This window comes from Medicago sativa, chromosome 4 (genome assembly GCF_051527215.1).
Source record: "Medicago sativa cultivar Bolivia chromosome 4, Bolivia_mono, whole genome shotgun sequence".
Lineage (NCBI taxonomy): Eukaryota > Viridiplantae > Streptophyta > Magnoliopsida > Fabales > Fabaceae > Medicago > Medicago sativa.
The window spans coordinates 5,062,196-5,206,374 of NC_140752.1; the positions used below are offsets into that span (position 1 = coordinate 5,062,196).

A 144,179-nucleotide genomic window follows, 5' to 3' on the forward strand; every position below is an offset into this window, starting at 1 on the left:
AAATCTTAACGTCAATGGTGGTGATGGTTTGTAAACAGCGTTAACGGTGGGAGAAGCTTGGTAATTAGTGGAATACTGATAGGTTACAGCAAGACATAATTATTAATTAATTGGAGCTTTTAATCTCTGCCATTAAATCTTAATCTAAAGGCTGAAAATTCATTCTCACATTCTCACATAAAAATATCATTCTCATATGATATGTCCTCTCTCTCTCTCTCTCTCTCTCTATATATATATATATATATATATATATATATATATATATATATATATATATATATATATATATATATATAGGGTTATGATAGAAGACACCTTTTATGAAGGTGTCTTTTATCAAGTTACTCTATGAGTATTTGCGAAAAGACACCAACTTACTTTTATGAAGGTGTCTTTTAGCAAAGTTATAACTAAAAAGTGAAAATCACACCTTAAGGTGTGACTTGATAAAAGACACCACCAAAGGGTGGCTTGTAACAAAACCCATATATATATATTTTGATGAACATGGAAGAGATGCAAGGAGCATTTGGGCACTAGGGTTCACCGAGGTTAGGATGGACCTAAAAACTCAAAGAACACTTATATATGTATTTACAAACCACCCACCAAATAGGTCCTCAGACCGATAGTGGAAATTGAATTGATGATCTTAAAGATAAGTAAACTTCATACCAATTAAGTCAAACTTCGTTTGCAACTATCATAGTTACTTATGGATCACTTGTCACGTTCAAGTCAACTTGAGTGTACTTAAATTCTAAGAGGATCTCACGTGTACTCATAATTCATTTATGATTTTTAATAATAATACTTAATAAATATTACTCAATCCCTCCAACCTAGTTGATCAATTTTTTTTACTAAATGGTAACACTAATAACTTTATATCATCTATCAATAATTATATATCATTACATTTTAAATAAAGAATGTACGTTCCATCGAGAAAGAAACATCGTATCATAGCATCTCATTTGAATAAGTATTCTTTTTTTCTCTCCCCAATAGAATACCTATTAAATACTACGTGTTTTGTGAAGTGAAAACTCCTCCATAACGGATGGTCTAATTATATTATTATCTAATCACTCATACACCCCTTTCTTAGTTTTTAATACAAATAATGTTAACTAAAAAGAGGTGTGTTATTTGAACAACTATTTGGTTGACAACTTATTGTACAACCATAAATTTACAAAGAAAAAGTAGATTTTGACACAGAAATCAAAGCAATAGAGAGATAAAGTAAAAATATATGTGAGTATGAGAGAGAAAGTTGTCACAAAAGTTGTTAGAAAATGGTTGTACAAATATCATTTCTCAACTAGAAAATGACACATATGTTAAAGGGAGGAAAATTTCTGATGTTACAAATTGACCGATTGTGATGACAAAAATTTGCTTACGCCTTTCAGGCTTTGGTAAAGTTTTGGTATTTATCATTAGAGCATTGCTACTCTGTTATGATATGTTTTTTTTTTTTTTTTTTTTTGAAGATTATGACATGTTTGTTTATTTACAATTATGTTTACTTGTTTTATTTTTTGATTTGTCACAAAGTGGCAGCACCATGAGAAACTAACATGCTATTGTCCGTTTGATTTTGATTAAAAATGTGTTGAATGAAAAATGATTTGTTTCATACATTCATATATAAAAATGAATTGAACAATAAATTTATGAGTAAAAATCAACGAGACATTCTTACATGGACACAAACATAAATGTATAGTGTTTAGTCACACACACATCACAACTCTTTTCCTCAAACTACTAAATCACTTTATTATCAATTTGTTTTTTGTTATTAAAAAAAATATTTTAATGTATGTGTGTCTAAACACTATTTATTTATATTTGTGTCCATAGTAGAATTTTCCAAAATCAACTTTACAATTAAAAGTTACAAGCTCTAAATTCAAATTGAATCAATTCTAAAGGTAAAATCAATTCTATTGAGAGAAATGATATGAACATTATCTTTCTAGCACTATCTAACATTTACTCTCATATTAGGTGAAACACATGTAAGTTTTACTATTTTATCTTAGACCCATTTTCAGTATGTTATACACAAATAAAAAGAGAGTGTCCACGTCACTTCTCCGGTAGATAAACTAATCTATGTCTGAATCAATTCTGGATTTTTAGAATTAATTTTGACCCTCTAAGAATGGTAGTAGTTGATTTAAAAAAAGAAAAGCTTGTTGAGTAATCATGGGCACATGGATTACGTCTTGTAAACATATGGAAAGTAGACTAGACTAAACCCATGTTGGTAATCTCAATAATATTTGCTTCTCTCTCTCTACTCAAAGCTATGTGCAAAGAAACCAATAAAAGAACCTCACACACACTCTCACACTCACACACATACATGAGTGCTTCTCTCTATAGTATTCCCTACCTTGCTACATTCTAGGGAGAGAGAAAAAAAAATGGCTTTTACTTCTTCACTCAAAACAACCCTATGGATCTGACACAACACCAACTCTTCAATGTTCATCAATTCTTCCACCCCTTTTCAGTATTAATCTTTTTCAACTCTTTTCTTTCACAAAATGTCTCCAAGTTTTGATTTTGCCAACTGGGGTTGGGTTAAAAATTCTTCAAATTCAACTGCAACTTCAAAGAAAGGTGGTAACCCTGTTGTTGTTACTATGGAAAATCCAAATTACTCAGTGCTTCAAATAAATGGTCCTGATTCAGCATTTCAACCAGTTGAGAAAGATAGAACCAGAAATGCTAAACAATTCACATGGGTTTTGCTTCTCAAAGCTCATAAAGCTATTGGTTTCATTGCTTGGTTTGGAAATTGTGTTTGTTCATTGTTAAGTTCTGTTAAAAAAAGAGTATTTTTTGATGCTGTGGAAAGTGAAAATGAGAGTGATAAATCTATGAAAGCAAAAGTGCTTTTTAGAGTGATTGTTACATTTTTGGTTATGGCTTTAGCATTTCTTTTGTTTGAACTTGTTGCTCATTTCAAAGGGTTGTACTATTTTCATAATCATAATTTGCATATTCCACAAAGTTGGGAGATTAAAGGGTTGTTTCATGAGGTTTATGTTAGTTGGTTGAGGTTTAGAGTTGATTATATTGCATCAACAATTCAATATCTTTCAAATTTCTGCATAGTTTTGTTCTTGATTCAGTCCGTGGATAGAATGGTTTTGTGTCTTGGTTGCTTTTGGATCAAGTACAAAAAGATTAAACCTTTGATTGTTGATGGAAATGTTGAAGATGATTTGGAAGGTTCCAACCATGGTTATCCTTTGGTACTTGTTCAGATTCCTATGTGCAATGAGAAAGAGGTGACACTTTTCTCTTATTCATGGTTTTTGTGTACTTGGTTAGTACTTACCTTCTGAATTTTATTTTTATTTTTATTTTTATTTTAAAAAGAAAAAGGGAAAACAAAATTGTCGGTGGCGACCTTATTTCAAAACTAGTCAATCATCAAGTTAGGCCACTTAGTGTTTGTTTTGTTGTGCTGCTTCAAAAGTTGATTTTGAATGAATTGATTCAGGGTAAACACAAGTTTAATGTAAAATGATTTATGTTTCGTAAAAGTTGATTGAATAGTAAATTTGAGGGTAAAAATCAATTGTCAGGTAAAAAGCTTCAATTTTTGGCGTAAAGTTAGAATCAGTTGTAGAGGTAAAATCAATTCTACCCGACAACATTCAAACTTGTCAAAAATCAATTCTACACTTCTAGAATCAAATTTACCTACTCCAGAAGTGGAACCAAACAGTTCTTTTCCCTTTGGATATGCTATCCGTTAGTGATTTGAAAGGAAGTAACTAGTGGAGTATAGTTGACTACATGATGCTACTGTTTTGAATTTATTGATTAGTACTTTTTGCTACTTAACATTTGATTTTGTGGATAAGTACTCTTTTGTATTCAATGTAGGTATATGAACAATCTATATCTGCAGTCTGTCAACTTGATTGGCCAAAAGATCGGTTATTAGTTCAAGTTCTCGACGACTCTGATGATGAGAGCATACAGTGGTTGATCAAGGGAGAAGTCATGAAGTGGAGTCAAAAAGGCGTCAATATCGTCTACCGTCATAGGAAGTATAGAACTGGTTATAAAGCAGGAAACCTCAAGTCTGCGATGAACTGTGATTATGTGAAGGATTACGAGTTTGTTGCAATATTCGATGCTGATTTCCAACCGTGTCCTGATTTCCTCAAGCAAACTGTTCCTCATTTTAAGGTAACTAAATTTGCCTTTGTTTCTTGGTATTTCATCATAATCTATCTTCCATCAGTTGTAGATTTTCATTTTCAAGTTTTGGTTTGCAGGGAAATCCTGAGTTGGCATTGGTTCAAGCTAGGTGGACTTTTGTGAACAAGGAAGAGAACTTACTCACAAGACTTCAAAATATTAATTTGTGCTTCCACTTTGAAGTTGAACAACAAGTTAATGGAATCTTCCTAAACTTTTTTGGTTTTAATGGAACTGCTGGTGTTTGGAGAATAAAAGCACTTGAAGAATCTGGTGGCTGGCTCGAGCGAACAACTGTCGAAGACATGGATATAGCCGTCCGAGCCCATCTCAACGGTTGGAAATTTATCTATCTCAATGATGTAAAGGTAACCTTTTCTGGTCTCAATATATTGATTTTCAATTTACCTTCAGAAAACAATGGCAGTTTTACTATATATTGATTTGTGTGTGTTTGGTTCTACAGTGACGAAAATTGATTTTGTAAAAATTTATTTTGGTTAAAGCGAGTTTCAAGTGAAACAATTCATATTTTGTTACATTCACCTGAAGTGAGTTGAGCAATAAATTTGATTACCGGCTGTAAAAATCATGTTTGTAGGCAAAAACTACAAATCATAGCTTCTAGTAAGAATAACTTCTAGAGACAAAATCAATTCTAATTGAGAATCACTTTAGAATGAACTTGATCTGGGTGAAGTAATTATCTGCAGTGATTAAAAGATATGTTTCACTAATTTTTGGAATGAAATACCAATGAAAAACTGTGAAAATATTAAATTTGAGTTGCAGTTTTGGTCTAAACATTAAGAACAACACTTTTTAGGTGCTTTGTGAGCTTCCTGAATCATATGAAGCTTATAAGAAACAACAACATCGATGGCATTCTGGTCCGATGCAACTCTTTCGTTTGTGCCTTCCAGCGATCATAACCTCTAAGGTAAAGTATTTTTCTTTCATTGTTTCGTCTTGCACAATTGTCAAGGGAAAAAAGAACACAATCTAAGCACGTTGTTGTTTTCAATATTGTCGCAGATTGCCTTCTGGAAGAAAACAAACCTTATATTTCTATTCTTTCTTCTCAGAAAGCTAATCCTCCCATTCTATTCTTTCACATTATTCTGCATCATTCTTCCATTAACAATGTTTGTACCCGAAGCCGAGCTTCCTATTTGGGTTATTTGTTATATTCCTGTATTCATGTCATTCTTGAACATTCTTCCTGCCCCAAAATCCTTTCCCTTCCTCGTACCTTACCTATTGTTTGAGAACACAATGTCCGTAACCAAATTCAACGCCATGGTATCCGGTTTGTTCCAGTTAGGAAGTTCATACGAATGGATCGTTACCAAAAAATCAGGCCGCGCATCAGAGCCTGACCTACTAGCTGCTGAAGAACGTGATTCAAAGGCAATGAGTCTCCAACTTCATAGAGGGACTTCTGATAGCGGTCTTTCTGAGCTTAACAAGATAAAAGAATTTCAAGAAATTGTTCCACCGAAGAAAATGAACAAGATATATAAGAAAGAGCTTGCACTTGCATTCTTACTGCTAACAGCTGCAATTAGGAGCCTGTTATCCGCACAAGGGATGCACTTCTACTACTTATTATTTCAAGGTGTGTCGTTCCTGCTTGTAGGTTTGGATTTAATTGGAGAACAAATGAGCTAGCAGATCGGAATGAAAAGGACGTGTAAATTAGAAAATTGATGGTTATACAGTTAAATAATTGAAGAGGACGACCAATATAGATTGCTGCTAGACAGTCTGTTTTGGCAGTTATATTCAATGTTCCTGAAAATGGCTCGGGTAAAATGCTAAAAGCCGCCGCGTGTCAAATCATAGATAAGTTTTATATTTGTGAAGTGTCTTTATAGAAACTTTTCTGTTTTCTTGTCCTTTGATTGTTGTCCACAGTACAATAATTTTTTTTCCCTTGTAAGATAAACTGATTCATTTTATCATTTATCTATGCCACACTACTGTATCACATTTGGTTCATTTGTATCTTTTGAATGACATGTAAAGATTCATTGGAACTTAGATTCTCTGCAGTTAACATATCAATGCATTTATATAGTCATGCGATCTCAGCCGTCCGTATATAAAATCAGATAATATACAGGGAAACCATTCAGTCATGTCTATTATTGTGAACCTGTCATAAATTTTCTTACAAGTCCAAATCACATGGTACAAACTCTCTAAAAGCTATCACCAAGCAACTTGTGACTCACTTTTGAAATACTTTATCTACAACATAACATGATATTGATATGCTACAGCTCCCAACAACCAAATCTGTTCACTTAATTGAAGGTTTATGTGTATGGACCCAAATTTCATTTACTTGCCACTATGCACAAAGCAAAAACTTTATTTGAAATCCTTGTTATAATAGTAAAGTTAAATGTGCTCTTGGTCTCTGGAAAATGACATGCCCTTCATTGAAGTTGGAATCCCCGCTCATTCCCATAATTGGTCTTGCTACAAAAATTCATGTTAGTACTTGACACACAGACTAACAAGTTGCAGGGTCCATTTCTAGAAACGTAAAGTAAATGAAGGACCATAGTATCGATTTGGATTCCCTGTAACTGCGTGACAAAGTTACAGCTTCCAGCCGTCTGATCGGAATGAACAGTCGAGATTGTTTTACTATGTGAACTCAGTTTGAAATCTGAACCCTCCAATCTCAAATCAATGGACATTATCTGTTAGAGTGTGAAACAACACCAAAACCTTTCAGCAGGAAAACCTGGTCCACCATAGTATGTAAAGCTTAGCTCAACTAAGTATCGACAATGCCGACGTTGTTAGGTTTGACACTTTCATTCAGATTTAAAATCCAAGACCATGAAGTTGTATGTGTGAATTTCAGTGGTGTTTATCACTTATTCTGCATACCAAATAAAATACAAGTTGATTTAACTTAAATGACATATTTTGTAGGAACTATATACATGTTTAACATTAAAACTATTTAGAATGGTAAATGAAAATGTCGGCAGGCAGTAGAGTTTTTTAGGGAAAAAAGAAAGTACTGAATGAGAATTGGTTCACTAATATGGAGTTTTGGCCTTAGATCTATTTAGCAAGGGATGAAAGTTGTACTAATGTCCCACATTGGACCCAATTTGTTTTAATTCAAATTTAGGCATAGCCAAATATATTTGTTATTGTATGCCTTAGGGTATATGCTGCCCCTATAGCAATCGTTGTTCCAATAATGGTAGGACACATAAACAGATACCCCTCAAGTTTGTGGACCCAACTGCCTCCACAAAGCATTTTCTTTTCTGCTTTTCAAATACTTGAGTCCTAAATCCATCATGGCAAATAAATATACTAATTCTTAGTACTTTACTAAGAGATTATTGTCTAAAATTTACACGTTTAGTCTCAATAAAATGTTACTTTATGTTTTCTTATGCGTTTACATGACCTGTCCACTTTACCAACTAACATTTAGTATAGTGTATTCTTTTACTTTTAAAGATTTAATTTATATAAAAAGTTTTAATTTTTTTACTTTCAGTTATGATACGAAGTTTCCACCGTTAGTTAACGGTGACTAATTCTATAGAAGAATTTGTGGGACACAAGGTGGTTTCTCCTATTTCAACTGAATTTTTCATACGCATAAGCCTAAAATCGAACTCATGACTACATACTTAAGAGGCTCATGTTCCTTATCATTTAGACCAATTTATTATTCGTTAAAAAGTTTTAATTTATATAAACTTTCAATGCAAATAATTTTTAAACCATCAATCAACCATCATCTTCAAGTTATTAGTGTTAGATAATAAAGTATTAAGTTTAAGTTATTGGGCATTTACAGTAGTAAGTTAGAGTCCATCATGTTTTATTATATATTCTCTTATAACCTTTTGTAATGTTAAGCAATTGATATTATAATGAAACCTTAGTCGTCGTTCTTGTTATCTCTCTTTATTTTGTATCTGTATTGTTAACAATTAGAAATATATGACATTTATCTTAATCACTTTTAAAATTACACACATAATTGATCGTAAAGTGTTGATAGTGTAAAACATTTTATATTGTATATCAAAATTACTCTTACTTTTGCACAGGGACATAAAAGGTACATTTCTATAATTTGTTTAATGTCATTTTGTCTTAACCTTACTTTGGATGTCAAAAATATGTAAGCAAGTGGAGCATGGCTTTATTTTGGTGTCCTCTCCCTTTCCTCGTTTAAAATTTACAATAAAAACATAAAAGGTTTAACCACACCAACTTTTATTTCAAACTATCATTAAAAAATGACATTTCAAACGGACAATCTTTGACAAAATCAACTGCGTTTAAGATTTGCAAATTTTTTTAGTTTGTCTCTATCGAGTTCATGTTTAGATTAGACAAAATTTAATGTAGATTATCTTTTTTTTTTTGAGGGAATGTAGATTATCTGCATAAGTGGTCTACTATAGATCAATATTTAAAAAATGTTTAAAATTTCAATGGCGGCAAACATCGTCGTTTTTTTTTGTAGGACAATTATCGTCTCTTAGTAGTGGAGGTTAATGATCCTCACCATTTTCACAATTGAGACAATGACTCAATTGATATCAATTCGATCTAAACAACATAAAATAAATATATAACTTGTATTGGGTCGACTTCATCCAGATCATTGTCTTAGTGGTAAAGATGGAAAGGGGACCGTGACTTTTCACCTTTTAAGATTACCACCAACTGTCTTAGAATTTCTTATAATTTTAAATATTTGTCAACGGTAGACTAGTGAACCTCTTATGAACGTAGTCCACCTTAAAACTCAGCGTTTAAATTATTCTTGTGAGAAGTAAAAGTGATTTCAGATTTTTTTTTTTAATAATTTTGACAGATTTAGGTGCTCGTAGTTTATTTGTCTCTAGTATAAAATTTGTAGTTTAAAGCTTTAAGTGTTTAGCTTAAATTTTATATTGGGTCTAGTGATCAAATTTGCCTAAAATACTAGGGTGAGCTACATGTAGTAGAATATTACAATCGAAATTTGTAAATGTTGTAAATAATATTATCAAAAATTCAAAATAACATATCTATTTTAAGATTTCATTATAAAGTGAGGAATTAGAACATTCGTTAACATAAAGGTGCATTAATGCTTTTGCATTAAGTTGCATCAATAATTTTAGTGACCCTAAACTCTAAATTCTGAACAAGCCTTCTATAGTCGGCCACAAGTTTAGGCACACTCACATAAAAGAAAAATATAAAATTAACTTTTTTATTATTTTTTGAAATAATTAAAAAATAAGATGTGAAGTTTAATTTTGTGAGTATGCTTAAGAAATTTGTATTTTGTCTTGTGCCCATATAAGAATGATCTCTATATTCTTAATTCTATTGCAACAACCGAGTATCTATGGCAGAGATACGAGAATAAACAACACAACAAAAACAATGCAAACTCAGAAAAGAGAAATAAAGCGATTCAACACATTTTTGTTGTTATATTAATATAGGGGAATTAGTCACTTTAGTCCCTTAATGGGAAAAAAGTAGTCAGTTTAGTCCCTGAATGCAGAGAAATTGCAAAACAGTCCCTGAATGTAGACTTTGTTGGTCAACTTCAGGGACTAAAGTGACTAACGGAGTCTACATTCACGGACTAAATTGACTAACGGAGTCTGCATTCAGGGACTAAATTGACTAATAAAGTCTATAATCAGGGACTATTTTCCAATTTATCTGTATTCAGAGACTAAAGTGACGACTTCTTTCCTATTCAGGGATTAAAGTGACTAATCTCCCTATTAATATACAGTTAAAACTCTATAAATTAATAATGTCAGGATCGGAGAAATTTATTAATTTTGAGAGTTATTAATTTATCGATAAATTAATAATTATTAATTTAAAGAGTTTTTAAGTAATTATACTGTACATACCAAACAAAAAGACAAATTAGTCTATGCCTCTTAGAATTACGTTGCAGCGAACCTTGGGACTCAACGTAAATTAGTAACTACTGTGTTCATATGCATTGGAAATCAATAATGACTTTTAAAGTGCAGTAAATGTAAACAAGAGGAACAAATGTGTTCAATGTATTCTTAATATTTTTTTTTTCAGTTTCTATGAATTATTAATTTATGATTTTCTTGGGACCGAAAATTATAAAGGGATCTCCCGAAAAATTATTACCTTATTATTTTATCGAGTTTTTCAATTTTTTACATTGGCCCAAGTCGGGACCGGACAAATTTATTATTGTAGAGAGTTTATTAATTTACCGAATATTAAATTAAAGAGTTTCTACTGTATTTGAGATCAAACATGTAAAAAAAAAACTCAACATCAAAGTAGAAGATTCGAAAGAGAGAAAAAAATGGAATAGAAAACGAAACTAACCATCCAATGTGATTTTCATTCCTTATTTCCTTTTCATTTTATTACATTTTTTTTTAGAGATTTTCATTTTATTACATGTTTGCCTTAAATATATTTTGAGTGAAGTATAAGAAAAAAAATTTAAATTTTCAAGTTTGGTGGAAATTTTGCACAAAATTTCAGGGGGTATTTGCAAAACGTGATGTTGACTAACATAAGAATTTAACGGAGGGGGTAAATTGATTAACATTGTCGGAGAGTAATTGAAGTTTTGTTAACGTCAAGGGTAATTGACGAAACTTACAATTTGAGCGGGTAATTGCCTATTTACCCAAATATCATGTGTTGGCTCTCTAACCACCCAAGTATTTATCGGTTTGTATATAAAAAGAAAGAAATAATCTTTTAGTAAAATTTAGAAATACTTGGGTGGTCATATAACTTCAAATAAAAATTATTTGGACGCAAAAAAAAAACATGCAATTTAATTATATGTTTTTTAAAATCATTTTATTATTTCTTTTTCTACATTTTTTTTGTCTGGGCGCTTTAACGATGTGCCTAGATATCATGATCACGTGTGTTTAGGTTATACCTACTCTAATATATGAATCTTAACACACCTCTCACATTTATGACTGAACATCTGAAGCGTGACCCGAGTGATCTGATGGTGACTTGGTAGTAGATTGTTCAAAAAATCATAAATAAACTTTAATATCATCTTAAAATTTATGATAGTTTTAGCTCATTCATACAAGATCGACTTATGATATGATAATTGTCTCCAATTATACACACATGTTCAAACTTCACCATTTTCTATCCAATACATGAGACTCACAACATAAATTTGAGGCTTTTTTCTCAACCCATAAACTCTTAGACTCAACGCTATTTTTCAACACCGTTTTACATAAACATATTATGTATCCAAATATAAGAGATATTCTTTTTCAACCTCTTACATTTCTAAGAAAATCACACATATATTCAGAAGTATACTCTCAAACCAAAAAAATGAGTTTTTGTTGGAAGTATACTTTGAGAAATATTATTATATGCATACTTTCAAAATGACTTTGAGAATGAGATAGATAACAACCTCCCAAATATATAAAATTCAATTTACATTTATCCTAAGAAAGACACTAAGTGGTGCTTGTACATCATTACATTTTCTTAGTGGAATGTAATAAGTATTTGACAATTACAAGCTGTAAGAGGTGAATGTGATGGCTGAAATGTTAGTCCCCAGCTGTCAGATAAAATTCTTATTCTTTTGAAAAAGATAAAATTCTTTTTTATCCCTCTGTGAAGGTGAATATGAGGTGAGACAGTGAATGTTCTTTACCTTGGGCCTTCTTGAGCATTCCTTTTATGTCATACATGTCACATGAAATGAAACTATAGTGTAAAATGAATTAAATATTGACAAGAAACTCAACTGCATGTTAATTACTCATTGAATTGTTGTGTCTTCTTATTTGTGGTGTTGAATGCATCCACCTTTTTCACGTGAAGCACAATCTTATGTCAAACAGCTGTGTCATTTTGAAACACAATTTGTTATTTGTTAACACTCTACATATACATATTTGTTCGGTTCAATGCTGACTCGTCGTTAGTCTTCTATTGATTATAAATAAGTTAAAAGTTAGATGTATAAAAGAGGTAAATTATATAGTTAATATCTTAAATTTTGGATAGAGATTTGATGTTCGATATCTTAATGGTTTTGAAGCATCGACTCGTTGAGGGTTACAACGTTGCACCGAATTTCCTAGTGGTGTCATAGCTTGGATTCAACCTGTGGGAGTGTGAGAGTGGATATGATGTATGTATTATTAGATCATTGTATGAAATCTCCCAGCAATATAAATAAACTAAATTTTTGATATATAAGAGAGATGGTAGATATTATTTAATAACGTTTCATGTAAACTTTTTTTTGTTTGATTGTTAACGTTGCACGTAAACAAATGAAAGTACATACGATTTATGTGTCGCATTTTTTTTATGTCAAAATATTCCGTATTATGCATGCATAGAGAAGATGGATCAATGCTTAAGTGATTTCTTCAACCTAATTGGTATGTGTATACAAGATGAACAATGTTGTTTGGTATTGGCTCGAACAATTTAGTTTTCTCCTATTCATTTTATGAATGAGAGGGAAGTGTATGATTTGTTGGTTGCTTTAAATTTAATTTATTGTCTTCAACTGAAAAATGTTGATTTTGAGCTTGATTCTAAGTGGATTCTTGATAGTTTTCATCGCTAACATTCCTACACGTATTGCTCCTATAGTCCTATTATATCTAATGAAACAACTTAATGCTGCTCCTTTCAAACAAAATTTGTTTATTCAAACATGCTCTACATTTTAAAGACTTTTCACAAACAAACTTTCATAAAGAAAAAAGCATAAACTTATTCCAAGCTGAGTAAAAGTATTGTATAGTTTCAACTTTCAACAACCTTAAATATTATTTTTTGTTTACAATATTGACCCAACATACTTTATTGATTTTTTTTTGACAAATCAAAATACTTTATTCATATTATATATAGGTAAATGTTAATATGACGCAGATACATGTTAGTATACCAAAAATAAAAATTATTATTAAAAATCGTGCCAATTTATTTTTTAAAAAGTTAGAAATTATTTTCTCAATAAATACTTGATATTAGTGGAATCATTATCATGTACCTTAGCATCACTCTTATATATAATATACCAAAAGTAGGATGAAGAAGGCTTAAACCTACCAAGAACGTGTCATGAAGAAAATTGTCTATTTGTGAAACAGTAAACCATACCAAACGATATTTGGACATAACTGGCCAAAGCTACCATGACCATGCAATCATTTGGACCCTTCTTTAAAGGTTGTCATCAAACTTGACCCTTATTGCCAAATGCTTTGTCCCTCTGCTTCCAGATATACAGTTATTCCTGAAATACAATGACCTCCCACCGACAAATCTCAACCAAAAAAACCATCTCAACAAAAATGACAACTTGGAAAGTGGACATCTCACCTTATACACTGTATGTCTATTTTGAAGACTACAAACTCATGTGGATCACATTTGTCTTTATGAGTTTTTTTGTATACAATTTGTAGAAGAGGAATGCTAGCAACACTCATTTTTGAACACTCTCAGATTATTATCATATATGACTTAAACCAATAAGAGAGTGTTCAAAAGAGAGTGTTGCTAGCATTCCTCTTTGTAGAACAGTCACATATGTGACTTATCAACTCAGATTATTATCATATACTACCAGTTAATTTTAACTAAAGATTTTTATGAATTGTGGGGCATATTGGATAAATAATAGTTTTCCACAACCTTTTATAAATAACTTCAATTATATACTTTTATGTGTTATTGTCAAGGAAAAAGGAAATGCAAATCACATGGAAAGTTGTAGGTCCCCAATGCACATGGAAAGTTGAGATAAGATACAGGAAGGAGTTTAACGAGTCAAAGTTCGAACCCTAACTAACTACTACATAGCATACTAACATTTGCCTATGAAAAAATCATGGAAAGTTTGTAGCGTGTATTTGGAAACCAATGGTTTCAAGATGCCACTGCGTGGGTGGAGCAAAGCTAGATCTTGAAGCTTCAACCGGATGAGCGGTTGAAGCCACAACCTGCCACAGTTTTAAACACACTATCTATTCTAGGATTTTAATAATTAAAATGTACTCTGCAGTGTACTCTGCTGTGTTTCAATAATTAAAGAATTCAATCAAAATGATTGGAGCCTATAAGGTACAAATTAGGATTCGAAGGCTATAATTAAACATTGCTATGTTTCATAATGTAGCTCTAGCATTCTCTCAACTAGCTCTATACCTAGTTGGCCTGTACAAAACAGAAAACATTTGAGACGAAGTCATAATTCCGTAACATATGCCATAGAAACAGAGACTTAGCCATCTGCACATCATCACTTAACAGATGCATTGGTTGGTCTGCACAAATCTTTTAAACGAAAAAGTTTCTTCACTGCCGTTCTTGTAATGATGTGTAATCTTTCACCATTAAAATCTCACCACATAATTTTTGTGGTATTTGCTCTAACTTATTTCCCTCTTGCCATGCTTGCCCTACTGAAACACCGGGTCCTAGATAGCGAACATATATAACAATTTGATCGTTGAAAGGATAAGGATGTTTAACTGCAAAATAAAATAAAATATTATAATTGGGATATGTGATACAAATCACAACCAACACCACAAAAATTAAACACCAGACAAGAAAGCAATAATCAATGGAATAATGTATGTGTATCACAGGAATCAGGATAAACATATGAACACGAAGAGAAACAGTATAACTAAAAACAGTGGCGGAGATTGAATGGTTTTTGTGAGGGGGCCAATTTGTTTAATGTGTTTAGGTGCTTGTGGTTAGGTGGTTTAATTCTAGAGACTTTTGCTTGCTAAATAGAGTCGAACCCAGAACATTGCATAATAGCATTTTTTTTTTGTTAAAAAATAAACAAATGCCAAAAAGATCCTTAAAGGAATCGAACCCAGCATGCACAAAGCAGGCTTTGCCGCTGGACCAAGTGATATATTGGTTATATACGCACACAACATGATATATTTAATATATAAAATGTCATAAGATGTGTATATACCTATTAAGAGTGAACCTTTTTGGGAGGCCATGACCTCCCTATGTCCCTATAAAGATCCACCACTGACCAGAAAAAGCCAACATGAGAACAATGTCACAAGAATACACTGTACAGATATTTCTCACAGAGAACTGGATTGTTTAAGGGTTGAATATTAACATATACAGATCAATATAAATTTAAAAAAATTTACACACCACTGGCTCCCAAAACCACGATGAAGACTTCAGAACCAAGGTGATTACACTATATAATAAGAAGATGCCATAGCAATAAGCCTGCCCAGATATTCAATGAAGATCAGTGTAATTACCCCAGTGTCTTTAAAACCGGCTGGTTTAATTGGTGCAACCAGGAATCGGCGAGTTCCTTGGTTGGTTTGATGTCAGTTACATTACAGTCTGATTGAAACGGACTTAGCTGGTTTTTATTTTTTACATTTTTTTATCTTTACTCTTTAATACTTTTTTCTTTTTCATGTATTTGTCATCTGGTTGAACTGATTGAACCAATTAAATCATGACCCGGAGGTCTAACCAATTCCATCTTCGGTCCAGTTTTTAAAACAATGAATTACCCCTAATACATATAAATACATGAAACATCATTGAATATAAACTTAAAGAAGTAAATAATAAGATTATTCCTAAATGAAAAAAATAAAATAGCCCCTACCTGGTCTAGGAAATCCTAGTGGAAGTTCTTTGATATCATACAGTCCATCCCCAAATTCATATGCTAAATCACAAGGCTGCTCAGTTGACAGCACTTCCTTAACTTGTGTCATCGTAAAATACAGAGGAGCGAAAGAATTAGCAAATGAAGCCAAAGCTGATCCGCCTGTGTGGTAGTAAAATTTATAAAATACGTTCATAGTAAGAACAATTAAATTAAGCTTGAAAAATAAAGAATTGCGTTGCAGTAATAGAAGAACAAAAAAAACACAAGTAGGAAAAATGAAATTCTTCAAAGAACATTAATTAATGCACGATCACATCGATGTATAGAGGAAAACCAGCATGCTTTTACAACCTCATCAATAAACTTCTACAGTGCTAATATTGAAGCATTAAGACTGAGAAAAACCATGATTTAAAGAATTTGACAGATCAATAAACAGGTAAAGCTAAAATAAACTAACTTGCATTATACTATTTTCACTTTTGGACAATCAAAATATACATAGATATAGATGGATAAAACTTATTAACAAAGAAAAGGGATCACAATTTAAATATCATAGAACAATTTCAAGACGAGTACATGAGAAAGTAAAAAGCCTCTATGTGTGCATGCATGTGTGCATGTGTTGCTTTTTGACTAATAACTATTTTCCAAAACTTTGAATAAATATGTGCAATTAAGTGCCATATAAATATGTGGTATTATTCAAGTCAATAAACTACACATCTTTTGTGATTTTATTTTTTGGCTTACACGTTGCATGTAACTAGACATCAAAGTGACATTCATGATCAGACAAATAGTGCAATGTGGAGATATAATGATCAGTGGTGTTTACGATTGATGGGGCATACTTCACTCAACGAGTAATTTTGTTAGGGAATCTATGCATTTCTCCACCAAAAATTAAGAACCTTACCAATAAGTCGTCCATAGGTCTTCCCATCCTTGCCAGAAAATATAGCCTTAAAAAGTAGCAAAACAGTCGACCTAAGTTTTCAAATATACTGTACAAGAAGGAAAAAGCAAATAGGAAATTGAAAGTTTACCTTTCTGAATGAATTAATCCAGGAAATTGGCATTGGACCTATTTCAAAAAGTTTAATATTAAAAATCAGGTTTTTAAAGATTGAGACGTGCAAGGTAAATACACACAGAATCACAAAATGAATATTATGACAAAATATACATTGAGGTATAACAGCAACACAATGTTGAAAGAGAAAACTATCAAAGAAGGTAGGTTGAAGTTGCCCAGAAAGAAACATCTACTAATTCAATTTAAAAGATTTTATTTCATTAAACTCGAATTGGAAGAATCTTAGGTATAGTGGCTAGTGAGCAATACGAGAAGGCATGTTATATTCATACTCCATCCATTACACGACCTCTGACATTAGAACACAATGGAGTATGATGAAGGAATGCATTTAGGCCCTGTTTGGATGAACCACTTAATTAAGCGCTTATAGCATAAGCGCTTATCATACAAGTGCTTGTATATGCTATTTCGAAAACAAAAGACAAAATAAAAGTCAAATTGTTTTTGCTTAAGCTATATGAGTTGTTTACTTAAGCTATCTTGAAGACTTGTGAAAATAAGCTGAAAACAACTTATGTTTCCATAAGTTCTTCCAAGCAGTCTCATAGGGAGTTAAGACAGTTGATAAGTTCGAATAAGTCAATCCAAACAGGTCTTAATTCATTGTAACAAACACTAACAGAAGTAATTAATCTCGATTCACTTCACTTACCTCCACTTGTTCGGCAGTTGTAATATTCAAGCATCACATCATCTTTGTTGGAGCTGATCAACAATGTAGATTCACTTTTCTTTAGTAACTTGGGATCCTCATATCTTGTACCAGCTATCTGCCAAGCCATTGATATAAGTCTGCAAAAATTCCTCAAAGATGTTCATATTCCCACATTTAAATAAGATATCATGACAGAATATCAATTACAGTTTAGCATATTATGAGCATATAAATAAAGGAGAGAAGAAAAGACCTAGGATTTATCAATAGCAGTAGTCGATGACGCCGTTCCTCCGGAATATCTTCAATTTTTTTCCTGAACATACAGATTAAAAGTGAGTGAGAGAACGATTGGTTTTTTTAGGTTTAAGAATTTTCATTGACACAATTGCAACATGACTAAACCTTCAAAGAACCTAGTTACAATGAACTCCCTTATGGTATGTAGAGTAGACAAGTAGATATACAACTAAATGCCTTTTTTTACATCAGACGACTAGCATTACATAATCACTATTGAAGATCATATCCAAATCCACCGTATAAAGTGGTTGGTATAACTGAACATAAAGTGGTGGTGCTTTGATATCCATAACAGGTACATCCCCCATTCTCAAACCACCAAACAAAGAGCTTTCAACACCATCATCAATAAAAACAATCATAGCTCTCACGGTTACACATGGTGATCAACTTTAGATGCGAACACATATAAATTACGTTTTTACATTAGCAGACATCGCATAATGATAATGACAATTGAAAGTCCCATCCAAATCCACTCTATAAAGTCGTTGGAATGGCAAGTAAACCATCAATTTAGTTTTATAAGTAGTACTAGGGCAGCCCGGTGCACTAAAGCTCCTGCAAACGCAGGATCCGGGAAAGGGTCCCACAATTTTGGTGTATTGTATGCAGCTTTACCTTGTTTTTTACACAAGAGGTTGTTTCCAGGAGTTGAACCAGTGACCTTTTCAGTCACATGACAACAATTTTACTGTTGCGCCAAGGCTCCCCCTAGCACTAGAGTCACTAAAAAATAATTAGTCTTTGGTGATCACCTATATAGTTTGTATAACAAGAACTTGGTAGGAGACTTGAGTGGACTAAATTGATAGTTTACTCTTGGTATAGTTGACTGAACAAAAATTAGTGTCTATTGGTGTACTGTTATGCCTTATGCAGCACTAACACCTCAACTTGAAGGTGTTCCGGCGTGGAACTTTAGTGACCTCCAATGTAGCCAGAATAGAGTGCTGGCACGTAGGATCGTACGATTCTACGTCCCACGGCACCTCAACCGTGTTTCGACTTTACTCCTGTTCGATTTTGCTCTGTTTTCCTCTGTTTCCTCTATTTTTCATTGTTTTTCCTGTGTCCTCTGTTTTCTCTATTTTTTTGCTTGTTTCCTCTGTTTTTCCTCTATTTTCTCTTTTTTTGCTAGGTTCCACTGTTTTTCGTCTATTATCTCTGTTTATTTCTCTCAACTCTATCAACAACCTAGTGATCCTACTTACGAACCGTGTTACGTTCCTCGTGTTTACGTTCCTCCACCGGTCGACCAATCCTATGTAGGATCTCGATCATGACTACATTGGTGATCTCTGCTGGCAGTATACCATATGCTCAAGGTCGGGTATTTAATGTTTAGGTCGAATGAATGAATGTCTACGTCCCAAGTATATAGATCATGGGCTGAGTATATTTGAGATGTTACAAGTCTGCCAATGCTAGACTTAAGTTCTTTAGGACTAATCCGATGTACAACGAATATTTTATAACAGTCCACAGCCCCCCAAACGTAATGCCTGTAAAGGCGAAATGCTTAACATAATGAGCCCAGACACTTAAAACTTTATAAAAAGGTCTAGAATGTGTGTTTGTCCAACACTGTCACGGTACCGACAAATGCAGCCTATTCAAATCTATAAAATTATCATAGATTATTATCATATCTACGTGTCAATGCGTGTCTAGTGCATGTTCTTCATAGGTTATAGCTAAAACAGGGTGATGTCCCCCACCCAACCCACTCCACCAAAATCTATAAAATTGCTAACCTATCTTCCTAGTTTTGTTTTTGACTCTTTTCTGCCTCTTGTACTATAAAAAAGAATATGACAAACAAATAAAAATTCCAATACTATATAGGGCCTGTTTGAGGTTACCTACTGATATGATATAAGCACTTGCGAGGTTGTTTCCGTGAACTTACGACAACAACTTACGACGTGTTCATAAACTGTTTTCAGCTTATTTCTATAAATTCTCCAAGATAGCTTATGAAAACAGCTTATAGCTTATATAAAAAAAAAATTGACTTTATTTGATATTGTATAATAGCATAGCAGTAGCTTATTCTTAAGCGCTTATATGCTATAAGCTGCAAATTAGGTCCGTTTGGATTGACTTACTTTGAAGCTTATAAAAAATAGCTTACGCAAATAAATAAGCTTTTATGTTAATTCACAAGTTCTCACTAATAAAAATTGTATCTTTATAAGCTGTTTTTTTTTTTCATAAACTACCTTGACAACCTTATTAATAATACATAAAAGCTTATTTATTTGCATAAGCTAAAAAATAAGTCAATCCAAATGAGCCTTAAGTTGTTTATCCAAACATGTACATAATATTAGTGTCACAAAAAAAGCTCAAATACAAGAAGGTGATACAATGAAATGAAAATAAAGGCATGGAAGAACGAAATGAGTGAGCATTACCAGAGATAAGCAGCAGGATTATAAGAAGTTGGGTCCAAAGGAATCAAAGTATTAGGAGGATCAAGAAACGCAACAACATCTTGTTCATCCAAATAAGACCTTTTACCATTTGGAAGAATTTCATATGGTTTATCATCCCACGGAGACACATTAAATTCATTGCTTCCAGACACAGCACTGTTTTCCCATCTAGATTCAACAACTCTCTTTCTATATAACAACCTCAAACCTGCATAAACAAAAACAACAAAAATAAAAACTAAGTGTAATTGATAATAATTGATGTAACATTTTATTTTGGGATGGTTTTTAAGACATTTACTTACTTTTGAACTGTGGGTGTATTGGGCGGGGAAAGAAATGATGTTGATGATGGTGGGTCTGAATGCAACACCACCAACTTGGTGTTGATACTGTCGCTGTATTCATGTGAAGTGAAGCTGTCTTCAAACCTTTGACATGTGTTGGGACTCGAGAGTTTAGTGTTTTCAAAGTGTTTACAAGATTTACGAAGGTATTGCATTTATCCTTGTACGACTAATTTTTTTTATTTTTATTTATTGAACCGTTTTTTGCCCATTTTAGTTACATTACTATCAAACTTCAATATTATCAAACTCTTTTTTCATGAGAATCGAACACTTTTAAGACCTATGAAGCCGGATACTCCAAAACGGAGACGTACCCGTATCGCATATCGATACTCCACGGATACTTTTTTCAAGTATTTTACAAACATATAAGTTTTAGGATAAATTTCGAACACTTAAAACCTATGAAGCCGGATACTCCAAAACGGAGACGTACCCGTATCGCATATCGATACTCCACGGATACTTTCTTCAAGTATTTTACATACATATAAGTTTTAGGATAAATTTTTTGTTAACATATTTTAGCTGTATCGTATCCTAAATTGTGAAAAATTCGCGTATCCGTATCGTACCCGCACCCGTATCCGTATTCAGGCTTCATAGCTTAAGACAAAAAGAAAAGGTAAGGATGATACAAGCATTAAGGGGTGATAGTAGACGAGGTCGGACTCATCTTTGTTTAAAGAATTGTGTTATTTAAAAAAAGAAAATGAGGTATTGATACAAAAACTAAAGAAATATATAACGAAAATAAAAATATAATGTGAGTATGATAGAAAAAGTTGTTGCAAAAGTTGTCAAAAAGTAGTTATACAAATATCATATCTCTTGTTTAAATATGCTAGGCCTTGTTTAAAACACTAAATTCTAAGTTTAATCTATTAACATGTCAAAAACTTTATTTTTAGTATGTCTTAGACTTTTTAAAAATCCGACATGATTTATTAGTCTCCTAAAAACCTAGTTTATGTTAAAGATTCTAAATATTACATTTAGCTTATTTATAAAAAAAAAAAACTAATAAACATATATTTATTTACTCTGTAATTTGAAATGAGATGAGAATGATAATATTAAAAGATTACGGTTTTGTTTGTGGGTTTGGAGGGGTAGAGTGGGTAATTTTAACTTGGACCGGTGAAAGTTTGGGTCCAACTTAGACCAATTTTTTCCAAGCATTGATCAAATAAGACACACAGATTTTATAATAGTCCAACCACACGGAATTACTCTCTCACTCTTCCATTGGCATGCACATGCTCTCTATCTTTCTCTCTCTCTCCCTCGGTTCCTTCTTTTCTATCTCTTTCACCAACTCATCTCAAACCCAATCTCCTCTTTCCTTCATTCTTTTATGTTTTTTTTTTACAACAACCACTCCACTCATTTAGTTCCCTTTCCTTTTAATCTCTTTATTATTGGATTAAATATCAAAACTTTCAACATTGTTGGATTGCATAGATCCTTCCTTCACGGGTTGAGGGAAACATCAAACAATGGCAGCTATGTCTCAAATGAATATTCATGCTTCAATATTTTCTTCTTGTTTAATGAATGACCAAGAGATGAATTTTAAAAATTCACTTGTTTTCAAGTTTAACATAAAATAAATGATGAATGAAAAAAAAATAAGTGAAAAAGTTTAACGTAAGATAAATCTGAAACCATTTCGTACCAAAAAAATAATAATCTAAAAGCATTGCTAAAAAAAATGGTGAATGAAAAAAGTACAGTGGATATAGAAGAATAAAAAAAATCACTTGTTTTATTCATAATTCTTTATTTATATTTTTATTAATTTAAATTAAGTGAAATGAGTATATAATTAATGGACAATGAAAACAACACCATTTTGAAGATTAATCTGCAACTTTATCATGAATGAATAAAGCCACAATTTAATGAAAAATAAAAGCTATCATTTGTATCTAGTTTAATATTTTGAGATGAAAGAATAATGAAGAAGAAGACAAGATGCAAATATAGGGATCAAAGAGGGAGTCAATGCAATGAGAGAGAAATAATTGATGAGATTTATTTTGTGTGAATGAACCATAATATGATATGATGGGAGTTACAATCTAATGGTAAAAAATATTGGTCCAAGTTGGACCCAAACATGCACCGGTCCAAACTAAAGGGACCCCGATTGTAATACTCAATTTTGTTCACACGAATAAAAGAAATTCCAAAGATAAGTGATAATGATTTAATTTAATATTGGTTACATTTACCATTATTTTAATTTCCTGCTAAAATCTAATCCAAACTATATCTATCCAAAATATATGATGAAAAATGGAGAAGCCAACACATGCGCCATTTCATTGCCTTTTTCAGCTTGTTCCTCTCTTTCTTTTCTCCAATGCTACTACATGTTTCACCAACTGTGGAAACAAAATAAACAATAAAGTTCAATGATGGGTACGTACAACCCAAGTAGGACTCCACTTTGGTGCCATAGCTTGTGTGCCATTGGTGTCATAGCTTGCATCTCCACCACACACACACACATCACACACACATCCCCACACACATCCACACACATCAATGGTCAGGATTTCTCCAATGGCACCAATGACACACAAGCTATGTCATGGAAGTATTTTTCACCCAAGTACTAGTAATATTTACCACAAATAGAAGTCAAGAAACAATATTTTTTTTTTTTAGTTTGACACCTACTCTTTTCAGCTTCTATTCTTTCACCAAATTTGCAAGCTATTAAAAATCAAATATTCTTCTTTCCGTTTCCATACATGCTCTCCAAAATTTCTTTAGAAAACAAGCATAAAACCAGAACAATCTCATGGTCAAAGTGAATCATGGAGGCTATAAATTGAGAGAAAATACCTCACTATTTCACAACATGAAACATAAATACCCGTTGTTCAATCCATAACCATAGTCCTCCTACTCCCTTGTTACAATACTAAAATACATACACACATAATTGTTTAAGGGAGAGGAACATACACGATATGTTATCAACATTATAAGACTAATCAGGAGCTCGTTGCCAATAGAGATGAAGAAATGTTGCATGTTGCCGTATAATCATCTCTCTAATCTTTTTTTTTTGACAAAATAAAATATATTCATTCATTCAAATTGAAAAAGTACATCGATATAATGCAAATTCGCTAAAAACAAAAAGGATGAATCTGTGGACAGGCTCACATCATCCATGTTAATAGCATAAAACGGCAAAGTACAAATGCCTACACATATGACTATATTTAAATCTCCAGAATAACCATGTTTCCAGATCTGCAACGTGGATGACGCCAAAGTCATTGATTGGATCTGCACTGGATCGAAGCTGATCTGACAATCTGAAGCGATCAAATACCTGAGAGAAACAAGAAAAACAAACAACGTCGCACAAAGACGACGAACAACCAACGTCGCACGAAGAGTCATCTCTCTAATCTATTCGCTTTAATTATAGTTTATATCCCTTTTGATTTTGGCCTTTTTAACTTTATTTTTATATTTCAATTAATTACTAATGTCATATCTTTTTTTAATTAGTTTTTTTTGATTTCCAATTTTTTTTATTAGTTTTGAAAATAGGTTTTTGAGTATATATTGTGGTTAACTTTAACATGCATATCTGGAAGAAAAAAAAAAAAAACTTTGACGTGCATATATTGTGGTGGACTGGTCGGTCCAATTAATTTTGTGGTTTTTTTTTTTTTTGAAAGAAATTTTGTGGTTAAATATATCTATTAATCGTTGCGTAATAGATATATCATGAAATTCATTTGGTCCCTATCAGAAATCCCCTCCTCTTGCGTAGCCAAAATCATATGGATCTTGTGCTGGACCAGAATAAGATTCAACAAAATGGTGTTGTTTGAGATTTTAGGGTTTCTAAATATAGTGTATTTGTTGTTGGCTTTGGGTTTTGTGGTGTACACGTTTGGAGAAATATGGATGTCAAAGAACATATTACTAGGTCGATAGAATATATTGACATGGTTCAAATGGGAGCTGCTCGCTTCAACTTCAATCATAGTTTTGTATGCTACAAATTCAATTCCGTTTTCCAAATGGTATTAATGTGCAGTTTGTCTTTCTCTTAACACCATACGAGGTTCATGATGTATAGTTGTTATATATTGGTGTGTTTGTTTCATTTTCTTTCTCAAAGTTTGTTGAATTGAAATATAGTCTACTTCTTCTAATGCACGTGTTTCTCAAAAGAGGAATAAATGGGCGTGGTGCCATTAACTCATGAATGCAGAAACTTTTTAAATATAAGATATTTTTAGGATATGTTAAATCTATATTTTAGTGTATACTTGAGATTTTAAATTTTTTGAAAGAATAACATGATTTATGATCATATAACATTTTAACAAAATGATCCTATAAAATTTTAATCACAGTCTATTTTTAGAAAGAGTCTTGTTAACGAGTGCCCCCGGGACACTCTTTAAGCATGCTAAGTAAAGTAATTATTCTTTCAAAATTTAAAAGTTTTCAATTTTCAATGCATTGATTATACAAACTTTTATAAAAAGTTACTATTTTAAGTCCTTAACCAGTGCCATGGGGCACTAGTTAACATTTCCCTTTTAGAAATAGTATATGATCATATATAATATTATTCTTTCAATTTTGAAGATCTCGTAATATTATTCTTTCAATTTTGAAGATATACATTAAAATAAAGACTTAACCCAAGTCTTGACAAAAAAAGAAAAAAGAAAAAGACTTAACCCAAGTTAATGAAGCCACACTCATTTATCCTCATTTTGCAACATCATACATGCTCATTAAAAGAAGAATAATTTTCAATTCAAAGAAATTTTGAATTGGAAAATGAAAAGCGTATCAATATTAAATGACTTCGTAACAAGATCATCACATTGTGCTAAAAGAATAAAACACATTAACATCATTGGGAAACTGAAACCGAGATAGATTTTGACGCAAAGGAAGGTTAAACTGAGATTGAAGTAAAAGCATCAACTAACGTTTCAGCCATGGAAATGTATTGTTCCAACTTAGTAACATGTTCTTTTTCGGTTTCTGCTTTTCTCCAAACCCGAACACCACAAAACGGTGAGATCAAGTGATTACCACTTTTTTATTGCGGGAAAAACAGAAATGTCGTTAAGGGTCCGTTTGGTTCGAGAGTTTTGGAGCGGAGGGGAGGGGAGGGGAGGGAAGATTTTTAATTTGAAGTGTTTGGTTCAATTTTTAGAAGGGAAGGGGAGGGGAGCAAATTTTATTGCACTGCTAAAATTATCCTTTTATTAATTTAAAATCTCAATATTATCCTTGTAACAACATTTATTATTATTATTAGGTTATATTATTTTGAAACAACTTTTACTATTATTAGGTTATAGATTATATTATTGGCTAAACTGCAACTTTGGCCCCTTATCTTTCAAAAAGTTGCGATTTTGGCCCCCTAACTATGAAAACTACAATTTTGGTCCCCTATCTTTTAGCCCCTTTGCAATTTTCGTCCTTTTGCTCAATTTTGACTTTGTCAACGCTGATGTGTCACTTCATTAAACGCGCTGGCATGCCACATGTGTATATATTGATTTTTTTATTTATTTTAAAAGCCAGGCAGGAATTTGGTTGAATTAAAAAAAAAGAAAAATGAAAATATAAATGGCTTGGCACGTGAGAGCTTTCTCATTTCTTCAACTTCTAGGGTTAACTTTGGGTGTGCAATTTTGGCCCTCTACTTTCAATCGATCTTTGTAAATCAAAATTTCTGCCAAATCCAACTCTTAATCACAACTAAATCGTTACCAAAGTTGATTGTTCTTACCAAAAACAACATACAAACGAAATCCAAACGAAATGAAGTGGTTCGAAAATGGACAGTCGAAGGTGACGAGTTCGGAGAAGACGAGTTCGGAGAAGACGAGTTCAGCGAAGAAAGTAGCAGGGACGACGAAGAAGGTTACAGAGGTCACACTAGCAGCAACAACAGATGAAGGAAACATGCTTAATGTAGGTGACATCGATATATCAAAGTAAGTGACCTTTTGTCTTTTTTCTTTTGTTTTATACCTGGAAAGCACATTTATGTTGTTTATTACTGAATAAAATAGGGTGGGTGGATGTATTGAACAATGTGTTAAATATGAAACCTAACCCTAAAATGGAAAATGCCAACTGTAGATTCCTTTGTATGTGTAAAATCGTATCAGAAATGTATGTATGTGTAAGCTTTATAAAAAAGTCAGTATGTATAGAGTATAAATATACTATATGTATATTGTATAATTATACTTAATGTATACAGCTGAATACTGTATAATGCAATAGCTGTACTTAATTTATTCTTTCCTTTTAGGGTTGTTGAGGACCACAGTTTAAAGATAAGGTTTCACTACAAGGGTTACTTCATTTGTGACCCTGTTGTCGCTTACAATAAGGGTGAAATACATGAATATGGGGGTGAGTGGGACATTGATAAGGTCAAATTAATAGATCTGGACAAAGTGATCAGAGAGATTGGGGTGGTAGGAGACTACAAGTTGTGGTATATCTGTCCAGGTTTTGACATAGTTGATGGTCTAAGGTTGTTGAAAACTGATAGGGATGTTGTTAGGTTCATTAATGAGCATAAGAATTCAGTAGGTGTTGAGTTTTATGTTGAAGCCAAAGATGTTGAAATTGAAGATAGCAGGTATGAAAGTGAGGTTGAAGAGGTTCTTGTAGTTGACAAAGGGAAGCAACCAGCTGATGAGTGTGATGATAGTGAGGAGACAGATCCTGATTACATTGGTGATGAGGGAGATGTTCCTGAATGTGAATTAGAAGATGAGGATGGAAGTGTTGATGGTGTATCTGTTGATGATAGTGATTATGATGAAGGGTGGGATTGGACTAATGTTTCGCCTAGCCAAACTTTGAACCCAACCGCTGTTAGTCAGTCAGTTAACCCTAATCAATCTATAGTTGGTGTTGAAGTATCTAGGAACCCTGAAGTGACTGGTGTGGAAGACTTTGAAGATGAGAATGAAGACTCTGATGTGTTAGAAAATCATGATTCATCTGAAGAGAATGACATATCTAGAAAGAGGAAAAGGAATAGGTTTAAGTTAGGAAGTAACAATGAACCTGTTGTATTTGAGGTTGGTCAAATATTTGCAAATGGTTTGTTAGTTAAAGATGCTGTGAAGGAGTATGGTCTGCAGAACAAGAAGAATGACTACCTAGAGAAGAATGAGACAAAAAGAATTGTGGTGAAGTGCTCAAAAGGTTGCCCATATTATATTAGATTTAGTAGGGTTCCTCCTCAAACTCATTATGTTATTTCTACTTTGAAGCCTGATCATAGTTGCCATCCAACTGGTAAGATTAGAGTGTTAACCACAAAATTGTTGGCAAAAAAATTAGTTCCTATACTCAAGCATACACCTTCTATGACCCTTAAGGCTCTGAAAGAAGAGTGCAAGAGTAGGTGGAATGTGGTGATGAGTTCTTATCAGGTATACAAAGCAAAAATCAGTGCTTTGGAAACCATTCATGGTGCTAGTGATGAACAATATGGTCATCTAAGAAACTATGCTGAGGAGTTGCTCAGAAGTAATCCTGGAAGCAGTGTTAAGATTCAATGTAAGCCTGGTCTAGGGGGAATGTTTTTTCAGAGAATGTATGTTTGTTTCAATGCTTGTAAGATGGCTTTTGTGAGTAGTTGTAGGCCGTTGATAGGACTTGATGGTTGTTTTCTGAAAGGGAGGTATGGTGGACATTTGTTATTAGCTATTGGTAAAGATGCTAACAATCAAATGATCCCCATAGCTTTTGCTGTTGTGGAAGCTGAAACAAAAGACTCATGGGATTGGTTTATGGATCTGCTGCTATCAGATTTGAATGGAATAGAATTTAAGAGATGGTCTTTCATATCAGACCAACAAAAGGTAATATTTAATTCAATAAATTTTATTTTTCATATTTAATTCATTTAATTTGAATTTTACAATAGTTTTCTGTTGAAGTTTTATTTACATTGCTTAATTGTATATTGTAATTGATTTTTTTTAAGGGATTGGTGAATACCATAGCTGCTATTGGTGAACATGTTGAGCACAGATTATGTGTCAGACATTTGTATGGAAACTGGAGGAAAAGGCATGCTGGGGAGCAGTTGAAAGAAGCTTTATGGAGAGCATCCAGGGCCAATACAATGACTGAGTTCAAGGGAGCCATGGATCATCTGAAAATGTTAAGTGTACCAGCTTGGGAGAAAATGATGCAGTATGCACCAGGTATGTGGTCTAGGGCAGGATATAGTACTCACACAAATTGTGATTTGCAAGTCAATAATATGTGCGAGGCATTTAACTCTGCAATAATTGATCTAAGGGATTTACCAATTATTTCACTTGTTGAGGGGTTGAAGTTTTATATAACAAATAGGATAGTTAAGTTAAGGGACTACATGTTAAGGTTTCAAGGGGACATTTGTCCAATGATAAGGAAGATTGTGGAAAAATCTAAAAAGGATGCTAATGGTTGGACCCCAATTTGGTGTGGTGATAGAGACTCCTCTAGGTTTTCAGTTACTGATGGAACTGACACGTATGTTGTCAATCTCCAAGACAGAACATGTGCATGCAGAAAATGGGATTTAAGTGGTATCCCATGTGCTCATGCAGTTGCTTGTATCTATTACAATGAAGCTAATCCTGATGATTATGTGGCACACTGGTATAGGTGAGTGAATATTAACTTGTTATTTATTTTGTAGTGTTAAAATTAGTTTATATGATAGCTGATTGCTCTGTTTGTATAAAAATCTGTTTGTATAAATATGATAGGAAACAAACATTTTTGGAGACCTATGACCATTTGATCCTTCCTTCAAATGGCCCAAGACTATGGCCAGAAGTTGCTACAGAACCAATACTCCCACCTCCTGCCAGAAGGGCGCCTGGGATGCCTAAAAAGGTTAGAAGGAAAGAGAATGATGAGCCCAAATCAGGAAGCAAGAAAGGCAAGAGAAACCAGGAAACTGTTAGATGCAGAAGGTGTAAAGAGCTTGGACATAATGCCAGGACATGTGATGGAAAGACAGGTGCTGACAGAAGTATTGCACCTGGAGGGAACAAGGTAATGTTTTAAATATCTTCCTTATATCAATTGTAATTTCCTTCATAAAATATTAATAATTACGTATTTAACATTTGTAGGATAACATTGCTGCACAATCTTCACAACATAATACTTCTGCACAAGCTGGTGCTGCAGCTTCTGGTGCACCTGCACAAGCTGCTGCTGCAGCTTCTGGTGCTGCAAGAGGAAAAAAACCAATGAAGAAAAAGTCTAAGACTGATGCTGGTACAACTGCTGCTGCATTTGGCACAACTTCTTTGCCAACTAAAACACCTGCTGCCAACATTTCTGTGCCTGCTAAAACTACATCTACCAACACTTCTGGACTTGCTAAAGGTCCTGTCAACAACAATTCTGCCCCTGCTGTATCAAATGCTACAACAAACACTTCTGGAACAATGAGAGGTGGCAACCATGTTGTTGGTGAGGTAGCTTTGTTTGTGCCAAGAAAAAGTAGAACCACAGGGGTGAATAGGTCACTTGAAGAGGTTGGAAATGTTGGGACTCAACAGTCAGTGAATAAGAGTTAGGCTATGATAGGAGAATGATTAGTCTATTGTTTTGGTGATGAAACTTATTGATATTTTGGTTATGTAATGTAATGTCAAGTACTCTTTAGCCTTGATTATTTTTTGCTTAAGTTGTGTTTAAGAAGTTGTGTTTAAGTACTCTAAAGTACACATAATTAGCTTTTGGAAATGTACTCTGAATTTAAGTACTCTAAAGAGTATCTTTTGTGTTTAAGTACTGATAATGTTAAGTACTGTAATGATACAAGTACTTTGCTATCTAAATGTCAAGTACTCTTCTTAAGCCTTGGTTATATCCTTTCTTAATGCATAAGTTTACATCATAGCAAATTTATATTACATTAACATTAACCATTACAAGTTGGTGTTCAATAAACATCAGTTTTCATTGAAAACATCAAACTCAATTCATTTCATTTCTTCCATCATAAGAACATTTCATCAGTTTACATTACATAAAAGAAATCATTTCATAGGTTTACATTACATACAAGCAATCCTACATAACTTATCCAGACTTAATGAAAATCACCAACAAACTTGCAAACAACAGTATTCCTAAAGTTACAATGATCAACATAAGCTTTCTCTCTTTATTCTTCAATGCATCATTCTTCTTTAACAGGCCTCTAATTACTTTCTTCTGCCTTTCAGGAACTTCTGGATCGAACCATCGGAAAAAACTACATTTTCTTCTCTGCCAGTACCTTCCACATCCATGAAACATCCTACCTGGATTTTCATCTGTCCAGGATGTTACTAGAGGGGAGTCGACGCCACAGTAACATGCCAACTTTGTTTTCCCCATCCATGATGAACCACTCACGGTTGAAGATGAAGATTGCCCAGCCATTTTCTGTGTCTGCAAATCGAACAGGATGATGACACAACAGTATGAAGAACGAAAAATGGAAGGATGAAAGGAAGAAGACAAAACTCTCACAATAGAAGCAAGAACGATGGAGTAGGATGGAATAAGAAGAAGAACAATTCTGTGATAATGGATGAATGAAGGGAAGAATAAGAAGAACAATGGAGATTGGGGTCAGATTTGGGGCTTTTTAAACCCTAAATCATGACCGTTATACCTCTCTCACGTGCCAACCTTTGTATTTTCATTTTTTTTAATTCAACCAAATTCCTGCATGGCTTTTAAAATAAATAAAAAATTAATATATACACATGTGGCATGCCAGCGCGTTTAATGTGGTGACACATCAGCGTTGACAAAGTCAAAATTGAGCAAAAGGACGAAAATTGCAAAGGGGCTAAAAGATAGGGGACCAAAATTGTAGTTTTCATAGTTAGGGGACCAAAATCGCAACTTTTTGAAAGATAAGGGGCCAAAGTTGCAGTTTAGCCTATATTATTTTGTAACAACTTTTATTCCATCCTAGACTTTTGACCCGTGCGTCGCACGAGTTTTTTCGACTATAATAGAGACCAATAAGTAATCTTTAACCCGTAAGATCATTAATATGGTAGAAAATATTTTCTTCAAAAAAAAGGCAAGCGGATAGGAATGAAATTGGTGTGCAATGCATTTTTTTAGATGGAATTTGTTAGGTTAAATAATTGCAAACCTAATTAAGCAAATGAGCGGGAAAAAATTAGGTTAAGTTGCTGCAGACGTAACAAAATTAATAAATAAGGATTATTAACAATTTTTTCTTGTAACAACTTTTATTACTACTTGTAATTGTAACAACCCTATTACTAATTCATTATTCCATCGTCTACATTGTGCATTGTGTTGTTATCGATTACATCGTTATTGTTTCGTTATTTTATTATCCTTATTTATTTAAGTTTAAGGGTAAAATAGTAAACTAATTTTAAAATCCCTCCCCTCCTCTTGTGAATCAAACACATTTTTAATTAAAATATTTCCCCTCCCCTCCCCTCCGTTAAAATTCCTCCCCTCCCATCCCCTCCTAATTCTCGAATCAAACGGACCCTAACTCACGTAGAAAAAACGAGTCTAGATTTGCTCTATTTAATTATAACCTAATTACTGTATATTTATGAGATAGATATCCATAAGGGGAAGATTAGTGTGACCCTATTATTGTGACCACTTATTAAATTGGTCCCACTAACTCGCGTAGAAAAGACGAAAGTGTCATTAACTCACATATAAAAGATGAGTCTTGATTTGCTCCATTTATTTATACTGTATTTATTGTATTATTTATGAGAGAGATATACACAAGTGGAAGGTTAGCGTGACCCCATTATTGTGACCATTTATTAAAATCGGTCCCACTAATCTTCCATTTGTGTATATCAAGTTGTGATCATCTTCATTTAATAAAGCAGTTGACCTCAAGTGGTTAGCAAACTTATAAAATAACGAGTTGTTCAGGAGAACCTGAGTTTATATTCCTAGATGAAACAATTCTTGCTCAAACTTTACTTACCTCTCGGCGAAACTCGGAATTATTATGCCCTTTTTCATGGGAACTAGAGGGTTAGAAAGAAAAAAAAAATCTCTATTTCTTCTATTTGGAAAGAGAAAGATGAAAGAAGTTTGAAAAATATTATAAAATAATTAATGGTGGTGAGACTCGCTATCTATTGTTGTGTCTATTTGTTTTTAAATGAAAATTTTCATTTATTTTTAGAAATGGATAGATAAATTGCATTTAGGATCCTCTCCATTTAAAATCATCTCAATTTGGAGAGATAAAAATACAAATGAGTTTAAAATATATATATAAAATAGTTTAATGGTGGCGGGACCGAGTTCAAATCAGTGAGATACATTAATGAGATCCACTTATTAAAATGGATCAAGGTAATATCCACTTGTGTTACATCTCTTATAAATGAACAATCAATGAATATTAAATAAAGAATAAAAATAAACCAACACGTGTGTCAAATTCACGGGTTCACGGATAAAAACTTAAACCCAATACCCAAACCAAGCTTTTGCTGTCCAAAGCTAGTTGGATCGAGTTAACCCTATCAATAGATGGGTTCAGGTAATTAACGAATTGAGTCAGATTAAGTGACTTGATTGAATTTGAATTTAACACAGTTTACTGTGTGGATGCAGTAACCGTTGTTGACCGTCAAATCAAAAATGAAATGTCACAATTAGATCACAAATCTACAGTTGAGATTAACTACTGCATGGAACTGCGTAAAGTCAATACAAGTCTAGAACAGCCAAACCTGATCCGGATTGGATTCATGGATCGACCCACACCCATAAGCAGCACCCCTAAAATTGACCAAAGTCACAAGTAGTAACTGGCCTATTCACTCCTCCGTAAATGGGCAAATCCAAAATCGGAAAAGACACATTGTTGTCGTGTGTCTTAAATTCTTATCCATTTTCCCTTTCATTTCAACACTGAACAACTTCTTTAACAAAACCAACAAGAACAAAAAACACAACCACCTTCAATTTCAATTCAATCTTCATTCAAAAAAATGCTTCTTCAAACAAGAAACTTCACTGCACCATCATGTTTTACACCAACAACAAAACCAAACACCAAAATCTCAACACACCCTTCAAATTCAATCTCATTTCGTAACACTAAATGTTCTGTCACTGTTTCAACCCAATTAGAACAATCAACAATCGATAACAAAATCAAGAAACCGTTTCCATCTGAAGTTTCAAGAACAATTATGGATTTAGCTAGGGTTGGAACACTTTCAACGTTAACCCAACAGGGTTATCCTCTTGGTGTTGGTGTTCGATTCGTTGTTGATTCTGAAGATGGAAACCCTTTTTTCTATTTCAATCATAATGCTATTCCCACCACTGATAATAACATTCACACCCCCTCTTCACTTCATGTCAAGGTATTCAAATTTTGAGTTTTTTGAATGAATTAATGGGATAATTGGAATTGGAATTGGGTTTTTGATTTTGTTTTTGATGCATTGTATGTGTTTGTGTTTTTGTGTCAATCAGTTTTTGCAGTCTGGATTGAGGACTCCTCAGTGTACACTTCAAGGAACGCTCACGAAACCTCAGGATCCGGCTTTGATCAAGGTGAGTGAGTGGATTAATGTCAATTATTTTCAAATTAAGTTCAATTATTTGTAATCAATTAGTATTAGTATAGATACATATGCATGGTCATTTCAAATTGTGATCGTAATGAATCATCAATTTAGTCCCTTAAATTGTAGGCGTCCAACAATAGATCACATTAGTTTGAATCAAGTAAGTGGTTTGGCTTAAGTGGTTAACGAGCTTCTAGTTAAGTTGAATTGATCAGAGTACCTGAATTTGATTCTTGGGTAGAACAATTTGTGGCCAATTTTTACTTGCCTCTCGACTCAACTCTGGATTTTCAGAACCCATTTTCTTGGACAATGCAGAGACTAATTTGACTAACTCAAAAGGACTAATGTGATTGAGGATTTTCAATGTTGGTAACATTTTAGAATTTCGGTCTAAAATTAAGTTCAATTGGACAATGTTGGACTAATGTGAATTATTTTAAAATTAAGTTCAATGATCTGTAAACCGTTAGTATTAGTGAAGGTACATACCTAAGGTTTTTTCAAACTGTGATTGTAATGAATCGTCAGTTTAGTTGCTGAAATCGTAGGCGTCGAACAATTTGATCTCTTAAATGAACAAAAGGACATGATCCATATAATATATCACATTAGTTTGAAACAAGAAGCTCAACTCAAGTGGTTAATGAGTTTCAGTTAAGGCTGAATCAATCAGAGTACCCGAGTTCGAGCCCTAGCTAGAACAATCTTTGGCCAAACTTTGGACTACCAGAGCCCTTTTTCCTCTGGAAACCGGATGGTTGATACAAAAATAACATTGCATTAGTTCGTCCTGGGCAATTGTAGAGACTAAATTAACTAATTCAAAAGGGCTAATGTGATTGATGATTTTTAATTTTGGAGTCATTGTAGAATTTTGTTAATTACCGAGAATTTCTAGGGATAAGTTGGTCATTTATAATTGCGACTGTGAGTACATTATTATGAAAATTTATTGACAAAAGTGATTGATGTTGACAAAGGTGGTTATGAAGAACTGAAAAACCCTTACCTTGTGACCTTGATTGTAGTTTCATATAGCAATTTATAACCATCTACGCTTGTGTGTTCTGTTTATGTCTAAATTTCTATTGCCACTCCACAGCGGCTTGTTTCTTTGTGGACGAAGAGGTTTGGAGAAGAAGTTAATCAAGATTTTATGTATATTATTGCTGTAGATAGGGTGCTGCACTTGGATGACTTCCAGGAGGTAGGGACTTGACCCTTCATTTTTATTAAATTATATTCTAGCTTATACTACTAGTTTGCTGATACTAATTGTAATAGGCTGTTTTGCTTGTTAACCTTGCAAGTCGTTTTGTTGTATAAGTTGGCTATGTCCTTGTTTTTCAGGACGGTGTGTGGTTCACCTCTTTAGACTACAAAAATGCTCAACCTGACCCCCTTCGAGAGTTTGCTGAGAATTTAGTTGCTGAAATTAACACCAATAATATGGAAGACATTACTCGCTTTTGTAATGTCTATGTTGATTTGGATTTCCAGGTACTTTTCCTGCATGTATCTACATAGCATGTCATAAACAACAACACTTTGTCCATTTTTATTTATTTGTTATCCTTTGATTTAACTGGTGCACCTGATTTATCTACATAAAATTTAACTGGTGCACCTGATTTATCTACACAGCATTTGATTTATCATTCATGTCCTGCTGTGACTGTATTTATGCAGCATTCTTATAAAAATCATTTGCTGTATGTGACAGCTAAATAGAAATCTAACTTCAAAACAATATTGAGGACCGATAAGTTAGTTTTGCTGTGTTAACTTCTAATGTATTTGATTTCCCATTGTAGGTCACAGAAGCAAAGATGATATGGGTAGACCGTTTGGGCTTGGATATGCGTTTGTTTTCTCCTAACAACGGTTTATTTGAGGTCCGCATTCCTTTCCCTAGAGAAGTCACAGATGAAAAAGGTGCCAAGTCAACATTTAACTGTATGTCACAATTGGCTTGGGAGGTAGAAAGAAACTTCCATCCTCTGGATTTTGAGAAGGTTACAGAATTGAAACACATAAAGTCATGATACTCTTGAGTTATAATTTTTTTGCACAACCACTACCAATTTCATCAAATATGCAAGGTGAAAGTTTGTAATTTTTCAAGAATATGACCATTTTTATGGTGTTTGTATTCTGTGATGATTCATTTGAGGCTTGTTGTAGAGATCGCTTTAAAGACTGATCTTGTTTTGCAAGGCAATTTTTGGTTTTTGTCTAGTCTGTTGCAGGCCTCCTGACTTTATTTGAAAGAAGTGAGTTGATGACAAGATATTGAACTTGTTGGCCCTTGTGCCTGAAATACTATATGAACCCTAGAGTTCTTTAGAAATTTTTGCAAATCGTTTCTTTTTAAAAAATAATTTCTATATTGGATTGAAAAATGAATTTTTTTGTCTGTAATTGGGTTAAGACGACCAACAATGAAACTCTATTGAGTAGTAGTATCTAGTTTTACAACATGCACATAAACCCTGAAGTAAAATTGCCTGTTCAATTAATTCAAAACTGATAACTAAATGTGCAAACTAAGATGAATGCCACAGTATTCGGTTTCTTTGGAGTGTTACCAAATAACTCCATATCATGTGTTTGGCAACGGTGTGTAGTGTTCGCTATACTATGTGGGCTCAAATAGGGGGGAGAATAAGTCAGGCCAACCAATAGGGGTCTACGGCAATTCCAGACAGCAGAGTCTGGTGGCAATTACTGCTATTCTGAACTTGCCAACAGACGCATACTTGCCAATTCGGCAATTATTCTGAACTTGCAAACAAACGCATACTTGCCATTTCGGCAATTCCATATATTAGAGCATAGTGGCAACTCTAAGAATATTATAGGGAGATACTAATACACAGTGGAATTACTGCTATTCCGAACTTTCTCAAACATAGTAAAACAATCAGTACCCAGAATTCATCAATAAACGTTAAAAGTCAACATTTACTTATTCACATATCCCCCATATCAAAAGGAATCAAGTACATTATCTTCCTTTGCATACTTCTAAATTCATTTCATGCAGAATTGTCCAATGTGTCCAACCATTGACAAGCAGCACGCATCCCCTTGATCATCCTAGCAGTCTTACCCTTAAATGTCTTCAACCAACCTACAAATCTCACTAACTGAGCAAGTTCACACGTCTCTGGGGATATCCAAAACTTGCCATCATCAGAACCTAGCTCCAACACTTGAACCAACTCGTCAACCTCTTTGATACAAGTTAGAACCTGCATGTTTCATAAACTGGTTTATTGTAAAACCAGCTCTGTTGATGTTGTCGGCGGTGAAAATCTCAGCACGAAATTGTCTACGAGACAAAAAGGCCATAGCCTTGTCAATCTTCCTCTGTTGCTCTTCAAAATCAGCCATAACGAGCAGCGAGGCACATTTCTCTTCAAAATGGGAAGAAAGGAAGAGGGGTTGTGACAATGTGATGGTAAAAAACAGCAAAGGCTCAAAGCAATTTAAATAATGTACTACTATTAGTGTGTGAGGTTCATACGAGTAATGCTCGCATATTGTTACATGAGTAAATTAAATGACACCAATTTTTTTTTTAAATGTTCAACTCATTATTTATCCTTGAAAGGAAGAATGGACGACAATTTTCATGACATTTGTTGTTCTAAATTAGAAAAATCTTAGGATTATAGTCCTATTATGATCTTATTTTGTCAATCAACAAATGATGCTAGTTGTGATCATTGTTGCTGAGGATTAATTGTTGTTTTGAACCATGTACCTGCATCTTGAATGCTATTATGTAACATTTTGCTTATGAATGAAAATGTACAATTATGGTTCAATTAATCATTGCATATTTTTAAAATCTTAATATTAGTATTTCATACATGCCTAAATTGAGGAGGAGTTTTTGTTTATAAAAATTATCAAATTTGATTAAGATCATAATCTAAAACACGACTCTTAAATCAGTAAGTTTGTGTCATAAAAAATGAAGAGATTGTTGAGAAAAATCACAAAATTCCTTTTTAGAAGATGTTTTAATGATAACAAACTTATTAGAACAAAGATCAATAATGATTCTCAAGTATTTTGTTTTCTAACGAGTTTCTTTGAGTGTTTTGTAGAGCATGATATTACAGATGCACAAATAATTGTTTATGAAAGAAACAAACATGAATCTAAACTTCAAAATGTGTTAAAAATGACTTTAGGTTGAGGTCAGAAGCATCTCAAAAATACTTCAGATTCAAGATTATATTGACTTCAAAATCAAGAGTTTAGAAGCACATAAAGGAATGATTAAAATTATTCAAAGTTAGGAATCAAAATTATATTCGAATGAAGAGCAATACATACTTCAGATTGTACATTAGCTAGATCAGAATTGGAGTTCATAATCACATCATATTGAAGTTCAAAAGATCAATCTGGAGATTAAATTATACTTCAAATTGAGAAATTTGAAAAACACCAAAGTCAAGATCAATGTAACCCACTTCATTTCAGTTGTGAGTTAGAATATTGGATTGAGCATAAAATGATGAAGCTAAAACTATCACTATAGAAAGTAGCTTGGTCATCAAGGAAAAGTCCATATCACACAATTGACAAATGAAACAACTGGACATCATTCAATATAAAGGACATCATTCAAAGTGAAAAAGCTCACTGCACTAAATCAAATCATAACAGATCACAACATAGTTTTGAGATCATATTGAATATCAAGTTCAGGATCATCTTCAACAGAAGCAATATCAAAAACACTAAAGCATAAATTATTTCTTTGTAAAAAAAATTAAGTGTATTTTTAGATCAGATTCACTTTCTAAGAGAGATCAGATTGATCATTGCAAGATCAAAATCATAAACAACTTTCTATCTTAGTTGTACGAACATCACTAATCTAACTTAAGGTTGTAAATAATGATTGTGTGAGTGTAGTATGAAGAAAAAGGTTAATAAACTAGAAGATTAAAAAGGTGTAGAAAAAAGGTGTAGAAGTTAATAGGGTATCTCAAACACTATATTGATAATCTAACATATTGTGGGGACTAAACTAGCCATTACCAGGTAAACCAAGACTGGACTATCCTTTATTGATCTCTTTATTTTGATAGTTTAGAAGCATACCACATACTTACATACTTTACTTTTTCTGTTCATTTTGATACATACTTCATATTCATCAATCTCATGCACTTCTCAATTTGAAAACAAATCAAAAGTTTTAAAAAGTCACTATTCAAGCCACCTTTTTATTTGACTGATATTTTTTACTTCATCACTTGCCAAGGTCTTTTTCGCATGTATCACAAATATTTTTGCCTATATGATTGAATTTATTTGGTATACATTATCAATTTAAAAAAGATTAACAACAATTGTTAAATTTGTATATGAGACGTGATTAAATGTCATGTATAAATTGTTTTTGACTAAATTATATATCAATATTAAGTTCTTTTTGATTAAATTTGTTAATGTGTCTCACATATTTTATATAAATTATTGTTTTTAATCTAATGTTCATAAATTTCATACAATAAAAATCATTTTTATATTTAATTTAATTCATTTAGCTCATACATTATTTATGATTATGCAATTCATACAATTGTTTCACAAAAATCAATAACATTTTTTATATTAAAAAACAATTACATTATTATGATCATACAATAGTTCAATTGTTGTGGTCATGGTCATACAAGGGTTATGAATTGTATATATGATCATTCAATTTCAATACAAATTAATTCATACAATATTAATGAACTTAACAATTGCATGTCCATACATTTCATTCTAATTGATCATACAATTTATTAAGACACAACGAGAATTGTTATAAATAGTTATCATTGTGCATCATGAAGAAGAAATATTTTTCTTCTTACTTGCCACTCCTTTATCATTAATTTTTTTTCCGTCTTTTCACACAAGCTTTTTTTTATAATTTAATTATTTTTATTTAATATTTCTTTACAATTTCCTATTTTTTCTTCTCACAAGTTGTAGTGCATTTATTTATTAGTTCAAAAATTAATTCCATTTTATAAATTCTATGCTATTGTTTCTAATATTATTTATCAGTTATCTTTACATTCCAACTTCGAGGTGAAGTTTGTTAGGAGACAAGCGAACATGGTTGCTCATACTTTAGCTAAGGCGGCATGTTCTTGGGCTAGTCACCGTATTTTTGATTTTTATCCTTCTTGTATTGAACATTGGTTGATTAATGATAATACTTAACTTTACATTCCAACTTCCATTTTATTTTTTTTTTGAGAGAGAAAAAAAAATATAGTGGTATATTTGATAGAAATGTAGTTTTATAAATAGAACATAATATATAGTTGGAATAAGTAGTTCAAGTTTGAAGACAAAATTCAAACGGAGCCGAACATTGTTTTGAACAAAAATGTAATTTTATAGTGGAAAAATATTGTTTTGGACGTAATACATTTATTAGTTTAAAAATTAATTCAATTTTATAAGTAGTGATATATTTTTCATGAAAAAAATAGTGATGTATTTGATAGGAATGTAGAATTATAAATAAGACATAATATATAGTAGGAATAAGTTCCCTAAAAAAAAATGTTCCCTAAAAAAAATATAGTAGGAATAAGTAATTCAAATTTGAAGTCAGAATTCAAACAGAGCCCGAACATTGTTTTGTACCAACAATGTTACATTTTTTGAGGGAATACCAACAATGTTACTTAATAGTGGAAAAAATATTGTTTTGATCCATTAAGGATAAATATGAGGAATAAATAGTGGATCAAAACAATATTTTTTAGAACCAACAATGTTACAATTTTTGAACAAGTGAAAAGCGAGTGATCGTTGATGTATTCATGACAAGAGAGATTAACCTTGCGGAGTTTGAAAAGTGATAATGAAAGAGTCTCCACACCATGGAGAAAGCTATTGTAACAGCCGTCGCAAGATAAGGGGTTACTTAGGTCGAGTTCTTGGAGTAAAGGGAAACATTCAACGATGAGGAACAAGTCATTGCAATTGATAAAATTCATGATGGAACAAGTGAGAGAAGTCAAAGTAGTAGTCTTTTTGGAGAACGCTAGTAACCCATTTGCGGGAATGGTATGTTGGTCAGAGAGATTGAGTGATGTGAGTTTCAAGGGAAAATATATTTGGCATAGAAGCCTAAGGTTGGTGAATCTACAAAAGAGTCGAGGGAGGAGAAAGCATGTTGGGTCACAAACAACGAAAGATAAGACGATTGGTGATGGAAAGAAACTGTTTGAGACCATGGAGAGACATTTGAAGTAGCGACGGTTGGACTTCTTGTTGTCCTTGTTGACGAATTTGAAGACAGATTCCCAACACTCGTCCGGTAAATAAAAGTTTGGTGTTGCAGCCGTTGTTTATTTAGTGGAAGAAAGGAATTCTTGTTCTGAAAATTTGAGAGAGTTCCTTTTCAGTCTTTTCATATTTGGATTGTTGGTGTCGCTAGTGATTGTCTCTGCTAGGTTAAAGATACGAACGAATGATATTATTTTTTAAGGAAAGAGAATAGGAACGAATGATATCAGTTTAGAAATCATGGAAATAGCATAGATATAACCGTAACAATTTTTTCTAGTGTCATTTTAAAACACACGTCACAAACAAATCAAGTAAATTTTTGTAGTTTTTTTTCTTTCAATCATATTCTCTCATGAATTTTACCAGTAATTTCCTTTTTATTTTTTACACACACTCGCATAACAAACAACCTAATAAGTAGTAACCTATATACACTCTTGCTCTCCAATAAATTTCTAATTCTGTTTTGCATACGCTCTATTTCTGCTCTATTTCTCCCATAATAACAATTGTCAAAAGTCTAAATATTACAAAATTTTCTTTTTTAATATTTGTAACACTAAATAAAGTTTATTTCAACTTCACCTTAATCTAAAGTTAATTTATCCATTACGAATGTCACTCACCAGTCACTCCACGAATAATAGATAAGTATTTATCCACAAATGTCACTCACCAGTCACTCCACCAATGCAAAAACAAGTTATTATGATCAAGCTCAAGACTTGTTCAATTATTAGTAACAAGCAAACAACATAGAATTCATGAAGTTGCATTTAAAATCATAATTTTACCCTAAAATTTTATTAGGAAAATGCAAAACTCCACAAAACCAACACAGAAATATACTAATTTGTTAACTATATTGATACACATAATCACTCAAAATTTATCAAAATAACGACAACATATGGGAATCGGATTATTTACCAACTCATTAAAAAGAGGGTTTTGTTCTTCATAGGTAAGAGAGTCTAGAAGAGATACCGGAAGAAGATGGAAAAACCAAGTTTTTAATTTGAATTGTTGTCTTCTCGTTTTCTGGATCTGGTCCCTTTGATTATTTTGGTTTTTTGGTTATAGTCCCTTTACAAATTTTGTTTTTTTGGTTTTCATTTCACTTACTGCGTGACTCATCATTCACTTTGCCAAATCATTCACTATCACGTCATCCGCCGTTTGCCACATAGACGTTTTGTAACAGAACATGACAGTGAGGACTGAAACCAACAAGTTTACAACTTACAGGGTTTGTTTTAGAACAAACATATAAGGAAGAAAACCAAAAACACGCGAACTTACGTGACTGACTACATATTTAAGCCTATTTCAAACTATCTGAATTGTTGAATATTTTTGTTAAGAGATGTGAGCTCCTTAGGAAATGGTTCTTACATATAGATAAAATTCAATTGGAGTGGAGGAACTCATATTGTATGCCTAACCAATTTTCGATAAAGATTAGTCATCGTTAAATAGTGGTAGAAACTTCATAACTATTATTGTTGAGAACTCGATCTCAAATCACACCAAAAATTTAGATGCATGGAGCAAATAACAATATTAACTTACAACCAAACAATCTCAAAACAAATCCACGAAAGAAGATAAGAGAATATAAGAACAACACTCCAATATTTGTTTACCCAGTTCGATCTAAAATGACATGTCTGACAAAAATGTCTCGTGTTCATGAAAAACGTCTCACATTTTCCATAGCAAAATAATTTGAAACTGCTTCTTTGAAAACGCCTCGTGTTTTCCACAACTTGTACGAGATTTCAAGACTTCAAAACTTGAATTGATGAGATTTTAAGGCCTACACAGCAATAAGATTACATTATATATTAAAAGGCTAAATTAGTCCCTTAATTAATTTTCTAGTTTCATTTTGGGCCCTTGATTCCTAATCATTACATTTTTGGCCCGTTAACTCCACCAACTTGGTCCCTTAATTATTTTTTATTATTTTTTATCTACATCATTTATTTCCTACTTTAAATCTTTGGGACAAGAATAGTAATTAAAGAGGCTCGTATTTTTCCATCTCATCTATTATCACTTTTCTTCATTTCTATCAGATACATTTTGTACTAATATTTTGGCATAATACATACCTATCAAACGTAATTCTCTTTTATTTAAGGTAATGTAAAGATGCAGGTAGCTTATAAGCCTATCCTTGCAATATCTTCAAAAAATACAGTTCAATATTTCCTTACTCAGTATTATGCAATGTAATTTTAATGATAATTTCATGTAACTCATTTTGTTTTGTATAGCTAGGGGTAAAGATATGTCTTAATGTGGCATTTTGCTGTAAATGTCTTATTTTTTTAAGGGTAAACAGTGCTTTTAGCCCCTGTAATATAGACCAATTTTGGGTTTAGCCCCTGTAAATTTTTTTTTTTAGATTCCACCCTCATAAATTTTTTTTGTTTTGGTTTTGGACCCTGACCCCCTTGAGTCAGCAGAATCTTTGACGTGGCGCTGAGGTGGCATGCTGCGTCAACTTTTTTGATGACGTGTCACGCTGACTGTATAATTAATTTTTTTTAGGGGTACACGTGGCATTAAAAAAATAAAAAATTCTGGAAAAATTAAAAATAATTAAAAAATTGAAAAAATTCTGGAAAATTGAAAAATTAATAAAAATGATTTTTTTTTTTAAAAATACGGAAAAAAGTTTAAAATTTCTGGAAAAATTAATAAAAATAAAATAATCTAATAAAATGAAAAATAATGAAAAAATAAAATTTCGAAATTTTCTGAAAAAAATTAAAATTCTGGAAAAATGAAATTTTTGAAATTTTAATGAAAAATCTTAATTAAAATTTTCGAAATTTTAATTAAAATTCTGGAAAAATTCTAATTAAAATTTTAATGAAAAATAAAAATTGTGAAAAAATTCTGGAAAATATTTAAAAAAATTTCGAAATTTTCTTGAAGATTAATCATTTTTAAAAAAATGAAATTTTTGAAATCTTCATTAGTATTTCTTGAAATTTCAAAATTTTCATTAGTATATATGTCGAGCTTAGGTTTTTTCAGTGTATTTATTTCCAAATTTTTTTTTGGGAATTTTTGTGTATTTATAAACCGAGAATAAGGGAAAAAATATGTGTATTTATAAACCGAGCTTAGGTTTTTTGTGTATTTTTCGAAATTTTGAAATTTTCATTAGTATTTTTTCCGAGAATTTTTGTGTATTCCGAGCTTAGGTTGAATGACAAGTACTTTCCGAAAAAAAAATATGAATTTTTTTCCGTTATACGGTTGAATGACAAATACTTTCCGAAAAAAAATATGAATTTCTTTCATTTTTCCGGTATTGAAAAAAATTTGGAAATATGAATTTTTCGAAATTTATTAATTTTTTCCAGAATTTTTTCATTTTTTTAATTTTACCATATTTTATTTTTTATTTTTAAAATTTTCCAGATTTCTGTTTTCATTTTTATTAGATTTTCCAATTTTTTAAAAAAATTTCAGAATTTTTGTTCATTTTTTATTTTTTTAAATAAAATTTTAAAAAAAAATATTTTTTAAATTTTTTTAATTAAAAAAATATTTTTTTAATAAAAAAAATCAGAAATGCCACGTGGACATTTATTTACACACGTGGCATTCAAAAAAAATTGAAAAATAAAAATAATGCCACGTCAGTGCCACTTCATAGATTCTGCTGAGTCACAGGGGTCAGGGGCCAAAACCAAAACAAAAAAAATTTATGAGGGTGGAATCTAAATTTTTTTTTTACAGGGGTTAAACCCAAAAGTGCCATATATTACAGGGGATAAAAACACTGTTTACCCTTATTTTAAATACGGGTGGCATTTAGGGTGGGTGAGGAAATGAATTTCCCATCACGGGAAAGTAGTTTTTTACCATTAGATCAAATAGAAACACTGATCTTATTATAGTCTCTCCATACTAGATTTTTTCCAACTTTATCTTCAACCTCTCAAACCATGAAACAACCCAGAATTTTTTTGCTTTTTTAAGTAAAAATCTCAAGGAGAAATAGCTCAACAACGACAATCATCCAATATGACATTTTATGTCCATTAATGGGTTAATTCCCTTCACCTTCTCCATCTAAACCCTTTTTCTTCTTCTTTCTTTTACTGAGATCTCAATCCTTTTCTTCTCCACCATAAATCCATTTCCTCATCTTCTCTTTACAACTAACACTACCCCTAAACTGGACATTCAAATTGAGAATGGCTTTATAGCTCATCTCTAAATTATACAACGACCCACTTATATCCTTCCACACCCCACCATTCAACATGACAATCTTTAATTCTTTATTTCTCCATTAGATTGAACTAACACTATTGGTATTTTGATTCTTAGGTCTTCGTTTTGGGATATGGGTTTTTTTAACATCTTTAATTTTAGGAAATTGGTGTTAAAATCAGGATGGTGATGAAGATTTTTTTTAGGATTTGAAGTTCTGCATGTTCAGCGGTTGAAAAGATTTTGTGGTGACGAGAAGAGTTGACACACCTTAAAGTTCAGAAGTTTGTTTCACAATTATTAATAATAAGAGGACTAGTTAAACATAACTGATGCCAATGAATAGAGGAGAGTTGGGACGGTGAGTTTGTTGCTGATGGAGCGATCGTGGTGGTGGGTGAGTCAGTGAGTTTGGGATGGAGGAGAGAAGGGGGTTGGAGATAATGTGAAGAAAAAAAATCTAATGGTGAGAGTCTATAATAAAACTATGCTCTTCATTTGATCTAAGGGTTATAAATCAACTTTCCCATGATGGGGAATTCTTTCCCTCACCCACCCTAAATGCCACCTTAAATACGAGGTTCTTTATTTCAAAATAGTACACATACAGAAAATACTAATTTGGCTGCCTTCCAAATTCACTACAACTTTTGAAGTTTTTTTTCTTCTGTTTTTGACTGTCCCAAGACTCGGAATTCAGGTCTATAAGACCCAACAAAACATTCTTAGAGTACCAACCTGCAATAGCAGGTTTAGTGCTAAGTCTATAAATAGACAATTATGGATTGTAATCATTTGATCAATCATCAATATAAATTCAGTTTAAGATTCCTAACAAGATATCAAGAGAATCAATGAGTAGTTTATACAATCTTAATAGATAGTTTCCCACAGAGAAGATGAATAAGTTTAATATTTTTTATGAACAGACACACATGTCTTCTAAGTAATAAGACAACTGAGTTCTAATTTCCACATTACCCCTAATATTTTGTAATGGTTCATAAAATTGATAATGGAATAAAATGAAATTGATTGTGAAATAAAAGGTAAAATTGATAGATTAGAACTCAATTAAAATTGATGTTCTTGGTACATAGAAACATTAAAGAAAAGATAGAAGAAGATTAAGTCTAAGACTTAACCATTACTCTACTAGAGAGTACCAACGGGAGAGAGGAGAGACTTTCATCAATATTCTTCATAACCTTTAGTGATTATCCTTTCCCTATTTATGCACAATCACTAGCCACATGTCCATTTACCTCAACCAATTACATTTTGCCAAGTGTATTTTCTCATGTGCTATTTGAATCATAACATTACTTCCCCCATTAAAATCAACCTTGTCCTCAAGGTTGAAATCAAGGTAATAGTGTAAACTGATAGCAGCAACTTTCCCATAATTCTCATAGTCAAGTAGGCATTCCACATAAACAAGAGAACATTCACCACCTGGATCCCATGCTTTGAACTGTAAGGATCCCTTGTTATGGAAAAGTTTGCCAATGCCATAGATGTCAATAACTTCTTGCCTAATTTCCATACTATTAAGACCAATTTGAGGTACACCAAACCATCTTCCATTCAAGTTATAATCACAAGGACCAAAGATTGGCTCACTGTAAGGAACTTTAGAAATTGGTATTGAATGTAAAATCCCAAGAAGCACCACATGCATGTTACATATACTAGTTTTGCAAACGTGCAAGCATTGACAGTTCAAGTGCCATAGCAATTTAGAAGTAGGACCACCATATAATAAGCCCAGTCTTGCAATAATGGCAGAAAAATCACCCTTGTCTAACATGGAACTAGACTTAATGTCATGACACAATATAGGAAAAGAATGCACATAATGGAGAAATGCAACACTAGTTGTTTCTGCAGAAAAAATCAAGTTGCTATACCAATCCACATCTAGACGGTTCTTGTTGCATAGAGGTAAATGTATCTTCAAGACACTATCTACAGGATACTCAAATGACACTTTTTCACTCACACATTTCAACATTAGAGCACCCACAAGAGATGTATCTCCCAAAAATATATCAAATAGTAAGTCGCTGCTGACACTGTGAAGTTTACGGTGCTCTAGGAAACAATTAGCAGCTGCCTCTAACACAAGGTGGTTGAATAGGTGAGAGCTACACACAAGTAGTATAGTAGCCAACAACATTGGGGAACATAAGTTGTAACCATGAGATTGGTCTGATCCAGGAACTGTGAAGCAACCAAGAAAATTCTGCACAAGCCTTTCAACATCAACAAAATGTAAATATGCAGCCAACATTGATCTACTTCCCAACAACCAAGTACACTCATCAACAAGCTGTCTAAGCACAAGGTCATAGTATGTTGAGCCAACATCAGTGATTATAAGCCATGCCATTCTTAATTCCATAAACTTACAGTCAAAGGCACCCATACCCAATTTTTCATTGAAGAGAAACTTGACACGTTCCAATGTACCAGAGGTGTCAAAATCAGCATGTATAAAAGATACATGACATTGCATCACTATTAGAGAATGATTAAGAGTGTGACAAGTGAAACTGATTGTGAGGGGCATTTTAACAAAGACATAGTTTTCCACATCCATGTGCTCATATGTTGAATATGCATTGTGATTACCCAATTGAACCATCTCCTCAAAGAGGCCTGAAGCTAACTTATGCATACAGATTCTAGCAGAACCATCCATTAAACCAGCCAAGGTCACAATAGTTTGTGTTGGCAATATGTCAAATATGAAGGTGAGAAAAAACACAAGAAGGGGGGGTTGAATTGTGTTTTGAAAAATTCTTCGTTTCTCCTAAAAACTGAACACACTGATCAGAAGCTAAGTGAGACAGCTTCTGAAGTGATAATCAGAATCTAAATGCAGCGGAATAAAACAGAGAGAGAGAAGAAGAACGACACAAAGCAATTATACTGGTTCCTTCCACAAACCGGAAGTAGTCCAGTCCCCCTTGCACTTCCAAGGAGATTTCACTAAGAGTAATATCTGATTACAATTGCTCAAGCACACAAGCAAGAGACTTCCTTTGCTCAAGCACACAAGCTAGAGACTTCCTGCTCAAGCACAACTGCAAGAGACTTCCTAACTAAACAAAATTACACAGAAAATTGTTTAAGGTTGAACACTTGATATACAATCAGAGGTGCTCACAATACAAATCAGATACAGACTCAATGGACTTAAGAATTTCTAAGATATGACTTTGAGACACAAAAATTCTAAGTGAATGCAGAACAATTTCAGCAGAGATTTGGCACTTGTAAAAGTATTGAGAGTCTGTTGTTCAGCATTGCCAAAATCTCTAGATCTTCACTCCTTTATATAGAGGTGTGAAAGAGACGTTGTGAAATTGCCAGCACCTAAAGAGTCGTTGTTGAAGCTTGATCTTTCACCTTTGATCTTTTGCCTGATTTGGTTGTTGTCCTATGAAGAACTAATTTGAAATCCATTCCTTATCCAAAGGAACATCTATGCAGGCGAAGCCGTATTCTGGAGCTGTTTTCTTGTCTTGTAGCGTGGACACAAAACAGAGTAGTGGAGAACGTGGTTGTACAATTCGTACAAATGTCAACGCTTTCGTCCAAATTGCAAGCACATGCCTTCAAACACCTTTGAAATGACCGTTGCAAAATTCCACTAATCCTTTGTAGCATTTTCGAATCCAATAGACAGCTTTTGCAGTGATAATTCTTCAATTCTTGAATCTTTGCAAATCCAGTTGATATTCAGCTTCTGGTGAAATAGCTTCTGATGAGGCAGCTTCTGATGATGCAGCTTCTGATGATATGACTTCTGCAGCTTCTGATGATGCAGCTTCTGATGATATGACTTCTGGACCTCTTGTCTTCAGGAGCACTATTCTTACTTCAGAAGCGACTTAACTTCAGGAGCACGTTGCCTTCAGGAGCGTCCAAGCTTCAATTATGTTGTTTCCTTTGCTCTATATTTGCTCATTCAGAACCAATGATGATGTACCTTTTTAATTATGGTCCTGTACACTTGAACAAATATTAGCTAGTCCAATTTACAATTTTTAATACCTTGTTATCATCAAAACTCTTTAAGGTTCATTGTTAAACACATTTTGTTCCAACAAAATATGTCAATTACCACTATAGGAAGCACAACCTGAATTATCTCATGATTTTCCATTAGTGAATTAAAACACTCAATAAAAAGTACTTCCATGACATTTGAATTGTTGTAAAGCTGCTTATCCTTCACAATGACATTTAATATAGCAAACACAGTAGCAGGACAAATTCCATTTGCACTAAAGCCATACCTGTTTTCTACTAGAGATTCGAGATCAGGTGGTTTTGCAGGAGGTCGCAGTGTAAGCTCTGGAACAAGCCAAATCCCAAGACCATTAGCATAAGAATTCGAGTTTCGCACCATCGGAATTTCAACTCGGTCTGGTGGCTTTGGCGGTGGTAAGAGCATGGTGAGCAATTTCACAAAATGAGGGATCCATGTAGCTCTAATTGAAAGAGAAATTATATCTCTATACCTTTGAGTCAAACCAGGATCCATCGTCGGAGTTCCTAATCTATTTGACAAAGCATCATAGGATAGAAATTCTTTCTCATTCAGCCTACCAGCTGTTATACAAATACAGAACAAGGAATTTAAACACCCCACAAGCATATTTGACATTTCAGCAAATACCTGGCATGCAGTCCCAATCTTTCAAAAGTTGGAATTCAATTCAAGAACAAAGGCACTATTTCTCAAAATGCAGGTGGGTTTAAGAGGATAACATGCTGCAATAAACAGATCCATTGCTCCGTACTTGCAATCTGGCGGCTCCGGAGGTGGTGGAGAGCTTCCCACGGCGTCATGGGTCCAATCTAGTGGTTCCGGTAGCAGCGACGATGTCACAAGATGATTTCCCCCTGGGTCGAAAAGAGAAATGAAGTGGAGTGGTAGCATTGCAGAGATGGGTGTCGTATTTATCTTCACTAATGATGACAGAGTAATCGAAGCAACAAACAGTTCATCCTCCAAATAATCAGTGCCATCGAAGGGAGTAAGATGGCGTGGAAGTAGGCAATCTTTAATCAGAAGGGAATCAGAAGAAGGAAAACGAAAATTCTCTTGGAGAGGAATTATCGTCGCTAACTCTTGCGGTTTGCTATCACCCAACGATTTCGGATTCTCAATAAGCTCATCTGATGATGTTGTTGTTACGTCTGGTAGATAAACATTTCCGCCATTGACGGCCTTCGTCAGAGGCACTTCCATCTTGTCCGTGGATAAAAGGAACGCGTCCCAAGCTTCGAGAACATTGTTCAACTCAGAACTGTTATCAAGCTTTGTCCATGGTGAAGATTCTTGATCCGGTTCCTCTTCGTCGTCGACTATCGGCAAGATGCAGCGATCTTCAGGCTTAAAACGCCATAGAAGTGAAATAGTGAACATGTTCCAATTTACCCCAGGATGACGAGGAGACCACCAATTCAACCATTTAAGAGCAGAACCACTCATTGCTGTTGCAGCAAGCGCCATCTTCTCCTTCTCGGATATGGCCCGTACCTTGCAGAATTTGTCAACACAAAGCACCCAAAAGTAAGCATCATAACTTCCATCAAATACTAACAACTCCATTGTTGTTTAAGAGGTTATGAGATCGACAATGAAAGCACCAATGTAATGGTTCTTAAAATTGATAATGGAATAAAATGAAATTAATTGTGAAATAAAAGGTAAAATTGATAGATTAGAACTCAATTAAAATTGATGTTCTTGGTACATAGAAACATTAAAGAAAAGATAGAAGAAGATTAAGTCTAAGACTTAACCATTACTCTACTAGAGAGTACCAAAGGGAGAGAGGAGAGACTTTCATCAATATTCTTCATAACCTTTAGTGATTATCCTTTCCCTATTTATGCACAATCACTAGCCACATGTCCATTTACCTCAACCAATTACATTTTGCCAAGTGTATTTTCTCATGTGCTATTTGAATCATAACATATTTGTGTTTTGAAATAGCGAACAGCTGTTTGTAAGAAATTTGTGAACTTAGCAGTGTGCAACACTTGCATAAAATGAACAAGAAATTCACCTACTTTTGTTTGTTTTAGCTTCTTGTAGCTTAATACTAAAAATTGGTTGCATAGTGATGATGAAAAGAATGATATATCAAGCTATCACATGTCAATAATGACCATAAATAATTAACTTTCTCTCCTTGGGTCAAGATATTTAATCATCTTCCCCCGATACAATTTATCACCCACTTTAGTCACAATAACCTATCATGAACCCCATTTGAAACATTATATTTATTATTGATACATGATGCAGGAAGGTTTTATTAGTAATTTAGTAGTATTTATTATTTCAGCCTAATCTTCTAGAACTTTCTATTTTGTTTTCAGTTTGTTATTTTAGGCCCATTATGGTTTGTTAGTTCCTATTTAAGCTTAACAGTTGTAGCCTAAGAGAGGATAACTTTTATTCATTTAAAAATATCATTTTAGAGAGTTTTATCAATTTCTGGTAGATTCCGGAACCCTATTTTCACAAGTTTGTCGCTTGCAAACTTGTTTCTTTCAATCTAGGTTCAGCGCTTGCTAACCTACGCTTCCGTACTGCGTCAGTTGGTATCAGAGCCGGTTTCTCCTATTATTTTCCTAACATGACCAGCCATGGGAGATCAACTTATGACGAGGGCAGAGTTCGCCGGCATAACCGTGACTCTTACCACGACATCAAAACTCTTTCAGATCAGATGGTGGCGTTGACAGCTATAGTTGACGACAACAACAACAACAAAAATGCCAAGAACAGCAACAACAACAGAAAAAATCCAAACAGGAGAGGAGAACCAATTCCGGTTATTAGGGTTCGTAATAACAACCCTACTATTGTTATGCATCGAAAATCAGAACATACCTATGAATCTAATTTGGAATACATGAACGTAGATATTACAACAAGTTGAAGGATGATTACTACAAGTTTAAAATCTCTGACTCAATATATCATTGTTCGTTTTGTTACAACAAAGATTACTCCCTTTTGAGTCATGCTATCTCTCATAAGACGATTAATGATATTGCTAAACACTCTATTTTGATAACGTATATTCTAGAGTATTTTATTGTTAAATTCGATGAAACATTTAGCATCATCAATAATGACACAACTGAAATAAATGATGCATCTGTTGTTGAAAATAATCGAATTATGGAGGTTTCAAATTTTTCAAAGATGGAAGAAATTATTGTTGTAGCTAGTAGCAACGAGAATAATAGAAATTCAGATGATTCAAATTTAAATGATGCAAAAGAAGGCACTCTTCATGTTCATAGCGTATGTGCAAGTCCTGCTTTGAGACTTTCAGAACAGGAACACGATGTTCATGTACAAAAGACTAACTGTGAATTATACAAGAAACAAAAAGAGGTCGAAGCAATTCTGTATGAGAAGAAGGCAGAGGCAGAAGTGCAAAAGGGTGTTTCTGAAGCTCTTCGCCTAGCCTCTGAAGCATTATTACATGACATTCCATTTGAGTTGTAGTCCAAGAAATTTCTTACAATGAGATCATTGCAAAGGGAAATTCAGTGGTAAATGATATCCAGTCAAAGCAGGAATAAGTAGAAAATCGACTTTATAATCAGGGTGCTAGGGATATTCCAAAATATGTGAATCTTGAACCATCACTAGCAATGGACTGGCTTGAGAAATCATGGGATGAGCTGCGGTTCAAAGAACGCATTGGTGCTGGATCATTTGGGACAATGGACCGTGCTGAATGGCATGGATTAGATGTTGCTGTCAAAGTTTTATCAGTTCAGAATTTCCATGACGATTAGTTGAAAGAGTTTTTACGAGAGGTTGCAATAATGAAACGTGTCCGCCATCCAAATGTGGTGCTCTTCATGGGTGCAGATACAGCAATTGTTCAATGGGTAGACACTGCCACAACACCTGGTCCAAGAGGGAATCCAATGGGAACATATGGTTCAGCAACTTTTGCAGTTAGCTCACCTTATTTCATTACTACGAACATCACATTCAAAAACACTTTTCCTCTTTCTGCACCTGGAGCAAAATTGGAATGCCTAAAGAAGTGGGTGCCTCGGGAAGCTAGTGGTTCAACCACACATGTTACATATTCATGTGATAGTCAATCAATATATGTAAGCTTTGAAGATGTTAGTTTGAAGAAAGAAAGTCGTGATGATAGAGTGTATCATGAAAATTACTTCAAACATGTGATTATGTCTGAATGTCAAAAACATTATGCTGTGGCTGTTCTTCACCAAAAAATGATTGATAAGGGAAGTATTTGTGTTCCAAAAATTCTACTCAAATGGAAGACTTTACCTCCTAAGTACGGCACTTGGAATTTTGCTGCTAATGCTAATGTGTTTATGGTCATGAGTGATCAACAGGACAAGATAAAAGAATATGAAGCTCAAGCCATAAAATGCAAGGAATTGACATACACTATACTAGAAAAGTCTCTAGCAGATGAAGGCATGGCGTTTCAAGTTGATTCATGGTGTTTGGATAATGCTAGTTGGAACCAATCCGGGGAGCTTCCGTCGTGTCACTCTTATTATTTACCCGAGATTTGTAAAATGGAGGATCTAGAAATTATTCGGCATGCTACTACATTTTTTCAATGGGATCCAGGAGTGTGGAAGCTCTTTATCAGAACGAGAACTTCGGGGTCGAGTTCTTCAGAAATGGAGGAGACTGATGCAGGAGAGTTTTATTAGTAATTTAGTAGTATTTATTGTTTCAGCCTAATCTTCTAGAACTTTCTATTTTGTTTTCAGTTTGTTATTTAGGCCCATTAGGGTTTGTTATTTTCATATTTAAGCTTAACAGTTGTAGTCTAAGAGGATAACTTTTATTCATTCAATATTATTTGAGAGAGTTTTCTCAATTTATGGTGGATTCCGGAACCCTATTTTCACAAGTTTGTCGCTTGCAAACTTGTTTCTTTCAATCTAGGTTTAGCGCTTGCTAGCCTACGCTTCCGTACTGCGTCAATACCATACAAAGATCGGATGCTCCAAGACAAGATAAGTGTCTGTGTCGTATACGTATCAGACACTAATAATCCTATGATTCACTATGATAGCTAGATGACAGCTAGATGTTTGTAACTCTAACTTGTTGCGGACTCAGCACAATTGTTTTTTTTTTTTTTTTTATTTTAGGTTGAACTCAGCACAATTGTTATTGGTATATAAATCAGTCCCTACTCTCCTTGTAATGATCTTTTCTCATAATATCAAAATTACATTACCGATTTAACAAGTTTCTCTCATTTTCTTTCTATTCTCTTTCATCATATCACGAGTTTCTCAAACTCCATTACGGTTGTTTCTTGCAAGTTGCCAGCAACATTTTCATCTTTATTATCTCCTCCAGCCATTTCACTTGAATCTTTCACGCTTTTAAATGATGCTTCCAGCGCTCTTTGAACTTCCTCATCCCCCTCTTCACCCGCATCTGAATCTACAAAGATTACAACGTTGACAAAAACATGTCAAAGACAATTTTACCATCAGTAATAGGCATAAGATTCTGGTAGAAAATATTTTCAGTACAAAACCAAATGAAGGATTAAGGTAGGTGGGCAAGATCCATCAATTAACAAGACAGTAAAGAAACCTTCAACACAAGCTGACCTGTTACTGAACAAGCCAGCAGAAAATAGAGAAAAGCAACAAACCTGTTGATTTTGATGGACTAGAATTTCTTCTAGGAAACTTGTGAGACAAGGTATTGTGGTGATCCTTAGGACCAGCATCAAGGAATGGTAGCAGACCCTAAACAAAGCACAAGGCTCGTCGAATCAGTAAAAAATGTTAAAAACAACAGAAACCCAAGATTTAAGTGTGAATTTTCAGTTTTCCTAGAAAATGTTTCCAGCATAGTAGCTATAAAGTTGTATCACATATCACATACTTCTAATAAACTTTCAGGTTCAACCATTCCGCCCCAGGAGCGCATCTTTTTGCCAGTGATGGGATCAATAATAAGCACAACAGGAACTGAATCCAGTCTGTAATCAGTGCAGACATTGTGGCCTTCAGTTGTATCATCATATACCTGTATACAAACAACAAACAAATATAAAACAAAATTGACAAAAGCAAATTGCATACAAGAGAATAGTATACAATAAATGATATGTTAAATATTAGAAACAAAAATTGGGTCAAATGTCACAATATAGCGCAAATGAATGTCACAGCTACTCTCACTTTAAGCATTTGAAATACCAACGAATTAGAGTGATTGTACAAACTATAGCAGAACCAGAGCAATGTTTATGCAAGTCCAAATCATCAAGACCCGACCTTCCCTTCGTAAACCTAAAAACACACAATACCGACCAAACAACCCCTATTTTCTCTCCTGATCCTATCACACAAAATCATACATAACTACCTCAATCCTTTGACTATGCACAACAGAACTTAGAAAAAGTTTATGAAACAAACCATTTTTTATTATATATAAATAATAATAGTACTAAGTTTTTGTAAAATAAAATAAAAAATAAACTGAAAATATAAACTAAAACCACCGAACCCCACCCCACCCATATTCTTCTCTCTCGAATTTTCCTTCCTTTTCTTCCAGCTTCTATTCCATTGTCATCATAAACCCATATAACCCATTCTTCTTCTCTCTTTCGATCCCCAAATTTCTTCAACATGCCAAGCACTCTTGAATTCAATTACACATTTAATAAAGGCTATCACAAGTACAAGGGCTATTAAGTAGGATTTTGATTGAGGGTCTGTGCTTTAAGGAAGGAGAAGAATACCCATCTCATAAAACTTGTCTATTAAGACTCTTTGAGGTATATTTATCAAATTACAATTCAATTAGTGCTAATTTAGACATGATTAGTTTGTTTAGAAATTATTTAGAGGTTAGAATATATACTATGAAGATTTTATGGTTAACTATAATTAATGAAGTAGTAGAATGAGTTTCTAATTCATAAGAAAATGTTATTAATGCTCAGATTTGACGCCGGATGCTTCAGATGCTTCCTCAGGAGTGGTTAGAGAGCAAACTTAGTTGATTCGTCATAACTGTGAGTTGATAACGATCATTATCACTTATTTTAATTATCGTTATTATCGATATTTTGTTGATTTTATATGTTAAAGTATTTATCAATTGGGGAACACACCCTTTGAACATTTTTCTCGTCATTGTTATATAATTTCAAAGTCATCAAATTAAACTATACTCTATTTGGATTTATCTATGATTTATTGAGCAAAAGATTTGAAATTTGAGGTTTGGTTGCATATATTATGACATGAGTTTTAAGATATGAAGAAATATGGTTTTGAGATATATGTTCTTGAGAATTTTCGATATTAATATGCGCTCCATTTGGATTTGGATTTTACTTGTGATTTATAAAGTAAAGAAATTGAAACGGAGGATTTGATTGTATGTAATTTCGTAGTTGTTTTGACATGTTGTGAAACGTGGTTTTTAAATATGCGTTTTTCAAAGGTTGATGTTAATTTGTACGCGATTTGGATTTTGATTTGGATTTGAATTTGGATTTACTTATAATTATAAGTAGTAGATTTTCAATTGAGTTTTGACGGTAAATATTTTGGTGTAAGTTTCGATTTGTTGTGAAAGATGGTTTTCGATGTATGTTTTTGAAAATTGCGGTTATAATGACGATCTAGGTGCACCTAGTATGTGATTTCAATTAGGTAGGGTTACTCCGTTAGATGGAGCCGCCCCTATGGATAGGCCACCATTAGGAGGAGAGAGCTATCAACGAGAGGTAAACTACCTAATTGAAAATGTTTTACATTTTTGTTTTGAGTCGAGAGAAAAGAGCTATCCGTTAGATGGAGCCGCCCCAATGGAAAGGCCACCATTAGGAGGAGAGGGCTATCAACGAGATGGAGCTAGTTCTCGATTCACCCATTTTGATTATTTTCACTAAATTGAGTTTACTATACTTTAAAAACATTTTTGTTTTGAGTCGAGAGAAAAGAGCTATCCGTTAGATGGAGCCGCCCCTATGGAAAGGCCGCCATTAGGAGGAGAGGGCTATCAACGAGATGGAGCTAGTTCTCGATTCACCCATTTGCTTATTTTCACGAAAGTTGGATTTTTATACTTTCTTTAAGGTTTATTATTTTGGTACTATTAAATGGAATTTGATTTTATATTCTATTTGGATTTGATTATTTCGATTCCTTTTTCATTATACGCGATTTATATATTTTCTTTAAAGTTGTGGATTTGAGTTCACTTCTCTACGACATTGGAATTTTGATATAGTCTTAATTGGTTTGATAAACTCACAAATATTTTCAAATTTTCATGGTACACTTGACTGAAAGTTTATTACATTTTTATACGGTTAGTAACTTTGTAAATTACAATTTGATATGTGAAAAGTAAATAATCGTGCCCTTGTGTGTTTCCCTTCTAGTTGGTGGTTGTTGTTGTCTCTCACTAAGTCCTTGTGACTTACCCCTTTTTCTTATATTTTTACAGATTCAAAGTCAATTGCGTAGAAAGCTTCTAGCAGGGTTAAAGATCTATCAGTGTCAATCTTTTGGTAGGTTTCCTATGTGTATAAATTGAATGATCAATGTATCTGCAGCTATTGGTTGTTTACAAATGTTTTGTTTTGAGTTGTACGAACATTTAGTTATGTCGCTTTGAGATTCTAATGGTAACACAAGTATGAGAAAAATGTTATTTGAGATACTGGATAATGAAACAGGTTTTTAAAACAGGATTCATATCTTGGAAATGTTGAATTTACAAAGGAAACTCTGTCAAAATTTCAGTAAATATATTTTTTTTTTTGAAGTGAAACCGAATTGGAATTGTTTTTATTTTATAGTTTGTCAAGATGAATTAATAGGCTTGCCGGGCTAGAATGTTCTAGTTCATGCGCCGGTCACGATTAGTGTTTTTGGGTCGTGACAAAGTTGGTATCAGAGCTCCGGTTGTTGGTCCTAATAGCTGCAGACATAGAATGAAAATGGATTCTTGCTAGTAAATTGTGAACCGCGGCACCATTTACTTGCAAAAATCTATTTGCATTCTATGGTAGTGTCATTTGTTGTCTAATCTTTTTATTTCTTTTGGTCTTTGAATTGTCTCACTTTGTTTGTCGTCTCGTACTATTTGTGGTCAATTTTTCTTTTTTCATTTAGTGATGATGTCCTCCAATTCTATGATCACCACTAGAAGGGAAATTAATTCCTTATGGGTTTACTGCCCAACCTTAAGATCCTAGTCAAAGAGGTCGTGGTTTGGTCCGTATTGATGGCGTTCACGTTGACCAACATAGTTTTGTTGTAAGAGTAGTTAGTGTGGAGGTTCCTAGAGGAAGGCAAATTTTGCTATTGGTTTTCCAACAATTTTTTTTTTTTTGGGTTGTTGTTGGGAAGCAACACGATAATCTAAGACAAACAAATTTTGGCGGTCAACAAGGAGTTAGTTAAGGTGAGCAGTAGACGACAAATTTATGAAGTGATTATGAATCCTCGACATATTCCAAGCAATACCATAGGACAGACCTTTCTAGGAGTGTCAAATCTCTTTCAAAGTCTTAGTTACTTCCCTGTCTCAGTGAGTGACAAGTAATTATCTTTTCTTGTGTCAATTGACTATTGAAGGTACAAGGAATATGTTGAAAAATCCTTTTTAGTTTGTTCTGAATAGTCCTTAATCAATAGAACTTCGATCTTGAGAAAACCATTAATGTCATAAGTTTGACTGTTCAAGGACTTGTAACTTTGAAATTATCGATGCATAAGCAATGAGAATGCTTTTGTATTAGAGAACGCAATAACCAATGGGATAGTAGATGTGTTGTTTGACAATGTTGGGTTTCTGAGGTAATTTTAATTGAAAGTGTTTTTTTGTTGTTTAAGTTATGATTTGAGAGTTTTGGAATTTGTTAAAATTGTTAAGTAAATAGAGAGAGCCTATATGAAGCAGATCTTGATTCAGTTAAGTTGTGCGGAGGTTCAGAGATTAAAGAAAAAGAGTTAGTTTATATTTGGTATTTTCATATGGCATTTTTCAATGAATTAACTCACGAGTACAGAGTGTTGGAACAAATGGAGGATATGTCACTTTCAGAGTACAAAATATGTTTGACAGAGCTTTAAGGAACGATCATCACCCTATCATGGTGTGTATATGTTTGAAGTGGTTCACAGAAAGATTAAGGGAATACTTAATTAGATTTGTGGTTGGATCTAATTGTGCTACTTTGCGGAGATTTCGAGCGTGACACTTTAGATTAGGCAACAAAAGTTTAAGGGAGGTAGTAAACAGGACTCTTACAAGAAACAAGTTGAATGATAATACAGTTTCTATACTAATCGTGGTGGTGAAGTTATATTTTGTCATTAAAGACAACAAATAGTAATATCACAAAAGGATGGATCCAATAGATAAATTATTGGGCATTATGTAGAGTCGTAGATTAGATCATGGATCACATATATAATTAACTTTCCGTTAAGAGTATTTTTGGTTCTGCAATAGTTGGTTCCGCTTTGGAAATTATTTCAAAGATAGAAAATTGTGCTTTTAATATGGTTAAGTAGGTCAAAAAAAAAAAAAAGAGAAAAGAAGGGGGAATCGTTCTTGGCAGCTACGACACATCCACTAGCTAGTCTTGTATGAACACCAATAGCTTTAGCATAGATTTTTTTTGATTGGATTTGAGTGTGAATCCACCTTAGCCTATTATAACTAGGTAGTGAAAGTTGAGATATGGTAATCGCTTTTATCCTTTTGAGGAAAACTTGGTTAGGTACCATATTATTTAACCTCGGATTTAGGAGCTAACAAGTTAATGAAGAGAGGTTGTCCAGGATAATTGATCTAGATTACGGATATAGAAGTGGATAAGGAAGAATTAAAGAGTTACCAAAGCGTATGAGTTTCCAAATGTTTTTCCTTAAGAATTTCCTGGATTTCCACTTGGTAGTGAGATTGAATTCTTTATAGACTTTTCATAAAACTGAGTCCCTGTTTAGACCTCTTTAGCGTTTGGCATAACAAAACTCTAGGTGTTAATGGAGTAACTACAAGATTTTTCAATAAGAGTTTTATTCGCCTAAATTTTTTTCCTTGGGAGGAGCTGTTATTGTTTGTAAAAAGAAGGATGGATTCACGTGACTGTGTAGTGTATAGGTTATTGAACAAGGTAGTAGTAAAGAATAAATATCATTTACAACATTGCTGACTTGTTGACCAACTTCAAGAAGCTTAGTGTTTTCCAAGATTTATCGAAGTAGGGTGTCACTAGTTGGATATTAAGAGTGGACGTATATCAAAGATTTTGATTGCAAAGATTTGTATCACCTTGGAAAGTCAAATGTTGTTGTAAATGTTTTGAGTAGGAAGTACATGGGTAGACTTACTCATTTAGACAAAAAGAATGAACCTATAATTAAAGGGTTACAAAAACTTGTTGGAAGTGGGATTCAATTTTAGCTTGATCATTCAATGACATTATTGATCATGTGTAAATTTGTTCCACCATAGTTTACAATATCAGGGAGACTTGGTTAAGATTTAGACTAGGTAAAGTTGATAGATAATGGGAGGAATAGTAAAATTACAAACTTCTTATTTGATTTAGACTTGGGATAGGTGGTATATAATGTGTGGAACGATAAAGTTATAAGCTTCTTAGTTAATTTCAAGGGTGTTTTGTGGTTATAGCCTTGATTGCGTGTTCGCTAATTAAGGAGAAAAATATTATCTGAGGGTCATTATTCTTGTTATATTTTAGGTTCTAGTTAGATATATAAAGGCTTACGAGTTTTTATTGATGGGAAAGTATGAATGAGGATGTAAAATAAAATAGAATAATTATCTCTAAGTATTTGGTATGCCGATCTTTACATGTGATTATATGGCTCAATTCATTGAACCTCACTACAACTTTCATCCTAAGACAAATGGTCAATCTAGAAAAGTTATACAAATCGTAGAGAATATGTTATGTGTTTGTGGTTTTGTTATTGGTGAGAGTGGGGCCTATGTTTGTCTAGGATGGAATTTGCATAGAAATAGCTACCAATTTAGTAGCCAGGTGACACCTTTTGAGGCATTGTACGATAGGTGATATATGTCGTCAATAGGATGGGTTGAAATTGGAGAGTTTGAACCAGTGAGTCTAGAGTTGTTTAAAAGTTCCATTGAAAAGGTCAAATTAATCTATTTTGTTTAGTAACAACTTAAAGTAGGAAAGATCTTATTCTAACTAAAGGCGCCATCCACTAGAGTTGACGGTGGGAGAGCAGGTATTCTTAAGTGTTTAAGTAATGTGGAGTGTTTTATGGTTTGGCAACAAGGGACTAGCTAGTTAGACATTCATTGGAGAGTTTGAAATTTTGGAAAGTCAGACTTGTAGTTTATCATTTGGTACTTCCATCGGAGAGTTCGTCATGTTTTTCATAATTTTAAGCTTCAGAAGTACCTTTATACCTTTTCTCATGTGACTAGTCATGAATATGTGCAATTAGACGAGAATTGGACAACTATAATAGATAAGAAAGTGAAGTGTTTATGCTCAAAGGATATCGTTTTGGTAAAGATTTTGTGGCAAAGGCCGATCGATGAAGAAACAAATTGGTAATCCGAAGAAGTGATGTTTGAAAAGTACCCACACTTATTCGAAACCGAAGCAAGTGGTGGTTAAAAATTCGAGGACGAATTTTTTTTAAGGGGGGAAGAATGAAACACACCATTTTTTATTATATATAAATAATAATAGTACTAAGTTTTTGTAAAATAAAATAAAAAATAAACTGAAAATATAAACTAAAACCACCGAACCCCACCCCACCCATATTCTTCTCTCTCGAATTTTCCTTCCTTTTCTTCCAGCTTCTATTCCATTGTCATCATAAACCCATATAACCCATTCTTCTTCTCTCTTTCGATCCCCAAATTTCTTCAACATGCCAAGCACTCTTGAATTCAATTACACATTTAATAAAGGCTATCACAAGTACAAGGGCTATTAAGTAGGATTTTGATTGAGGGTTTGTGCTTTAAGGAAGGAGAAGAATACCCATCTCATAAAACTTGTCTATTAAGACTCTTTGAGGTATATTTATCAAATTACAATTCAATTAGTGCTAATTTAGACATGATTAGTTTGTTTAGAAATTATTTAGAGGTTAGAATATATACTATGAAGATTTTATGGTTAACTATAATTAATGAAGTAGTAGAATGAGTTTCTAATTCATAAGAAAATGTTATTAATGCTCAGATTTGACGCCGGATGCTTCAGATGCTTCCTCAGGAGTGGTTAGAGAGCAAACTTAGTTGATTCGTCATAACTGTGAGTTGATAACGATCATTATCACTTATTTTAATTATCGTTATTATCGATATTTTGTTGATTTTATATGTTAAAGTATTTATCAATTGGGGAACACACCCTTTGAACATTTTTCTCGTCATTGTTATATAATTTCAAAGTCATCAAATTAAACTATACTCTATTTGGATTTATCTATGATTTATTGAGCAAAAGATTTGAAATTTGAGGTTTGGTTGCATATATTATGACATGAGTTTTAAGATATGAAGAAATATGGTTTTGAGATATATGTTCTTGAGAATTTTCGATATTAATATGCGCTCCATTTGGATTTGGATTTTACTTGTGATTTATAAAGTAAAGAAATTGAAACGGAGGATTTGATTGTATGTAATTTCGTAGTTGTTTTGACATGTTGTGAAACGTGGTTTTTAAATATGCGTTTTTCAAAGGTTGATGTTAATTTGTACGCGATTTGGATTTTGATTTGGATTTGAATTTGGATTTACTTATAATTATAAGTAGTAGATTTTCAATTGAGTTTTGACGGTAAATATTTTGGTGTAAGTTTCGATTTGTTGTGAAAGATGGTTTTCGATGTATGTTTTTGAAAATTGCGGTTATAATGACGATCTAGGTGCACCTAGTATGTGATTTCAATTAGGTAGGGTTACTCCGTTAGATGGAGCCGCCCCTATGGATAGGCCACCATTAGGAGGAGAGAGCTATCAACGAGAGGTAAACTACCTAATTGAAAATGTTTTACATTTTTGTTTTGAGTCGAGAGAAAAGAGCTATCCGTTAGATGGAGCCGCCCCAATGGAAAGGCCACCATTAGGAGGAGAGGGCTATCAACGAGATGGAGCTAGTTCTCGATTCACCCATTTTGATTATTTTCACTAAATTGAGTTTACTATACTTTAAAAACATTTTTGTTTTGAGTCGAGAGAAAAGAGCTATCCGTTAGATGGAGCCGCCCCTATGGAAAGGCCACCATTAGGAGGAGAGGGCTATCAACGAGATGGAGCTAGTTCTCGATTCACCCATTTGCTTATTTTCACGAAAGTTGGATTTTTATACTTTCTTTAAGGTTTATTATTTTGGTACTATTAAATGGAATTTGATTTTATATTCTATTTGGATTTGATTATTTCGATTCCTTTTTCATTATACGCGATTTATATATTTTCTTTAAAGTTGTGGATTTGAGTTCACTTCTCTACGACATTGGAATTTTGATATAGTCTTAATTGGTTTGATAAACTCACAAATATTTTCAAATTTTCATGGTACACTTGACTGAAAGTTTATTACATTTTTATACGGTTAGTAACTTTGTAAATTACAATTTGATATGTGAAAAGTAAATAATCGTGCCCTTGTGTGTTTCCCTTCTAGTTGGTGGTTGTTGTTGTCTCTCACTAAGTCCTTGTGACTTACCCCTTTTTCTTATATTTTTACAGATTCAAAGTCAATTGCGTAGAAAGCTTCTAGCAGGGTTAAAGATCTATCAGTGTCAATCTTTTGGTAGGTTTCCTATGTGTATAAATTGAATGATCAATGTATCTGCAGCTATTGGTTGTTTACAAATGTTTTGTTTTGAGTTGTACGAACATTTAGTTATGTCGCTTTGAGATTCTAATGGTAACACAAGTATGAGAAAAATGTTATTTGAGATACTGGATAATGAAACAGGTTTTTAAAACAGGATTCATATCTTGGAAATGTTGAATTTACAAAGGAAACTCTGTCAAAATTTCAGTAAATATATTTTTTTTTTTTGAAGTGAAACCGAATTGGAATTGTTTTTATTTTATAGTTTGTCAAGATGAATTAATAGGCTTGCCGGGCTAGAATGTTCTAGTTCATGCGCCGGTCACGATTAGTGTTTTTGGGTCGTGACAGTTTACCTATGGGTGAATAAAATAACTTAGAAAAAAATGGTCCCAATTATCGTGGTTCTTAGATTGGAGAGCTTATAAACCATTGGATTCAATATACTAACAATCTATGGATTACTCCCAAGATCAAGTCCCAACTACATAATACCATAGCATGATTCCATAACCAGTGAAGTACGCTAACACTATGACTCCAACATTTATATCTGCAAAACAACTATTCCCAAATTAACCATCCGACTGAATTTGCGGTTTAGTATCTAAGAGTGTAGGATTGCAATCTGCAAACTCTACACAGAATTTTAACAAGTCCTCCAGAATTGAACATCTAGGGCATTGGCAGTTCAAGTATGTTTAGGGATTGGGCGCCTGCGCTGCCTTGATATTTTGATTTTCCTCTGTTGTTCATTTTGAGCTTTTTATTTTAAGGAGTATCCATATTAGATGCTTAGTTAGTCTCAACTCTCAAGTGGTTAGGATATGACATAAGATACCTACGATTCAAAAGAACACTACAAAAATAAAAATAAAAATAAATTGACGACCAATATTCAGGTGAGCAGATTAATAAACTGACCTGCCAGAATATGAAGTTTGTACTAATGATCTGAGAAACAGCATCATTTGCCCATGTATCCCGATTAAGCTTTCAAAGAAAAAAAATTGTCAGCACTAGTGATAATGCTGAAACAAATAATCAAGAAAATTGAAAAATGGAGCAACAAGAATAAAATACCATGTGTGAGCTGAATTCCTTGGTAGATTGTATGTTCACCAATAACCACTTGTCCTGCATAGAAGCAGCACTTTTCGCCTGCACTCAAAGATGAAACCTTGGTCACAATAGCATATCAGTTACATGTTTCACCATTTCACAATATATGTACTATAACCCATCTAGAGTGAACCCTACCACATAGTATATGCAAGAAAACTTTATAAGTCTGTTATTAGATTATGAGTTTCTGTGCTAGTGTTTTTTAAATGCACGTATAACTGTTAGTAATGCTGCATTTGCGGAGCTAATTAGCTTGTTCATGCAGACGCTTCTAGGAGCTTCTATATTCTATTAGTGGTTACTTCAAGTTGTTGGTCTATGTCTCGTACATTCAATCCAATCACTTCACAATTTTTTCACAACACATTTCATATACTCACATATCTGATTAAATTCTCCAACTACTAGATAAGGCTTCTTATAATTTTGTGCAGCTACTTTTGTTCAATGGCAAAGTTACCGCTCCTGGATGGCAGCACAAAACAACCAAATCCAAATCCAAATAGCAGTAGGTGAAGTTTCGGAGGAAACGATGATAAGATTGACAAGAGGAGTGGAGAGGCAATCAAAAACAGTAAAATGTAAAACAGTAGCACAATAACAGTAGTAACTAAAGAGCCATAGTGCATGCGTTTGGGAGGGTTGTGCGACCGACCCATGTTTCCTTTCTTTTTTGGTGTACTCTGCTATGGTTGCCACCTTCATTGCGGCCATAAAGAGAAAACCGATACACCACTGCCATTGAATGGAAGTTTGTCTAATTTCCACTACTGACATCTGTCATTGCTGATTTTCGACATTATACGTAAAAGAGAGGGGGGAAATGGTGTCTTTTCCCCAGAACAAAATAAAATCCACTGCCATATATTGATACAGTCAGAATGTAATGGCTTCATTAAAATGTGACACAATAATCTGCACATCACAGGAAGGACATGCGACATAAGCAAACATTGAGATTGATAACCATTAATCAAGATTCAAGAGTGCTATGGTATGTTTGGAAATTTGGGCTTATAGGTAGTTTTGTTGAGTGAGAAGAAAACTAATGGAGGCTTTGAGAAGAAAAGCAATAAATTAAAGATAGTTAAATTCAAAGTCATATAGCAACAACAGATATATTTTTTTACTGAATATTCTTTAAAAAACTCATCATGAAAGTTGTAATACAGTTTTACACATGGAAGACAGAGTTTGAGTTTGAGCTGGGTTTTACAGGCCCAAGCTTGAAGTCAAATCAAATAAAAAAAATGTAAATTGAGCTTGTCTTGGCTAAATCCCAAACTAAGAAGTATATATACCTCATAGAAAGAGCCATCGAACAATAGATGCAAAGGAAGGCGATAGAGAGAAGCAAGATTGTCCTGCTGAGAACTCTCTGCTGTAGAAGTGGCGGCACCTAGCTCTGTTTTCCAAACCCTCGTTGTTTCCTGTTCACAGTAAAGTAAGGAGTTTGGTTTTTCTGGTGAGATATGTCCACTCCTTGATCCTCTGCACAAAGATGAAAAACACAATTTCAATAACTAATTTGTCTGTTGATGTAATGTAATAAAAGACAAGGTGTATTGACTTAAAATGTGCGTGCGGGGAAGAATAATTACTTATTCTACTGGAGTTAAACTCAAGTGATACATAATTAAAACCTAATGATTTGCATTTGCATCAAGAAGTCGATGTGCCAGTGTTTGTGTCGGAGTCCAGGCTTCATAGAGTTTTGAAGGTAATTAAGAAAGAAATAGGATTGCATAATTAAGGAAAATATACCGTCGTCGACGAAGACGCAGGATTGCTTGATCATCATAATCTCCAGTGAGGTAGCAGTCAAGAGCTTCCTCAAGATTCCAATTGGAAGCCTGAAAATGAATGAATGAAGAATAAAAATGCAAGAATAATAACTGAAAAGCAAAAATGAAGAAGATTACCTGAAGGAAGTTTCTAGCGATGGTGGCATCAGTTTGGTCTGTAGTGATTTCAAGGAAGATTGATACCAAGCTTTCTTCTTCATCAGTGACATTGAGAGAAGAAGAAGATAACTCCATTTTCAATTCAATTCTATTGATTTCGGAATATTTGAAGAGACACAGCTAGCTCAGAACCTCGTTAATTAGTGGCACTAATTAATAAATTAATGGTTGGTAACTGTTAAGTAAGCTTTACCATAACACTTCACCACTAGAGCTTCTTAATTTAAGTTAATAACGTTCTTTTTACGCTTCAACTACTTTTCTTTTGCCACTTCAACTACAAGTATGAAAAAGGAAAGAAAAATAGTATATTTGATTTTTGATAACTTGCAAACTTGGTCAAAGTATAAAAGCTCAAAAGAGTACATGTCAGAAAAGTTGTTTGAAATAATATTCTAACAATATTTATATATATAAAAATATCAAATTTTACAAAAATATATAAATGAATAAAGAATATGATTTTTTACAATTGACCAATAAAAGCTCATCAACAATTATATTAAAGAAATTAAATATATGTTACAAGAGTAACTATTTAATGATAATTAGATGATATATTTAACTATAATTATAATACTTTTCTTTGAAAGATATAATTATGAGTATAATATTATAAAGTATATTTTTACTGATTTGTTACTCGAGCATGTTATTTTATGACTTTCTCGAATAAAATTAAAATACTCTGTTATTAATGTATATTAATTTTTGTAACTAAGAAAATAAATATATTTCAATTTTGGATAATATGTTATAAGTATGATATTTTGTTATAGACACTTGAAACAATTTTTTTTTTCTGATATAAACTCTATCTGTGATATTATTAATATTTTGGTTTTCTTTAGTACTTGTTTCGTAGTTGGTTGAGGTTCTCTTTGGTATATCTTCGTTCTATTTAGGACAATTTCGATCATTATGGTATCTTGACAGGTGGTTTGAAAGCGAGACGATCTTTTTTGCACTTAATTTGGCCTACCGGTGTGTGGGTTATCTAGCTAGAGCGAAATGACAAGGTGTTTAATCATAAGGAGCATTCGATGCATCAAATGCTTGATAAGGTTATATATTTGTCTTTGTGGTGACTGAAGTATAAGATGGTAAATATTTCTCTTGAGTTTTTGGTTTGGTTCACATAACTCTTAATGAGCTTAGTCTTTATTCTTCTTCATAAAGAAAACACTACACAATTATTTCACTTAAACCTCCTTTTTACTTATACACCTCTATTCTCTTAATTCCTCAAAGTTTGTACTAACTCACAAAAATACCCTCCACTCCTAAATTACCAAAATACCATTCATTCTTAAATTACCAAAATACTCTTTACTCCTCAATCTCTAATAAAAATCAACTAATCCATCAATTCAAACACATCAAATAAACAATTAAATTCTAAATAATTAAAATACTAACAAACTAAAAATCGGGATGTTACACATATGGGACACCGTTACATGCTTTCTCATGCGCCCATGCACACCATTCCATGCGCTCCGCACATGGCTGTGGTCAATAATTATTGTTTGCTTGTTTTCCAAACCGTTTTTCGTGGAAAAACCCTATTTTTACTCTCTTAACCCTCCAAGTAATGATGCATTATAAATAGAGACCCTTGCACACTCTTTTATTGATTTAGAAAGCTAGTGGTACAAGACAAGAGTCAAGCATCAGGAGCTTTAAAGAGAGGATCTCCATGCAACTAAACCTTTTGGCTAGGGTTCCACGATTAATTAACCCTGTTTTATTTGTTGGATTCTATTAACTAGTCCTTGCACCCGTGCTGCCGCACGGGTCATACAAATTGCATATGTGTAAATCCTAAAAGCAAATTTTAATAGTAAGTATCAAACCTTAAAAGTACATCTTAGTGATCACACCTCTCTCTATTGTTATGGATAAAATATGAAAATAAAACTGTATTAGTCTAAGAAAATAATGTGTTCTCTATGTATAATCTTATATGCTATATGTGTGGGATATATGAACTTCTTTTTGAGAAAACATATCAACCAATTTACGGACCTTCCTTAAAAAAAAATCAATTTATGGACCGAAAATGTATACCCAAACACAAAAAATAAGGAAAGGAAAGTAAAAGGAGAACCACATCACCTTAACAAAGCATAAAAGCATAAATGATCATGGTAGTAGAGTTGGGCAATCATGCATATATAAGATAAGTTGGGGCAAGATTTTATTGAAAAAATTAAAACGTTCATTTTTAGAGTTTCCAATCTAATGAATGGAACTTTTTTTGGATATCATAATCATTTTAATCTTCTTATCATGTTAGGACTAACTTTTCCTAAATTTTCTGACAATTTGATTAGTGTATACGTTTTTTTTATTTATTTTATGTGGACATATGGATTTAATTATTTAATAATTGTAGCATACATATTTTTCTTTGAGGTATATAGTACTAACTGTCAAGTAAGTCTTTGTTTTCTCCTTTCATTTTGTGTGACATGCAGAATGGGAAGTTCCTTTTTTTTTTTTCAATAGTGGAGGAAACTATTCAATTTGATAATTAATTAATTCTTTAATTCTTCAAAGATAATTGGAAAGTCAAGTTGTTAATTAATAGTGTAAATTTTTTTTAGATGTACAAATTCAAAGATATATAAATATATAGAAGATAGAGAGATAGATGTGTAACTTGGATCATATCCTTTAACCTTCTCTATATATTGTTTTTAGAGGCACTATTCTTTATTCATCTCAATTTTATCTATCTTTATCTTAATTACACATACACAATGTTTATCTCTATCATTATACTTGGAGTAATATGTTTATTATTATTTTTATACGAAAAAATGGTAGACAATTGTCTTCACCTTTATAAAAAAACAGTATTATTTATAAATATACCCCTTATTTATATTACCAATTTGTATTAATTAATAGCCAAAAAATAAAGAGTAAAAAAGAGAAGAAAAACTATAACACCAAATTGAAGAGGAATCATCCAATAGTTTCATGGAGAAAGTGACGATAAACAACCATTTTTAATAAGCTTCTTCCTCACCATCAATGATGCAACAAAATAAAAAATAGAAGCATCATTTATCCTAATTCACAAAAAAAATCAAAAATCCACATACATATTAAGGAATAAAAAAATATATAAAAGAAAGTTCGAAAAATAGATTAATAAACATTTGAAGCTTAACTATTTGATCAATCTAAGAGTAACTTGACTCCCTATCAATTATCATATCATAGAAACCAGTTAATAATCAAGAGATAAGAGAAAAATTGTACCTACACTAATGAATAAATCGTCATATAATTAATACCAAGAAATATTGAAAAATGGATTCAAATCCAAATCCAACACCAAAACTCGCTGGTTTCTAGCTTTCATCTTTTGCAGCGAATCAAGACTACTACCACCACATAGTATTATTAGAATTGTGAATATTGTTATTTCCTTTCATATTTGAAGCTCTATGTCTCCTCATGTAGCCACCTAAAGCTTGTCCTATTGCAAACTCCAATCCACAAAATAGAACACTCTTGTTTTAGACTTTGATAATCAAAAGATGAAGAGTAAAAGTGAGTGGAAAAACAACAATACAAAATTGAAGATAAACTATCCAATTGTTACTTGAAAGTGATGATGAACAAAACCCAAAATATGATGCACAAAATCACATATTTATACACAATGTTTTCAATGTAGAAACTAAAAATATTGAGATCATATTAGTGGTTGTATATATAATGAGTGAGTGTATGGTCATAATTAAAAAATGAGTTACGGAATAAAAAAAAAACAGTTCAAAGGTTGTGATAGAAATGAATCCATCCATCCATAATCCATGATAAACATCTAAAGAATGTGTGAAGGAGGTATAACGTAAAATGAAACAAAAAACATAACGTCAAATTGAAAGTTAATTGTGCCTTGTATTACTTGACCTTGTGTATTCTTTTTAATTGTTGATATCAACTGCTGTATTAATTCATTGTTGGTTTGTTCATGATATGCTATTCATTCATTTCAATCATAATGTATTAGTGGAAGTGATATTATAACACTAAAACAGGTACTGGTCAAGTGGTTAAAGTGCTTGGATGGAGGCTATGGGTTGTGAGTTCAACTTCAACTCCCTGCAGAGACTTTTTTCAGAAAGATTTTTTAAAACTCTCAAAAAAGGTAGGATTAGGTTTAGGTTTAGGGTTTCATAATGAGCATGCATTGTGAACCTTAGTATTATATATTAAGATAAAGTTTTAAAATCTAAAGTTTTTATTTAGTTAATAATCTAAAGTTTTTATTCAGTTTATAATCTTTGTCACTTTTTTTTTTTGGGTTAGCTTATTCTCTCAATTAATTTTGGTGATTAATTAACTTGTACAAATAAATTTCAACTTTATAACACCATAAACTTTTTAATATTGTGACCGGTACCTCAATTGAATCATTGGAACGTTCACCACAAAGTTTATTGAATCCTATCATTTATTTAGATGCAAATACAAATGAAGAACTACCGGTTAATGATGCAACACCAGTAAATGAAGAAAACGTTGAGAACAACAACCTTGTCATTCGAAAGACCAAGAGACAGAAAACTTCTCAAGTATAGGATCACTTCAAATAGGTAAATTATTTATCTTTCATTAAACTGACAAGAAGCTATTGTGGAACTAATATTACCATGGTTGTTTGCTTTGATGCTCATTATTTTTTTACCACAAAACTTTTAAGAATGGTGCAGCTATGTTTTTCCAACAACATTTGGTATTTTGGGCAACAACTGGTATTATGCTTGTTGTTCTTTATCACAAAACTAGAAGATTGGTTGAATATATAACGAAGATTAATGGAAGATATAACTACGATATACTTAAGATTAATGGAAGATATAACAAAGATTAATGGAAGATATAACTAAGATGCTCATTGTTCTTTTGTTTTGTGTTGCTTTTTGTTCTTCACTATAAACTGCTGTTGTTGGCTTTTGTATGTGTTGATTTTGATTCCGTTTTGCATAGCTTGTGTCCTTGTTAATAAAATATCCAGTTTTAAAAAAATAGTATAACAAACCAACTCTTGATATGAATATGGTAGTTGCTAATTAGGAGAGTAATAATAAGATCACATGATTTTGTTTGCATATTATTAAGATGATAGGATGCTCTTTGGTAATGAGAACCATAATAAGATGATATGGTGTTGCTAATAATGGAAGATATACTTCTATAAGAGTTTCAATCAATTGTGCATATTCATCTCTGTGCTTTTGTTTAGTTTGTCCTCTTTATTATTGGAATAGAGGTGCTATGGTGGCTGATTAGTAGTATTCTTGGCTTTTGAATTGCTTTTGTTCTTTTTCAAGTTGTTTATTGGTATATGTAGACTTTTCCATAATGTTAATCTATTTTCTTTCTCGTTTTTAGAATTGTCGCTGCTTTGAAGTCCACATCATTTGTGAAGCTTGTTGACACTACTACATACTTGACATTTAGTAACACATGTATGTAACGCAAAAAAAATTGTTACTATTTAACCATTTTTAGGAACATTTTTAAAGAAATGTTACCAGCGTAACACTATTTTCAATATTGTGAGGCAAAAACACATACCGATTCAATTCCTCAAATCTTCAATCAACAATCACAAATCGATTAAACTCCTCAAATTTCTGATATCAACAATCACAATCAAAACTCTGATTGAAAATCACATTCGTTTCACCTTTCACGATTGCAATCGCAGCTCCACAAGAAAATCTCAGCTCTTCCGTTTTCTCTCTTGCTGCAACTTTCGTCTTCTCTCTCTAGTTGCTAGTGAGGCTTCACACTTCTCTCCCTCTTTTGCTTTCATTTTCAATTTCTACTTTGAATGATTGTGCGTTTTCCAGCGTTTTCTGATTTTGTTAGTGGTTTTGATTCGTTTCAACCTATTTTTTTTTTTCCGGATCTGGATTGTTTGGTTGATGAAATGTGAAATTATAGTGCTTTACCTCGTTCTGTTCTGGATGATTACCGTTTAAATGAAGATTTGCATTCATCCAATTTCATGTTTCCATTTGCATTCATCCAATTTCATGTTACAGATAGTACTATAAAATGTAACTAAAACACTTTAGTAACACGGGCATTACCTAACAATTGTTCAAGTGTTACAAAATTTAATTAGTAACATTTTTCTTGATTTAGTTACAATTTTCAAGTGTTACTAAATGTCATTATTGTAGTAGTGTGATGTCTAAATGAGTAAACAATTAAGTTGAACGCTATGGCAAATGTGGTTGTTATAACTTATTCAATTTATTTTAAGGGACGAGCTATTTGAGTTTGAAAGTGAATAATATTTTAAGAATGTTCTCACTCGCTTCTGATTATTGAATTTTGTTGGTTTTTCTTTCTCTTTCTTTCTTTACCTATATCAGTTTTAATTTTCTATATTTTTCTACATATCCATGCATCTTTGAATTTAGTACAATTCAAGTCTATCCTTTGTATGTTTCGGCACCGCTACTTTTATTTTAATTCGATTTTTGCTTTTAAAAAAATTAATTTAAAAGGTCAAAGATTCGAGAAACTTAAATGAAACTAACGAATCGGACTGAGTTGTTCGTGAACTCAAATCGAGTCGTGTTCGAGCTAAAAAAAAAATCCTAACCAATTCGAGTTGAGTTTCGAGCTGAACCAAATCTTATAGAGTCGAACTCAGAAGAGTTCAATTTGACTCGACTCATTTCTAGCCTAAGATATAACATAAGCTCTTATCATTCAAACAATCTCACAAGTGCTTCAATTAAGTCTATCGAAATAGACTCCAACATTTTTAGCTAATTGATGGAAAAGGTTAGATAATGTTAGCATTTGTGGTGTAAATATTTGATAATTAGTGTTTTTGTTTAATTTGAGGTCAAAAAAGAAAATGAAAGCAAACAGATAAACTGCAAAATTTACTGAACACGAGTAAAGAGATAAACAATAACACAGAGAAAAGATAAATTCTTGTTTGAACTAAGCACACCAGTGGAACTAGGCATTTTCTTCCTGTGTACTCACTAGATTATTATATATATGAATCACTTTTTCTCTAAAAAAAAAAAGCAGACACTTCACTGACAATAAGGAAACTTTATGGAATACATAAATTATTCTTGTTTAGGCCAAATGATATTACTATGTGGCCTTGTCTGTCAGATTAAATTTGTCATGATACATGATACATACATTAGAAATGTCAATTTGGGCATTCACTCTTTTTTGGAGAATTCAAGATACCATGATTGGTATGAAATTAAAAATCAATTCAAATGTCAATATTCCAAAGAATGCAGAGATTTTTAATGTGTAAAACTCCACACCAGTTCAAAGTTAGATTACTAAAACAAAAATACGGTAGAGGAACATAATGACATCCCACCCACCCAACATGAAATTATTCTTATAATATATTAAACATTCATTCAAAATTTTGAATTATACACATAAGTTGACTTAAAGTAGAGATCAAAAGTGGTGATACGCATATTTTGAATGATACACATAAATTTTCGAATTAGTACTAAAACGAAAAGTTGAAATATTTATAACAACAAAAATCATATTTAACCCTGCTGCTCAAACATATTTTTCGAACTACTCAAACGATAACCAGGTGGAGCTATTATCTTTCTCAATGACGGTCTTGAAAATACCATTGTGGCAACAATGTTAGCATGAACATTATCACAACCTCTTAAATGAATCTCTCTCAGTTGTGTGCAATTTTCTACCACATGCTTCACTCCTTTCTCTGTGATATTATAACAATCATTCAGTAACACACGTGAAAGCCGACAACAATTCTTTGAGGTCACATAAAGTGTTTCATCATCAACATTTGTATTTGAGAAGTTCAACACCTCTAGCTCGAGGACTTCAAAGTTCATTCCAAGTAGATTCACTGTTGAAGAGGTTAAGTTCAAATCTCTGATCTTACATCTCTTTAAAACTTGATAAATGCCTTCTTTAGATATGTTATAGCAACAGCTCAAGTCAAGCATATGTAAATTGGGGAAAATGGATGCAAACATTATAATGCTTTCATCTCTCAACCATAGACTCATACCCAAATTTAGAGACTTTAACTGAGGCCGTACAACAAAATCCTTCAAAGACTTAGAATGTTGTACACTCATCTTCCCAATATCAGTCTCGGTTATGCGACTACCGTTAGACACGATGGCCTCCTTGAGAAGCTTACAATTTTTGAACAAGTGGAAAAGCGATTGATCGTTGATGTATTCATGACAAGAGATATTAATCTTGCGGAGTTTGGAAAGTGATAATGAAAGAGTCTCCACACCATGGAGAAAGCTACTGTAACAGGCGTCGCAAGATAAGGGGTTACTTAGGTCGAGTTCTTGGAGTAAAGGGAAACATTCAGCTATGATGAACAAGTCATTGCTATTGATAGAGCCCATGATGGAACAAGTGAGAGAAGTCAGAGTAGTAGTCTTTTTGGAGAAGGCTCGTAACCCATCTGCAGGAATGGTGTGTTTGTTAGAGAGATTGAGTGATGTAAGTTTCAAGGGAAAATAAATCTGGCAGAGAAGGCTATTGAGGTCACCGTTGTAGCTTGTAAGGTCAAGGGAGGTGAGGTTGGTGAATCTACGGAAGAGGCGAGGGAGGAGAAAGCCTGTTGGTTCACAGACCGTGAAAGATAATAGAAGACGATTGGTAATGGAAAGGAACTGCTTGGAGACCATGGAGAGACATTTGAAGCTACTGTAGATTGGTGATGGAAAGTAGCTACAGTTGGACTCCTTGTTGTCCTTGTCGATGACGAATTTGAAGACAGATTCCCAACACTCGTCGGGTAAATAAAAATTTGATGTTGCAGCCGTTGTTGATTTTGTGGAAGAAAGCAATCTTGTTCCGAAGATTTGAGAGAGTTCCTTTTCAGTCTTTTCATATTTTGATTGTCTCTTCTAGGTTAAAGATAACGATGATATTATTTTTTGAGGAAAGAGTATAGATATTTATATTCCAAAGTTTCCTAAAATAACAAACAACTTTTTTTTTTGAGGGAGCATAACAAACAACTTAATAACCTCCTTCAAAAAAACAACTTAATAACCTATATATACTCTTGCTCTCTCCAATAAATTTCTAATTTGTTTCAACTCCTTGTTAGTTGATTTCAATAACCTATATATTAAAGTTTATTTCAACTCCTTGTTAATCAAAAGTTAATTTTGTTCTTCATGATCCGTTACGAATGTCACTCCAACAATAATAGATAGGTATTTATCCATAAATATCACTCACCGGCCACTCCACCAATGCAAAAACAAGTTCTTATGGTCAAGCTCAAGACTTGTTAAATTATTAGTAACAAGCAAACAACATAGAATTCATGAAGTTGCATTTAAAAACATAACACATTTACCCTAAAATTTTGTTAGGAAAATTCAAAACTCCACAAAACCAACACACAAATCTACTAATTTGTTAACCAAATTGATACTCATAATCACTCAAAATTCATCTAAATAACAACAATATATGAAAATCTGATTATTTAACAACTCATTAAAAAGAGGGTTTTGTTCTTCATAGGTAAGAGAGACCAGAAGAGATAGCGGGAGAAGATAGAAAAACCAAGTTTTTAAATTTGAATTTTTGACTCCTCGTTTTCTCCTCTGATTATTTTGGTTTTATTTGGTTATAGCCCCTTTACAATATTTTTTTTGTTATAGCCCTTTACTGTGTGATTCATCATCAACTTTGCCAAATCAACCTCATTTGCCACATCATACACTATCACGTCATCCACCGTTTGCCACATAGACATTTTGTAACAGAACATAATAGTGAGGACTAAAGCCAACAAGTATACAACTTAAGGGGTTTGTTTTAGAACAAACAAACGATATAAGGAAGAAAACCAAAAACACGCGAGCTTACGTGACTAACTACATATTTAAGCCTATTTCAAACTATCTAAATTGTTGAATATTGTTATTAAGAGATTTGAGATCCTTAGGAAATGGTTCTTACATATAGATAAAATTTAATTGGAGTGGAGGAACTCATATTGTATGCCCAACCAATTTTCCACGAATATTAGTCATCGTTAAATAGTGGTAGAAACTTCATAGCTATAATTGTTGAGAACTCAATCTCCAATCACACCAAAAATTTAGATGTGTGGAGAGCAAATAACAATATTAACTTACAACCAAACAATCTCGAAACAAATCTAGCAACTATGTGTAAAGCAAATCCACGAACGAAGATAAGAAAATATAAGAACAACACATCAATATTATTTGTTTACTCAGTTCGATCTAAAATGGCATGTCTGACAAAAATGTCTCGTGTTCATGAAAAACGTCTCACATTTTCCATACCAGAATAATTTGAAACTGCTTCTTTGAAACGCCTCGTGTTTTCCACAAACTTGTAAGAGATTTCAAGATTTCAAAACATGAATTGATGAGATTTTAAGACCTACACAACAATAAATTACATTTTTGGGCCCTTGATTGCTAATCCTTACATTTTTGGTCCCTTAACTCCACCAACTTGGTCCCTTATTTTTTTATTTTTTTTGCTACATCGTTCATTTCCTACTTTAAATCTTTGGGACAAGATCATTTCTATAATCTATGATCACTTTTCTTCATTTTCTATCAGATACATTTTGTACTAATATTTTGGCATAATTCATACCTATCAAATGTGATTCTCTTTTATTTAAGGTAATGTAAAGATGCAGCTAACTTATAAGCATATCCTTGCAATATCTTCAAAAAATACAGTTTTAATATTTCCTACCTCAGTATTATGCCTGTAAACATTATATTTATTACTGATACAAAGATCAGATAGTCCAAGACGAGATAAGTGTCTGTGTCGTATACGTATCAGACACTAGTAATCTTATGATACACTCGGATATTAGAAGATATAAGTGAAAACAGTGTAGCTTTGCTTGTATTGGTTTTCACTATGATAGCTAGATGACAGCTAGATGTTTGTAACGAACTTGTTGCTGACTCAGCACAATTGCTATTGGTATATAAATCAGTCCCTACTCTCCTTGTAATGATCTTTTCTCATAATATCAAAATTACATTACCGATTTAACAAGTTTCTCTCATTTTCTTTCTATTCTTTTTCATCATATCACGAGTTTCTCAAAGTCCGTTACGGTTGTTTCTTGCAAGTTGCCAGCAACATTTTCATCTTTATTATCTCCTCCAGCCATTTCACTTGATTCTTTCACGCTTTTAAATGATGCTTCCAGCGCTTTTTGAACTTCCTCATCCCCCTCTTCATCCGCATCCGAATCTACAAAGATTATAACGTTGACAAAAACATGTCAAAGACAATTTTACCATCAGTAATAGGCATAAGATTCTGGCAGAAAATATTTTCAGTACAAAACCAAATGAAGGATTAAGGTAGGTGGGCAAGGTCCATCAATTAAAAAGACAACAAAGAAACCATCAACAAAAGCTGACCTGTCACTGAAAAAGCCAGCAGCAAATAGAGACAAGCAACAAACCTGTCGATTTTGATGGACTAGAACTTTTTACAGGAAACCACTGTGACAAGGTATTGTGGTGATCCTTAGGACCAGCATCAAGGAATTTTAGCAGACCCTAAACAAAGCACAAGGCTCCTCGAATCAGAAAGAAATGTTAAAAACAACAGAACCCAAGATATAAGTGTGAATTATGTTTCAGTTTCCCTAAAAAATGTTTCCATCATAGTAGCTATGAAGTTGTATCACATATCACATACTTCTAATAAACTTTGAGGTTCAACCATTCCGTCCCAGGAGCACATCTTTTTGCCAGTGATGGGATCATAATAAGCACAGCAGGAATTGAATCCAGTCTGTAATCAGCACAGACATTGTGGCCTTCAAATGTATCATCAAATACCTGTATAAAAACAAAAAACAAATAAAAAACAAAATTGACAAAAGCAAATTGCATACAAGAGAATAGTATACAATAAATGTTATGTTAAATATTAGAAACAAAAACTGGTTCAAATATCACAATATAGCCCAAATGAATGTCACAGCTACTCTCACTTTAAGCATTTGAAATACCAACGAATTAGTGATTGTACAAACTATAGCAGTACCAGAGCAATGTTTATGCAAGTCCAAATCATCAAGACCAGACCTTCCCTTCGTAAACCTAAAAACACACAATACCGACCAAACAACCCCTATTTTCTCTCCTGATCCTGTCACACAAAATCATACATAACCACCTCAGTCCTTTGGCTATGCACAACAGAACTTAGAAAAAGTTTACCTATGGGTGAATAAATTAACTTAGAAAAAATTGGTCCCAATTATCGGAGTTCCTAGATTGGAGAGCTTATAAACCATTGGATCCAATATACTAACAATCTATGGATTACTCCCTAGATCAAGTCCCAACTACATAATACCATATTCCATAAACAGTGAAGTAAGCTAACACGATATGACTCCAACATTTATATCTGCAAAACAACTATTCCCAAATTAACCATCCGACTGAATTTGCTGTTTAGTATCTTAGAGAGTAGGATTGTAATTTGCAAACTCTACACAGAAGTTTAACATGTCCTCCAGATTTGAAAATCTAGGGCATTTGTAGTTCAAGTATGGTTAGGGATTGGGCACCAAGGCTGCCTTGATATTTTGATTTTCCTCTGTTGTTAGTTTTTACTTTTTATTTTAAGGAGTATCCATATTAGATGCTTGGTTAGTCTCAATTCTCAAGTGGTTAGGATATGACATAAGATACCTACGATTCAAAAGAACACTACAAAAATAAAAATAAATTGACCACCAATATTCAGGTGAGTAGATTAACAAACTGACCTGCCAGAATATGAAGTTTGTACTAATGATCTGAGAAACAGCATCATTTGCCCATGTATCCCGATTAAGCTTTACAAAGAAAAAAATTGTCGGCACTAGGGATAATGCTGAAACAAATAATCAAGAAAATTGAAAAATCGAGCAACAAGAATAAAATACCATGTGCGAGCTGAATTCCCTGGTAGATTGTATGTTCACCAACAACCACTTGTCCTTCATAGAAGCAGCACTTTTTGCCTGCACTCAAAGATGAAACCTTGGTCACAATAGAATATCAGTTACATGTTTCACCATTTCACAATATATGTACTATCACCCAACTAGAGTGAACCCTACCACATAGTATATGCAAGAAAATTCTACAAGACTACTATTAGATATGAGTTTCTGTGCTAGTGTTTTTTAAATGCATGTATAAATGTTTGCAAAATTGTATTTGCGGAGCTAATTAGCTTGCTCATGCAGACGCTTCTAGGGGATTCTATATTCTATTAGTGGTTACTTCAAGTCGTTGGTCTATGTCTCGTACATTCAATCCAATCACTTCACAATTTTTTCACAACACATTTCATATACTCACATATCTGATTAGGATTCTCAAACTACTAGATAAGGCTTCTTATAATTTTGGGCAGCTACTTTTGTTCAATGACAAAGTTACTGCTCCTGGATGGCAGCACAAAACAACCAAATCCAAATACCAGATCGCAGGAACAAGATAAATAATTTATATACTTCATAGTAGATACACATTAATGCTAAGAAAATTCAAACCAAATAGATGGAAAAGGAATACTAAGAAAATTAATAAAAAAGAATGAGAAAAAGAAGGGAAAAAAAAACTTAAATTATTGAAAAAAGATGGTACAAAAAAGGAATTATCTAAAAAGCATAAATTATACAAAAACAGAAGAAGGAAAAAATATCAAAGCTTCACACAATGGTGGTGGCCGTCACATGGTGGGGGTCATTGTGGGATGGTAATTTTCGGAGGTGAAGTTTGTCAGAGGACACGATGATAAGATCGACAAGAGGAGTGGAGAGGCAACCAAAAACAGTAAAATGTAAAACAGTAGGAATTTAACAGTATAGTTAAATTCAAAGTCATATAGCAACAACAGATATATTTTTTCCTGAATATCCTTTAAAAAACTTATCATGAAAGTTGTAATACAGTTTTACACATGGAAGACAGAGTTTGGTTGTGCCTTCCCTGATTAAGATCTCGGCAGTCAGCATCATAATTCATAGCCTACGCATACTTTCTAAATCGATAGTAATAATTAAGAAGTCAAGGGAGACAACTGCAATAGGTCCTTGTCAAGGAGGACGTGTTCATGAGGGTTAATTTTGGATGGGGGTACAACTGCAATAGGTCTTTGTCAAGGACTTCTTGTTCTTCCACATAGTGTGCTGATTACTGGCTAGCATCTACTCATTTGATGATCATTATGCTAAAATGGATTTATGTGTAGTGCATTCTAAAATACGAAAGATATAGTTGTAAGCCACTAGGCCTTGAGGGAGGTTTGATTAGCTTATAAAGTAAAAAGATAAGTCAAATATCTGGAAAATTGGGAAACAGGGAGAGGGTTTGAGTGATAAAACGTTTACGTATAGAAAGTATTAAAATTTAAAAATACAATCAAGCTTAAATTGAAAAAAGTTAAAATCCAGCTTGAGTTTGAGCTGGGTTTTACAGTCCCAAGCTTGAAGTCAAATCAAATAAAAAAAATGTAAATTGAGCTTGTCTTGGCTAAATTCCAACACCACCACCGCTAACACAAATCAAGCAATCCAAACTAAGAAGTATATATACCTTACAGAAAGAGCCATCAAACAATAGATGAAAAGGGGGGCAATAGAGAGAAGCAAGATTGTCCCGCCGAGAACTTTCTGCTGTAGAGGTGGTGGCACCTAGCTCTGTTTCCCAAACTCTCGCTGGTTCCTGTTCAATGTAAGGTAAGGATTTTCGTTTTTCTGGTGAGATATGTCCAAGCCTTGATCCTCTGCGCAAAGATGAAAAACAAAATTTCAATAACTAATTTATCTGTTGATGTAATGTAATAAAAGACAAGGTGTATTGACTTAATATGCTGAATGAACACATACAAACATGAGCGTACAGGGAAAAATAATTACTTATTACCTATTTCACTATCATATGTAATCGGAAGAATAAATATCTACATGTCCGACATCGACACATGTGATTATGTTCAATATTTTTTTTTGTTTAAATTTTTACTGATGTCGACTTATCTGTGTTGTATCTGGTGATATGGATGTGTCTGTATCAATGTTTCATAGACGCACAGTGAAAGTCAACTGGAGTTAAACTCAATTGATATCATAATTAAAACCTAATGATATGCATTTGCATCAAGACGGTCAATAAAGAATGAGAAAAGAAACCATTTATGCGTGCATCTACGTAGTCAATGTGTCAGTGTCCTATGTTTATTAAATTAGAAGTCGATGTGCCGGTGTCTGTGTCAGGTGTTTATGTTGGAGTCTAGGCTTCATAGAGTTTTGAAGGTAAAGAAAGAAATAGGATTGCAAATAATCAAGGAAAATATACCGATCTGAAACTCGACGTCGACGGAGGATTGCTTGATCATCATAATCTCCAGAGAGGTAGCAGTGAAGAGCTTCCTCAAGATCCCAATTTGAAGCCTGTTAAATTAATTATTTACAGATAATAACAATAATTCAAAATCAAAGAATGAAGAATAAAAATGAAACAACGAATCAAAAGTAAAAATGAAGAAGAATACCTGAAGGAAGTGTCTAGCAGTGTCATCGTTTTGGGGTCTAGCGATATCGAGGAAGATTGATACCAAGGTTTCTTCTTTATCAGAAAACTCCATTCAATTCAATTCAATTCGATTGATTTCGGAATTAAGGTTTTATGCTTGTTTTCTGAAGAAATCTTGGAGAACAAGTATGAAAAAGGAAAGAAAAATATTTGATTTTTGATAACTTGCGAATTTGGTGAAAGTATAGAAGCTGAAAAGTGTAGGTGTCAAACTAAGAAAATCAAGAAACGTCATTGAACTTCATTGTTTCCACATTTGGTGAAACGTGTAGTAGCATTGGAGAACAAGCTGAAAAAGGCACCATATGGTCCATTTTTCATCATATTTTGGATAAATATAGTTTGGATTTTTAGATATATATTTTAACAAGAAATTAATAAAATGGTAAATGTAACCAATATAAAAATAATTTTTTTATGGGTTAAATATGTTTATCCCTATAAATATTTCAATTTTTTTTTGTTTTAATTTTTTTAAATTTTCCTTCGACTTCTGGTCCCTAAATTTTTTTGTATCATCACCTTTGGTCGTTTATTTTAAGTCAACTCATGTATAACATTTAAAATTTTAACAGTTTTAAAAATAAAACTAAAATCGTTTCGTGTCTAATAGTAATGCACACCACTCAAAGTATACCAAGCCACACTACACTACCTCTAATTAGGGTTGGACAAACGGTCGAGTTCAGACGGATGCGGGTCAAAAAACTCAATCCGGAGCAACCCATGGATGACAAGAAATTTTACCCTATACCCCTACATTTATACCCTCACCCGTACATTTTACTTGAATTGTCTATTTTACCCTTCTTAAAACACCAATCTTCCCTGAAATTTATTCCTGTTCCTATCGGAATCCTCTTCTTGTTCACCCTGTTGTCTTCCTGTTTGCAAGCATCAACATCTTCGTGTCCAAAATCATCAGCTTTTCACAATAGCGAGTATTATGATTCAGATCTCATTCAATTTTTCTTTGCGTTTTTGATTGATATTCATTCATGAAGATCCATTTTTGTTTTTAGATAATGTTTCCAGAAAACACAATCCTACATTTTCCGGATTTCAGTTTCAAAAAACGCAAATACACATTGGAAAAGTGTTTGATTTGTTTGGGGGATCAATTTAATACTCACTAAGATATGTTTGTAATAGGATTAGGAAGTATATAGCACAACGATTACGGAAGACGAGAAGTATTACGGAAATGTGTTATCCTTAAAGCAATTCTTTTTTTTTCTTTCAAAAGTAACACATCAAAATTCTAAACAAAAATTGATAATTGGCCAATTCAAATTGCAAAGATGGATTAGATTATTTGGCTTGATTTCACCGTAAATCTCAATTCAATTATGCCTAAAATCAATTCAATTGCATTAAGGATTTAACATGGGTTCCACGGCATGAAGAATTTGAAAGAATGATTAACGAATTTCTGGAATCGTTATTCTTTCCGGGTAATACAAACATGGACTTGCCATGTGGGGTGAACTCAAATATTGAAAGTGAGGGGTGAAAGAAAAGTGTAAAACATTAAAATGATAAAAGGGGTAATATTGGAATTTTTTATAATTTGTTGGGGTGGAGGTATAGATGTTGGGTATAGGGTGAAATTTCCTGGATGACATATACTGGCCCAATTTCGACCAATTAGAATTTTCGAACTGGACGTGTAACGGGTGTAACGGGTTAAACGGTTGGTTAAGAATTCTGCTCTTTACCCAACACATTTTGCTCATTCCCTACTGAAATTCCAAAGATAGCCCTGCGTGAGTTAACTCATGCTAGTGTTAAATCTGTGTGACTTGACTCATGTTGCGTGAGTTAACTCATGTAGAGACTCACACATAAATTAACACTAGCGTGAGTTAACTCACACATAGATTGACACTGGCGTGAGTTAACTCACACAGGGATATTATGAAAATTTCAGTTGGGAACGAGCGAAAGCAGATGGGGGAAGAGAAGAATTCGTTGGTTAAATGCAGATTGGGCCATTTTTTTATAACGCTGTGATATTTCTAGCCCAATATTATTATTATTTTTTTTTTTTTGTAAAATTGGCTCAATAGATTTAGGAGAGCATTTTTTAATTGTATTTATTGTCGTCTTTATGCCAATTTAATTGGTTGACCAAACAAGATGCATATTTAATTAGATAATTTTTTTCCAGAGAATTAAATTGGATCTTTATGCCAATACGTCCCACTTTTTAATTTTTTAAATTATTTCCCATTAAATTTTGTGTGTAAATAATAATAATGTTTGATCTCATAAACACTTTTTGGACGTAAAACCTCAATGTTTAATGACCCTAAGGACATTTTAACTAAGTTTGTTGAAAAATGGATAACAATGGAAATATTATATTAATTTAAAGGACCAATTTAGAACAAAAATACTTAAAACCAATTTGTAACAATTTTTTTAAAAGGAGTAAAATGTTATAAACATCTAATTTAAAGGACTGATGGATTTCACCTTTGTTTTATTAAATCAAATCCTAAATTATATAAATTATTACGTTGTAATAATAAATCGGTCACCCTATCCACAACTCCTACTCAAAATGTAAAAATGTTGAAATTGTTAAATTTTACATCGTGATTAGGGTTCAAACTCATACTTCGTGTATGTGAATTTCTAATGACTATCGTTGTTTCATTTATATACCAAAAAATTCCTGTTCCAGACCAGACTTCGGCCTAATACAGATAGCCTTCGTTGCATCAGATAAACTTTAGTACGAGCGTCGAGATCGCGTAGTCTAAGCTCTTTTCCCGAACAGATCAAAACCAATCACCCTAGTAGTCCCCAATGTTCGAGCAAGATTCTGAAAACTGTGTTTATCCTAGTGTAGCATGAATTTGCGATGGTTACAAATTCACGCAACTAGTACAACGGTAGTCATTGTAGCGTACTTACTACCATCTTAATATAATGTAAACTCAGAGAGTGTTCAAACGAGAAAACAAAAGTATACTTACTAATTATGAATTTACAACAAACACAATTGTTGTTTTAGTTGTTATTTGGAAATTTTTCTTTCCTTTGTCTTCTAGATCTCTCATTCTGCCTTCATCCTGAGAAGACATCAATACATTGAAAGATTTAGTTTTTCTTTCTTTCTTTCTTTCTTTCTTTCTTTCTTTCTTTCTTTCTTTCTTTCTTTCTTTCCATTACATTACAATCATGTCAAAATACTTGTTCTTTTCTTTAGTACGTTCTGTTTGGTTAAATGTATGTAGTAGTTTTTTTATTAATAATAATAAATACAGTGATATATAGAAAGCATCAAACTAGGATACTATGATCCCAACTAAAAAACATTTATTGTGGTTTCATTTCATTTACTCTACACTTGTAGGATGCAGTGATGTTATGGTGCTACTAGCCTTTGTACCCTCAATAATGGTACCTTATCTTGAGGTAATTAATCATCTAATTATACAACATGCATGATGCAACATGGAATTGTCGAGGTGCAACATGCAACATGCACGAAAGCATCTTATTAACATGAGGTGCAAAGAAATTTACAAAAGGTAAAACATAATTGTCAAGGTTTATATAACATGAGGTGCTTTATGGAAATTTCTTGTGCACCTCATGTTAATACGGTGAAACATACCCTCAACAATTGTGCTTTATGGAAATTTCTTGTGCTTTATTTTTCCTGCTAATGTAATTAATCATCTGATTATCAGAAAGTGACATATTAACAAGAGGTGCAGAGAAATTTACAAAAGGTCAGTATGGCATAAAAATTGTGTGCACTAATGAAAGTGACATATTAACATGAGGTGCAGAGAAATTTACAAAAGGTCTTTTGATTAGTGAGTGTTATTAGGAGGGTATATTCCAGTTCCTCAGGCTTCTGTTGAAAACTTGATACACATGGTGAATGAATTTCAGAAGGATACTTTATCAACCAGGCTTGGATAACAAAGCAACTATGTTTCCTCACAGTATGCGTAATTTTTTGTATCAGAAAAATTAGTAAATTAGTGATTTTGGTAGTTCTTCGAGAAAGAAAATGAGTTTATTGATATTGAAAGTGAGAAAATCTTAAAAGGACAACTATTAATGCTACGAATTCTTATATTTTGCGCCTCGCTTTTTTTTTCAGAAGGATACTTTATGAACCAGGTTGTCAGATAACAATGCAACTATGTTTCCTCACTGTATGCGTAATTTTTTGAATAAGAAAATATTAGTAAATTAGAAATTTTGGTAGTTCTTCGAGATTTCGTCTCGACCTCTCCTTGTTAGAACTCTTTCGGTGTCCCTCAACTCATCAACAGAGTTGTCTACTTTTAAGCAACGGAGCTGCTGTGAAAATTTCTTTCAAAACAGGATCAGATCGTTAATAATTTTTAACCAACATATATCAAACGTTCTGATTATAGCAGGATCAGACCAAACATCATTCCCATATGTTCTGAGGCACTGTTAAAAGGAAGCAAGCAACATAATTGTTTACATGATTACTGATATAGATTGATAAGCTTAGTGATTCAAAATGCAAGGAAATCTACAGAAAATTATAATGGAAATAAATAAACTCAGAAAATGCTGCATTATTATGAATAAGTTTTCATGACAAAACGATATTCTCTCTCTTTTTCTCCGCCAAATATGTCAGCATCATCTTTGACCACCAATAAACTCACTTCATGATAAGGTAAGTGTTGCCGATGCACATCAACCATCTATCACCATATGCTGAAACAAAACAGAAGTATAAAACAAAGGCTTTAAGATGATATGATTGAATTAAATATTATAACAAAGCAAGAAAAAATATCATAAAAAGAAAAGAGAAATATGAATTCTACTTTTATATGTTAGCATAAAGTATGTTGAAGAAAACTTGAAATTAACAGTGTAAGAAACAAAACCTTAAAAGATTTTTGTCTTATTATGCAGATCTTAATAGATCCAGAACTGAACATCAAATAATTACATAAAAATACATCAAACTCCTTAATAAAAACTTTTGACTATATTAACTTCCACCAAAAAGAGAAACATTGAAGGTTAAAGAATCTGTCAAAACTCTATAACAGATAAAAATATAGAACAGGAAGTATTGTTATCAATATTGTTGTGATTGGAAAACCAAACAAATTCCAAGACAGAGATCTCAATAAAAACAGAACTCTTCATTGATCTCATCATATTAAATGCACAACTTATAACAGAGTTTGCATTTAACATCATCACCATATAGTTGCATCTTTATTTCATTCAATCAATCCTACAATCAAACCAGAGTTTAAAATAATTTTAATTTCAAGCATTGGCATTTTCCATTATACAGATACTCCTCTGTTTTCTAATTTCAGGCATACTCAACACAATCACTATATCTCGTGCCTTTTGACATAAAATGTCTCAGCATACTCCCCTCACAAAACACATTCCAGAATTCTCCTTTTTATTGGTGAGAATGGTTTTCTCTTTTTTCTTCCTCATAGGACTGCATCTACCAAAATATGCTCACCTCAAAGGGTATTTATCTCTGCTGCATAGAATATTCTGTAGGAGAACATAGTTCCCTGCCCTAAAGCTCATGCCAAACCATAGAAAATCATTTGTAGCTTGCAAATTGAATCAAAATAAAGGTCAAGCTTGGCTGCTAAACTAAATTGTTACCTTTCCAATTCTTTCCAAAGACATATATCAATAGAATTGAGTGGTTAATCAATTATTTCAGCAAATGATATTCGGGATTTAAAACCACATTCTGGTCTACACTATCTTAATCTCTTACATTATCATAAAAATGTAATAAACAGAAAAGACTCTAGCAAACTATTTCTCATAAAAGTAAATCTGAAAACAATAAAAACTTACATTTTAGAGATTAAACTTTAGCAAAGCAGTTTAAGACAGCTAGCAAACATAATCTCCTCGATGCAGGAAGATTCTCTCTGTTTTGCTCAAATCCAAACCAGATGGAGCTATTATCTTTCTCAATGGTGGCCTTAAAAATAACATTGAGGCAACGGCATTAACATCCACTTTAATACAAGCCCTTAAATTGATCTCTTTTAGTTTTGTGCAGTTTTCAAGTACATGTTTCACTCCCTTCTCTGTGACATGAGAACATTCTTCCAGTAACAATTCCAAAAGCCCACAACAACTCTTTGAGATCACATAGAGTGTTTCATCATTGACAATTGTACGTGACAAGTTCACCACCTCCAATTTAGGAACTTCAAAGTTCATTCCAAATAGGTTCACTACTAAACAATTGGATAAGTTCAAATGCCTTATCTTACAACATCTCCTTAAAATATCACAAATACTGTCTTCAGATATGTTACTACAATAACTTAAATCAAGCAGTTGCAAATTGGGGAACATGGAATGAAACATTTTGATGCTTTCATCTGTTATGCAAGAATTTTTAGCCAAATGGAGAGACTTCAATTGAGGGCTTACAACAAAATCCTTGGATGAATTAGAATTCTCTACACTCTCTTTCCCAATTTTGGTGACTTCCATTTTGATCTCACTAAGTGAAGCACAATTACTAACGAGTGCAAATAAGGCTAAATTTGTGAGTTGCGCACAGTGACTAAGGTTTATAGACTCCAAATCACCAAGAAACAAAGACAAGTCAACAACATGTTGATTAGTCAAAAAACCAGCATTTTGAAGATCTAAATGTTGGATATGTTGACACTTGGATAAAAAACAAGATATTCCAGAATAACTATAGCCGAAACAATTTTGGAGGACAAGCTTTCTCAAAGGAATACCTTCCATTGCAATAGAGAAGAGCAACATATCCGAGATACGTGAAGACCGCAAATCAAGACAAGTTAAGCCTTTCAAACACATCAACGAGTCAATAAGGTGTGAACTAATGTCATGGCTTCCATTTGACGGCCATTTAATGGAGAGAGACCTCAAAGATGGTCTCACACTGATAGCAGAAGCTATGCCATCATTCGTTAGGGATGGACTCGAACGGATTGAATGGCCTAACATCAACTCTTCGAGAAACTCACAATTTTCACACAAGTGAAAAAGCAACGAGTTGTTTATATAGTAATGACCAGATAAATTAACCTTACGGAGCTTAGGAAGTGCTGTTGACATAGCCTTTACCCCAACATCAGTAATATCAATAATATCTTTAGGGTTACTGAGGTCAAGTTCTTCAAGGAAAGGGAAGCAACCAGATATACAAACCAGGTCGTTGTTACAGAGAGAATCAATGTTGGAACAAGTGAGAGAGGTCAAAGTTGTAAACTTTCGGGCGAAGACTTGCAAGCCATTTGTGGGAATGATGGGTTGGTTAGAGAGATTGAGCGATGTAAGGTGGTTCAATCGAAAACAAGAGATTACACATAGAAGCCCATCGAGATCACCACCAAAGCAAGTGAGGTTAAGGGAGGTGAGGTTAGTAAATCTAATGAAGAGGCGAGGAAGAAAAGGGCGTGTTTGATTATAGACTGTGAGTGAGAATCGAAGATTGTTGGTGATGGAGAGAAACTGTTTTGAGACGACAGAGAGAGACTTCAAGTAAGGATGATTGCTGCTTCCGCCGGTTAGGAATGTGATGACCGATTCCCAGCAATCATCTGGTAAATTTCGTGTTTCAACCATTGTTTTTGTTTTTGTTCTTTTTGGAAGAAACATGTTGTGGAAATCAATAGAGTTCCTCTGATACTACCGTGAAACGAATGGTGAAGCAGGGTTAGGTTTTTGAGGTTTTAGGATTAGGTTTTTTTTTTCCTTTTCCTTTTCTCACGCAAGGGTTAGGTTAGATTTTTTTTTTATTAAGGTTAAATTAGATCTACTAGACCATTGACCCGTGCTCCGCACGGGTCCTACCGACTAAAATATGTACGAATAAGTTATATCATAATAAATAATAAAAAAATATGAAATATTCATATGATAAAAATGTATTACATTAATCATTTTTTTTGAGGGATGTATTACATTAATCATATCATCTTGACATTAATATAGTTTGAAAACCGTACATTTTACATTATTTATCATACATTACGAAATACAATAAAAACGACATTTGAAGTGACATTAGTATTTTCACATTCATTATTGGTTATCATCAACCCTTTTTTTTTTTACATTCAACTCATCTCTTAAAGTACCTCTTGTTAATAGTCATTACAAATAAAACAAACAAAAATTGACTCCTTTGAAACTTGATTCAAGCCTTACACCAATTCCATATTAAGTTTGTGCTAGTATGGCAAGAGTTTGCAATTCCCCTCATTAAATCCTACCATGACATTATCTAGCTTATATGTTCCTCCTTCTTCAATCATTCCTTGAATCGTTGGCACCAGGAACTTATGAACAGTGGCATGGATCCGTCCTCGCTAAACAAAAAATAACATGTCATTAACATAAACCATAGTATATGTTATCGTAGTGGCAACTTGAAAAAAAGATCATTTATTTATACAATCGATTTATATAATATACCTTCTCATCAACCAATATTTTGTTCATGAAGATGATATCGTATGGATTTTCCTTATCACGGATCAACTATATATGGGCCACACGGACAATCAACTTCAAATCCTTCTTTCCACCTGTCACAGCTGAAATGGGGGTGAAAATGTTTGCCATATTAGCAAGTGCAAGAAAGAGTTATATTTGCTTAAAGTCGAGAATGATTGTATTAGCACAACTAAGCGGTATTTAAATAGGTAATTGACAATTCTCTTCGTTAGTTTCAAATGTGATTAATCATAGTCTTCTATTGGTAATAATTACTATTCAAAAGTTTTTAATTGCCATTAACACTACGTCATAATTACTATTCAAAATCGAATCAACCTTGATACGTGTTATTTTTTGAAATAAGTACGTCATAATTGCTTTTAATAGGTAGTAATTGGTAGAGTGGTTAGTGCATAATGCATAAAAGCAATTAAAAGTAATTCATATACGAAAATATGCGACTTTCAAATTTTTAATTGTCATTAACGACGTTTTCAAGCTATTAACTACGTTCTTAATTGTCTTTAACAGTACGTAATAATTACTATTCAAAATCGAATCAACCTTGATACGTGTTAATTTTTGAAATAAGTACGTAGTTAATTGCTTTTAATAGGTAGTAATCGGTAGAGTGATTGGTGCATAATGCATAAAAGCAATTAAAAGTAATTCTTATACAAAAATATGCGACTTAAAAGTTTTTAATTGCCATTAACGACGTTTTCAAGCCATTAACTACGTTCTTAATTGCCATTAACAGTACATAATAATTAATATTCAAAATCGAATCAACCTTGATACGTGTTAATATTTGAAATAAGTAGGTCATACTTGCTTTTAATAGATAGTAATTGGTAGAGAGATTAGTGCACACTTTAGTGGTAAAATTCGAGGGAAATTTCACCTTGAAACGCATATCTTCATATCACTCTATATCGGATAGCACATTATAGTGTAAAAAATGCATGCGTGAAACATTGAAATGTCAGTAGAATAATTTGATAGGAATTAGTGTATGCGTGAAACATTTTCAATTGCCACTTTCTAAGGGATGTTTATGTTATTTCTGATTAGCAATTAGTGTAGGGGAATTAGTTATTTCTGATTAGCAATTAGTGTAGGGGAATGTTGACCGACTTGATTAGGCTTTAATATGTATTCAATTGCATTAACGAAGTGAGAGAACTTTTTTCAAGTTTGAATAAACGGATGTGATCAAGTGCTTGAACGGATGAGATTACTCGAGCAATTAGTACATGTTTAGGAGGGAAAAAAGCTAGGAAATTAGGGCAAAGTAAGGAGGATTAGGGCAAACATGATAGCCAAGCAAGTCTAGCTTTTATAATAAAGGATACTTCATATAAAGAAAATAAATTTTTTCAGCTCTTTTGAACTCTCAATTTTCAATAAAAATAACACATGTAACAAATATATAAAAAGAAATTTAAATATTAAAAAAATGTAACAAACTCAATCTGAATATATACTATATACATGTATGATTTTTTTCCCTTCATCATTTAAAAAGTGTAACAAACTAGATGAACATATTTATACTTACTTTTTCATTATCTCAATTATACCCTTAAACAATATTTTTTTTTGTGGTGGCCAGGGTTTGGATCCCATACCTTGCATATATTATGCATTGTCCATTCCAACTGAGTTAAGCTCACGATGATCTTAAACAATTTTTCTATAGTAAAGATTGTTGTTGATGTCATTAAAATAAAGAATTTATATTATATTTTTTGTTAAATTGTTGGTATCATTGAAACATATAATCATGGTTAGTTTGATTTGTTATAACTGAAAACAACAAACATTTATATTTTTAATTTTAATCAAAATCAAAATTTCGTAAAAAAAACACTGTTCATAATTTTCAAACGTTAGCATAATAAAAAAGCGGTAAGGCGGGCACGTGAGTGCCCGTATTTTTGCTAGTTTATATAAAATTCGAATCAAACTTTTTATTTGAACAAATTAAAATTATATATTCCTTAAAAAAATTATATATTCCGAGGTTCGTTTAACCACTTTTCTACTATATATGTTTAATTAGTTACAAAAAGATTATTTTTTGTCAAGTAGTCTATTTGCTAGAATTCACATTTTTCAAGGTGAATAAGTGGGGTGATAGATCTTTTAAGGCCCATGCATATAGCAATGTATATCCCTTCCAAGTGAGCTATGGTCACGAGGACTAGTTACAAAAAGATTTATCAGTTATGAAATGTATCTGTCCACACACACACACACACACACACAACTCCCTCCGTTTCTTTTAATTAAGGGCCCGTTTGTTACGGATGAAAATAAAAGTGATTTTGACATAAAATAATTTAGAGATTATGAGCCCGTTTGTTACGGATTAAAATAAAAGTGATTTTGATATAAAATAATTTAGAGATTATATTTTAGAGATTATATGAAAAATCAGAATCTATTTTGCGTTTGTTTACTGTAATAAAAATCATTTTTTTAAACAAATAATCTAGTTTGTTTGGATACAACTATATAAAAGAGATTTTTTGTTACAAAATTAGTTCAATCTTTTAAATTATATTTCCTCTCTCCTCTAAAAAAAATCTATTTTATTTTAAGCTGCTCCTAACATCTTCTCATTTGAAGCTCTTTTTAGATTATTTTTAGATTCTGATTTTTTTAAAATCTGTAACAAACGGATACAATAGTCTTAAAAGTGATTATTTTTTTAAAAGCTATAACAAACAAGCTCTATATTTTAGAGATTGTATGAAAATCAGAATTTATTTTACGTTTGCATACCGTAATAAAAATCACTTTTTAAAACAAATAATTTAGATTGTTTGGATACAGCTATATAAAAGGGATTTTTTGTTATAAAATTAGTTCAATATTTTCTCTCTGCTCTAAAAAATATATATTTTTTGAGAAGCTGCTCTTAACAGCTTCTCATTTGAAGCTGTTTTTAGATTTTTTTTTCTTTTTTAGATTCTGATTTTTTTTTAAAAGCTGTAACAAACAGTTGCAAAATTCTTAAAAGTGGTTTTTTTTTTTAAAATAAGTGATTTTCTTCTTAAAAAAAACTATAACAAACGGGCTCTAAGTATCATTTGACTATAGATTTGACGTTCCTGTTTAACTGTCGTTTTGATGTTTTAAAGGTACGATTTGTCAATTATATATTTTCTCAATTTTTTTGGACGAAGCATTTCTCAATTACTCTTATCTTTTCTAATAAAACTAATTAATGATATCACTTACTCTTAAAGCTTATTAGGTCTAGCTTATCACTAAACCTAATTTTTCCCTCTAATCACCTATAATTAATTGCTAATCAACCCTAAAAATATTTCCCTCCTTAAGTTTGAATTTGAATTTTAAACTTTGCATTGCATTCTGTTTTTCTTTTCCTAATTTTCGGGAGTATTAACTCAGCCTTAGTGATAGTGGTGTTTGTTGGAAATTAGCAATTAGCCTATCTATTGCTATGTCCCTTCCTATTTTCATGCAGCATTTAGTGCATTTTTTTTTTTTTTGACGTTAGCATTTAGTGCATTCTTTACTGAATAATTGGGAATAATTGGACGGTTCCATATACCAAACTTTTAGAATGCATTGAAATTCCTCAGCTTTTAGTATTACGGTTCCATCTTATAATTCTTTTAGAATACATTGAACTTCCTCAGCTTTTAATATTTCTTGACCGTTTCCAATGCATATACACTGGTAGCTCTTCACAATTCTTCCTATAAATACATGCATACTGTACTTGATCAAACCACATCCTTGCATCTTCTTTTCATCTTTTGCATTCAACATGGCTGGGCAATTATGCCTTTCTCATTCAAGAACATTATGCCTTTCTGATATGTTGCAATGGTATGGTTTCGTCTATTTTATTAATATCCTGTAAAATTTGAACCTTGAAATGGCATGTTCTTGCAGTTTTGGTATCACTGTGTCGAAGGGAAATTGTTTTATTGTTCATTTCTACTAGCAGATCATAAATGAATCAAACATCTATGAAACTTTTTTTTCTCAATAGTTTATAGCCTTCTCATAGCTTCATTACATTACTAAAGGATGTTTATTTCTATTCATCCGTGCTTCAACTTGCTTAGGTTATATGTAGTCTATCCATCGAAGATCAGATCATTGTTTTAAACTTTGTTGCCTCTCTGTCTCTCATTTTTGACCAAATCATGCTACCCTGTGTTTGATGTTGTTTTCAATTGGTGAGAGTCAGTGGCAACTGAGATTCTATTGTAACAAATTAAAAATTCTGATCTTGGTTATTATCAAAGATGTTGAATTTGCCCATGTCCTGACGGAAGCAAACCAATACGCTGATTGTCTAGCAAAGGAAGGATCTTCGATGACAAGAGGGTGGGTGGTGTAATTTGTGAATTAAGCTTTGTTTGGTTTCGCAACGTTGTTGTTGATCTGTTTGGTAGGCGTAGGTTTGTGTGCATTCCAGTTGTTTGCAGCCCTGCATATACATATTGGTGTTTCCTTCTTTGGTCATGAGCAGACCTTTAGATTATTTTGGAGTGTTATTTTCTGATTTTGGTGTAGCAAATAGTTCTGTCATGCTGCTAATTTTTTGATTATGGTGGTGTTTTGGTGCAGCAAAAAGTTCTGCTTTGCTGCTATTTTGTCTGTTTGAGTCCTACAGTGTCCACGGTAATTTTAATGGTTCATGTATTGGTGAGTTGAGACAAGCAAGTGCTTTTTTAAAGTCGAGGTTAGCAAAGGCAATGTGCACAATAAGTTATGAAGCTGCAAGATTCTCAAGCAAATGAATTATAAGTGGTCGTTGGAAAGAAATTAGACTCATGGTTTCTGTTACACAACTCTGATAAGTTATTGTCTGATATGGAGCTTTGATCATCCTATAAGCTGCAGTTTGGCATGAGACTGAGACAATTTTGTAAATTAGTAGTAATTTATGCTTATGTGACTGATACTGAGACAAAATTTTGTTGGTTTTTGGAATAATGTCTAAATATATGCTTATGTTTATGCTTTAGTAGTAATTTTTTTTTATTTGTTTTCATATATTGATATGAAACTACATAAAACCTTATTTTGGATTTGCAATACACTTAAGTTGTGTGTGACTGTGTAAACAATCTTTCCCTTAATGGTCCTCTATCCATCGTTCCATCGTGGAAAACCGATACATTCCCTCATTCAAGTAATTTGTGGATGTAGGTTGAATATTTATCTCTTTCCCATGAAAGTGCCACAAATCATTTAGTGATTTTACAGAATATATAAATTGTACAATTGATTCCTAATACAACTACTGTAAATCAATAACTTTTTACAATAAACCAATGTGCTGGAATTACATGCAAGTGGCACATTAAAGGACAATTTCAATGTTTATTTTTTCATAGATGTGGAAAAACTTCCTGACCGTCATGGACTTACGTAACCCTATTGGTAGGTTTGTAATCAACATAGAATCATACTCCACATCATTTACCTTATGTGAAGCTATGAGCCTATGACCATGTGTGTTTTAATGAATTAGGCATCATGTTGTTACCATGCGTGTATATATAATGGAATAGCAATAAGGAGAATACCAAAGTCCAATAATAAGTAGCCTTCAAATGCTTTTAATAGATGAGAAAGTAGTACTAATTAACTATCCTCTCGGTTGTGTAACAAAAAACTATCCTCTCCATTTTAAATTCTCTCCATCTGATCAATTCTTTAATTTATAATATTCACTTAATAGTATCTTTAGTTCTTAAAATGTGTGCATTTATATTATATATATATATATATATTTTAATGAATGTAAAATCCTATTAATGGCTTTTCAAATTTTTATTAATCATTTTAATTTTAAGTCTTATAATATGCAACAAAATCGTCCTCGTGAGCTTAGCTCAGTTGGTATGGACATTGCATAAAATATGCAAGGTCCGGGGTTCGAACCTCGGCCACCACCAAAAAAATATGCAACAAAATCACGCCTATAAATATCCAATTGCAAATATTATACCAAAGTTTTTCTGCAACCCAATTTTTAGTTGGGCAAAATGGGTCAGGGGCAAAAAAAAAAAAAAACTATATTATATTTGGATTATCTTTTTGAAGCACAGTTTATATATTTGAAATACCACTTTTGTTCCTTTTAGTTTGACATAATTCCCAAGTTAATCCTTTAAGTTTCGAAAGTTTCAACTAAGTCCTTTTAGTTTGACAGAATTCTCAAGTTAGTCTTTTAAGTTTCAAAAGTGTCAAATAGGTCCTTTTAGTTGATAAACTATTTCGCCGTTACCCCTACTGTCAGTATCCGTTTAACTGATGCTGATGTGGCGGTTAAGCTACTGACTTGGATCAAAACGATGAGCTACAAAGGCTCCAAGTAGTCTAAATGATTCGTTTAATGGTCACAAACGATCATTTATATATAGGGCTAGAAAGGTAGCTGTTGAGAACAAGAACTGCCTTTCTAGCCCTATAAATGATCATTTGTGACCATTAAACACATTGTTTTGACATCCTGGAGCCTTTATAATGCAACATTTTGATCCAATTCAGTAACTTAACGACTACATAAAAATCGGTTAAACGGAGACTGACAATAGGAGTGACGGTGATATAGTTTATCAACTAAGAGAACCTATTTAAAACTTTTAAAATTTAAAGGACTAACTTGAAAATTCTCTCAAACTAAAAATTCTAAAAGTGGTATTCGACCAAAGAATAATTCAGTTATTAATTTTATTATTTTTTTGAGGAAAGTTATTAATTTTATTTTTAACAATCCAGTTTTGTTAACAAAAGTATAATTCTATTATTAATTCTTTTACCACTAGCATCCAGACCGACAGTTAAAATTTATAAAGTTTATAAAATTGATATATGCGTATAAATTAGGAAAAATATATTTTATAAAATTTTAATTTTGATCAAACTTTGCATTTTGATACTATAACAAACGAGGGACTCCTATTGGATTGTTAATATATATATATATATATATATATATATATATATATATATATATATATATATATATATATATGGGACAGGATCAAATGACACCATGGTGTCAAAATTAGTTTGACACCAAATCTTATCCATTCATTTCATTTAATCCAAAGGCTTAAAACTATCACCGAATTAATTAACATACACCAAATACTCTGTATCACCTAATTAAGAAACATATCTAACATCATTAATTCATAATCAAACAATCCCTTCTTGTTTTTGGTAGATTCAAACCCTTTTTATTTTCCCCTAATTTTTTTCTCTTGGCCATAAGCACAAACTCAAACTTTATAATTTTTATAAAATCATGATAAATCTTAATTCACTTAAACATGAGACACGATGAGTCCTCTAAAAAAAATTAGACCTATGCGTGACAAAATAATCTAATTAGCATGAACAATTCAAGAATCATTAGTCGAGCTTGTTGGTTTTTTTTAATACAATTTAATTAATTATTAAAAAAATATGAGTATATGAGATAAAGACAAAGAAAAATCATTGATGGGGATGATGACTCAAACAACCATAGGTATATGAGTTCTACCATTCATTTTATAAAAAAAAGTTTAGAAAAGAAGTTTGAGTATGATTATAGAAATCAGAGAAAATTTATAAATTTGGGGAAGGAAAAAAGAGGAACAAAAAAATTTGGGGAAATAAAAATGGAATGTTTGATTATAAATTAATGATGATAGATATGTTTCTTAATTAAGTGATAGAGAGTATTTGGTGTATATTAATTAATTTGGTGATAGTTTTAAGCCTTTGGATTATATAAAATGAATGGATGAGATATGGTGTCAAACTAATTTTGACACCATGGTGTCATTTGATCCTGACCTTATATATATATATATATATATATATATATATATATATATATATATATATATATATATATATATATATATATATATATATATATATGGGTACACCCACTAGTTTTTATTAAGGTGTGTTTTAGCAAAGATACAACTAAAAAGTTGTTTTTTTTTTTACCGAAACAAAGTTAACTATTATCATTAATCATCCAATGTTCAATACAAGAAGGATAAGAATCAAAAATACGATGAAGGTGAGAAAAACACAAGAAGGGGGGTTGAATTGTGTTTTTGAAAAAATTCTTCGTTTCTCCTAAAAACTGAACACACTGATCAGAAGCTAAGCGAGACAGCTTCTGAAGTGATAATCAGAATCTAAATGCAGCGGAATAAAACAGAGAGAGAGAAGAAGAACGACACAAAGCAATTATACTGGTTCCTTCCACAATCCGGAAGTAGTCCAGTCCCCCTTGCACTTCCAAGGAGATTTCACTATGAGTAATATCTGATTACAAATGCTCAAGCACACAAGCAAGAGACTTCCAATGCTCAAGCACACAAGCAAGAGACTTCCTTTGCTCAAGAACACAATCAAGAGACTTCCTGCTCAAGCACAACTGCAAGAGACTTCCTAACTAAACAAAATTACACAGAAAATTGTTTAAGGTTGAACACTTGATATACAATCAGAGGTGCTCACAATACAAATCAGATACAGACTCAATGGACTTAAGAATTTCTAAGATATGACTTTGAGACACAGAAATTCTAAGTGAATGCAGAACAATTTCAGCAGAGGTTTGGTACTTGTGAAAATCTTGTGAGTCTTTCGTTCAGCGTTCTTGCATTACCAAAACTCTAATTCTTCACTCCTTTATATAGAGGTGTGAAAGAGACGTTGTGAAATTGCCAGCACACCAAAGAGTCGTTGTTGAAGCTTGATCTTTCACCAATGATCTTTTGCCTGATTTGGTTGTTGTCCTATGAAGAACAAATTTGAAATCCATTCCTTATCCAAAGGAACATCTATGCAGGCGAAGCTGTATTCTGGAGCTGTTTTCTTGTCTTGTAGTGTGGACACAAAACAGAGTAGTGGAGAACGTGGTTGTACAATTCGTACAAAGTACAATGTCAACGCTTTCGTCCAAATTGCAAGCACAAGCCTTCAAACACCTTTGAAATGACCGTTGCAAAACTCCACTAATCCTTCGTTTGCGTTTTCGAATCCAATAGACAGCTTTTGCATTGATAATTCTTCAAATCTTGAATCTTTTGTAAATTCAGTTGAGATTCAGCTTCTGGTGAAATAACTTCTGATGAGGCAGCTTCTAATGATATGATTTCTGCAGCTTCTGGTGACGCAGCTTCTGATGATGTGGCTTCTGGACCTCTTGTCTTCAGAAGCACTATTCTTCAGGAGCAGCTTACTTCAGGAGCGCTATTTCTTCAGGAGCAGCTTGACTTCAGGAGCGCTTTGCCTTCAGAATCATCTAAGCTTCATTTCCTTTGCTCTTTATTTGCTCATTCAGAACCAATGATGATGTAACTTTATAATTATGGTCCTGTACACTTGAACAAATATTAGCTAGTCCAATTTACAATTTTTAATACCTTGTTATCATCAAAACTTTTTAAGGTTCATTGTTAAGCACATTTTGTTCCAACAATCTCCCCCTTTTTGATGATGACAAACAAAAGTATTTAAAATTGATCAATTGTTGTTAATCTAATTAACAAGTTGACTTTGGGGTTCTGAGGTTTGTAAGCTCAGAATCTGAGGTTTGTAAGCTCAAACTCCCCCTGAGTCTGATAGTCTTTAAGGTGAGGTTTGTAAGCTCCCCCTAAGTTCTATCCAGGTTAATTAAATTCATTTTACGCACAATAAAAAATATCAGAGCTTAAGAACAAAAATTGAATCATTGAAAGAATTAACTTATAGATAAGAAGAATGGTTCAATTAATTTTACTTGAATTTTGATACTTCTTCGTTCGTTCATAGCTTATACCAATAAGGTAAAAAAAATGATAGAAGTTTTTCAAAAATTTCAAATGCCATTAATGGGGCTCAGAGCCTTTAAATACTTGTCACAATAACTCCCCCTTTTGTCATTATCAAAAAAAAAGGTAAAAAATAAGCATAAAAGACAAAAAGATTTGAGAAAAACTCAAACAAAAGAGAGTATACAAGAATTTAATCAGATCAAAAATATATGAACATGAATATCTAAAGAATCAGAAGCAGCTAAACAGTCAGAAGCAGTAAGCATTCAGAAGCATAGAAAAGTAAAACAAGATGGTTTCAGAAACAAGGACTAAGAATATAAAACAAACAACAAACAAAAGATAACACTAAGGTGTGCAACTAAGGGTTGGTTTGTTGTTGTTTCTTCATCTCCTCCATTTCTTCAATTTTCTTCTGCAACATTTCTTCAAGCTGTTGTTGCCTCTGGAGAAGAGCTTGTTCCCTTTCTCTGGCTTCTTGCTGCTGCTGTGCCATCTGTTTCTTCAGAAGCTTACATAACCTGGCTTATCTGGTCAAGTAGTCCGTTTCTGAGAAGAAAGGCTGGTTTGCCAGGAGCAGTGTAGAACTTCTTACTCTGAGACTCTGATTCAGATGCTCCATTAACTTCCTGACAGAAGCTTCCTTGCTTCTGATGCACTTAGCCCTTAAGCTTTCAATTAGCTCAGTTGCCCGGTTCTGAAGTGATGCCCAGGAGTCTTCATATGCACTTGTGAGATCAATTGTCCTTCGTTGATCCACAAGATTATGCAATTGACTAAGGATTGTCAGAAGCTCAGAAGTAATATATCCAGATTCCAGGATGTTTGAGGGTGGTTGTTCAAGGATTTCAAGATCAGAATCACTGATTTCCAAATCTTGAACAGGGTTAGGAACTTGAATGGTAAAGTGTGTTTGTGTGTTTGAAGATGAAGGCTGGTCAGAGGCAATGTGAGTGGTAGTGGTTGAGGCTTGAACATTGACTAGAGAGATGTCAACATCCATGGGAGTTGGTTCTGGGGAGTGTTCAGGTAAAGGTTGAAATTCAGTTTCAGTTGGTGGTTGTTGTGGTGAAGTTGATGTATGAGTGTTGAGTTGGGGGTCAATGGTAGCTGTTAGTGATTGTGGGGGTGTTGTGGGTTTATGTGGTTCCGGTGTTTGTTGATGGGGGTTTTCTGAAACAACATTTTCAGAAGCAGCTGCTTCTGGAGTTGCTTCAGAGGCCTTTTCTGAAGTAGATTTGTCTAAAGGTAACTCACCTGAGTAGTGGAGAGCAAGATTGTCTAAGACAGAAGTGTCTTCTATTTGTTCAGGTACTGATGGTGAAGAAGGTGAAATGGAGATAGAGGTGACTGGAATCTGGATTACCTCAGCTGCAGGGCCAGCTTCAGAAGTGATCTTCTGTGGACCAGCAGCTTGAGGAACTACTTCTGAAGTTCCCTCTTCTGGAGCATCTTCCATAAAAATCATCATTTCTTCATCCTCATTGTCTTCAGTAGACTTACCAGCAATGGCTCTTACTTCAGCCAATTTCTCTTTGAAGTACCTATCACAATCTTCCATTCCCAAGGCCTTGAGCTTTTCATCTCTTTGATGAGTGTATTGTGCTTTTAGATCCTTTTTGTCTGAAATAAGTTCAGAAGCACGTTCATCTGCCATCCTTTTCCTTATTGGAGTCATCTCAACCATAGGACTCACAAGTTGAAGGGGAGCCTTCTTCTTCTTCAGCTTGGGATCAGCCTCTTCTTTCTCCATTTCTTCAAGAGCTTCCTCCAGCTGCTCTTGAGTGATTACCAAGTCTGCCTTACCTTTTCTTCTCTTCTGAGGAATAGAAGCAGCACCAATCTTCTGCATCTTTCCTTTATCCTTGATAGAAACAGGTTTAGCTTCAGACTTAGCAACTTTAGCAATAGCAGCTTCTGACTCAGTACTGGTTCTGGCCTTCTTTCCTTTAGTAGGAGCAGCATCAGATTCAGAACTAGTTCTGGCCCTTTTCCCTTTAGGTGCATCAGAAACAGCAGCTTCTGACACAGCAACTGCTTTGGCCTTCTTGCCTTTCCCTTTAGCAAGAGCAGCTTCCTCCTGAGACCTCGCATCTTCCTCCAAGACGTACTCAGCTACTGATTGAACTAGGAAATCAGAGTCACTTTCCTTAAAGATGGGAGGAAAGTCCCTGATTATCTCAGTTTCAGCAGTTGTCATCTCTAACCACTTTTCATCTTTAGGGGCTTCTTTGATGAACTTCATAGAGCATAAGCTCCTGCTACTGATAGTCCTTTCAGCAGTAGAGACTTCGAAACATCTATCAGAAGCACTCCTTGTCCTTTTTAAGAACTCCAGCACCCTTCCTTGATAAAAGATTTCAGACAGCAATCTTCCATAGGGTACTTGTTTTCTTCCTCTGATAGTGCTTTCATTTATGGCCCAGCAGAGATGATCCATTACATATCTTGGGAAGTTTATCTTTTCCAGAATAGCCATGAAGTAAATTGCTAGCTTCTGTTGATTGTTGGGTTGGTCAGATCCTCCTGCTCTTTGAAAGAAGCAATCATTACTGAATTTCACCAACATCCTGTTGTGAATCTCCATTTCAGAAGGCTTTGCATCTTTCTTCCCACCCAAAAGAGTGTTGTAGTAACCTTGTAGCAGGACATCTTCCTTCCTGACTATTTCTTGGAATCTTCCCTCTGCATCCATCCTACAAGCTTTAGCTATAACGTCCTCAGTGATGGTTATAGGAATGCCCATCACTTCAGACCTTATTTCTAAGCTATCAAATGATGTAGGATTCATATCCATGATCATTTTCCCTTTCTTTGACCCAGCTTGTTTGCTTACGACTTTTGCAGGCTTTTCATTGTACACTTCAGCTTTTAACCAAAAGTCCTTGACCAAGTTCACATATGTTGGCCCATTTAGCATCTTGAAATACTCAGACAGCATCTGAGTCTCTATCAATCCTTCCATGTTTACTTCATACTTCTTGAGTGAAGCAAAATCCACCGGTGACTCTACTTGAACTACTAAGGATTCCCATGGAATATCCATAGTCTTCTCTTTGTAGATGGACCCAGATTCTGATACGCTTTGCTTGTTTGATGTAGATTCTGAGACTTTTCGTTGCGAGCTTGATGATGCCATTTGATGATTGACGAAGATTTGAAGAAGATGAAGATTTTAGGGTTCTAAGGTTGAGAAGAATGCGCTTACTTCGCAAGAGGTTTGAGAGCAAATGTGTTTGTTGTGAGTGAGTAGTGTGTGAATTGACAAAGTGTTAAAAGTAAAACGATTGCAATTCAAAAGAGACAAACAAACATAACATTAATGACAAAAATTGGGGGCGCGTGAAAAGTACTTTCAAAGCTATTAAATCATCATTGCCCTTTTAGTTATACACCAACACATACAGGCCACGTAAGAAGTTCACAGAGTAACTACCAAGTTAGTGGGCCAGAAGTTACTTTTTAAAAGGTAACTTCCAACGTTTCCACTAATTCAACTATTCAGAAGCAACAAATCCAGCTTCTGGACTTCAGATGCTGACGTCATCATCAGAAGCGAGTTTTCCTCAGAACCTCAATAAAGAGCTTCTGATGGACTACCGCTTCTGAACTAACTTCAGAACCTAAAATCCTATTCAGGAGCAAGCAAGCATTTAATCAGATACAAAGTGCATGTTCAAATTTTTCTTTATAAAATCAAATCTTTCAACAGTTAAAGGCTTAGTAAATATATCAGCCCATTGATTTTCTGTATCAATGAATTGTATATCTAAAATTCCTTTTTGAACATAATCTCTGATAAAATGGTGTTTGATTTCAATGTGCTTCGCTCTTGAATGCAAAATTGGATTTTTAGACAAACAAATAGCAGCAGTATTATCACAATAAATGGGAATACTGTTAGCAGTTATCTGATAATCTTCCAACTGATGTTTCATCCAAAGTAGTTGTGTACAAAAACTTGCAGCTGAAATGTATTCTGCTTCTGCTGTAGACATAGCAATAGTTGTTTGTCTTTTGCTAGCCCAGGATATAAGATTATCACCCAGAAATTGACAATTGCCACTGGTTGACTTTCTTTCAATCCTATCACCAGCATAATCAGCATCACAGAATCCAATTAGCTTATAATCTAAGGATTTCCTATAAAGGAGTCCAAGATTAGTTGTTCCTTTCAAATACCTGAAGATTCTCTTGACAGTCATATGAGATTCTCTAGGATCTGATTGGAATCTTGCACACAAGCATACACTGAATAAAATATCTGGCCTAGATGCAGTAAGGTATAACAAAGAACCAATCATACCTCTATACAGCTTCTGATCTACTTTAGCTCCTTCATCTTCTTTGCTTAAGGTGCATGTAGGGTGCATTGGAGTGTTCATCACTTTACAATCTTCAAGTTTGAACTTCTTCAGAAGCTCCTTTGTGTACTTTGATTGATGAACATAGACTCCATCTTTGCATTGATTGATTTGAATGCCCAGGAAGAACTTCAGCTCTCCCATCATGCTCATTTCAAATTCATCCTGCATTAACTCAGAAAATTCCTTGCAAAGAGATGCATTAGTAGAACCAAATATTATATCATCAACATATATTTGCACAACAAGAATATCTTTCTCAAGGGTCCTTCTAAAGAGTGTAGTATCAACCTGTCCTCTTTTAAAATCATTTTTGATTAAGAAATTACTTAGTCTATCATACCAAGCTCTGGGAGCTTGTTTCAAGCCATATAGTGATTTCTTCAGTTTAAAAACATGGTCAGGATATTTAATATCCTCAAATCCAGGAGGTTGCTTGACATACACTTCTTCTTCTATGACACCATTTAGAAATGCACTCTTGACATCCATTTGATATAATATTATGCCATGATTAACTGCATAGGAAAGAAGTAACCTGATTGCTTCCAATCTTGCAACTGGAGCAAACGTTTCAGTGTAATCAATGCCTTCTTGTTGACTATACCCTTGTGCAACAAGCCTGGCTTTGTTTCTTGTTACTTCACCTTGCTCATTCAGCTTGTTTCTGAATACCCATTTTGTTCCAATAATGTTCTTGTGCTGAGGTTTGGGTACCAGATCCCACACATCATTTCTTTGAAATTGATTCAACTCTTCTTGCATAGCTAGGATCCATCCATCATCTGAAAGTGCTTCATCAACTGTTGTAGGTTCAATCATTGAGATTAGTCCAATCATTGACTCCTCTTGTCTGAAATGTGATCTTGTTCTTCTTGGACTATCTTTGTTTCCAATGATTAGCTCCTCAGGATGTGAAGACTTGTGTTTGAATGTGTTTCTGGGTGGATCTGCTTGATGTGAGCCATCTTGTGCTTCATCAGAAACAGCTTCATCTTGCGCTTCTGATGTGGGTTCAGCTTCTGGACTATCTTCAGATTCAGCTATCTGATCAGGTTCTGGAGTAGCTTCAGGAACCTGTATCTCTGCAAAACTTTCACCTTGCTTTGAAGTTTTATCTTCAAGCTCCTTGTCATCAAATTTAACGTGCATAGATTCTTCAACACAAAGTGTTTCTGAATTATACACTTTGTATGCCTTTGACCTTTCAGAGTAACCTAAAAAGATTCCTCTTTGGGCCTTGGCATCAAATTTCTTTAGGTAGAGCTTGTTGTTCAGAATGTAACATGTACATCCAAATTGATGAAAGTAAGAGATATTGGGTTTTCTTCCTTTAAAGAGTTCATATGCTGTTTTCTCCAAAATAGGTCTAATATAGATCCTGTTTTGAACATAGCATGCTGTATTCACTGCTTCTGCCCAAAAATGTTTTGGTAAATTGTTTTCATGAATCATGGTTCTGGCCATTTCTTGTAAAGTTCTATTCTTTCTCTCTACAACCCCATTTTGTTGTGGTGTTCTAGGAGAAGAGAATTCATGGAAAATTCCATGTTTTTCACAAAAAGCTTCAAATGGCTCATTTTCAAATTCTCCACCATGATCACTTCTGACTTTCAAAATTTTTGATTCTTTTTCAGATTGAATTTGAGTGCAGAAGCTACTGAATACATCACACGCAACATCTTTACTCTTTATGAATTTCACCCAAGTCCATCTGCTGTAATCATCAACAATGACTAATCCATATCTACTTCCATATAAGGATGCAGTACTCACTGGTCCAAATAAATCAATATGGAGTAATTCTAAAGGTCTTGAGGTTGAAACAATGTCTTTGGTTTTAAAAGATGATTTCACAATTTTCCCTCTCTGACATGCACCACAGAGTGCATCTGAATGATAGTCAATGTCTGGTAGCCCTTTCACAAGTTGTAACTTACTAAGCTTAGAGATTAACCTCCAGTTAGCATATCCCACCTTCTGTGCCACATCCATTTCTTATCATTCACTGATAGTAGGCAAACCACCTTCTGATCAGCCAGTTCAGAAAAATTGATTTTATAGACATTGTCAACTCTCTTTCCCTTGAACACAATGGATTTGTCTTCCTTGTTGATTACTGTACAGTTGGGTTTTTCAAAAAGCACATCATAACCATTATCACAAAATTGACTAATGCTCAAAAGGTTATGTTCAAGACCATCTACCAACCATACATTATTAATTGAGGTAGAGGAATTACCAATAGTTCCTGTACCTATGATCTTGCCTGACTGGTTGCCTCCAAATTTCACATTTCCTCCCTCTTTCATTGTTACGCTGAGGAACATGGACTTGTCTCCTGTCATGTGTCTTGAGCAACCGCTGTCTAGGTACCATGATCTTTGCTTTGGCACTGCTCTTAGACATACCTGCATCATTGACATTTTTAGATTTAGGTACCCATTGTTCTATGGGTCCTGGAAGGTTAGTACTTAAGGCTTTACTCTTCACTTCTTGTACCTTGTGCTGTGAGTTGGGTTGCTTCTGATTAACCATCACCTTAGGTTTTGGTACTTCAGAAGCAGTAACTATCTTCTTCTGAAACTTAGACTTCAGAACCCCAGATTTTGGTTTCACCAGACTCTGAGGAATAGGTTCTGATCTTTTCAGGATCCTGACCTTTGAAGTCTTGGAATCAGATTTGATCATAGCCTTTGACTTAGAGTTCTTTGGCTTTGAAGTAACCTTAGCCTTAGAACTAGAAGCTTCAGGTTCTGATTGAACAACAGTTTCCAACTCAGCCCCTTCTGGTACAAAGAATGTTTTCAGACCTTCCTTGATGCATTCACAACAAGATTTTAGATTGGTTTTCTCAAGTTTCACTTCTGGAAAACCAATTCCTCTGCCATTTTTCTTGTAAATGCTATAAATCATAGAAGCCACTCTGCTTCTGTCAATGCCAGATATAATAAAATCTTCAAGAGCAATTTCATGGTTACTTAAAGGTTTTTCATTACACTTTTCTTGTAGCTTCTGACATAAGAACCTGAGCTGATCTTCATATGTTTTACACATGAAGTCAAAGCCCCTAAGTCCTTGTTCAGAAGCTTTCAGATCCAATAGAGTTGATTTTTGCTGTTGTACCAAATCAGCATATTTTTCTTTTAAATCCTTCAACTCATTGGTTCTTACTTCAAAATGTGTAAGAAGTTCTTTAAGTGACTCAACAAGTTCATTTCTGGGAATTTTGGAATATACCTCGTTTTCATCTTCTGAGTCTGAATCTGATCCAGCTTCTGAAGTTGCTGTTGCTACCAACCCAACAGCTACCTTTGCATCTTCATCAGCTTCCTCTTTATCAGATCCAGATTCACTACCCAAATCATCCCAGGTTGCCATTAAACTCTGCTTAATCTGCTTCTTGAGTTTGCTTGGTTTGAATGTAGACCTCTTTGACTTGTCCTTTGACTTTTCTCTTTGAAGATCAGGGCATTCAGCAATGAAGTGTCCAGGCTTCTTACAGTTGAAGCATCCCTTCTGATCTTCTTTCTTTGAGCTTCTGGAGTTACCCCTTCTGGAGAGAAACTTTCTGTTCTTCTTGGCTAGATATTGAAGTCTGTTTGAGAGCATGGCCATTTCAGCAGCATCTGGTTCAGAATCTGAACTTGACTGTTCTTCCTCTTCAGATTCAACTACTTTGAGAGCTTTTGATGACTTGCCTTTGGATGGAAGAGCTATTGATTTACTCTTCTTAGTAGACTCATGTTCATTAAGACTTAACTCATGAACTTTGAGAGAACTAACAAGATCTTCGACACTTAAAGTGTTTAAATCTTTAGCTTCCTCAATGGCAGTCACTTTTGGTCTCCATCTGGCAGGTAAGCTTCTGAGTATCTTGCTTACATGATCAGAAGCAACATAGCTCTTCTTTAGAATCTGTAGCCCAGAAACTAAGGTTTGAAATCTTGAGTACATCTCCTCAATAGTTTCATCATCCTTCATCTTGAATAACTCATACTGATGTACAAGCAGGAGAGCCTTTGCTTCTTTGACCTTCTTGCTTCCTTCATAATTTGAACAGAGAGAAGCAAACATAGCTTTAGCAGTGGATTTGTCACTCATCTTCATGTATTCTGCTTTGGGTATGGCAGTGACAAGAGCTCCTCTGATAATATGATGCTTCTTGTAAAGTTTCCTCAGTTCTGGAGTATGTTTCTTTCTATCCACAGCAGCTCCTTCTTCATCAAGGACTAAATCACCAACACCATCTTCCAGAATATCCCATAATTCTTCATCCAGGCTCATGATGTAACTGTAAAAGTTGGTCTTCCACCAAGAGAACTCTTCAGCATCTCCATTGAACTTTGGAACTTTTCCAACACTGGTTTTCTTACTATCACTATAATCATGTGAGACATGTTTATAGCTAGTATCACTAGAACCAGTAGGAGGAGGAGTAGACATGTTTTTCTCAGATCTTTGACTGTTGCACGGTTAAGTGTTACACAACAGACCAAGGCTCTAGATACCAATTGAAGGTGAGAAAAACACAAGAAGGGGGGTTGAATTGTGTTTTTGAAAAAATTCTTCGTTTCTCCTAAAAACTGAACACACTGATCAGAAGCTAAGCGAGACAGCTTCTGAAGTGATAATCAGAATCTAAATGCAGCGGAATAAAACAGAGAGAGAGAAGAAGAACGACACAAAGCAATTATACTGGTTCCTTCCACAATCCGGAAGTAGTCCAGTCCCCCTTGCACTTCCAAGGAGATTTCACTATGAGTAATATCTGATTACAAATGCTCAAGCACACAAGCAAGAGACTTCCAATGCTCAAGCACACAAGCAAGAGACTTCCTTTGCTCAAGAACACAATCAAGAGACTTCCTGCTCAAGCACAACTGCAAGAGACTTCCTAACTAAACAAAATTACACAGAAAATTGTTTAAGGTTGAACACTTGATATACAATCAGAGGTGCTCACAATACAAATCAGATACAGACTCAATGGACTTAAGAATTTCTAAGATATGACTTTGAGACACAGAAATTCTAAGTGAATGCAGAACAATTTCAGCAGAGGTTTGGTACTTGTGAAAATCTTGTGAGTCTTTCGTTCAGCGTTCTTGCATTACCAAAACTCTAATTCTTCACTCCTTTATATAGAGGTGTGAAAGAGACGTTGTGAAATTGCCAGCACACCAAAGAGTCGTTGTTGAAGCTTGATCTTTCACCAATGATCTTTTGCCTGATTTGGTTGTTGTCCTATAAAGAACAAATTTGAAATCCATTCCTTATCCAAAGGAACATCTATGCAGGCGAAGCTGTATTCTGGAGCTGTTTTCTTGTCTTGTAGCGTGGACACAAAACAGAGTAGTGGAGAACGTGGTTGTACAATTCGTACAAAGTACAATGTCAACGCTTTCGTCCAAATTGCAAGCACAAGCCTTCAAACACCTTTGAAATGACCGTTGCAAAACTCCACTAATCCTTCGTTTGCGTTTTCGAATCCAATAGACAGCTTTTGCATTGATAATTCTTCAAATCTTGAATCTTTTGTAAATTCAGTTGAGATTCAGCTTCTGGTGAAATAGCTTCTGATGAGGCAGCTTCTGATGATATGATTTCTGCAGCTTCTGGTGACGCAGCTGTTATACCCTAATTTTGGACCTAAAAATACTAATCAATCTTTCCCTTCTTGCATTTCAAGTCATTTGATATGTCTCTGATTAATGGCATCTCTCTCTGCATTTTATTTCAATATTGTTTGCAAAATTCACATGCAAGGGTATTTTAGTCATTTCCTATGTCAAAAGTTCTTTCAGTCTTTTAAAATTTTGTTTAAGTCTTTTCAAGTAGTTTGAATAAGTCTTTGTTTCATTCTATGTCAAAACCCTTTCCAAAAATTGCATTTTAAGTCATTTTGAGTCAGTTTTGCCCCTAGGGGCGTTTTAGTCTTTTCATGTGTTAAAACCCTGTTTAAATTCTAAAAAATTGTCTCTGAGTCTTTTAATTTTGCTTGTATGAGTCTTTGATTCAATTTTTGTTAAAAATCCTTTTTTTCAATTGCATCTGAGTCATTTTTAGCCCTAGGGGCATTTTGGTCATTTCACACAAAATTTCGGCAGAGAGGTACTTTAAAGTACCTCATTTAGGCCATTGGTTCGTTTTAGTCCGTTTTGTCAAATTTTAGACGTTCCACTTTACGTTATTTTCCAATTACCAATTTTAATTCAATTTTATTTCAATTTTAGTCCTAATTTTCTAATATTTGCGTTATAGTCCTTTTTTGTCCTTTTTTAAGTATTTTTGCAGATTGGTCCTTTGTTTGTCATATTTTGCAGAAAAATCCCAAAGTCAAAGCAGTTACAAGGCAGTCAAAGTTTGTTACAAGCTATGCCACGTGGCAGTCAGCCATTGGTCCAGAAGCTACACTTGGCAGCCTATAAAAGGTTCCAATCATTGCAGTGCCATTCAGAAGCTAACAACTCAGCAAAAAATCAGAAACAGAATCTGCATTCTCTCTCCACCACCAACACAGATCAAACGCAAGAAAAACTCAGAAAGCCTCAAGAACAAGGTTGAAGATTCATCTTCAACCTTCAAACCCTAACTGTTCCAACACATCAAATTGCATCGATCCAACGCCAATTCATCATCAAATTGTTACGTTCACATCATAAACAAATACATTCAGTCACGGAGATTGCGAAAAGTCTGCGAAAATCCTCAGAATTCAATTGAATTTTCATCATCGGATTGTAGCTCTCTGCAATTCCAGCACAGGATCCCTGTACGATCACAGAAAGAGAACGCAGAGAGGAGAAGAAGAGGTGTCGAAGAAAGATTGATCAGAGAATACGAAGAAGGAGAAGTTCGAGTACAACGAGAAGCAGATTCAACAAAACCGAGTCAGTTATACCACAAACTGCTCCAAGATCGAAGCATCAGCACAGGTAACCTGCTTCTCTCTCTTTGTTTTCATCCTCTCTTTCAAAACTTCCGAGAATAAATCCATAGATCTAGGGTTATACATAAGGTTTCTGGAGAAATCATTTACGAAATAAGAACGAGAAGAAGATTTCGAGCCTTCTGATGTAAAAAGATTTTGAAAAACATGTTGTTGAAAGTTCCGACGCGGTGGCTCCGTCGCCGGAAGCCGTAACCGTCGTCGGAAACTTCAACGGTCCGCCGGAATCTTCATCATGTTCATATCATCCCAGAAAACTGATGTGCAGAGTGTCTAGAGAGAGAAGGAGAGGGAATTCGGCTTAGAGAGAGAAAGGTGAGAGAAGAATGAGGATTTGTGAAGAGTTTTGGCTTATATACCATGTCGTTAATCCTACGCGCGCGCGTGCATCCCCATACTGTGTTCCCCTGCATGCTGTGACGTTAGATCTAGGGTTTTGGCTCCCTGGATCAATCCAACGCACCTGATGCATTTGGATGATCCAGGATCCATTTCCCTTGGGCCTGGACATCTTTTCTTCACAGATTCTTCGTTTTTGCCTATTTCTTGCTATGTGCACCACTGAATCTTGCTGTTTACACCACTGCCTTGCCTAAAATCCTTTAAAAAATTCCTAAACCATTTTTCATGTGTTCTTGATATTTTCTTTAACATTTTTGTGGTATTTTTTGTGCTAAAGCCTGTGGAAAATATTTGAAGCATTTTTTCTTTTATTTTTGTTAGAATTAATAATTTTCTTGCACATTTTAGTCCAAAAAACCTTTGAAAAATTCCTAAAAAATTCATGTAGATTTCTTGATATTTTTGTAGTATTTTGTGATGATTTTCACATGATAAAATTGGTAAAAAAATTAGGTGTCAATTTTCTTGCTATTTTTGTCATATTTTGTGCTAAAAATAAGTGGATCTTTGCTTGATTTTAATCCAAATGGCTTAATGAATGTTGGTGACCTATACTACTTGACTTCATAGGGTTGTGGCTACTGTTTGTGTTTAATTTTGTTGCATAATTGTGAATTTTGGTAGGTTACTTAGCTTACAAGTCATTAAGTAGTTAAATAATGTAAATATGCTCCAAATTTGTGTTAAAATGTCAAGTAAATCATGTAGCCTCTATTCCCATTCCAATACTTGTTTCTAAACCTTTAAAATGTAATTGGAATGTGAGAATTATAGGTCACTTGGTTCTTGCATTCTATGAACAAATTTTAGCCATGTTTGCACTTATTTTCTACCTTTTACATTCTAATATTTCTCTTACTTCACTTCTTTGATATTTGCCTTATGCTACTAACCATTTTCCTTTCATATTTCATATTCACCATAAGCATCATCATTGCATCCCATTTTCATCTCTATTTTCTTTCTTGCAACTTAATTTGTACCAAAAGTTAGAGTGTAAACTCTTAGGAAATTTTGTAATATTCTTTCATGCTTTTAATTTCTTGGCAAAGAGGCCATAGAATGTATCTAGGGTATGATGTAAAAGACAATGGACTCTAATGGTGTACACCGACACAAGCACCGACACATGCACACACATCACTATATAGCTAGAATATGCATGTCTAGATGTATGTTTAGGATTGTATGTTTAGATGAATGCCTAGGACTCATACTTAAGAAAAACCCAATTTTCCAAACAAATGTGAACAACTTCACTCAAACCTTTTCCAAATAAACCTTGGGATCCAATATCCCATTGTATTTTCTTTTCCATTTTCTTAATCAAATTTCAAATGAAAATAATCAAACTTTGACTCCTTTTGCAATTCACTAATTCAACCTCACTATTTTCCAATCTCATGCCCTTGAGGCCTCTTTCTATTCTTCAAACTCCATTTTCAAACTTAAAATCAACCAACAAAAACAAAAACATTTTTTGAGAGAGAACTACGGTGGATTTGATCCCTTAAACGGGTACGTAGGCAAGGAACAAAATTCCTTCAATTCAACTAAAATAAAAATTCAAACACTTTCTTCCCCCTCCAATTCTTCACTTAGCAAATTTTAGGTGTAAATAACATTTTCAAATAGCATTTAAAAATAAAAGCGCGCGCGTAGAAATTAAAGACGGTTCCTATAGGTTACTATAGTCGTTATGGGTGCCTAACACCTTCCCGTAGCGAAAACAACTCCCGGACCTCGATTCTCAAGGGTTTTGCTTACTTTTTCCCTTCCCAAGAAAAAATAAGATATCACCGGTTTAAAAGGTTCAAACGTAATCAATGTTTGACACCCGAAAACCAAGAAGAAACAGCTGGCGACTTCACTGGGGAGATTCGAGAGTTACGCCTAGTCTTTATTTCCACGCTTGCGCTTGTATTTTTTACTTGCTTCTTTTACTTGCTTTCCTATGTGAATAAATGTTTAATTTCTTGCAAACGTGTGGGGTGAGAATATCAAAAGTCCTGCACCCGGGCTGAGTGAACTTAGGATTTAGGGGGGATATAATCGACAATTCATTCCGGGGGTTGCCTCGTGTTTTGGATTATGCGATCAATCCCACATAGCTGAGGCATTTTGGGGGTGATGTTGTCGGCGCGTGTTTGTCGCGTTTAGGCACTTTACTTCTAATTGTTCTATGACGCTATGGACCGTAGATAACCAAACCCATCCATGGCCATTTTCTAGGACGTAGTGCGGAGGCTAAACCGAGTGTCGTCTCGAGTTTTAGTCGTCACGCGATACTACACTCAAGTTAGACCTTCCACGTATAATCATGGAGCGAGAGTTGTCTCGTGACACCATGAGATACGTCGGAGAGGTTGCAACTTGGGAACCTTCTTAGAACCCGGTTACTATTATCCTAAAACCCTAGTTTCACCGGACGCCGTGTCCACCCATGACTCCTCGACTTTGAACTTCAAACCCACCATGTTTTCTCCGAACTTGAACATAATCATGCATTCATGCATACATGCATACATGCATAAACTTTTTGTCATGCATTGTTATCGAAGAGCTTAGACAAGTTGAATTTGTAAACATTGTAGGCATGAAGATGACTAAGTCCTACAAGTTCAAGGAAGTGGATTTGGCTAGTTTGAGGAATTTGGCACTCAAGATTGAGGATCCGACTGGTTTCCGACGCCGTTACGGAGCTTTACTTCCTATTCTCCATACTAATGTGGATGAGAAGCTTGTGCACACTCTAGTGCAATTCTATGATCCGGGGTATCGGTGCTTCACTTTCCCAGATTTTCAGTTGGTGCCTACTCTAGAGGCTTATTCTTCCTTGATGGGTTTATCTATTGCTAAGGGGATACCTTTCTCAGGACCTGAAGATCCTCTTCCTCCATTGGTTATTGCTAAGGATCTCTATCTCAAGACCACCGACGTCTCCAAGAATCTCGAGGGTTCACTTCAGAGTATCTTCTTGGGAAAGCCAATCTCAATACCACTTGTCAGGACACTCTTGAGGCTATTCTTGCACTTCTCATCTATGGGCTTATTCTCTTTCCGAATCTTGATGGCTTCGTGGACATGAATGCTATTATGATCTTCCACTCCAAGAATCCGGTTCCTACTTTACTAGCTGACACATACCATGCTATTCACGATCGTTCCAGCAAAGGTCGTGGATACATTCTTTGTTGTGTGCCTCTCCTCTATAGGTGGTTTATTTCGCACCTTCCGCAGTCTTTCCACGACAATCCGAGGAATTGGTCTATTTCACAAAGGATTATGGCTCTCACTCCTAATGAAGTGGTTTGGCTCACTCCCGCTTCTAGGGTCAAGGAAATCATCTTCGGTGGTGGAAAGTTTCTTAATGTACCTCTTCTTGGTACCCGGGGTGGAATCAACTATAACCCGGAGCTTGCTTTGCGACAATTTGGTTTTCCGATGAAAGATAAGCCCATCAATCTTGCTACAGCTCCTTACTTCTTTCACTACTCCAATGCTCCCACCGAAATTAGAGAAGATTTCATGCAAGCTTGGACCAAGCTTCGGAAGAAAGAGGTGAAGCATATGGGTGTGAGGTCCGGTATCGCTCATGAGGCCTATACACAGTGGGTGATAAGCCGAGCTGAGGAGGCTGGTACGCCTTCCCCCTCTATGAGATATGTGTCTGCATCTATTCCTACCAGGCCTTTACCTCTACTCCCACCTACCCAGGAGATGTATCAGGAGCATCTAGCTATGGAGAGTCGGGAGAAGCATCAGTGGAGAGCTAGATACTATGAGGCTGAGAACTTGATCATGACTTTGGATGGAAAAGGTGAGCAGCAGACTCATGAGGTCTTGACGCTGAAGAAAGAGTTAGCTAAGGCTAAGAGAGAGATTGAGGAGAAAGATAGACTGCGTATGAGGGACTCCAAGAGAGCTAGGGGGGCCCGCGACTTCTATGCACGATACTGCGACTATGAGTCCGACTCTGAGGACGACGCTTCCACTTCCTATGCTTGAGGATTTCCACTTCCTGTTGTTATTTCCTTTTGTTTATGTTGAAACTGTCTTGTAAAACTATATGTTGATTGTTTGTTTCCCGTTTATGTCAATTGTTGTTTAGTAATGTTTACAAGTTTATAATTTGTCTAAAACTCTTCGATAACCTAAAAAGAGTTTTTTTTTTTGCATATGCATTAACACATTTCATGCATCATATGCATTCATTGGCTACAAAAAACTTCTCTCGTGCTCATTGCCTCCTGGTTTTGTCCGCCGCAGTCTGAAAAGTGGCTCGTGTTCGCAAAGTCTACCAACCAGATAGAATTCATCAGACAAGATTTCACAAGAGAAGGATTATGGCTAACTTTGAAGAAGAGAATGCTCTGCTCCGGGCCGAATTGGCTGCTATGAAAGAAGATCTGGCTAAGGCTCATGACGCTATGTCCACCATGATGGCTGCACAGGAACAACCAGCCACTTCTATTCCAGTTACTGCTGAGGTGATTCCCTCTATCCCGCTATCTACTGTGGCTACTGATGCTCGTTTTGTTATGCCCAACGGCCGTCCTTATGGACTCCCACCATTCTATTCTCCTAATACTGCTGCTGGTGTCTCTGGTTTTGCTGGTCAAGGACAGATTCCTGTGTCTACTGCTATGCCTCAGGTAACCACTGTTGTTACCGACCCTATTGTACACACTGTGCAACAGGTGATTGATGTTGATACTCCGCGTGGACAAGATCCCGCAATGGAAGCTATGAAGAAACAGTTGAGGGAGTTGGCTGGAGAACTCCGTGAGGTCAAGGCTAGCCGGGGAAACAATGGTGCTCCTACTAAAGCTCGTGATCTATGCTTGGTATCCCGATTTGAGGTTCCTAAGAAATTCAAAGAGCCAGAATTTGACAAGTACAATGAGACTTCTTGCCCACATAACCATGTTATCCGGTATGTCAGAAAGATGGCTAACTATGCCGACAATGACGCACTGATGATCCACTGCTTTCAGAGTAGCTTGACAGATGATGCAGCAGATTGGTACACTAGTCTGAGCAAAGATAACATTCATACCTTTGAGGAACTCGCTGCTGCTTTTGAAGGTCAATATGAATTCAATACCCGTCTAAGGCCAAACAGGGACTCTCTTAAAGCCCTATCTCAGAAATCAGATGAAACCTTCCGAGAATATGCTCAGAGGTGGAGAGGGGCAGCTGCCCGTGTTTCTCCTCGACTTGATGAGGAAGAGTTAACACAGACATTCCTGAAGACTCTGAAGAAGGAATATAAGGAGAGAATGATAATCTCTGCTCCTAACAACTTCTCTGATATGGTTACAATGGGAACCCGTCTTGAAGAGGCTGTCCGAGATGGTATTATTGTCCTAGAAAAAGGTGAATCTTCAAACAGTGCACCAAAGAAGTACGGTAACGGACATCACAAGAGGAAAGAATCTGACGTGGGGATGGTGTCTGGTAACCCGTCTGCAGCAGCCATGCAACTACCTCTGCCTTACCACTACATGCAATACTCTCAACACCCTTTCTTCCCACCATTCTACCAGCAATATCCTCTGCCACCGGGTCAACCACCAATGCCCGTCAATGCTATTCCTCAGCCAGCGCAACAACAACCTCCTGCTCAACAGCAACGGCAGCAACAACAGGGTCCCCGACCCAAACCTTCTTTTCCAACAATACCAATGCTTTATGGTGAGCTGCTCCCAACTCTACTTGCTAAGGGGCACTGTGTCACCAGACCAGGCAAGCCTCCGCCTAATCCATTGCCTCCCAGGTTCCGTCAGGACCTAACATGTGAATTCCATCAGGGTGCTCAAGGCCATGATGTCGAAGGTTGCTTTGCTCTGAAATATATTGTGAAAGATCTGATAGAAAAGGGACGGTTGACTTTCGAGAACAGTGTTCCTCACGTCCTTGACAACCCGCTTCCAAACCATGCTGCTGTCAATATGATTGAGGCCTTTGAAAGGATTCCCGTTCCCCAAGAGGATCCCATGTTGGATGTCCGCAATGTCGTTACTCCCTTGGTGCCATTACATGTCAAGCTCTGCCAGGCTTATCTGTTCAAACATGATCATGATTCTTGTTCGGAATGTCTGCAGAATCCTATGGGCTGTTGTGTTGTGCAAAATGATATCCAGAGCCTGATGGATGACAAGTACTTGATTGCCAGTGATGTATGTGTGATTGTACCAGTGTTCCATGATTCTCCTGTTGAAAGTGCAAAGAATGTTGAGCCTCTGATGATCAGGCTACCTGGTCCTGTACCTTATACCTCTACCAAAGCAATTCCCTACAAATACAATGCAACCATGATTGAAAACGGGGTGGAAGTACCTCTGATATCCCCAGCTACAGTTGATAATGTTGCTAGTGAAGTTACAACTCTGAGAAGTGGAAAAGTCCGTCCACCCTTGTTTCAAAAGAAGGTGGTGACACCTATTGCCGCGGTAACTCCACCAGTTGCTCCTCCTGTTGACAAGAACACCGGCCCAGCAGGCCAATCTATTGAAGAGTCCAATCTGGACGAAATTCTGAGGCTTATCAAGAAAAGTGACTACAAGATCGTTGACCAGCTGCTACAAACTCCTTCAAAGATATCCATCCTATCTCTGCTCATGAGCTCTGAGGCTCATAGGAAAGTGTTAATGAAGATACTTGAGCAAGCTTATGTCGACCACGAAGTCTCTGTGGATCAATTTGATGGGATAGTGAGCAATATTACTGCCTGCAACAACCTAGGGTTTGGAGATGATGAGCTCCCCGAAGCAGGGAAACGCCACAACTTGGCTCTACATATTTCAGTACATTGTGGGTCTGATATGATATCCAACGTATTGGTAGACACTGGATCATCTCTGAATGTAATGCCCGAATCCACGCTAAGGCAATTGAGCCATCATGGAATTTCTCTAAGGGGTAGCAGTTATCTGGTTAAAGCTTTTGATGGATCCCGCAAAGATGTTCTCGGGGAAGTGGACTTGCCCATTACCATTGGTCCTGAGACCTTTCAAATTACTTTCCAAGTCATGGATATCAATGCCTCTTACAGCTGTCTCCTTGGAAGACCATGGATCCACGACGCCGGAGCAGTCACATCCACTTTGCATCAGAAGCTCAAGTTCATGAGAAACGGTAAGGTTGTCACCATATATGGTGAGGAGGCATTTCTGGTTAGCCAAATATCATCGTTCTCTTGTGTTGAAGCAGGGTCCGCAGAAGGGACGTCATTCCAAGGCTTGACTGTTGAGGGTGCAGAGCCCCGGAGGGCTGGTGCTAGCATGGCTTCACTGAAAGATGCCCAGAAGGCTGTTCAAGCAGGGCAAGCTGCTGGCTGGGGCAAGGTGATTCAGATCTTGGAAAACAAGCGTAAAGGGGGCCTTGGATTCTCCCCGACATCTGCTGTTTCAAAGGGAACCTTCTACAGTGCTGGGTTCATCAATGCTATTACTGAAGATGCTGCTGAAGGAAGCCACGTGCCTGCATTTGTTATACCAGGAGGCACTATGAGAAATTGGGAAGCCATTGATGTTCCTTTAGTCATGCATGCTTCCATGTAATGTGTTTTGTTGCTCATGTTTCTTGTTTTCAAAATAACAATCCTTTCGCTCTGCCCAAGGCGAAAGTGATATCATTGTAAGGGCGTGTTTGTTTCGGCATTGCCGTTGTCAATAAAAGTTGTCGTTTTTCTCACGACTCTTTGTTTTTACTTTTTTTAGTGCCTTTTTCCTTGGAAATAATGGTAATGCCAGAAAAAACCAAAACATCTGTATTTCTCTTATTAATTTCAAAAATCTGCATGAAAAACATTTTTCTAAAATCATCCCAATCATATTATGCAGATTGAACCATAATAAACCCATTGAACACAGTGACCCTATGGTTCCTCCAAATTTTGAATTCCCTGTATATGAAGCTGAAGATGAGGACGATGATGATGAAGAGATACCGTATGAGATCACTCGACTGCTTGAGCAAGAAAGAAGAGCCATTCAGCCTCACCAGGAAGAGATTGAGCTTATCAACCTGGGTACTGAAGAAAACAAGCGAGAAATCAAGATTGGTGCTGCACTTGAGCCAGAAGTGAAAAGGAAGATTATTCAGCTTCTCCATGATTATCCAGATGTCTTTGCATGGTCTTATGAAGATATGCCGGGTCTAGATCCCCAGATTGTGGAACATCGGATACCGACAAGGCCTGAATGTCCTCCTGTCAAACAGAAATTGAGAAGGTCTCGTCCGGACATGGCTCTTAAGATCAAGGCTGAGGTGCAGAAGCAAATTGATGCGGGTTTCCTCATGACAGCTGAATACCCTGAGTGGATTGCCAACATCGTACCGGTACCAAAGAAAGATGGGAAAGTACGAATGTGTGTTGATTATAGAGATCTGAATAAAGCCAGTCCAAAAGATAACTTCCCATTGCCTCATATTGATGTGCTTGTTGACAGTACTGCTCAATCCAAAGTATTCTCTTTCATGGATGGTTTCTCTGGTTATAATCAGATACGAATGTCTCCTGAAGATAGAGAAAAGACGTCCTTCATCACTCCGTGGGGAACGTTCTGTTATAAAGTGATGCCGTTTGGCTTGATAAATGCTGGTGCTACCTATCAAAGAGGTATGACAACTCTGTTTCATGATATGATTCACAAAGAAATTGAAGTATATGTTGATGATATGATTGTGAAGTCAAGTGATGAAGAGCAGCATGTCGTGTATTTGAAAAAGATGTTTGAAAGACTGAGAAAGTACAAGCTGCGGTTGAATCCTAATAAGTGCACATTTGGTGTAAGATCGGGAAAGTTGCTAGGCTTCATTGTCAGTCAAAAAGGCATTGAAGTTGATCCTGATAAAGTCCGAGCCATCAGAGAGATGCCGGCCCCTCAAACTGAGAAGCAAGTCAGAGGTTTCCTCGGACGTCTGAATTATATTTCAAGATTCATATCTCACATGACTACTACTTGTGGTCCAATTTTCAAATTGCTCAGAAAGAATCAGCCTGTTGTATGGAATGATGAATGCCAAGCAGCTTTTGATAGCATTAAAGAATACCTGTTGGAGCCACCTATCCTTGTCCCGCCAGTGGAAGGAAGGCCTTTGATTATGTATCTGTCAGTGTTAGATGATTCAGTGGGCTGTGTTCTCGGTCAGCAAGATGAGACTGGTAAGAAAGAGCATGCTATCTACTATCTGAGCAAGAAGTTCACCGACTGCGAGACTCGGTATACGATGCTTGAAAAAACTTGTTGTGCTTTAGCTTGGGCTGCCAAACGCCTGCGTCATTATATGGTGAATCATACAACTTGGTTGATATCCCGAATGGATCCAATCAAGTACATCTTTGAAAAGCCTGCTGTTACTGGAAAGATCGCACGTTGGCAGATGTTGTTGTCTGAATATGATATTGTGTACAAAGCTCAGAAAGCAATCAAAGGAAGCATCCTTGCTGAGCATCTTGCTTGCCAACCTCTTGATGATTACCAGCCAATTAAGTTTGATTTCCCTGATGAAGAGATCATGTATCTGAAAGCAAAAGACTGTGAAGAGCCACTGATCAATGAAGGGCCGGATCCCAATAGTAAATGGGGCTTAGTGTTTGATGGTGCTGTTAATGTTTATGGTAAAGGAATTGGGGCCATCATTGTAACTCCACAGGGGCACCACATTCCTTTCACCGCTCGAATAACTTTTGAATGCACGAACAACATAGCTGAATATGAAGCATGCATTTTGGGCATCGAAGAAGCCCTGGACCTGAGAATCAAACACCTTGACATCTACGGAGATTCTGCGCTTGTCATTAATCAGATAAAGGGTGAATGGGAGACTCATCATGAGAAGCTGATCCCATACCGTGACTATGCAAGACGTCTGTTGACATACTTTACCAAGGTTGAGCTGCACCATATCCCTCGGGATGAAAATCAGATGGCTGATGCTCTCGCAACTTTGTCTTCCATGTTTCGTGTCAATCATTGGAATGATGTGCCTGTAATCAAAGTACAGCGTCTTGATAGACCCGCTCATGTGTTCACTATTGAAAATATGCCAGATCAAGCTGATAAAGACGTGAATAATAAAAAGCCTTGGTATTACAACATCAAGCAATTCTTGCAGAATCATGAATATCCACCTGGTGCTTCCAACAGGGATAAAAAGACCTTGAGACGATGGGCTAGCAGATTCCTTCTGGACGGAGAAATCCTATACAAGAGGAACTACGACATGGTCTTGTTGAGATGTGTTGACAAACAAGAAGCTGAGAAATTGATGCATGATGTGCATGACGGTACTTTTGGGACCCATGCTTCGGGTCACACCATGTCAAGGAAGCTGTTAAGAGCCGGCTATTACTAGATAACTATGGAGCGTGACTGCAACAAACATGCTAAAAGATGCCACAAATGTCAAATTTATGCTGACAAGATTCATGTGCCTCCACATGCTCTCAATGTTATATCTTCCCCATGGCCTTTCTCTATGTGGGGCATTGACATGATCGGAAGAATTGAACCAAAGGCTTCCAATGGACATCGTTTCATTCTAGTGGCAATTGATTACTTCACCAAGTGGGTTGAGGCTGCCTCCTATGCAAACGTGACCAAGCAAGTGGTTGTCAAGTTTATCAAGAATAATATCATCTGTCGATATGGTGTTCCCAACAAAATCATCACTGACAATGGTTCCAATCTGAACAATAGCATGATGCAAGCTTTATGTGAAGAATTCAAAATTGAACATCACAACTCTTCTCCTTACAGACCTCAGATGAATGGTGCAGTTGAGGCCGCTAACAAGAACATCAAGAAGATTGTTCAGAAGATGGTCACTACTTACAAAGACTGGCATGAAATGCTACCTTTTGCCTTGCATGGTTACCGTACTACAGTGCGCAGCTCAACCGGGGCAACCCCTTTCTCTCTGGTATATGGTATGGAAGCAGTTCTCCCTCTGGAAGTGGAGATTCCATCTCTTCGTGTGATCATGGAAGCAAAGTTAACTGAGGCTGAATGGTGTCAGAGTCGGTATGATCAATTGAATCTGATTGAAGAGAAACGTATGGATGCTATGGCTCATGGACAGTTGTATCAAGTGCGAATGAAGAATGCTTTTGACAAGAAAGTCCGACCTCGAGAATTCAAGGAAGGCGAACTTGTACTGAAAAGAAGGATAAGTCAGCAACCCGACCCAAGGGGCAAGTGGACACCTAACTATGAAGGTCCTTATGTTGTCAAGAAGGCTTTCTCTGGTGGTGCTTTGATTCTTACACACATGGATGGTGTTGAGCTTCCAAATCCTGTCAATGCCGATATAGTCAAGAAATACTTTGTCTAGAAAGAAAAGAACAGCGTGGTAGGTCGAAAACCCGAAAGGGCGGCCTAGGCAAAAATGCGCTTCCCGGTGGATCGAAAACCCGAAAGGGCGATCCAGGCAAAAGTTAGGGACAAAAAATGAATATGAAAGAGCTCGCTGAGGTTGTACGCAACTCAGGCAAGAATGAGCGCCTCGATGAGCCGAAAACCCGGAAGGGCGGTTCATGCAAAAATGAGGTTGACAATAAAAGACAAGTAACTATATCTGGCAAATCACCATCACCCCTTGGGGCATCTGCAACTGTCAATGATCTTCTTCATCAGAGGCTTCTGTACTTGTGAATTCAAAATTTCTATGAAATGTAGCGGTCATCGTGTTCAATGTATCACCAACCAATAAAATTACCATTTTCCAAGCTTTGCAAATCCGTGAAGCCATGCCTTTGGCTGACTTTCACTCTTCTACATCAGTTTGAGCCTTTCTATTGTTTGAAACTCTATTCTTCTTCCTACTTTCAATGCTATATACAAAACATTTTCTTTCTATTTTGATAATGTCAATGTCTGAAACAAACATTTTTGAAAATTGAAAAATCTTTTCTGTCTATTTTGAAAGCAAACCTGAGCAATAGGGTACATTTCAATGAAACATGCATGAATAAATGAATATCAATGTCTATTTCAATACATGTTACAAGCAGGTTACTCCCCGGGATGATCTGTGGTCAATGGCAAGAATGAAAAAACAGAATGAAATGACAAAATGAAAAAATGAAAATGAAAAGCTCGCTAAGTTGAAAACCCGAAAGGGCGGCTTAGGCAAAAATGAGCACCCCGCTGATTGACAACCTATGAAGGAAATTCAGGCAAAAATGGGGCAGTGAAAAGAATACTTATTCCCCGGTGAATCGAAAACCCGAAAGGGCGGTTCAGGCAAAAGTGGGGTTGAAAAATGAAAAGAATGAAAAAAATATGAAAGCATTGACCACAGATACGAACATCCAATGTTTATCCAGCACTGACACGCCTAGCAACGGCGACCTGTATCCAAGAACCTTCCAAAGGTCCTCCTTTACAAGTCTTATTGCCCTCAGCCATGGTTTTGATACGTCTCTCAAACGACGGTCTCTCCAAAGAGGTTTTTCCCCTGTGAATATGTTGCAGCACGAGCCACTACGTGCCCAATCTTCCAATGTCTTGTCTACCTTTATGAACTTTCTCTGCCAAATTACAAGCCAATCATGCATTTCAAGCATTCATACATGCATAATCATGCATTTTATGTGCTCATACATCCAATAATCTTGTTATACCATACATACATGTTGCATATCCAACTTTCAACTGCCAAATTCAATGCAAGTTTCAACTCTCCAACTTCAATTCCAATCATGTCAACTGTCAAATTCGAAGCAATTTCCAATCTCCAATGTCAATTCCAATCTCAATTTCAATGTCAAACTGTCAAATTCAACTCAATTTCAATTGTCAAATTCGATGCAATCTCAACTTCCCAATCTCAATTCCAAACCATGTCAAATGTCAAATTCGAAGCAATGTCAACATTCAATGACCATTCCAATGTTGACATCCAATGACAATGTCAATGTCAATCTCCAATTCCAATGATGACATCCAATGACAATGTCAATGTCAATCTCCAATTCTAATTCCAATACCAATTTCCAATTCCAATGTCAATTTCCAATTCCAATTCCAATTTCAATGTCAATCTCCAATTTCAATTCCAATTTCAATGTCAATCTCCAATTTCAATTCCAATTTCAATGTCAATCTCCAATGACAATCTCCAATGTCAATATCCAATGTCAATTTCAATGTCAATGTCAAATTCCAATTTCAATCCAATCTCAATGTCAATGTCAAATGTCAATGTCAAATGTCAATGTCAAATGTCAATATCCAATGCCAATGTCAACTTCCAATGTCAATTTTCAATTCAAATCAATGCCAATGTCAATGTCAATGTCAATTTCAATTTCCAAGCCAATGTCAATGTCAATGTCAATTTCAACTTTCAATGTCAATTCTCAACTCAAATCAATGTCAATTTACTCTCAATTTACTCTTGGGCCAACAAAAATGGTCATGTCTATTTCCAAATCAAGTCAATAACAATTTACCCTCAATTGGTATCTTGTTAAGCCAAACTTTCAATTGGTATCTTGTTACTGGTCAAGTGCCAGGTTCGATCCAAAAAAGAACCACTTGTACCTGCTTATATACCTATGCTTCCGGACAAACGGCGAGTTCGATAGAACAGTTTGTACCCAGCTCATGCCTTGTTATCAGTCAGACGGCAAGTTCAATCTGAAGAACAGTTTGTACCCAGCTTATGCTTTGTTATCGGTCAAACGACGAGTTCGATCTAAGAGAACAGTCTGCACTCTCCCACATGATGTGGTGATAATCCAACAAGCAAGTTCGATCCAAAGAAACGGCTGGTATCAACCCTTTTTGTCTATGTCTCCAGCCAAACGGCCAGTTCAATCCAAAAAGAACAGTTTGTGTCTGCCTATCTGTTTGTACCTTCAACCAAGTGTCAAGTTCGATCCAAAAGAACCACTTGTATCTGCCTATATGTCTATGTTTCCGGTCAAGTGCCAAGTTCAATCCCAAGAACAGCTTGCACCTATCTCTTGTTTTGTATTCCTTGGTCAAGTGACTAGTTCAACCCAAAGAACAACTTGTACCCTATTTTCTCCCTGGTTTGTCTACCCTGTCAATGTCCACCTGAATCCCCAGTGACATGATAGGTTCCATAGACTCCAGGTCGTTTGTCTTGCATTCATAATCAAATATTGCATAACATTCATATCTTTGAAACTCTGAAAGCGTATTTTTATGTCCAAAAGCAGTGCAAATGTTAATATTTAAGTATCTTCGTCCCGTCAACTCTAAGACTTCGTCTCTTGACTCTCCGGACAAAGAAACTTAAATAGGGGCAGCTGTTATACCCTAATTTTGGACCTAAAAATACTAATCAATCTTTCCCTTCTTGCATTTCAAGTCATTTGATATGTCTCTGATTAATGGCATCTCTCTCTGCATTTTATTTCAATATTGTTTGCAAAATTCACATGCAAGGGTATTTTAGTCATTTCCTATGTCAAAAGTTCTTTCAGTCTTTTAAAATTTTGTTTAAGTCTTTTCAAGTAGTTTGAATAAGTCTTTGTTTCATTCTATGTCAAAACCCTTTCCAAAAATTGCATTTTAAGTCATTTTGAGTCAGTTTTGCCCCTAGGGGCGTTTTAGTCTTTTCATGTGTTAAAACCCTGTTTAAATTCTAAAAAATTGTCTCTGAGTCTTTTAATTTTGCTTGTATGAGTCTTTGATTCAATTTTTGTTAAAAATCCTTTTTTTCAATTGCATCTGAGTCATTTTTAGCCCTAGGGGCATTTTGGTCATTTCACACAAAATTTCGGCAGAGAGGTACTTTAAAGTACCTCATTTAGGCCATTGGTTCGTTTTAGTCCGTTTTGTCAAATTTTAGACGTTCCACTTTACGTTATTTTCCAATTACCAATTTTAATTCAATTTTATTTCAATTTTAGTCCTAATTTTCTAATATTTGCGTTATAGTCCTTTTTTGTCCTTTTTTAAGTATTTTTGCAGATTGGTCCTTTGTTTGTCATATTTTGCAGAAAAATCCCAAAGTCAAAGCAGTTACAAGGCAGTCAAAGTTTGTTACAAGCTATGCCACGTGGCAGTCAGCCATTGGTCCAGAAGCTACACTTGGCAGCCTATAAAAGGCTCCAATCATTGCAGTGCCATTCAGAAGCTAACAACTCAGCAAAAAATCAGAAACAGAATCTGCATTCTCTCTCCACCACCAACACAGATCAAACGCAAGAAAAACTCAGAAAGCCTCAAGAACAAGGTTGAAGATTCATCTTCAACCTTCAAACCCTAACTGTTCCAACACATCAAATTGCATCGATCCAACGCCAATTCATCATCAAATTGTTACGTTCACATCATAAACAAATACATTCAGTCACGGAGATTGCGAAAAGTCTGCGAAAATCCTCAGAATTCAATTGAATTTTCATCATCGGATTGTAGCTCTCTGCAATTCCAGCACAGGATCCATGTACGATCACAGAAAGAGAACGCAGAGAGGAGAAGAAGAGGTGTCGAAGAAAGATTGATCAGAGAATACGAAGAAGGAGAAGTTCGAGTACAACGAGAAGCAGATTCAACAAAACCGAGTCAGTTATACCACAAACTGCTCCAAGATCGAAGCATCAGCACAGGTAACCTGCTTCTCTCTCTTTGCTTTCATCCTCTCTTTCAAAACTTCCGAGAATAAATCCATAGATCTAGGGTTATACATAAGGTTTCTGGAGAAATCATTTACGAAATAAGAACGAGAAGAAGATTTCGAGCCTTCTGATGTAAAAAGATTTTGAAAAACATGTTGTTGAAAGTTCCGACGCGGTGGCTCCGTCGCCGGAAGCCGTAACCGTCGTCGGAAACTTCAACGGTCCGCCGGAATCTTCATCATGTTCATATCATCCCAGAAAACTGATGTGCAGAGTGTCTAGAGAGAGAAGGAGAGGGAATTCGGCTTAGAGAGAGAAAGGTGAGAGAAGAATGAGGATTTGTGAAGAGTTTTGGCTTATATACCATGTCGTTAATCCTACGCGCGCGCGTGCATCCCCATACTGTGTTCCCCTGCATGCTGTGACGTTAGATCTAGGGTTTTGGCTCCCTGGATCAATCCAACGCACCTGATGCATTTGGATGATCCAGGATCCATTTCCCTTGGGCCTGGACATCTTTTCTTCACAGATTCTTCGTTTTTGCCTATTTCTTGCTATGTGCACCACTGAATCTTGCTGTTTACACCACTGCCTTGCCTAAAATCCTTTAAAAAATTCCTAAACCATTTTTCATGTGTTCTTGATATTTTCTTTAACATTTTTGTGGTATTTTTTGTGCTAAAGCCTGTGGAAAATATTTGAAGCATTTTTTCTTTTATTTTTGTTAGAATTAATAATTTTCTTGCACATTTTAGTCCAAAAAACTTTTGAAAAATTCCTAAAAAATTCATGTAGATTTCTTGATATTTTTGTAGTATTTTGTGATGATTTTCACATGATAAAATTGGTAAAAAAATTAGGTGTCAATTTTCTTGCTATTTTTGTCATATTTTGTGCTAAAAATAAGTGGATCTTTGCTTGATTTTAATCCAAATGGCTTAATGAATGTTGGTGACCTATACTACTTGACTTCATAGGGTTGTGGCTACTGTTTGTGTTTAATTTTGTTGCATAATTGTGAATTTTGGTAGGTTACTTAGCTTACAAGTCATTAAGTAGTTAAATAATGTAAATATGCTCCAAATTTGTGTTAAAATGTCAAGTAAATCATGTAGCCTCTATTCCCATTCCAATACTTGTTTCTAAACCTTTAAAATGTAATTGGAATGTGAGAATTATAGGTCACTTGGTTCTTGCATTCTATGAACAAATTTTAGCCATGTTTGCACTTATTTTCTACCTTTTACATTCTAATATTTCTCTTACTTCACTTCTTTGATATTTGCCTTATGCTACTAACCATTTTCCTTTCATATTTCATATTCACCATAAGCATCATCATTGCATCCCATTTTCATCTCTATTTTCTTTCTTGCAACTTAATTTGTACCAAAAGTTAGAGTGTAAACTCTTAGGAAATTTTGTAATATTCTTTCATGCTTTTAATTTCTTGGCAAAGAGGCCATAGAATGTATCTAGGGTATGATGTAAAAGACAATGGACTCTAATGGTGTACACCGACACAAGCACCGACACATGCACACACATCACTATATAGCTAGAATATGCATGTCTAGATGTATGTTTAGGATTGTATGTTTAGATGAATGCCTAGGACTCATACTTAAGAAAAACCCAATTTTCCAAACAAATGTGAACAACTTCACTCAAACCTTTTCCAAATAAACCTTGGGATCCAATATCCCATTGTATTTTCTTTTCCATTTTCTTAATCAAATTTCAAATGAAAATAATCAAACTTTGACTCCTTTTGCAATTCACTAATTCAACCTCACTATTTTCCAATCTCATGCCCTTGAGGCCTCTTTCTATTCTTCAAACTCCATTTTCAAACTTAAAATCAACCAACAAAAACAAAAACATTTTTTGAGAGAGAACTACGGTGGATTTGATCCCTTAAACGGGTACGTAGGCAAGGAACAAAATTCCTTCAATTCAACTAAAATAAAAATTCAAACACTTTCTTCCCCCTCCAATTCTTCACTTAGCAAATTTTAGGTGTAAATAACATTTTCAAATAGCATTTAAAAATAAAAGCGCGCGCGTAGAAATTAAAGACGGTTCCTATAGGTTACTATAGTCGTTATGGGTGCCTAACACCTTCCCGTAGCGAAAACAACTCCCGGACCTCGATTCTCAAGGGTTTTGCTTACTTTTTCCCTTCCCAAGAAAAAATAAGATATCACCGGTTTAAAAGGTTCAAACGTAATCAATGTTTGACACCCGAAAACCAAGAAGAAACAGCAGCTTCTGATGATGTGGCTTCTGGACCTCTTGTCTTCAGAAGCACTATTCTTCAGGAGCAGCTTACTTCAGGAGCGCTATTTCTTCAGGAGCAGCTTGACTTCAGGAGCGCTTTGCCTTCAGAATCATCTAAGCTTCATTTCCTTTGCTCTTTATTTGCTCATTCAGAACCAATGATGATGTAACTTTATAATTATGGTCCTGTACACTTGAACAAATATTAGCTAGTCCAATTTACAATTTTTAATACCTTGTTATCATCAAAACTTTTTAAGGTTCATTGTTAAGCACATTTTGTTCCAACATACGATGACTAGCCCAAGAACAGGCCGCCCTAGCTAAACTATGAGCAACCATGTTCGCTTGTCTCCTAGCTAAAAAGTTGTTAAATACACCTTAAGGTGAATGTTGCTAAAACACACCTTCAAAAAGATAAGTGGGTGTATGTAAGCAACACCTATATGCATTTGCTAGTTCCTTTAATCGTTCCTTTAATCTCTCTCTCTCTCTCTCTCTCTCTCTCTCTATATATATATATATATATATATATATATATATATTTGAGGCAGGGAATAGTGATTGGATTGATGATAAAATAGAATCCTGAATCTTGAACAGTAATTTCATTGCTGATAAAGAAAGGGAATTCATGGTTCAGTTCTCTACCTTAACGACAAAAAAAAAGGATTGATCAAATTTTATTGAGTCTGACTAATAGTGGTCGTTTATCAAAGAATAACTCTGTTGACACCAGGTGTAAGTGAATTGACTTACACCAAATTACTTTAAAATCATTTATCGTTTCTTGCTATCCTTTAATTTTCATTCTTTAGAAACATTATTAGGTGTAACTTGTGCATTCATATGCTTATAACAATGCTTATTATTTTCACGGGAAAAGAATTGGTTGAAGAAAGCTATGTGCAATGAGTTGAAATCAAGATCCCTATATGCAATTGGGATTATTTAGTGACAAAGCCCCTGCGACTGCGAATTAGTTATGGTAAATGTCAATGGCTTGCGAGATTAAGATCCCCAACCAATTAGGATATATAAGAATTGACTCTCACAAAATTGCAGCATGATTATTCAATTAATTATTGAAAAATTGAAGTTATTAACTACAAATTGTTATAAGTCACAAAAATCTGAACCATGAGTTGTGTTAAACAGAGGGAAAATTGAAACATATGATTAGCCATCGTCGGAGAAGAAATTTGAGAGAAACTAAATAAAGAAAAGTGTTTTCTCAAGCGGATCAGGTGTGATCTGTAACATCCCGCTCGTCAGCTAATAGAAATTTTATCGGTTAAATGTATCAGAGGACTGATGGTTATGGAAAGCGAGTATGATGAAAAATGTTAAGTACGACGGAAGATATTATTATGTGATATCACTCAAGTATGGACTTATGTATCAGTGTCAAGATAAAACGATTAAGACGAAGGGCATTCTGGTACTTGCACGCAAAGAGGTATATAAGGGATTTTGGACACAAAATATTCATTTCTCCTTTCACTTTCTCTCTCTAGGGTTGAGAGAAAGAATTGTTCTCTTCCTTCTCTCTAACCCACGCCCCCTTTCTCCTCTTCAAATCATCCAAACTTCTTCAAAACATGATCAAGCATGGTTTATGGTAGCTTAGCAAGCAAGGAAACACATGAAGGAAAGGATTAAGCATGGTTTGGTTTGGAAGCTAAGGATCAAAAATGAAGTGGAACTAGGGTTTGGTGCTTGAAGCTTGGATATATGCAAGAAACGTGTGTAGGTGAGTTCCATAGATAGTTTACCTTCCCTTGGTTGTGTAAATTCATGTTAGAAAGTGTTGATTTATGTTAATGAGGGGTTTTAAACCCTAATGTTCCCTTAAGCAATTCTTGTTGATTACATGTTAGTTTGCCATGAAATATGTTATTTAAAGTCAATATATGTTGTTGGATGATTATGGTGCATTGCAGGATCGATTTGGACGTGTTTTGGGGTCAAAATGGCAAATTTGGTACCACAGACCCGAAGAAACTCGCTATTAGCGAAAATTTCGCTAATAGCGAAATTCTTCAGACAAGGCCACGCCCCAGGTGCGCTAATAGCACAGATCTCTGTTTTGGCCAGCATGCTTTTTGGCTGTTGGCTCATTGTGGGGTCGGTGGTGCGTTCCGATGCTTTTCTTTCAATGTTGTACAACTTTATAACCCCAAAACAACATCTAAGCAATGCACATAACATCAAACGATTCTTGAAATGAAAATCATGACAATCTTAACATGAATGGCAAGAGTGAATCAAGAGAGTTTAAGCCGATATTACTCGGGTAGCAATGATTTAAGAAAGGGCATGAATGTAGAGCCTCGACATAGTTGTTAAGAACTAGCAAGATAGCATGAATCCCTAAGTATGTCAAGCATAGGAATATGAATACATATGTAAGTAAGACGCGAGGTGTATTCTCCTTGCACATGAGCTAGAATGACTTAGTAAGTATGTAAGTTGTGGATGGATAAGTTATTTCTCTCCACCGTTAAGTATGGACAAGTATAAGTTACGGCTAATCGGATTGATCAAGGTTCCGAGGTAAATAAGCAAGTATGTGTATGTTTAACTTATGTGTACGACAAGACTATGACTTAATAAGTGTAGGTGACATGTCTCTTGTTATCCACATCAGGGGGATACAAGGGGTTCTCATAATGGGAATGATTTAAGCCGTAAGGGACCCGCATGTCACTGAGTAAACAAGATGTAGGTGCTCGTGTCTCTTGTTATCCACGCCAGGGGGATACGGGAGGTTCTCGACCTAAGGGGAACGGTTCAAGCCGCAAGGGACCCGCACGACACCGAGGGAGTCCGATGTACGTACATCGGTCATGTATGGGATTGTTCTCGGGGTTACTCCACCCGGGGCTCTCCGTAAAATGAATCAAGATAATGACTGTTTGTTCAACGCTAACCTAATGAATGAACTTATGCACGATCATGTATGTTATGTTTATGAATATGTTCATGATTATGTTAGAGTGATTACATGTAAGACTAAGTTAAGAGCAAGAGCAATAGATGCTATAAGACAAGTACAAGTCATGAATAAAACAAGTAATGAACATGATACCGAAGACGATCTTAGGTTTCCCCTAATCGTCCGATATAGGTTCGTGTCATGATTATGTTATGCTTAGGCCTCGATACGTAGAGCGTATTCTTGGCAATGCAGTTTTAGTTTCCCCTCGACCGCCATGACACGTATAGGAAGTGAATCCTATAACAAGTAAGATGAACCTATGACGGGTCTAGTATGCACTACCGTCTAGAAAAACATGACCACACACGTATAATCAACCGTCAGGTTGTATTGTAGACACGTGGTGACCGTAGGTTTCCCCTTGAGGTTGCCTATAGCCTAGGATTTAGGGGAACTCACTGAGACATTATGTCTCATCCCAATCTTTATTTGTTTCAGATAAGCAGGATGATTATGCATGTTCGTAGCCGGATGGATGTTACATCAAGGGTTCGTTCGTACCGTTGCAGGATGCCACAGATATCAAGGAAGTATTTTATGCATGGTCGAGTTGTATTATATTGAGGTTTATACGAACGTGACTTGATGTAAATATTATTCATTAAAATTTTATGTTGTATATTTTTAATGTATCCAGCACTAAAAATAACATTCATGCTAAACTTTCTAGATACGTTTAGTCTGGGTGTTACATGATCCTTCAATAATTTTATTTTGTTGAGATAATAGGAGTCATTGGATTAAAGAATTACAACGGTTCATATTTGATGTAAGTCAATTCACTTACACCTGGTGACACCAAATCTCAACCGCACATTGTATTTAATCAAAGGCTCCTATTTGTGTCAATGTTTCTATTTCCTGTACATCATTCCTCTCAACCACACACTATTTTTGTTTTCAGCTTGATACACTTAAAACGCAGCAAAGACAATCTCAATTATAGAACAAGGACAGATCTTGATTTTTCACGACACAATTCAATTAAGTTTAAAGGGTTTTCCATTGATCTCAATCGTATATCTTCATTGATTTTGCAATCATGTGCAATTATTTTAATGATTTACAAAGTAATATTTTCAATTAATTCTAAATGATAATATCATGGAGGTATTTTTACTATTCAGTAATGGGTAATCACCAAATCGAGCATTTCAGAAATTCAACCCTTATGCCTAAAATTCCACCAATAATTATTGAAACAAATCCCATTCAACATACCCATAGATTCCCTACCTTACTATCCAATTTTCGATCGTCTTAAAAAATTTGGCATAAATTGTTTCCATGAACTTACGATTTATACGAGGAAATAATCAAGGAATTAATCATGAAGGAATAGAGATGCAGACAATGGAATAATAATGTCCATGTTTCAACTCTCATATAGAACAAAAATAGTGTGCGGTTGAGAGGAATGATGTACCGAAAAGAGAAACATTGACACAAATAGGAGCCTTTGATTAAATATAATTTACGGTTGAGATTTGATGTCAACAAAACCGTTGTCAACGGATCCTGACATATATATATATATATATATATATATATATATATATATATATATATATATATATATATGAGACAAGATCCGTTCCCAACCGTTTATTTTATTTGATATATATACTAGTTTAGAGACCCGGCGTTGCCCGGGTTAGATATTAAATAAGTTTTATAAGTTTGTGTGCACGAATACACGTGTCAGTATATTAGATTGAATTTATTTAAATTTACAATTATAATAATATCATAAAAATAAATATTTCAAAAAAAATTAAAAATAAATATAAATGATGAGATGAATGTCCAATGCAAGAATAAAAAGTGTAACAAAATCAATAATGAATTAGTCCAAGTGATAATAGTTTTGGGTCCTTTAAACATGGACTATTACTTTCCCACCCTATTGCCTTCTCCCGCGCCCTGTAAAATTTCTAAAAATGCCCTTGTGCATTCCGGATTTTAAAATTTGGATTCATGTTTACTATTTCGGATTTTATAATACGGACAATTCTTATGTATAATCAGCCATCAGACTCTCTCACATTTCAATAGTTTTGAGTTTTCCTTTTAAAAACAACAAAAACTAAGTAAAAAATGCTAAAAACCTGTCAAATAAAATCATAAATATATAAAAAATAGTACCAAAAAATTCTAAAAATCAAATAAAACTAATGGAAATTTTTTCGGATTTTTCTGAGAATATGAAAAATTAATAAAAATGAAAAATGGGTCTAAACGATGGAATTTTGGATTTTGCGGGGCGGAGTCCCGTAAGAAGTCCCTTCTATGGGAGTCATGGTCCTTGAATTTTTTCTGATTTTCTGGGGATGTTTTGGAGCAATCCGATCAAGTAGCCCGAAAACCCGATTTTTGTTAAATAAAATATTGGTTTTTAAAAATAGAAAAAATAATAAAAATATTGAGAATGAATGTGGAAGTGACATGTGGCATAAAAAACCTTACTTTATATATATACTATTGATTGATTGATTGATTGATTGATTGATTGATGTGTAGTTTGTTGAGATAAAAAATACTGAGTGCATAAGATCAAAAGTTTGTTGAGATATTTATGTTAAATAAAATAGAAAAAATAATAAAAATATTGAGAATGAATGTGGAAGTGACATGTGGCATAAAAAACCTTACTTTATATATATACTATTGATATATATATATATATATATATATATATATATATATATATATATATATATATATGAGTCAGGATCCGTTGACACCAGGTGTCAACGGATTCGTTGACACCAAATCTCAACCGTCGATTGTTTTTAATCAAAGGGTGTGAATTTATTTGTTAAATTAATAGGGTGATCTTTTTCTCTCAAGACTCACAGGATTGCATACTCCTGTTTCCCATCAGCCGTAATACACAACAGGATTGCATACTCCTGATTAAAAACAATCGACGGTTGAGATTTGGTGTCAACGGATCCTGACTCTATATATATATATATATATATATATATATATATATATATATATATATATATATATATATATATATATATATATATATATATATATATGAGACAAGATCCGTTCCCAACCGTTTATTTTATTTGATCAAAGGGCTAATATTTATTTACTTGAAATCTTGCATGATCATTACTTTCCGCATTTTCCCTGATCTTTGTTATCTCTGGTTTTTCATATCTTTGTCATGATGATTGCTCTGATTTCCCCATCTCAACCATCGGTTTCTTTTATTCTAAATGAAAGTTACAGCTTCTTCTTCATTTCATTTTATTGTACAGGTTCAAATACTAAGGGAGAATTGTGATTTATTAGGCTGAAATCTATTTCAAAATTATAATTGATCAACAAACTGAATTATTTCAGAAACTCAATCTTTATTGCAGATACTCAATCTCCAAACCTAAAATTTCACAAATAAAATGAAACTCCTCAAAATACTTTTATGGAATCTTATATTTACTACTTTCCTCTCCAATTGTTATTGTTTTAATAAATCTTGCATAAATTGTCTTCATGGATTTGTCTCCAATTGTTATTGTTTTAACTTTATTAATAATATTTAAGTTATGTATAATATATATGTGGGTTACCAAATTTTGATCTAATAATTTTTCTTAGGATTTAATTAACATGCGTCGATAATGTAACATGATTTTACACATTCATATAATTCAAGTATTTATCACTAGGACCTCTCGAATAAAAAAGTATTTATCACTATGAATTCAAAAGAGTGTCATTTACATTATATACAATTAGTCATATGGTTTAAAATCAAAAGAAAAAGAATAAAAATATGACCAGGAATTACATAGTTGAAAGATTTTGTTTTTACTAGTTTACATTTTTTTTTTTTGACAAATACTAGTTTACATTTTATTTGCATGTAATATCAAATGCATTTGTTCTCTAAAAAAACTCAAATGCAGTGGATGAGTAATTGATGTAGTATTAGCCTTTGAGATTACTACCCATGTTTTGCGCTTTTGGCTTTTATGGAAAAACAAAAGTCTACCAAATTAAAGATCAGCATTAAAAGTCCACTTATGGATAATTAACAACAGTTAACAACAATAAAAGTAAAAAAATGACTGGAATGATATTTCTAATAAGTACGCTAATAATCTCATACGCGTAAGCGTAAGTCTTGCTCACTCTTGGATGTGAGGTGCAAAGCGAAAAATCCAGGGTGTGCAAATAGCAATACAAATAGAAATATTGGTGCAAATAGCAAGATTCCAGGGTGTGCAGGTGCACATCCTCAACTACACCTGGTGGTGTCAACGGATCCTGACTATATATATATATATATATATATATCTTACTTAATATAAATCTAAGGTGGTCTGATTTCCCTAAATCCCTAACCCTAATGCAGCCCTAACACCCCAAAATGACAAATTTAACCTTGAATAAGAAGCCTCTTCCCTCCTAAATCATCACATTAATGAGCAACTAACTACTACTTAACATTGTCTTCACCAATTTAATTTTGCACGTTTTTTGCTACCTAGAGCCATGCCAATAATAAATGCAAACATGAAAAAAACTTGCAAGACGCGGGACTCTAGAAGTGTTTAGTTGCACACCTTTGGGACCTACAACTAGGAGACACCATTTAATTCTTGGTTTTTTTTGTGTTTCTGCATGTTATGTTCACACCAACTAAGAACCTTATGTCATTCCTATAAATTGGAGATACCATTTGGTCTGTTTGGCTATTATCTCAAGTTAGCGCACCTGCATACAAAAGCTCAGCAAATAACATTTGATATCTTGAGCTCTTTTTAAGCGCATCTATGGCAACCAAAGGTCTGTATTTGCCTCAACCAATTTTTTCACACGGACAGCTATATGTTGCATTGTCAAGAGTTACAACAAGGAAAGACTTTAAGATATTGATTATTAATGATGAAGGGTAAGATAGTTATGTCACATCTAATGTAGTTTACAAAGAAAATTTTCAAAATGTACTTTGATTTTTTGTTTAACTGTTTGACTTTCTTATAAAAAAATCCATGTATGTCACATTGATCAATGATACATGATATCCTAGAATGGTTTATTTTTCAATTTTCTTGAGTTGATTGTAATCAAAATATATTGATCAATAGTCTATAACAGACCCGCGCGACAGCGCGGGGTCAAGAGTCTAGTGTGTGTGTATGTATATATATATATATATATATATATATATATATATATATATATATATATATATATATATATATATATATAGGGAGCATATTCGGTGAGAACTAATATCTATTATGAAAACTAAGAACTATTAATAATAATCATTAGATATATTAAACGGCTCAGATTAATAAAGTTAACTAAAACATTAAGTGAGTTGTGTTGCACTCTATCACCCACGTTTCATCATCCTCCTGTATCTGATACTATAGTTTTCTTTTTATTCTTTTTTGGTACGGCGGTTTTAAGCTTTATTGATAAGTATCTTCATTCCATCACAAAAGACAACAAAATAATTTCAATGATCCATGAGCAAGACGATTTATCTTTCCTTTTAGGCTTAATTAATGATTTGGTCCCTTAAGTTATTTGTTGGTTACATTTTGGTCCCATAAGTTATTAACGTTACAATTTGGTCCCTTAAGTTAGTATCTGTTAGCCAGATAAATCCTCACCGTCAGTCTTTTGCCAAAACGTTAAATAGGCACATGTGAACAATGACGTGACAACTTGCAATGTGTATCCACCTTAGACATTGGGTTAACGGTTTTGACGGTGAAAATTTATTTGGTTGACGGAAGATATCTTGAAGGGACCAAATTGTAACATTAATAACTTATGGGACTAAAATGTAACCAACAAATAACTTAAGGGACCACATCATTAATTAAGCCTTCCTTTTAATTTTTAGATTTAAAATTCTTAAAACTTCATGAAATAAAATTGAAGAAACAAAATAGACATAATCACACATTGAGAGATCAAACAATTATACAATTGAGACGCAAATTTGAGAGATCTTTATTGATGCCATGGATCTGGCTTCACACTTTTTCGATTTGACAGTCGCCAAAAGTATGTTTTTATGGGTCAAGATGATCTCTGTATGTTCTAATTTTTTTCAATCTCATTCATTCTTGTTCAACACAAGAATGAAACGTAGGTGATAGAGTGCAACACAACTCATTTGATGTTATAGCTCAGATTTTTAATCTGAGCCGTTTAATATATCTAATGATTGTTATTAATAGTTCTCGGTTCTCACAATAGGTATTAGTTCTCACCGGATACGCTCCATATATATACATATAGAGGCATGATCCATTGACACCATGATAAGTCTAATGAATTACACCAAATCACAGCCGGTAAATTAAATTAATCAAACGGCTCCCATATGTTCCACTGAGGCGCATAGTTCCGTTTCTTTTTCTCCTCTTTTAGGTTTTACCGAAACCTAATTCATGAAAGTGGAGATCTTGAACCTCACTACCACCGATGGACTTGCACACTTCTAACAAAACAAACTTCAATATGAATATTGGACAACAACGAAGCTTCAATCTGAAATAATATATTATTATTATGTTACATGAAAATTAAAAGATATCCCAAATTTCGAAAGAAAATAAAAAACACATCGAGGAGTATGATAATGATTACTGCAATTGAAGTAATAACTGTGATGTTGTTTCCTTAAAAAAAAACTGTGATGTTGTTGCAAGGCCACATATTTTCTCAAATTTGAGACTCACAATTGTCCAATTTCATCTCATTGATTAAAGGTTCAGCAGACCACAAATTGATAAGAATTCAGTCTAATATATGCTTGAAATCGAAAACCAAAACTGTGTCTAATTATCGAAATCTCAAATGGTTCAAGCAAGAAAAAATTATGATTACGAAGAAGAAATGAAATCCTGAATAGTCTTGTGCAAATTTGGGAAGAGTTTGTGCATTGGTTCAATTATCCCACGAGAAAGAGAAAGTAGAGGGAATTAGATGTGCCTCACTTTAGATGTTTTTTAATTTGGAAGATGGGAGCCATTAGATTAAATTAATGATTGAGATTTGGTGTAAGTTTACACCTGGTGTCGACGGATCCTGCCTCGTATATGTATATATAGATATAATTTTGGTTTGTTAAAAAAAATACCAAATATAATATAAATATTGTCTTTTTAAATGCTACCAACAAAATAACATTTTTTTTTGTTTTTTGAAATAACAATATAGCATTTTTATAGCTAATTTTTTTTTAACTAAGTTACCATGGATTTAGGTATATAGAATAGATTTATTTTCCTTAAAAAAAGTATAGATTTGTTTAACTAAATTGTTAGACGGGAGTTATAAATAACCTTGTAACACAGAAATTTTTTGATTTTTTTTAACACGGATAGGGTTTTATTTTTTTTGGAAAAGACGGATAGGATTTTATGCATAAGTAATAGAAACAAAAATTAAAACCGTCCAATGAGAGATTTATTTAAATTGATTTCAAAATGGAAAAAAGATTCTATAAAACCTTTCCTATTTCTAAGCTAACACTCCTTGATTTCTGTATATAAATTGTTACCTCAACTATTATACTCTTTTCACTTAACATAGTTTTTGAAGATGTTTCACGTAACATCGTTGATTTAGCAGCTTCACTTCTTTGATTGGAATCCAAGGTACATCTTGAAATTTTCCTTTACTTTGGTTTTAAATTGGTTTCATAGAAAATATTGCAAAGCAGTATTATTGTAAAACGTATTTCTAAATTAAGAGTTATTCACGACTTTATTAAGTCAAGATCTCTTTTCGTAATATTGAGAAGAATCACAATCAAACAAGAACTAATCGAAGTTTTAACCTATGGTTGTAGAATTGGATGTCGCAATATTGAGAAGAAATATTTCCTTTGGTTTTTGAATGACACCGAAAATCTTATGTCGTGATATAAATAGAGAAACTTTTCTAAAAACTTGGCTGATTATGTTTTCTAAAAATCTAACCAAGTTTCAAGAATCAGATTTTACTTTTTTGTACATTAATTTATTTTTTGTTATTTAAATAGAGATTTATCTAAATAGAGATTTTACTAAAACTTTGCTGATGAAATCCATGTTTTTGTTCTAGATGCCAAGTGTTCAACAAAACCATTTTGACAAAGACTCGGAACCATTTGTTGAGACCGATCCAACGGGAAGATATGGAAGATACGATGAATTACTTGGAGCTGGAGCTTGTAAAAAAGTCTATAAAGCATTTGATAATGAAGAAGGAATAGAAGTAGCATGGAATCAAGTGAAGCTTAGAAATTTCAGCAACGACCCTGTCATGATTGAAAGACTTTTCTCTGAAGTGAGATTGCTTATAAACATGAGAAACAAAAACATCATGCACTTTACAATGTTTGGAGGGATAAGGATCATAACACACTGAATTTCATCATTGAGGTTTGTACAAGTGGGAATTTAAGGGAGTATAGGAAGAAACATAAGCATATTTCTGTTAAGGCTTTGAAGGTTAAGGCTTTGAAGAAGTGGTCTAAACAAATTTTGGAAGGGTTGAATTATTTGCATGTTCATGATCCTTGTATCATTCATAGAGACCTCAATTGCAGTAATGTTTTGGTCAATGGAAATACTGGCCAGGTAATTTTTTTTCCCTTTCTAGTTTTGATGTCAGTTTAAAACTTAGCGTAAATAATCTCAATTGTTGATGTAAAAAATTAACTAGTCCGTATTTCGCTATCAAACGTGCATAGTTAATTTACACACACTTGTTAAAATTATGTTTTTATTTTCATTCTCATGTTTATCACAAGATTTCATTATTAATGGTTGTTTGTTTTGATATATAATTAGGTTAAGATTGGTGACTTAGGCTTGGCAGCAATTGTGGGGAAAAACCATTCAGCACATTCAGTTCTAGGGACACCAGAATTTATGGCACCAGAGCTTTATGAAGAGAATTACACAGAAATGGTGGACATATACTCATTTGGAATGTTAGTATTGGAGATGGTGACACTAGAGATTCCTTATAGTGAATGTGACAGTGTTGCAAAGATATACAAGAAGGTCACTTCAGGTGTGAGACCACAATCCTTGAAAAAGATAAAAGATGCAGAAGTGAAGACTTTCATTGAAAAGTGTCTTGCTCAACCAAGGGCTAGACCTTCTGCTGAGGAATTGCTAAAGGATCCTTTTTTTGATGATTTAGAGTACGATGAAAATGACGATGTTGATGACTAAGTTATTTTGTGATTAAAAATTTGTATTTATCTTAACTAACTATATGTTGATATAATATATATTCTTTCTTTATGATAAAATTTGATTTACCCGAATTTTTGTTGGTAAATCAATTTAGGGTAGGATTCGATGAATATGATGTGTTAGGCTTAAATCCTCTTGGGTTATTTTTTCTCACCTCCAGTTAGTTGTTTGTCTTTCATGCTTTAGAACACATTACAAGGCATAAACAATTTGCATATTCTCTTAAGTCTTAACACAGTAATGTTTCAACTCACAAATTATTA

At 34.2% G+C, this 144,179-nt stretch overlaps 7 protein-coding genes, 1 long non-coding RNA gene and 3 pseudogenes across 10 annotated transcripts; 5 read left to right on the forward strand and 6 right to left on the reverse strand.

The window, feature by feature from the left end:
• The first annotated feature begins 2,373 nt into the window (after positions 1-2,373).
• Positions 2,374-6,285, forward strand: LOC146925684 (putative xyloglucan glycosyltransferase 5). Its single transcript, XM_085758089.1, has 5 exons — positions 2,374-3,317; positions 3,922-4,230; positions 4,320-4,610; positions 5,069-5,182; positions 5,278-6,285. The coding sequence occupies exons 1-5, from the start codon at positions 2,568-2,570 to the stop codon at positions 5,911-5,913; spliced, it is 2,100 nt and encodes a 699-aa protein (XP_085614215.1). The 5' UTR covers positions 2,374-2,567; the 3' UTR covers positions 5,914-6,285.
• An 8,070-nt stretch (positions 6,286-14,355) lies between these two features.
• Positions 14,356-20,961, reverse strand: LOC146925685 (WD repeat protein). Its single transcript, XM_085758090.1, has 8 exons — positions 20,768-20,961; positions 20,442-20,670; positions 17,972-18,034; positions 17,716-17,855; positions 17,011-17,048; positions 16,881-16,926; positions 15,953-16,117; positions 14,356-14,810 (listed from the first exon to the last, which is right to left on the reverse strand). The coding sequence occupies exons 1-8, from the start codon at positions 20,868-20,870 to the stop codon at positions 14,635-14,637; spliced, it is 960 nt and encodes a 319-aa protein (XP_085614216.1). The 5' UTR covers positions 20,871-20,961; the 3' UTR covers positions 14,356-14,634.
• Positions 20,962-28,017: 7,056 nt separating this feature from the next.
• Positions 28,018-30,014, forward strand: LOC146925686 (uncharacterized). The gene is made up of 3 exons (XM_085708042.1): positions 28,018-28,719; positions 28,845-29,515; positions 29,620-30,014. The coding sequence occupies exons 1-3, from the start codon at positions 28,222-28,224 to the stop codon at positions 29,921-29,923; spliced, it is 1,473 nt and encodes a 490-aa protein (XP_085564168.1). The 5' UTR covers positions 28,018-28,221; the 3' UTR covers positions 29,924-30,014.
• A 938-nt stretch (positions 30,015-30,952) lies between these two features.
• Positions 30,953-31,297, reverse strand: LOC146925687 (uncharacterized). The gene has a single exon (XM_085701339.1). It carries the CDS (start codon positions 31,295-31,297, stop codon positions 30,953-30,955), a length of 345 nt encoding a protein of 114 aa, XP_085557465.1.
• A 2,504-nt stretch (positions 31,298-33,801) lies between these two features.
• PGR7 (proton gradient regulation 7) lies at positions 33,802-36,826 on the forward strand. The gene is made up of 5 exons (XM_085758091.1): positions 33,802-34,266; positions 34,379-34,459; positions 35,579-35,683; positions 35,827-35,976; positions 36,291-36,826. Exons 1-5 carry the CDS (start codon positions 33,886-33,888, stop codon positions 36,519-36,521), a joined length of 948 nt encoding a protein of 315 aa, XP_085614217.1. The 5' UTR covers positions 33,802-33,885; the 3' UTR covers positions 36,522-36,826.
• Positions 36,827-37,514: 688 nt separating this feature from the next.
• LOC146925689 (uncharacterized) lies at positions 37,515-76,997 on the reverse strand (annotated as a pseudogene).
• LOC146925690 (plant UBX domain-containing protein 7-like) lies at positions 55,305-68,253 on the reverse strand. The gene is made up of 8 exons (XM_085758093.1): positions 68,021-68,253; positions 67,863-67,951; positions 67,400-67,589; positions 66,057-66,134; positions 65,898-65,966; positions 56,012-56,155; positions 55,776-55,872; positions 55,305-55,558 (listed from the first exon to the last, which is right to left on the reverse strand). The coding sequence occupies exons 1-8, from the start codon at positions 68,135-68,137 to the stop codon at positions 55,389-55,391; spliced, it is 954 nt and encodes a 317-aa protein (XP_085614219.1). The 5' UTR covers positions 68,138-68,253; the 3' UTR covers positions 55,305-55,388.
• Positions 56,581-65,144, forward strand: LOC146925691 (uncharacterized). The gene is made up of 5 exons (XR_015033911.1): positions 56,581-56,915; positions 57,084-57,155; positions 58,601-63,197; positions 63,366-63,437; positions 64,883-65,144. It is a non-coding gene; the product is annotated as an uncharacterized LOC146925691 (long non-coding RNA).
• Positions 76,998-78,872: 1,875 nt separating the features above from the next.
• Positions 78,873-84,043, reverse strand: LOC146925692 (plant UBX domain-containing protein 7-like; annotated as a pseudogene). Its single transcript, XR_015033910.1, has 8 exons — positions 83,699-84,043; positions 83,503-83,597; positions 82,741-82,930; positions 81,081-81,158; positions 80,922-80,990; positions 79,838-79,980; positions 79,599-79,695; positions 78,873-79,381 (listed from the first exon to the last, which is right to left on the reverse strand). The product of XR_015033910.1 is annotated as a plant UBX domain-containing protein 7-like (transcript).
• Positions 84,044-88,186: 4,143 nt separating this feature from the next.
• On the reverse strand, positions 88,187-91,521 carry LOC146925693 (F-box/LRR-repeat protein 16-like). Its single transcript, XM_085758092.1, has 2 exons — positions 89,596-91,521; positions 88,187-88,461 (listed from the first exon to the last, which is right to left on the reverse strand). Exon 1 carries the CDS (start codon positions 91,390-91,392, stop codon positions 89,635-89,637), a length of 1,758 nt encoding a protein of 585 aa, XP_085614218.1. The 5' UTR covers positions 91,393-91,521; the 3' UTR covers positions 88,187-88,461; positions 89,596-89,634.
• A 51,250-nt stretch (positions 91,522-142,771) lies between these two features.
• On the forward strand, positions 142,772-143,892 carry LOC146925694 (putative serine/threonine-protein kinase WNK11 pseudogene; annotated as a pseudogene). Its single transcript, XR_015006029.1, has 2 exons — positions 142,772-143,289; positions 143,503-143,892. The product of XR_015006029.1 is annotated as a putative serine/threonine-protein kinase WNK11 pseudogene (transcript).
• The last annotated feature ends 287 nt before the right edge of the window (positions 143,893-144,179 follow it).

Excerpts from the sequence above, each read along its gene's own strand:
- LOC146925684 (XM_085758089.1), top strand. The coding sequence starts at position 2,568 with ATGTCTCCAAGTTTTGATTTTGCCAACTGGGGTTGGGTTAAAAATTCT. Across the intron at positions 4,611-5,068 it reads TCTATCTCAATGATGTAAAG|GTGCTTTGTGAGCTTCCTGA; the intron begins GTAACCTTTTCT and ends AACACTTTTTAG. Across the intron at positions 5,183-5,277 it reads CAGCGATCATAACCTCTAAG|ATTGCCTTCTGGAAGAAAAC; the intron begins GTAAAGTATTTT and ends ATATTGTCGCAG.
- LOC146925686 (XM_085708042.1), top strand. The coding sequence starts at position 28,222 with ATGACCCTTAAGGCTCTGAAAGAAGAGTGCAAGAGTAGGTGGAATGTG. Across the intron at positions 28,720-28,844 it reads TCATATCAGACCAACAAAAG|GGATTGGTGAATACCATAGC; the intron begins GTAATATTTAAT and ends ATTTTTTTTAAG. Across the intron at positions 29,516-29,619 it reads TATGTGGCACACTGGTATAG|GAAACAAACATTTTTGGAGA; the intron begins GTGAGTGAATAT and ends TAAATATGATAG.
- LOC146925685 (XM_085758090.1), bottom strand. The coding sequence starts at position 20,870 with ATGAATACAGCGACAGTATCAACACCAAGTTGGTGGTGTTGCATTCAG. Across the intron at positions 20,671-20,767 it reads AATACACCCACAGTTCAAAA|GTTTGAGGTTGTTATATAGA; the intron begins GTAAGTAAATGT and ends TTGTTTATGCAG. Across the intron at positions 16,118-16,880 it reads GACCTATGGACGACTTATTG|GCGGATCAGCTTTGGCTTCA; the intron begins GTAAGGTTCTTA and ends ACTACCACACAG.
- LOC146925690 (XM_085758093.1), bottom strand. The coding sequence starts at position 68,137 with ATGGAGTTATCTTCTTCTTCTCTCAATGTCACTGATGAAGAAGAAAGC. Across the intron at positions 67,952-68,020 it reads TCGCTAGAAACTTCCTTCAG|GCTTCCAATTGGAATCTTGA; the intron begins GTAATCTTCTTC and ends ATTCATTTTCAG. Across the intron at positions 67,590-67,862 it reads CTGCGTCTTCGTCGACGACG|AGGATCAAGGAGTGGACATA; the intron begins GTATATTTTCCT and ends ATCTTTGTGCAG.
- PGR7 (XM_085758091.1), top strand. The coding sequence starts at position 33,886 with ATGCTTCTTCAAACAAGAAACTTCACTGCACCATCATGTTTTACACCA. Across the intron at positions 34,267-34,378 it reads CCTCTTCACTTCATGTCAAG|TTTTTGCAGTCTGGATTGAG; the intron begins GTATTCAAATTT and ends TGTGTCAATCAG. Across the intron at positions 35,977-36,290 it reads ATGTTGATTTGGATTTCCAG|GTCACAGAAGCAAAGATGAT; the intron begins GTACTTTTCCTG and ends TTCCCATTGTAG.
- LOC146925687 (XM_085701339.1), bottom strand. The coding sequence starts at position 31,297 with ATGGCTGGGCAATCTTCATCTTCAACCGTGAGTGGTTCATCATGGATG.
- LOC146925693 (XM_085758092.1), bottom strand. The coding sequence starts at position 91,392 with ATGTTTCTTCCAAAAAGAACAAAAACAAAAACAATGGTTGAAACACGA.